Source organism: Zeus faber (assembly GCF_960531495.2).
Source record: "Zeus faber genome assembly, chromosome: 14".
Classification (NCBI taxonomy): domain Eukaryota; kingdom Metazoa; phylum Chordata; class Actinopteri; order Zeiformes; family Zeidae; genus Zeus; species Zeus faber.
The window spans coordinates 28,274,301-28,411,800 of NC_137200.1; the positions used below are offsets into that span (position 1 = coordinate 28,274,301).

General features: G+C 44.9%; 5 protein-coding genes across 5 annotated transcripts; 3 read left to right on the forward strand and 2 right to left on the reverse strand.

Annotated features, from left to right (window-relative positions):
* Window positions 1-554: 554 nt before the first annotated feature.
* On the reverse strand, window positions 555-11,901 carry grk6 (G protein-coupled receptor kinase 6). The gene is made up of 12 exons (XM_080013103.1): window positions 11,804-11,901; window positions 9,685-9,777; window positions 9,046-9,109; window positions 8,675-8,815; window positions 7,469-7,659; window positions 7,024-7,061; window positions 6,693-6,782; window positions 6,319-6,527; window positions 3,884-4,021; window positions 3,232-3,369; window positions 2,227-2,361; window positions 555-845 (listed from the first exon to the last, which is right to left on the reverse strand). Exons 1-12 carry the CDS (start codon window positions 11,893-11,895, stop codon window positions 795-797), a joined length of 1,380 nt encoding a protein of 459 aa, XP_079869229.1. The 5' UTR covers window positions 11,896-11,901; the 3' UTR covers window positions 555-794.
* A 13,683-nt stretch (window positions 11,902-25,584) lies between these two features.
* On the forward strand, window positions 25,585-28,980 carry nop16 (NOP16 nucleolar protein homolog (yeast)). Its single transcript, XM_080014227.1, has 5 exons — window positions 25,585-25,746; window positions 26,715-26,823; window positions 26,934-27,000; window positions 27,110-27,216; window positions 27,651-28,980. Exons 1-5 carry the CDS (start codon window positions 25,640-25,642, stop codon window positions 27,795-27,797), a joined length of 537 nt encoding a protein of 178 aa, XP_079870353.1. The 5' UTR covers window positions 25,585-25,639; the 3' UTR covers window positions 27,798-28,980.
* A 958-nt stretch (window positions 28,981-29,938) lies between these two features.
* arl10 (ADP-ribosylation factor-like 10) lies at window positions 29,939-36,819 on the reverse strand (the record flags this gene model as incomplete). Its single annotated transcript, XM_080013592.1, has 4 exons — window positions 29,939-30,094; window positions 31,161-31,336; window positions 34,544-34,724; window positions 36,679-36,819. 4 exons carry the CDS (start codon window positions 36,817-36,819, stop codon window positions 29,939-29,941), a joined length of 654 nt encoding a protein of 217 aa, XP_079869718.1.
* A 2,165-nt stretch (window positions 36,820-38,984) lies between these two features.
* Window positions 38,985-70,505, forward strand: wwc1 (WW and C2 domain containing 1). Its single transcript, XM_080013593.1, has 22 exons — window positions 38,985-39,341; window positions 49,131-49,240; window positions 51,188-51,391; window positions 51,706-51,782; window positions 53,862-53,941; window positions 58,793-58,916; window positions 59,719-59,865; window positions 60,593-60,663; window positions 61,201-61,446; window positions 61,666-61,755; window positions 61,838-62,475; window positions 62,671-62,785; window positions 62,973-63,146; window positions 63,343-63,535; window positions 63,742-63,870; window positions 64,582-64,652; window positions 64,754-64,934; window positions 65,709-65,885; window positions 65,990-66,082; window positions 66,676-66,906; window positions 68,849-68,967; window positions 69,075-70,505. The coding sequence occupies exons 1-22, from the start codon at window positions 39,223-39,225 to the stop codon at window positions 69,139-69,141; spliced, it is 3,456 nt and encodes a 1,151-aa protein (XP_079869719.1). The 5' UTR covers window positions 38,985-39,222; the 3' UTR covers window positions 69,142-70,505.
* A 6,437-nt stretch (window positions 70,506-76,942) lies between these two features.
* rars1 (arginyl-tRNA synthetase 1) lies at window positions 76,943-100,428 on the forward strand. Its single transcript, XM_080013631.1, has 15 exons — window positions 76,943-77,076; window positions 79,438-79,572; window positions 80,046-80,246; window positions 82,405-82,513; window positions 83,038-83,138; window positions 83,505-83,626; window positions 84,109-84,229; window positions 84,698-84,827; window positions 87,792-87,896; window positions 88,714-88,892; window positions 91,376-91,485; window positions 93,189-93,294; window positions 98,414-98,586; window positions 99,255-99,502; window positions 100,168-100,428. The coding sequence occupies exons 1-15, from the start codon at window positions 77,026-77,028 to the stop codon at window positions 100,275-100,277; spliced, it is 2,001 nt and encodes a 666-aa protein (XP_079869757.1). The 5' UTR covers window positions 76,943-77,025; the 3' UTR covers window positions 100,278-100,428.
* The last annotated feature ends 37,072 nt before the right edge of the window (window positions 100,429-137,500 follow it).

Sequence of the window (137,500 nt, forward strand, 5' to 3'; positions counted from 1 at the left end):
TTTTACAGATTATTACATGAGGCCACAGACACACAGTCTATATTTATTCATTTCATTGAATGGGTATTGAGGAGTTGCCGTGGCAACAGAGGAGCGATGGGATGTGACGGAGACAGAAGATTCAAGATTCAAGAGGTTATTTGTCATATAAGATAAGCATATTTGGTTTCAGATCTGATCCTGAGATATCTATATATATCTATATATATATATATAGATATATATATATATAGATATATATATATAGTGTTAAATTTCGTCAGGACCTTGGTGTTAGTTACGTGTTTCCCTCGGTGCATTCGTTTAGTTTTCAACCAACAAAAAAACAAACAAACAAACAGTCAGAACAACATTTTTAGCACCAAAGAATTTCATTAAATCATTTACAAAATCTAAAAACACAACTTTACAGTATTTTTACACAGGATTCAGGCATTTTCATCAATAGAGAGAATACTAGTTCTACATTCAGAAGATTCAGTTTTAATATTAACAAATATTATCTATGATATTTTTCTTGTAAAAACACATTTTACAACATTTTCTCAGTCAACGGAAAAACCTCTTGTTGTCTTGTTGTACGGATGCTTTTTCTGATTAGATGAGGAGGAACAGAAGGTCACAGGAAGTCTGAAGGGGGTGCACGCTGAGCCCCAGTGCATGCTGGGCAAACGGGTGCCCCGCCCCCCCACAGTGCCAACAGTTGAGGCATAAATTCTGTTTGTATAGAAATTGTATTTTTATGTGCAAAAGTTGTAAACAAAAGTAAGCCCTCTCTCTCTTTCCATCTCTCATCACAGTCTGGTGGGCTCCTCATCGCTCTCACTGCAATTACCACAGCACTCCTGTAGGGGGTGACAGAGAGCGGCGGTTGCTGACGATAAAACTTAAAAACAACTTTAATATTATTATCAATAAATAAAAAAATAAAACATCTAATACAATTACAAATATAAATATAGCTGCAGGCAACAATACACAGGGTCTACTTTAATTGTGTTGGATGCGTTTTACAATTTCCCGGGTTCTCTGAAACGCAACACGATTTTCCAAGTTAACTTGAACGCAGCATTGGGCTCCCCCCGCTCTGTCGCCTCCTGTTTGTTCGTCTCCGGAGCAACCGCCATGCGGTCTACACAGCACAACCCTCCTGTGTTTAAAACAACCGTCCATGTTTGCCTGTAAACCAGAACTTGTCATTGTTAGAACTCACCGTGTTGTCTGTGGAAATAGAGCTGCACGCTCAGTGACATGAAGCCATTTGGTTCTGTGTTGCGCGCGTCATTTATTTGTCAATTATTTTTCCTTGGATTTAGATTTTCAGTAAGTTACGTTTCCATGAACTAGGAAAAATTTTGTGGTATTTCTGTGGGTAATTACCACTGCACAACATTTTTCCAACACCTCGCTGGATTTTTAAGGTATCACTGAGTTGGACGTTTCAGAATCTGTACATTGATAGTAAATAATATGATGACATCATAAAGCGCCTTCCTGTAAATATTATTGATAGTAAATAATATGATGTCATAAAGTGTTTCACTGTAAATATCATCTATAGCAAATAATATGATGACATCATAAAGCGTCTTACTGTAAATATAATTTATAGTAAATAATATGATGACGTCATAAAGCTTGTTACCGTAAATATCATCTATGGTAAATAATATGATGACATATTAAAGCATCTTACTGTAAATATCATTCATAGTAAATAATATGATGACATCATAAACTGTCTTAGTGTCAGTTAACCAAGAGCAGGTGAATATTTCGGGTCAAATTTATTTGGTTTTTCACTCGTATCACGAGATCCTTGTGACATAGCGGTTTAAACGACACCTCAACGCTGTTTCTAGCTCATGCTGAAGTACGTCTCCCAGATAGTTTTATCCAGGCTGGACATATTTCGGCGTCAGATGCACTGGCCTCGTCGGTCTTAAAATTTATTTGCAGAATTTGCTCGGTTTTTCACTAATATCTGCTCCGTACGTGGATCGTTTTAGATGAAACTTCAACCACGAGGTCTTTGTGACAGCGTGGTTCAAACGAGGCACCAAGCCTGTTCCTGTGTGAGGCCGAAGTTGGTTTTCCAGATCGTTTTCGGCATCGAAATTCCGAGAATATTTCCTCTTACAGTAACGCTAACGTGGCGGTCGTCATGTGGTCCCTTCGCACCCGCGTGGCCCCCCGGCCGGTGCCCCCCACCGGTAGAGGGCTGACCTGTCTCCCGAACAGCCTCTGCAGCAGACCCTGTTTGGGCGGAGGCGACGGCTGTCCCCTCCAGTCCAGGTCTGGAGGGACAGCACCATCCGGGTAGAAGACGTTCAGCTCCGAGAAGCACTCAGACTCTATCATCTGGAGGACAGGCCGGTGGACAGACAGGGGGACGGACAGGAAGACAGACAAAGGGACAGACAGGGGGTGAACAGGAAGACAGACAAAGGGACAGACGGGCAGACAGTCGGCGGGACCGACCGGAGTATGGACAGATGGGTGGACAGACAGAAAGGAAGAGGGACAGGAGGACAGACAGGAGGACAGACGGGTTGACAGACAAGACCCAGGGTTAGTGTGTGAGTGTGTTGTGTGTGTGTAGTGTGTATTCTGAACACAGTGTGTGTGTGTGTGTGTGTGTGTGTGTGTGTGTGTGTGTGTGTGTGTGTATAGTGTGTATTCTGAACACAGTGTGTGTGTGTGTGTGTATAGTGTGTATTCTGAACACAGTGTGTGTGTGTGTGTGTGTGTATAGTGTGTATTCTGAACACAGTGTGTGTGTGTGTGTGTGTGTTTGTGTAGTGTGTATTCTGAACACGGTGTGTGTGTGTGTGTGTGTGTGTGTGTGTGTGTATTCTGAACACGGGGGGTGTGTGTGTGTGTGTGTGTGTGTGTGTGTGCGTGTGTGTGTGTGTGTGTGCATGTGTGTGTGTCTGTGTGTGTCTGTGTGTGTGTGTGTGTGTGTGTGTGTGTGTGTGTGTGTGTGTGTGTATTCTGAACACGGGGGGGGTGTGTGTGTGTGTATTCTGAACACGGGGGGTGTGTGTGTGTGTGTGTGTGTGTGTGTGCGTGTGTGTGTGTGTGTGCATGTGTGTGTGTCTGTGTGTGTGTGTGTGTGTGTGTGTGTGCGTGTGTGTGTGTGTGTGTGTGTGTCTGTGTGTGTGTGTGTGTGTGTGTGTGCGTGTGTGTGTGTGTGTGTGCATGTGTGTGTGTCTATGTGTGTGTGTGGACCTCGTTCTGCCAGGGGATGGACACACTTCCTGTCGACACTTTGCTGTAGAACGATTCGTCTTTGGGCTCCAGTTCGACTCCCTTCACAGTGGAGAACTGTTCGATGTCCAGCACGTCCTTACAGTAGATGGCCTGGGGCTGCACACACACACACACACACACACACACACACACACACTGTAGCATCCACCTGGAGGTTGGAACGTGGAACTGCATCTCTCTACATTCAAACTCTGTAATAACGATGTAACAGCCTTGACTTGTGATATAATGTGGTGTTACTACAACTTGTAACGATGACGTCATAATCATTCTACATATCATGTGACAACACAGAAAAATTGCTTCCTTAAAGCTCCTAGATTGTATCCAAGCTCCTAGACTGTCCCCTTACTCCTAGAGTATCTCCTAGACGGTCTCCTACCTCCTAGAATGTCTCCTAGACTGTCTCATAACTCCTAGAATGTCTCCTAGACTGTCTCCTAGCTCCCAGACTGTCTCCTACCTCCTAGACTGTCTGCTAGACAGTTGCCAAGCTCCCAGAATGTCTCCTAGCTCCTAACACACTAGTTTGGTGTACTACGTCCTTTGCTAGTGTGTGACTCGTAGCGCTGGCGTTTCGTGGTCCGCTTGGAACGAGCGTTGAACTCACGTCGGGGATGAACGGCGCCGGCAGCATCCCGGCCTCCAGGCGCTTGAAGTTGACAGACCTGAAGATGGGATGCGCCTGCACCTCGTAGGCCCCGGCCCCTCGGCAGCCCAGCCTATCAGAGGGCTCCTTGGCCAGCAGCTGGGCGGGGTTAAAGGGAACAGGAAGTTGAGTACAAGTACATGAATGGCAAGCTTGCTGCTCGGCACGCTGGACGAGGAAGCAGACTTCCCCCAGTGGTACTCTGCTCCCGGACTGTCTCCTAGCGCCCGGACTCCCTCCTCGACTCTGTCCTATGCCCTAGCCCGTCTCCTCGGTCGAAGACTCCCTCCTAGACTCTCTCCTAGCGTCCTATGTCCCAGCCTGTCTCATAGCCTCTCTTTGCTCATAAACTGTCCTCAGTGCTGTCTCCTAGCTCCTAAACTGTGTCCTAGTGCCTAGACTGTCTCCTAGGTTGAAGACTCCCTCCTAGACTGTCTATCAGCTCTTAGGACAAGGCAGTTCAATGTGCTTTACATCCAACATCAAAAGAAAGTCATTATAAAAGGACAGAGGAGGCATCAAGTTAGAGTGCGGCGCAAGAAATGAATCAAAGAAACCTCGTTTTCATCTTTGTTCACAGCGATTTTGCCTCTTCCTAGAATAGTGTTTTACTTTGTCGAGGTGATGTCCTTGCCCTGGAGAACCGCTCTGGAGATCTTTCAGTTTTCTCAAATCGCCGTTTCAGATCAGCTGAAGCCGTCATAACACACACACCAAGCACAAAGCCCCTGGTGTTCACAGTTCAACAAAAAGGCATTTCAACGTGCTTTACATGAAACCTCAGAAGCACCGAGGCAAACTGCAAAAGAAAGACATTATAAAAGCACATAGAATGAAGAAAGTTAAAGTATAGAAAACATAGAATGAATAAAATCAAGTCAAAAAGTGACAGTGCAAGAAATGAATACGATGTTTAGTAAAATGCAGCAAACAGAAAAGTCTTCAGTCGTGATTTAAAGGAGCTGAGAGTTGCAGCAGAGCTGCACTTTTCTGGGACTTTCGTTCCACATGTGGATCATAAAATCTAAACGCTGCTTCTCCACGTTTAGTTTTGACTCTGGAGACAGAAAGCAGAGCTGCCCCAGACGACCTGAGAGCTCTGGACGCTTCATAACGCGGCAGAAGATCCCAAATATATTTAGGCCCCAAACCCTTCAGTGCTTTACAAAGCAACAGTCGTATTTTGAAATCAATCCTTCCAGATGTGAGGGCTGCAGTGAGATGATCCACGCTGTTGGTCTCAGTGAGGACTGTTCTTTCGGTGATAGCAGACTGACCTTTTCATTGATTTAATGTGGCTGTGGAAATTAAGGTTCAAGGTTTAATTATTCTTCAATCAAGATTTCTGGCTCGGTTTGCGTTTTTTAACACCACCCTCTGAAGCCGAGCGCTGACTTTGAGTCCTTCTTCTTCGGCTCCAACAACAATTACTACAATTTTGTCTTTGTTGGATTGGAGGGAATTGTGGAACCAATCGTTGATTTGTTCAGTGTGTAACCCTTTCACAGTGATTGTATTGGACCATAGTCCCCTGGTGATATGGTTATATGTCAAATTGTGTGTCGTCTGCGTAATTATGAAACATATTTTGTTGTTTTCCATAATCAGAGCCAGTGGGAGCATGTCGATGATAAACAGTAGAGGACCCAGAATGGAGCCCTGGGGAACTCCACGTGTCCTTTTTGTTCGCTCAGATCTGTAAGTACCTAGAGACACAAAGTAGTCCCTGTCCTTTAAGTAGGATTTAAACCACTTTAGTCCAGTGCCAGAAAGTCCCACCCAGTTTTCCAGTCGGTCGAGTAACATGTTGCGGTCGACGGCGTCACATGCAGCTCTGAGATCAGGTCATAATCTAAGGCTAAGACGGAGATTCTGCCGCCGTCTGTGTTTAGATGGAGGTGACTGAAGACCCGAACGAGAGCAGAGTCTCAGTGCTGTGCTGTCGTCCAAACCCTGACAAAACAGCTGTTCAAGTTCAAGTTCAAGAGGTTATTTGTCATATACATATACATAGCTCTAAAAATACAAAAAACACTAAAATGTGCGTAACCGACACGAGGCAGTGCCAAGAAATTGTTCAGCTGTTGAAAAACAGCTTTTTTAATGATTTCACTTAAAAACCGGAGGTTTAATATGGGCCTACACTTGTTCATGAGTGAGGTGCCTGATTGTTCTTTTTGGCAGCTTGATGAGCAGTTTTCAGGACCCGAGGGAGGAAACCTGAGAGAAGAGACGTGTTGATCATCTGCACAAGATCTGAGGCTGCGCAGTGTGAAACATTTTTGGAAGAAGCCTGTTGACGGAATGTCAAGACAGCAGGAGGAGGATTTAACATGTACTGTATACGTCCCACACACACACACACACTGAAAGTGCACGTACGTGCGCACGCGTACCGTCTTGCACAGCGATCTGCTGTGCTCAGAGAACTTGTCGGAGTACTCCTCCTCCTCCTCGGTGACGAGCCGCTCCACCTCCTCCCTCTTCATCTTCTTCTTCCTCTGCTGGAAGGGAGACTGGCCCTGGATCATCTCGTACAGCAGGCAGCCCAGCGCCCACCAGTCTGGGCTGAAGGTGTAGCGCTCGTTTTTCACCACCTCCGGGGCTGGAGGGGGCGGGGTCAGAGGGGAGGGGGGAGGAGCCGGGGAAGAAGTTTCATTGTTCGGACGAACGTTAACAAAGAACCAAAGAAACATTGTTAAAAAAAAGAAAAAAAAGTCTCCTAGCTCCTACGTTCTCCTGACTCCTAGACTGTCTCCTAGCTCCTTACCCATGTATCCCACGGTGCCCACTCGGCCCCTGATTCTCTGACCTTCTGGAATATGAACGGCCAGACCCAGGTCCGAGATCCTGATGTGGCCTGCACACACACACACACACACACACACACACACACACACACACACACACACACACACACACACACACACACACACACACACACACACACACACACACACACACACAGTCTTTAAACAGTTTAAAATGCATGAACAGCTCCATTTTCTAATCATGTGTCTCCCTCTAGTGGTTCATGCAGGACCTGCAGCTGCTGCCTCCAATGGACATGACTGTGGATTCCAGTAACAGACCATACTCACCATGATCATCCAGAAGAATGTTCTCTGGTTTCAGGTCTCTAGGAGAGAGAGAGAGGGAGAGAGAGAGAGAGAGAGAGTGAATAAGAGAGAGAGAGAGAGAGAGAGAGAGAGAGAGTGAATGAGAGCGAGAGAGGGAGAGATTCATAATAATAATAATAATAATAATAATAATAATAACAATAATACATTAAATTTAATTGAATGTTAACCACATATTTTAACCACAGTAACAACTATAAGTTATCATTAAAGTTATCATTAAAATAAATACCTCAATTTGCGACAGATTAAAAAAAAAAAAAGATAAAAATCGAAACAAAATAAAAATAGAAACATTTACACCGCATTACAACACATTCAATTATACATTTAAATCTGTTCAGCCCAAAAGGATGCTCGATCTCCCATGATGCACTGTCCTCCAGGTCCTGCAGGGCCTCCTCACCTGTAGACGATCCTCTCGCGGTGCAGGTCCTGCAGGCCGCAGCAGATCTGGGCAGCGTAGAAGACGGCCCGCGGCTCGTCCAGGCCACACGCCCCCATGTGGTAGACGTGGAACTTGAGGTCGCCGCCGTTCATCAGCGTTAGCACCAGACACAGGGCGTCCTTGGTCTCGTAGGCGTACGCCAGGCTCACCTGGACAAAGGCCAGGAAACACAGGCCTCAGGCAGTCGTACGACTGAGTGACAACGTACAGCCAGACACAGTTCGCCATGTGACCGCCACGGTCATTATTAACAGACCGGCAGCCATTACTCAGAAATAACTGACCGCTACTATCGACCAATCAGAGTTGAGTATTCCACAGAGACGTAGAATAATTAGCATTAATAATAAAAGATAAATAAAGGGCATCAAGCGGCTGATATACTTGGAGCTACAGTATATTACAGACCAGTGTTTTTCAACCGCTGTGAACAACTGTCAAATTCCACTTCAAATTAAAAATTCTAACTTGTGCTGCAAGAACCAAATTGCGAGGCTGCAATTCATTCAATGATCAATTCCAGACAGAATGGTAACAAGTTTCACTCTGAAAGTGAGAACTATTATTCAACAAATTTTTATATATTTTTTTCCGGTTCTTGACGAGTCACTCGGTAAAACAAGTCGTTCAATTTGGTTAAGCCGGTCTAACGCACAGTGAGCGAGGGAGGACTTCCGGAACGACGAACGAGAGTCAGAAGAGTAAATCAGTCACGTTAATTATGAATTATCCAAACCACCCGGCGCGGATCCTGCAATCTGGCGCAGATGTCGCCCCCCAGAGCCACAACCTGCACAGGTCTAACAAACTGGATGATGACGTCACAAACTGCCCCGCCCCACCACGCCAGCAGGCTCCGCCACCGCAGCCCGCCCCGCTCTGCCCAACGTTCGGCTACTTCGGGTAGATTGGCAACGGCTTCTCACTAATTCCTGCTCCAAATATAGATCGCTGTGGATCAAACTTGGGCCACAATATAATTAGTGTATAATTAGGGATCCAGCCCTGCTAATTAGGCTGGACCCCTAATCATAAGCACATTGTAAACTCTAATTATAAGCACAGTTCTGTCTGTGGGGTTTTTGATGACAAACAGGACATCGCTGTGACGCGGGATCGTTTCACTAAAAAAAGTGAAGTGACGAAACGCTGCTTCGGACCCACCACGAATCTGCTGTTGACCTTCTCCAGGATGTTCTTCTCGTTCAGCGCCATGGCCTCGCCTTGCCTCTTCTTGATCCTCTTCTTCTCCAGCTTCTTGCAGGCGTACATCTTCCCCGTGGCGCGCACCTGGCAGGCGCACACCTGAGGGCGCGCCCGCGGGGGGAGAGCGTTTCAAAAATGTTTTACCAGCTTGTGGGACAACGCGTGTTCCCACAGTGGAGGGAAAATGACATTGAAATTGATGACAAGTTGAACCGGGACAAAAACGGGAGTTTGACAAAGGCCGTTATTACACAGCTGTTATACAGCTAACAAGATTTTAAACTACTGCGTGAGTTGAACATTTCCAAACCCACTCAGTGTGAACCCACCTCTCCGAATCCTCCTTTCCCCAGAACTCTGTAGTGACGGAAGGTGCTCTTAGTGACCGGCTGGCTGTGGAACAGGGTGGATTGTTATTATTATTATTTTTAAAATATATATATTTTTTTTAATTATTAAAATTTCGATTTCATTATTCATTTTATTATTCATTAATTCATTATTAATTTGTTGTTAACAAAAAAAGTTGTTTTATTTTATGTATTAATTCTTTTTTATTTTCTTCCACCTCCTGCTACCTCCAGTGTATGTGTTACAGTGTGTGTGTGTGTGTGTGTGTGTGTGTCATGTGACTTCCTGTCTTCAAGTCTTTTGCCTCGAGCCCAAAGTCTGTTTACATCTAATCACTTCATCATAACGCAATAAAGGACACAACACACACACACACACACACACACACACACACACACACACACAAACACACACACACACACACACACACACACACACACACACACACACACACACACAAATAGACAAAAGCGTCCTTGACAAAACGCTTGAGATGAAGGACAGAAACCCAAAGTTTAACCTTTAACCTGTCCATCTGTCTGTGTGTGTGTGTGTGGGCGTGCACCTTCATGTGTGTGTGTGTGTGCGTGTGTGCGTTGGCGTTGGCGTGCACGTACCCCTCCAGCCACTTCCACTGCAGGAACCTGTTGAAGAACAAACTGTCCAGATAGTCTGAGAAGGGAGCCACGCTGAGGAAGCCATGGACGAGCCTGCGGGCGCACACACGCACACACGCACACACGCACACACGCACGCACACACACACACACACACACACAAACACACACAAACACACACACACACACACACACACACAAACATCAGTATCATTGTCATTATTTCTCTGTCAGTCATTCTCTGGAAATCTCTGTAATTTCCCAACTCTGCTCAACAAGGTGTTGCATCACTGGGGTCATGTGAAGAAATGTTTTAATTCTTTAAAAATATATATGTTAAAATATAAAGATATATTTATTTCTGTAAACAGGACAAATCCAATACAATACACGATAATAAAACTATTTATCTTAGCCATGTGTCCCACACACGACACACAATGGACATCATTTAAAGGTTAAATGTGTGAATTAAACCCAAAGATAGACGGACAGACAGACAGAAAAAATGCAATAAACCTGAAATATAAAATTATGGAAAAAAATATACAAAATACATCAATAAAAAACAAAAAAAAGGGGATAATCACAAAAAGAGAATAGTGATTTCCCTGGTGGAACAGGAAGTGACTCAGTGTGTTTCCACTCAACGTCAAACTATGAACTGATCCCTCAAAATTGGGCAACAAACAATAAACCTAACAATTACTCAACAATAACAATAACTGATGTACTACTACGTAAATTGCAAAATCCCGCCCATATAACAGACAGCGCCAAGATAACAGACCTTGGGACTACAAACACGAATTACAGTTTTCCGAGTTCCCAAGGAACGCATCGTCACATCATCACTGCATCACTGTCTCTCATCTCGACCGGCGCAGAGCGACCAACACACACCAACCGAGTCCAGGTTCCAGCACCACGCCCACTGCCTCCCATGTGAAAGGCCCCCCAGAGCCACACCCTGCACGTACAGTATATATGCCAAAATGGATGATGATGTCACAAAGAGCCCGGCTCCACCACCCCCGCCCCTCCGCTCGGCTCCCTCCGGTGCACACCCAGGCGGTCTGTGTGGACCGCCCCCCAGAGCAAATATCATTCATTCCTTTCTGAGCGCCAGGCGCGGCGACCGCTGCTTACGGCGAGGAGAATGAGAAACCAAACAAAAACAACAGGGTTCCGTCCTCTCCCCTAATAACAATAAAAAAAAGATAATAGTGAATTCCCTGGTGGAACAGGAAGTGAGTCATTGTCGTCCTAAAAAAAAAAAAAAAAAAAAAAAAAAGGACCAAGAAGAGAAAACTTTTTTTTTTACTTAAACTCACTCACTGCAGAACCATCGGAATAAAGGTAGAAGAGGTTCATTCATGTGTCGTCAATGTCATTATTACAATCAATCAAAGGGTTGACAGACAGGACAACAGACAGACAGGGAGACAGACGGAGAGACAGAGGAAGGAGACAGACAGAACGAGGGACATAACGACGGATGAGAAGAAGGACAGACAGAGCGAAAGACGGAAACAGTGACAGACAGACAGAGCAACAGACAGAGCAAAAGACAGAGCGACAGACAGAAAAAAGTGACAGACAGACAGAGCAACATCGCGAAAGACGGACAGAACAACAGACAATAGAGCCAAAGACGGAGGACAGACAGACGGAATCACAGACAGAATGAAAGACAGAAAAAGCAACAAAGTGGAGGACCGCGCGACAGTCAGACAGAAGGACAGACAGGCAGACAGACAAAGCGAAAGGCATACAGACAAACAGAAGGACAGACAGAAACAGTGACAGACAGAAAGAGTGATACGACAAAAGACAGAGCGACAGGCAGAAAGGGCGACAGAGGAAAAGATAGAGCGGCAGATGGGCGAACGACAGACGGACAGAACGACAGACAGACAGACGGACAGAAAGACAGACAGACAGACGGACAGAACAACAGACAGACGGACAGAACGACAGACAGACAGACGGACAGAACGACAGCCATACAGACGGACAGAATGACAGAATGACAGACAGACAGACGGACAGAACGACCGACAGACAGACGGACAGCACGACAGACAGAAAGACGGACAGAGCAGCGACAGGTTCTCACTTGGTGCACTCCTGGAAAAGCTCCTTTGCAGCTTCCTGCTGCAGAGCCTCAGCGCACTCTTCCAACATGGCCGCCAACATGGCCGCCAACATGGCCCCCTCCAGTCCGCCCACGCCCTCCTCCGCCTGGAGACGGAGACAACATGGACGCTCAGAGACTCTCTGACCGACCAGCATCACAGCCCGGCTCCATTCGCTCATTCGGTTCCAAGAAAACGACTTGTTCCTGGAAAACGAGTACGGAGCGAGAGACTTTCTGGACGTAAACAGGAGACGATGACATCACAGGAAGGATGAAACTTGATACCTTTGGGTGAAAGTATTTGTCCAGCAGTTGCCGCCCGCACTCCTTCCTCTTTTCATCCGGAGCCACTTCGTACTCGGCCTGAAGGAAGTAAAACTACGTTAAAACAATGGAGTAAGGAGTCAAAAAGGACCAAAAGGGGACTTGAAGTAGAGTTGGACCAAGACTCGGGCTAAAGATGGACGCAGGACTAGGACTAAGGCGCCGACTAGAGTTGGACCCAGGACAAGGAATAGAGATGGATGCAGAACTAGAGATCCACCCAGGAGTAGTACTAAGGTGGCAACTAGAGTTGGACCCAGGACTAGAACTAGGGTTGGACCTAGGACTAGAGCTGGACGCAGGACTAGGACAAAGGTGGCGACCAGATTTGGACCCAGGACTAAGACTAGATGATTGACTGCAAACTGAATTCCCTCCCTCGCCCCCGCTTCCCTCACTCCCTCCTTCCTCATCCCTCACCACAGCGTCCAGAAAGTGGATGCAGTGTCTCAGCTCCGGTCTGGTGTCGCAGAACTGTCTGAAGAGCATCCGCCCGATCGGCTGCTTCTCACACAGGCTGATGTAGTCTGTCTCTGGAGAGAGAGAGAGAGAGATTTAAAGAGAGAGAGAGAGAGAGAGAGCGATCAATCCCAGGGTATTGGTTTCTGTCCAAATGGTTTAGAAACTCATCGGAGTGGAGGAGCTGAGACTTTGAGGAGTCTCAGAACACGTCAGAGGAGCTAGGCTAGCTGATCCCATCTGCAGCATTGTGTCGCGCTAACAGCGAGCGTGAGATCCTAGACAATCTAGGGGACGAGAAAGGAGACGGTGCAGGATCTGGAAATGTTTTTGTCCCACCTCAGGCCCCCCAAACACACATTTACACTCTTTACATTTGAGCGTCTTTCTTTCCCATCAACGAACGCAGCAAAGCGTCCCCAGGACACAGTGAAGTCGCCTCACGGTGCAAGAAATCTGGGAAACAAGGAAACACCGGACGAGGGACCGGTCTGCACGCCGCTCCGACCAGAGCTCCACCGAAATCACCAGAGCAGCCGCTGATCTGCAGCCATCGCAGGAGGAAGGCGTTACGGACGTTATCTGCAGCATCAGACCTTCACCCTCCGACTCGCGCTGCTTCCTGCGGGGAATCTTATTTACAGCACAGGAAACAAGGTTTTTGACTTAATGCGGCCACGACACCATAATCGCACCTGCTATTTGTTTTTCTGAAGCCCAAATAGCCTTGTGAAAATGAGACCCAAACGTTGTGTAAAATGCACGTTACTCAAAGCGATGCCAAAAGACATCGATGTCCCAGTGCAAAAAGCGGAACCGAGAGTACGTCACGTCGCTGAGCCGACAGCACCGCCTGTGACGGCGTTAGTGCCACTGTTCCGGGGAACAGGACCCCCACGCCCGGCAATGTTCACCAAAGCTTATTTGGTGGCATTTCTTCTCGCTCTCCTTTACCTTTCAACTCAGCCAACTGCGAAGACAAACAAGCCCGTTCACATGAAATGTGACATTAAAACATAAAAAAAACAATAAAATAGAAAAAGAAAACGTGTCAAACGAGTCATCCTTGGGGGCCCGATCGGGGGCCAAGCACCACAGGTTGGGAACCCCCTGGATATAACACAAAGTCTGTGTCACATGAAGTCTTCCGTATTTAAAACGTTTGTAACTGGATGGTTGGTTAAAGTAGCAGAGTCTCCATGTGGGGTCCCCACGGGGGAGACGCTGCTCTAGGGTTTTGTGAAACTTCTGCTTTCACAGAAGCAGTTATTTCAAAACCACTCTCTTCCCTTTGGCTCGATGGTTCAACTTCCTGTCGTGGGGCGGAGCTTTAGAGAAGCCCTCACAGGTTTCACGCTCTGCTGTATCCATATTAAAGACCCCTTTCCAGGACAACTCTTGAGCTCAAGGACATTTCGTGGCGATGTGGCCACATTCCATGACCTTTCCAGGACTTTTAGCAGATAGTTTTACTGCATATCTCCATTTTCTTGTTTCTACTTTTTATTCTTATGACTTCATTATTATTATTATTATTATTATTATTATTATTATTATTATTATTATTATTATTGTTATTTTTTATATTATCATTATCGTATTATCATTATCATTATCATTATTATTATTATTATATTTTTAATGTGCGATGCTGTTCCCTCGAGGGAGGAATAATATATCTATCTAAACATCGATCTATTCTTCCATCCCTCTATACATCCATCTATCTATCTATTTTGGATGAAAACAGATGGTCTGAGAGAAGATGAACCAGGAAGTTTCAACATAAATAAATAAAAAGAGCAGTTTATACCGTTGACAAGTTATTGTTTCAAAGTGAACAAAATGCATGATGAGTAAACTTATAATTGGTGGTGTTTGAATTCGGTGCAGCCTCCATATAATGCTGTGTGGCATTCTGACGCTGCAGGGTTAACGTCACAGCCTTCAATCATAACAAACTTTAAGAGAATAAAAACACAACAAAAACAAAAGGTTTTTAACCATAAAAAAACCCCAAATGTTTTGCTTCACATCCAGTACGCAGGAATATTACACTGTTCTCCAATAAACAGACCCAAGCCATCCTGAAAACCATGATTCTATTCAATTAGCATCAGCACAACACAACAACAACAACAACAACAACAACAACAACAACAACAACAACAACAACACAGGTGTGTAAATTCCAAGACTGTGGGGAGTGGAATTGCGGCAAAACCTGAATAGTAAAATGAATAGTAGGAGGACGATGAGGAGGGATGAAAGAAGGAGGGTGAGATGCAGTTCAACTTGACAGGCAGTGTTTTCTGATCCGGATGTGAACTGACAACACACCGTGCCTTTCCTCTGCAGCCGCAGCTTCCTGCTGCTGCCGGAGCTCAGGCCCCTTTCAACTGTCTCTCTTTCTGTCTCTCTGTCTTCCTTTACTAATTTATTTATTTATTTCTCTCTGTCTGTCTCTTTATTTATTTCTTTCTGTCTCTCTCTCGGTCTTTATTTTTTTCTTTCTGTCTCTCTGTCTTCCTTTATTTATTTATTTCTGTCCGTCTCTCTCTCTCTCTCTCTCTCTCTCTGTCTTTCTTTCTTTCTTTCTTTCTTTCTTTCTTTCTTTCCGTCTCTCTCTGTCCTTATTTATTTATTTATTTCTCTCTGTCTGTCTCTTTCTTTTTTTCTTTCTTTCTGTCTCTCTCTCGGTCTCCATTTATTTATTTCTGTCTCTCTGTCTTCCTTTATTTATTTATTTCTGTCCGTCTCTCTCTCTTTCTCTCTGTCTGTCTCTTTCTGTCTCTCTCTTTATTTATGTATGTATGTATGTATGTATGTATGTATGTATGTATGTATGTATGTATGTATGTATGTATGTATGTATTTATTTATTTCTCTCTGTCTTCATTTCTTTCTGTCTGTCTCTCTCTCGGTCTTCACTTCTTTCTTTATTTTATACAAACAATTCATTTTTTTACTGCCATTTACTCATGATAATTGAGGTCGTGGTGATTGTTTAGTCATGGTGTAGTTAGCGTTATATTTTTTAGCTGGTTACATGTATTTGGGTATTTCTGCCCAAATTAATATTTATTAATGTACAGAACTTGTCAAACACATTTCAACACTTTTTGAATTCATCTGAAAAAGGGGAAACATAAGTGACAATGACTGGAATGAAGTACAACAGTAGATTTGTATCTGAAATTATTAAAAAATATTTTAATATTAGACTCTGCCCGGATCAGGGTTCCACCTGTAGGATGGTGGTTTTACCTTTAAGGTAGAGGCTCTACCCTTAGGTGGAGGTCCTACCTGTAAGGTGTAAGGTTCTTCCTGTAAGATCTGGGGTTTTACCTTTAAGGTGGGGGTTCTACCTTTAGGTGGAGTGCCTGCCTGGAAGGGGTAAGGTTCTACCTGTAGGATGGGGGTTCTACCTGTAAGGTCTAGTGTTCTACCGGTAAGGTGGAGGTCCTACCTGTAAGTTGTGAGGTTCTACTTGTAGAATAAAAGTTCTACCTGTAAGGTGGAGCTCCAACCTGTAAGGTCTAGGGTTCTTCCTGTAGGGTGGAGGTCCTACCTGTAAGGTGTAAGGTTCTATTTGTAGGATGGAAGTTCTACCTGTATGGGGGAGGTCCAAGCTGTATGGTCTAGGGTTCTACCTGCAAGGTGGAGGTCCTACATCTAAGGTGTAAGGTTCTACCTATAGGATAGAGGTTCTACCTGTAGGGTCTAGTGTTCTACCGGTAAGGTGGAGATTTTACTGGTAAGGTGTAAGCTTCTACTTGTTGGATAGAGGTTCTACCTGTAAGGCCTAAGGTTCTACCTATAGGATGGAGGTTCTACCTGTAGGGTAGAGGTTCTACCTGTAAGGCGTAAGGTTCTACCTCTGGGTGGAGGTACTACCTGTGAGGGGTAAGGTTCTACCTGTAGGATGGAGGTCCTACCTGTGGTCTGGCGTAGCTCCTCACAGAGGCTGACGTGGGGAAACTGCAGCATCTGTTTCCATTTCTTGCTCTTTCCTTTTCGGCTTCCTCCTCCACCTGGAAAGTGAAGACGTGAAGGATCAGAAGCAGAGGACTCCCCCCTCAGCGTTCAAGCTGCTCCACGCTGCGTCGCTGACGGTGCCGGGCTACACACGGAGGTTCGTCAGGTCAAGTTCCGCTCCGGCCCTCCCGGAAGGTGGAGGCTTCTTTCCAGTGCCGAGAAGTTGGGCTCTCTACGACCGACTGGGTAAGAAGAGTCGTTCAATCAGTCCGACTCTTTGTTCGTTTGGCTCCGTCTGAAGAATGTTCCTACACGGCGACGTCTCTATCCCCTTAACCCATAAAAACCTCACAAACAGGTAAACGGTGCTTATTATTATTACTTACACTATTATTAGCGATGAGTAATACTGTTTTACTATTACGATTAATACTGATGCCAGACCCGCAAACGAATTGTTCGTAGCGAACAAATCTTTGAAACGACTCTGGAGCCTGGAGTCACTCAAAGACTCCAGGCTCACAAGAGAGTGAGTCTTTGACTCAGAAAGTGAAAATAATTACCGAACTAAATTAAAGCCCGATGTACATCAGGCCAAGGCATTTGTCATAATTCATATTGAATGCGACTGCTCCACTCTTTTGCATTCCACCAAAGTAATTATTTGGGAAAGAAAGAAATGATTCTCATCGTAGTTCCATTCCCACAACTCAGAGCCGAGGCCGCTCTCCCTCCTCTCTTTTCTTTCCTGCGGGAGGTCCTCCCTCGCTCGTCATGTGCTGTACCGACCGAACCAAACCAACCACCGGTCGGACAAATCAAACGACTCCTTTTAATGGGGGACTCGTCAAGAACCGAATCCCCGAGGGGAGCCAAACCTTTCATCACTGAAAAGGAAGGACGGACCGAGGGGGCATCGCCCGTCAGCGACCGCTCATTAAGTTGATCGGTTCGTTCTTCTGCTTGGACGCTTTTCTCGATCCCGAAGCCGCTCGTGTCTTTGCTGTGGTGTCCAGTCAGATCAGTTTGTGGAGCGAATCGCCCACGTGTCGCCAAACAACAAGCCACAGGTTTTCTATTCACATGCAAATTTTATTTTGAATTACAAATAGACGACGCTCGCTAACCCTAACCCCCTTTTGCATGAAAATACAATATTCCTAAATTAATCCAGCACGTACAAACACAATTACAAAGGGATATAAATATAAAGGAATCTATGACACCGTAGGTCAGATATCAAAAGAAAGAATTTCTTGGCGTTTCCAGGATTAATTTGCCAGGTTTTAAAAAGCTCCAGTGAGATCTAGACTGTGGTAATGAATTGTGCTTAGAATCACACTTTTCCCCGTATATTTTTATATATTTGGCTATTTCTGTTTGTATTTTTGGCTATTTTTATTAGGCCGCAGGGCTGGATCCCCCTATTGTAATTGCTTGGGAAAAAAGCTAAAACTATTTTAAACAGCACGACGGCAGAAGTTACGAACACGGCACGTCTCGTTTGAACCGGTATGTCACAAACATCTGGCGGTTCAACTTTCATCCACATATAGAGCAGAAATTAGTGAAAAACCGACCAAATCTGACCCAAATCACAGAAACGGTCAAAGTCATTGAACACCAAAGTATCAACAACAGGGGTAAAACTCAACAACAATGACAGAAGTAACAAACACGGTTGAGGTGTTGTTTGAACTGGTATGTCACAACCATCTCATAGTTACAGTTTCTTCCAAATCGATGCACATACGGAGGAGAAATTTGTGAAAAACCGACCAAATTTCACCCCCAAGTATCCAGGTGGTTGTGCTTCACCGACACGCCAACGTTGGAAAACAAAATGAATGAGATGAGCTCTGTAGTGGTTTGACATGACAAACTCTGCCTTTACATGTTTGTTTATGTACCTTTTTACCCGGTAGATGGTCTGTGGATCTGCTCCATTGGTATTTTTTCTCTTTGGTCCCCCTTACTTTGCTGGATTCATGAAAAAATACGAAAAACACGAGTCCAAATAAACTCGTGACCATGTCGAGTCGAGTCCACTTACGTACGAGTACGAGTGAGTGATGCGTTCAAGATCCAGCGAGGCATTGGAAAAATAGAAGCCCTGATATGGTAATTACTCACAGAAATACCACATCGCTTTTTTGTATATCATGGAAACGTAACTTATTGAGAATGTAATTCCAGGAAAGAAGTCACCACTCAAATTACGTAAGTTCCACTACTATCCTAAACATCGGTAAACACGTAATCCTGCGTAAATACATCATGATTGACGTGCACGAGACCAAACATCAGCGGCCGTCACTGAGACTCTACATGTACTTACACACAACAAGGTAAGTTATAACAATAACAAGATGTGGGTTAAAGTAAAAAATAAACAGTTGTTTTAAAGAATATATATCTGAATATATATTTATTATTATTGTTATGCAAAGTAATTATAAAGTTTGTTTTTGCTATTGTTCCAGATGCCGAAAAATAGCCGAAAGTGTAAGACAATAAAGAATCAATTGTCCAAAAATCCATCCCTCAAGGTGTGTTTAGTGTGAGGAGTCTCATTTCATGAGGATGATTTACAGTTTGGAGACTCTAGAAATAAACAGTGTGCAGCTATGAGTTTAACAGCAGTTCTTAAGAACAAGATCCAGAACGTTTGCATATGGACACAAAATGAACCAGACGAATAAACTGGAGCCTGTGTATTGCTGCCTGCAGCTATATTTTTATTTATCATTTCATTTTTCTTTTATTTGATCTCTTTTTATTATTGTTGTATGTGTCTATTCTTGCATATATGGCTATAATGATTTCAGACAGTTTCGCCTTTTTCTTATGCTAACTGTCTAAAAGAAAAAAATCCTCACCACAACAAATTCCTCAAACATGAAAATGTACTTAAACTGATTGTGATTCTGATTAAATGTCACAGCCTTTTGGATCCCACACCAAACAAGCTCAGGTGACATCAGCAACTAAATGGACTCAAACAAAGATCAGGACAAAACACTTCTTATTTTTTGGCGTTGTGGCAAACTCAAACAGAGACTCATTGTTCAAACCCTGAAACCATAACGATCCGGCCGTTAGAGACACCAAAAAAAAGACTCTCCTCGTTCGAATCAGTTCCGAGAGGAAGATCCGCCGGAACGGCTGAGAGCATTGAGCGGGAACTTACGAGTGCTGGCTATTGGGCTACGGCAACGCCGATGCTAACTCAGGTGCCAACGCAGAGTCACAGATGATGCATTTAAAGAATCAGAATCAGTTCATTACTAAAACCTCAAAATTTCATAATAAATTACACACACACACACACACACACACACACACACACACACACACACACACACACACACACACACATTTATATATATATATATATATATATAAATTACTGAGAAGAACCACAACAAACCCATCCTTCACTGTATTGCGGCTACACAAAGGAACATTAATATCATTGATAGAACCTTGGAATGGAATTCCTGGTCAACTCAGGTCCACGCCCCTCCTGCTATGTTTTGAAAACAGAAATGTATTTATTTCCATGTGGCCCCTGCAGTCATGTTGTTGAAATGGATTAATGACGACTTTGCTCCGGTAACAAAATAAATAATGGCTGGTTGCTCTCAGGCACGGTCAGAAATAATGCTACTGTACAAATATCATTGTGTTTTCCTTTAAGTTGCTTCAACAGAACAAGGTTGCCTGGGAATGGAAGGTTTCCGCCGCACACAAAGAGGTTAATGTTCACATTGAGAGCGGCTTTTTATTGATCACTACAGTATGGAAAGATGCAATCGGCAACATGGGAAAAAAACCTCACGATGACAGGATCTGCTCCTTTGCAGCAGGATACCAAAATATTAACTGACGAGGAAACGTTTTCCAGCCAAAATGAGAGAATATGAAAATGCGCCCGTAGGACCTGGCAACCACTTCTAGAAGTTTGAGTCAAGCAGACAGCCCTGCTGTGCCCACACTGCCGTGACGACCAGCTCCTGTACAGTGTTGCGGTACATCGTTCAGAATACAGAATACCTTCACTTCAGAGAAGCTGCAGCATCCTGATTCAGAGCATCCAGGGCAACCTGAACATCCTGAGCATCCAGAACATGTAGAGTATCCACAATATCCAGAGCATCCGGAACATCCCCCGCATCAAGAACATCCACAACATCCATTACACCCACAGAAACCAGAGCAACCTGAGCACCCAGGACATCCAGCACATCCCGAGCATCCAGAACATCTAGAGCATCCAGAGCAACCTGAGCACCCAGGACATCCAGCACATCCCAAGCATCCAGAACATCTAGAGCATCCTGAGCAACCTGAGCACCCAGGACATCCAGCACATCCCGAGCATCCAGAACATCTAGAGCATCCAGAGCAACCTCAGCACCCAGGACATCCAGAACATCTAGAGCATCCAGAGCAACCTCAGCACCCAGGACATCCAGAACATCTAGAGCATCCAGAGCAACCTCAGCACCCAGGACATCCAGAACATCTAGAGCATCCAGAGCAACCTCAGCACCCAGGACATCCAGAACATCTAGAGCATCCAGAGCAACCTGAGCACCCAGGACATCCAGAACATCTAGAGCATCCAGAGCAACCTGAGCATCCAGGACGCAGCAGTTTCTCCACCTGTGAAGGTCACTTAGCAACACTCTCACTGCGAGGACTCAGGGCTTGCTCATATTAGCCAGGGATGCTCCAGGAGACTGGAGCTCCACCTGGACTCCTCTGCCACCAAGCTCTCCACCTCAGAAGCATCTTCATCCTTCTCTGCTTCCCTTCTTCTCTCCTTCCTTCCTTACCTCCTTCTCTTCCCTTGAAATTGAATTGCTGATGACGTGGACGCTCCACAAAGAACTTCCCACTCTGTCCTGACTGAAGCCGGGAATCTTCTTCAAGCTCCACATGGTTTGGTTGGTACCAAGCTGCAACGAGCGCACATTTGTATTATTGTCTGCTCTGTTAAGATAAGACTTTATCAATCCCTGGATGGAGGTTCAGGAAAACAATGTGTGATGCTCAACAACGTCTCCATTTTCCTCCATGGAAGAATAAATCTGTCTCTCTACTGCTCTAGACCTTGATCTCAGAAAATCCACTGGAATATCAAATGATTTGTTCTTTGAAGTGCGTGTAGAGAAAAATGTATTATGTGTTGTGAGTTTGACACACCACAGATACATGTGCTATTAACACACCCGGCCGAATTTGAATGCTTCAAAAAAAATCGCCAAGTATATAAAATAAAAGTTTCAAAATCCTGAAAAAAGCAAGCAGTGTTCTCTGCTCTGAGATGCTGGGGCCGTGTCCGCTGAAGCCGCTGAAGCCACGTCGAGCTGCTCTGACGGCGGTGGTTGGGAGCCTCTGCTCCAGCCTAATGATGCTCATGCACTCCAGGCGTTGCACAGTGTGTGGCCATGACAGACCTGCCCAAAAAATCCTAAACAAAAAAAAAGTGGCGAAACAGTTTGACGGTCTCTCCACAATAACTCCACAATTCAGTACGACATTGTTTGGCCTCTTCACATGTTTCAGCAATGATTTTGTAACGTGTACAATGTGTTTGGAAACAAATCACTGAATTTACTTTACACAGGCGTCAACTGGTGGTAATTTACCATAATAGTAAACGGCAACTCAAGATACTGGTCTGGAGCTCCCACACTGGGAACGCTGGTTCGGGTGGTCACCAGGGACTGGTCTGATTGATTTATCCCCGACTACTTTACACTCTTAACATCTGGATGTTGTGTTTATAACCATGCAGCCTCCTGCAGCCTCCTCCAGCCTCCTCCAGCCTCCTGCAGCAACCTGCATCCTCCCACAACCTCATGCAGCCTCCAACCTCCTCCTACAACCTTCTACAGCTTCTCAGAACCTCCCATTGCCTCCCCCAGCCTCCTCCAGCCTCCAGCCTCCTCCAGCCTCCTGCAGCCTCCTGCAGCCTCCTCCAGCCTCCTCCAGCCTCCAACCGCCTCCTACAACCTTCTATGGCTTCCTACAACCTCCCATTGCCCCCTCCAGCCTCCCACAAGCTCCCACGTCGTCCCACAACCTCATACAACCTCCTGCATCCCTTCCAACCTCCTGCTCACAGAGTTTATTCACCTTTCCACAGCTTTATAGTTTATCAATTATGATTATATAAACACAATGAAGACTATATAATAAATATATAAATATGATCCAGGTTTTACCATCATTGGTTTGAGGGAATCCCAACCCTCGTTCTGTCTGTTTCTAAGATAAGATAAGACAAGACTTCAAGAATCCCAGGGGAATTCAGGTATTGCAACATCAGATCCGTTCTACTGTAAGCAAGAAAGAAAGAAAGAAAACAAGGAAGAAAGAAAGAGAGAAAACAAGAAAGAAAGAATGAAAACAAGGAAGAAAGAAAGAAAGAAAACAAGAAAGAAAGAATGAAAGAAAACAAGAAAGAAAGAATGAAAACAAGGAAGAAAGAATGAAAGAAAACAAGAAAGAAAGAATGAAAGAAAACAAGAAAGAAAGAATGAAAGAAAACAAGAAAGAAAGAATGAAAGCTGTGTGATACTCTTTGCAGTTTGTTGTCAATAGATTTAAACTTTATTAAAAAAATGTTTTTTAATTCACAGACGGGCAGGCAGACCGAAAGCCTAAATAGACAGTGAGACGGACAGGCAGACAGACATAAATACAGAGACAGACAGTTGGACGGACAGACATATCATTAAATAAATAAAAAAACAAAACAGACAAACAAATGCACAGACAGAGAGGCAGACAGTTCGACAGTGCGACAGACAGACAGTCTCACCCTCCCTGGCCTTCAGCAGCACCGTGTTGGCCACTATGTTCTCCAGCTCCATTCTGAGCTGAGCTCCACCGTGCCGGCCTCCGAGAGCTCCTCCACCCCGCTGAGCTGCAGCCCTGGCCGGCGGCGGCTTCCAGGAAGGGCCGGTGTGATGGATGGATCCGCTCGGAGGGAAGTGATGAGAACTTCTGCTTCTGATCCGAGGCAACTTGCTGCTCCGCCGAGGCCCCGCCCACTTCAGCCAATAAGGATCATCCTCTGTGCGCGTTATTTAATACATGATCAAGTTCATATAATATATATATATATATATATATATAATAATAATAATAATAATAATAATAATAATAATAATAATAATAAAAGATATCTACATCTAAAAATATAGTGTTTATAAAAAGACAACCATCCTACCTGTAGGGCGTGTTGTTTTGACGTGTTGAATTTTATTTGCTTGTTTTTTTTTTTATCCTACGATGTGTATTATTCTATTTTTTTGATTCTATTATTCTATTTTTAAGGTATTTGCGTTTTTTTTTTTTTTTTTTTAATAATTGCCGCTGTTGTTTCCACAAACAATATAATATTCAGTAACATTTATTTAAATATCTGAATAATAATCAGGGTGAAGATGAGCGATACGTTTTTTTTCCATTTACATTGTTTTAACTGATTTAATCCTGTTTTATTGTAACACTGTTGACTTAAAAAATCTCTTTCTATCCATCTATCTATCAATCTATCCATCTATCCATCAATCTATCTATCTATCTATCTAACTATCTAACTATCTATCTATCTATCTATCTATCTATCTATCTATCTAACTATCTAACTATCTATCTATCTATCTATCTATCTATCTATCTATCTAACTATCTAACTATCTATCTATCTATCTATCTATCTATCTATCTATCTATCAATCTATCTGTCTATCAGTCTAACTATCTATCTATCTATCTATCTATCTATCTATCTATCTATCTATCTATCTATCTATCTATCTATCCATTTATCTATCTATCTATCTATCTATCTATCTATCTATCTATCTATCTATCTATCTATCTATCTATCTATCTATCTATCTATCTATCTATCTATCTATCTAACTATCTATCTATCTATCTATCTATCTATCTATATTTTATTTTCTAACATTTACTCCCATTTGACGAAAATGTTTTAACTGTTAAATTAAAATTTCTTAAAATCCTAAAACAATTATTGCAGCTGCGCCATCTAGAGGCCATGTGTAGGAGGTGCACGCTTCTTTTATATAGTTTTCTACCGAAGGAGCGGAGCCCCCCCCCTCTCTATATATATATGTATATATATATATATATATATATATATATATATATATATATATATATATATATATATACAGTATATATGAGATATTTATTCTCTGCTAGAATTATTATCGTTCATATTTTATTATATTTGGTTGAAGCAGCACTATGTAACTTTTGGTATTTGGTATTTGGCGCTCCCACCGCTTCTGAGTGCAGTTGCACCCTTACGCCACCGTCGTAAAACTCGGACCGGTGTCCCGAAAATATCTTATTTCAAGGGGAAAAGAGGGTGCGGCGTGGGTACCAGATGTGCTCGGCCTGTGCAGATCGACTCGCATGGGCGGGGCAGGGGGCGGAACCAGCCCCGCGGTGAAAGTCAGGGCCGGCGGCTGTGTTTTCTATCAGCATTTGTGCCCGGCATTGTGACCGGCAAGTTTATCATTGATCGTTTCTTTTTTTTTCTTTTTTTTTTCTAAATATCAATTTTACCAGACAAAAAAAAAAAAGTAATCACCGCAGCCAAGCGTCAAGGAAGTGACGTAGCGCTGTGAAGCCCAGCAGGCTGGTGGCATCGAACCCAAACACGGAAGTTAAATGGCGCAAGAACAGGCCTTTGCGGGGCTAAAAGAGGTGCCATTCTCCGTTTTTCAACTCAGTGTACCATCAAAATGATTCCAAAGCTCTCATTTTAGGTCAAAAGGTGACACAGTGTTGCTTAAAATTTTTATATATATATATTTTTTTTTTTTTTTTTCCTGTCGCTCCAGTCCAGTGGGCGGCGGTAGCGGACCAAGCGGAAGGAGGAAGTAGGAGGCGTCCCACGCCACCGGAAGCAGCGTCCTTCACTTCCTGTTGTTGCACGTGCCGCGTGGTGGGGCCGTGAAGACTCTGAAGCTCGAAGCAGTTGGAGCCGCCGCCAAAATGGTGAAAACCAAACAGTCGAGCCGCAGGAAGAAGTTTGATTACAACAAGGACAGAAAGAAGATGAAGACTCAGCTGAGGAAGAAGCACAGGCCCCGGATAGACGAGTGAGGAACACTGCTACTGTTTATTAGCTGCCTGTTACTCTGTTATACCGTCTGTCTGTTATACTGCCTGTTATACTGTCTGTCTGTTATACTGCCTGTTATACTGTCTGTCTGTTATACTGCCTGTTTATCTGTCTGTTATACTGCCTGTTATACTGTCTGTCTGTTATACTGCCTGTTATACTGTCTGTCTGTTATACTGCCTGTTTATCTGTCTGTCTGTTATACTGCCTGTTTATCTGTCTGTCTGTTATACTGCCTGTTATACTGTCTGTCTGTTATACTGCTGTTATACTGTCTGTCTGTTATACTGCCTGTTATACTGTCTGTCTGTTATACTGCCTGTTTATCTGTCTGTTATACTGTCTGTCTGTTATACTGCCTGTTATACTGTCTGTCTGTTATACTGCCTGTTATACTGTCTGTCTGTTATACTGCCTGTTATACTGTCTGTCTGTTATACTGCCTGTTTATCTGTCTGTCTGTTATACTGTCTGTCTGTTATACTGCCTGTTATACTGTCTGTCTGTTATACTGCCTGTTATACTGTCTGTCGGTTATACTGTCCGTTTATCTGTCTGTCTGTTATACTGTCTTTTATCTGTCTGTCTGTTATACTCTCTGTCTGTTATACTGGCTGTCTGTTATACTCTCTGTCTGTTATACTGGCTGTCTGTTGTACTGTCTGTTAATCTGGCTGTCTGTTATGCAGTCTGCTTATGTCTGTCTGTTGTACTGTCTGTTAATCTGGCTGTCTGTTATGCAGTCTGCTTATGTCTGTCTGTTGTACTGTCTTTTATCTGTCTGTTATACTGTTTGTTTATCTGTCTGTCTGTCATACTGTCTGTTTATCTGTCTGTCTGTTGCACTGTCTATCTCAGCGTGGGTCTCTCCTTTTTGTGACCAGTCACTTACTGCGTTTGATGAATTGATCGTCCTCTCACCGCGTGATCGGTTGTTTCCTCCAGTTCCCACATTCGAAACGCCTGGAGCGACTACAAGTCCAGCTCCATGAACCTGCAGGACATGGGCCTGGCCTGCGACCCCAAACACATCCTGCCCATCACCACTAAGCAGGTGACCCCCTGGAGATGTTTACTTTCTTTTCCTGGTGTCACCGGCTACATTCTGCTCATCACATTTTAAGGTTTCCTGCTAAACTCGTTATTTTGTACCTCTCCTTTCAGAGCTTCTCGAAGGGCAAAGGGAAAAAAGCCACGGCTCCGGTCGTGATCAAGCCCTACGTCGTGAGGCGTAAGGCCCCTTTTTGAATGTTATTATTCTGTGACTCGCACTATTTATGTGAACACCAAAACGTCACCGCGGATCCTGAGCTGTTTGTCTGCGCTGTTGTTCGGATCAGAGATGGAAGCCGAGGCCAACCTCCCCTATGACGACGACAAGACGCTGTCCAACGATTTGATCAGCTACGTGCAGCACATGGTCCGAGAGCACGGAGAGGACTATAAGGTGAGAGTTTAGTTATATTATATGAACTTATTATATTGTATTAAATGATATTCTAGTATATTAAATTCTATTGTATTATTATATTGTATTGTATAATATTATATACTATATTTTTAAATATTTTATTATATAACATAAAATTGTATTGTTTTATTATATAATATTTTATTGTATTATCTTTGCGTCCAACATGACTTACAGTAAGTGCATTTTCCTTGTATCAAACCACTGTATGTCAGTCACCGCTAAACCTACTCCAGGAGCAAGTAGCGTTGGTTGAGTTTGTGAATGTATTAACACGTTTGAGTAAAGGAGGATAGAGAATTGTCCGGAATGACCCCAAAGTCCTTGACAGTTTAGGAGGTAAAGACGCCTGTGCTCTCAGTGGTGATGGGGAAAATGAACAAATAAAAACATCTCTTGTGTTGCCGTAGGCGATGGCTCGGGACGAGCAGAACTACTACCAGGACACGCCCAATCAGATCCGGAGGAAGGTCAACGAGTACAAGCGCTGCCACGCCGCGCACTTCGCCGCCTTCATGCGGTCCCTGCGGACCGCCAAGCAGGCTCCGCCCTCATGATGCCACGCCCCTGCTTGAGCCCCTCCCCTCCCAGGACCCCTTCCGGTTCTCCAGGGCTGCGGAGCGTCAAAGTTCCGAGGGAAGGGGGGATAATGAACTTGGGGAACTCGGGACAATCAAAATCCTCAAACCCGCGGGTCGTCTGCTCAGCCGACACAGACGTTTACACGCTGTGTTTGATTTTTTCCTTAAGACTATGAAACTTAATCCAGCCCCGTGTTGGAAATTCAGGTGTTTCCGCAGCTAAAACAGTGCAGTCAGGAAGGATGAGAATTGAATGAGAGCAGCGCTGATGAGTCATGATGAGGATGATGATATATCCTGGTAACAATATTGTATTGTTTTCATGTTCAGGTTGTTTCTGATGTGATCTGAACCCAAAAAATGTGTAAATTAATTTTGTAAAACCTGAGATCAACTTCAGAAACGTCATTTCAACATTGATTCTGACGGAGTGAAGCGGTTCTGAACATGTTTGGTCTGTTTCTTTAATTTGATGAAACAGTGGAATCTGCCCCTTTGGATTCTGGAAGGAGTTGAGATAACTCAGTTTCTGTTCCTGACTAGAAATTAATCAGAAAAAGAAATTTGGACTTACTTGCGTTTGGGACTTGAGATCATTCATTTCGATGATTTTAATAATCATTTTCGATAGGGAACTCCACTTCTCTGAATATAAATAACTTTATTTCTTTCATCTTTATCTTTCACTCTTTCCACTGAGAATACAATCGGTTTCTCGTTATCTTTCACTTTTTACTCCAATCAACTTTAAAAGCTTTATTGGTCAATAGAAGATTAACACGGTGCTCAATCTGCAGCTTCTCAAACTATGAAAATATTAAATATGAATTTATATAATGAAAACAAAAACCTCTATAAAGAACTTTTCATTCACAACTTGCAACCCAACTAGCTATTCATTTAAATTAATTGAAGGCAATGAAATACTATAAACACTATAAAAAGGAAAAATGCAGTTTGTAAATGTTTTTGAATAACAATAGGTAAATATTGAACACAATTTATGTTTTCAGAATTCTCTGAGAATTTTTCATTATTTCTCTCATTGATAGTCATAACTCCCACGTAATTATCAAGATGATTCCCGTAACAGTTTAGGTCATTTTCAGTTGATTCCTAAAATCATGTCAATGTTGTAAATTCACAGCACAAAACGTTATAAGGGAAAAAAAAAAAAAGTAAAATGCTTTAATAAATCTTTGTTTTGTATTTGACTTATTTTTGTTAACGGGGTGGCTTTACCAGCTCAACCAAGCATGGTTTGCCCCTGGGAAGTCCTTCCCTGGTGCAGTAGCATGTATTCGTCAGTACATTTCTAACAAAGCTTCCTTAATTTCCTTTTTTCTTTTGCACACACAGTGCTTTCCTTTCATTTTGAAGGATTTATAATCCTTTATGTTCCTTAAGACGTTAACCCACATTCCAGGAAAGTCTCCAGATAAGATAAGAAAGTCAAAGTCACTTCTCCGAGGAAACACTTTTAGCATCAGGCTGATTCACTGAAACTCAAACTGAAACTTGACTCATCGTGTTCAAACAAAGAACCTTTGTTTCTCCCAACTTTATTTTCAAACACATTTTAAACACTTTTTCAATTCATTTTAACTTATATTAACACATTTAAACATATATTAACACATTTAAGCACATTTTAACTCATGGGAATCAGGAAAAACACACATTACAGAACATCTCAACACATTAAAATATCACCAAAAACATTCAAACCACTGGCCCGTGGGCCACATGCAGCCCGCCAGACAATCCAATGCGGCCCACCACATGTTCATAGTAGATTGTTAAACTGGCAGTGAATTGATTTTAAAATCACAATGATTAATCCACGCAGTTTAACTGAATGTTAATAGAATAGAAAACAGAATAAAACAGAACCCAAAATAGACCTCTGAGGAGGTAAGGGGAGCTGGAGGAGGAGGTCCTGGAAGGTCTACAGGCTGTAGTGGGAGCGCCTCAGCTGGGCGCCCAGCAGGAGGCCAGAGGAGCTGGAGCAAGAGGTCAGAGGAGCAGCAAGAGGAGGTCCTAGAAGGTCTGCAGGCTGTGGGTGGAGGCTCTCAGCTGGATGGACAGCAGGAGGTCAGAGGAGCTGGAGCAGGAGGTCAGAGGAGCTGGAGGAGGAGGTCCTGGAATGTCTGCAGGCTGTGGTGGGAGCTCCTCAGTTGGGTGGCGAGCAGGAAGAGCCGCCTCTCCTCAGAGACGGAGCCCAGGGACAGAGCGTCGTGGAGCTCAGAGACGCTCAGAGCGTCAGGCTGGTCCTGGAAGAGGAGAGGAGCAGGAGCACACCACCATCCTGTTAACCACTAAAATGTCTGAAACTTGTAGAATTGTGCTTATTATTATTAGGGGTCCTGCACGAAGTGCGGGAGCCCTATTGTTTTTGTTCCAATTAATTATTATTATTATTATTATTATTATTATTATTATTATTATTATTATCCTCCATTGAAAGTGTCTGGTGCTCAGAAACCGTAAAACCCTCGGAGCCCAAACTAATAAATGTATTGTGGCTGTGGTCCACATCTGTAGGAGGAGTTAGGCCAACGTTTTTCTGAATGAGCGCAAGGTTCCGGAAGTAGTGGAGCAAAGTGCATTGTGACATCATCATCCAAATTGGTATATTGCAGGGTATGACTGAAGCCGCTTTCAGACAGGACGCAGTGTGCGCTGCATTCAGTGCAGGGACTTTTGCCCGGCGCTGCGTGGAGGTCCGTGCACAGCTTTGCTGGGTGCAGAGCAACTAATACACACCAATGGAGTTTAGGGCGCAATGCGCACCACGTCCTTTGTGGAAGCAGCCGGAGGCGCTGCGCTTTGTTTTATTCTCCTTTAACAACCAGCAGTGCATTTATAGCCACGTTTGATTGAACTGTCCTCAATTGATCACATTGTTGACATTGGTGCAATTGCTGCGACTAATAGGGGTGTCATGATTCCCCAAATCCACGATTCGATTTGACTTTCGATTTTAGGGTCACAATTTCGATTCAATTTGAACATTTCATTGTGATGTTTTTACTGGTTAATAGGATTGTGGCGTCGCTGTGGGAGTATTTCATTGTAAAAAGTGTGACGTGGAAGAAAAAGGCTCAGAAACACTGCACTAGGTGCAGCTTTTGGCAAGTGATGGTACTTGAACTTGACTAGTGACTGGTGTGACGTCTAACCCAGTTTGTGCTGAGGTGGAACCTCCACGCAGCCCAGTCTCACTCCTCGACGCCGGGTCTCACTGGGCGACACGCTCGGGAGGCACAGCTTTACATCGTCACGCCACAGTCCTGCAGGGGGCGTCAGTGAGACCGGTGCGCCCCGGGCGCCCTTTACCTGCTTGTTCCCCAGAACCACCACAGGAAGCTGCGGATCCACCTGCAGGAGGCGCTGCAGCTCCGACCTGGCCAGTGGGAGGCGCCGTCGGTCGGAGGAATCGACCACGTAGACCAGGACCTCGGTCTTCCTCACGTAGTCGGGCCAGTACCTCCGCAGCTCCTCGCCGCCGCCGACTGCAAAACACATTACAACAACAATTGTTGAGCTTATGACGTAATCGCGGTGTTGTCGTTGTCGTTGTCCAAGTCCTCGGTCACACCAGGGAGGTTTGAGATCCGTACGTCACAAAGCAGAGGTAACCTGGAGTTATCCACCTCTCCTCGGTGAGGAAGTTGGAACCAGTGCTAGAACCATATGACTGGCTAGCGTGCTTGCTAGATCACCAACAATAAACAATAAAACAGTCTTAAGTATATATTTAGATATACATATTCAGACCACCGTATTTACATGATTACATGATTACATGATTACAGAATTTGATCGATAGATTATTGTGAATTTAGTTTAGTTCCAGTAGAGAACGGCAGAACTTCACACATAATCTAAACTAATGTCGTCTCTAATCCTCTTCCCTTCCTGTCGTCCCAGCGATGCCTCCATCAGGCTAATGGAGACAGTTGCTAGGCAACTGGACGGTGATGCAATTTAGCCTGGTGCGAGTTGGGGGAAAGTAAACCCGCTATTTACACGCTGCTGTGCTGCAGGACCAATGTTATGACCATATCCGGGGTGAAACAGGAGTTCAGGATCATTTGGAGCAGGGGTTCTCAAAGTGGGGTTGGGGGCCCCCCGGGCGGTCCCTCCAAATGGTTCCAGGGGGTCCCCATCAGCAAAATGATGAATAGTTAAAACCTTGACCACTATTTTATTTCCAGATAACAGTGAAACTACGATCGAAAATGTTGTTCATTCTCTAATGCAGTGGCTCTCAACATTAGGTCCCGGGCCCCCCAGGGGGTTGTTCCAGAGGTTCAAGGGGGTACCTAGCAACAAAATTATGAAGTTATTTCATTTCATTATAATAGTTATTTAATTACCAAGATTTTAGCAACGTTGCAGAATGTCAAATAGCGACTGTTTGGATCCCGTTATCTCCCTAACTAGAGTAGACGCTCAATCAAATCTAACATATTGATCCCAGATTTGGATCTAGACTAAACCAAATCAAACGGATCAAACTCCTGGATGTGGGAAAAGGTGGAGAATTACTGCTCCAACAGAGTGAAATGTGGAGGGAAAAGTCGACTTCACGTTGTTTGACTGTGAAACTTTTCTGTTCTGACTGAGGAAATATATTCACAGTATTTTCCACAGTCATTTATTTTCTTCTAAATGTATTATTATTTTACATGGCAGAGCAGTATACTGCAACGTTAAGTTTCTCTACCACACAAAATTTCACAGTTATTAATTGTTTTTTTATTTCTATTCTAATTCTGTTTTTATTGCCAGGCCCTGATGTCCCTGATGAGATCAAATAATGGATTTATATTTATATAATTCATATATGATTGATCTGAAATGGGAGAAAACGGTAGAGCATCCATAATTACCGTCTAATTATTGTTTGTGCTCTGTTTTGTTTTTTAATTGTGGTGTCAGCAGGCTCCACACAACAGAGGGTTTTTGTGCCATTGCATTCATGACAGAAGTAATCTGCAGGTTGAGTACAAATTCCCAACCTGCATTGCCAAACTTAATTATCACAGTGTGTGCGTGCGTGCTTGTACTTGTGCTTGTGATGTTTCGCACGTGCACGACAGTGTTCCCACATTGATGCTGGAGAACGGGATCAGAAAAGTATCACAATGCCCCTGAGCAACAGAAAGGCTCGGCAGCCGCAGCCTCGGACTTCGATCCTGGCCAGCCCCCCTCCATTGACAGAGCATTAGTCAGGGGGGTCTGGGGGTCCTCGCCCAGGAGACCTTTATCCTGCTTTCTGGTGAATTTCTATGCAAGCACATAACTAAATAACAACCCACCAATTTTAATTTAAAAAAACAAATCTAGCTTTCCTCAAATAAAGTAATCCTCTCACCTGAGCCCTTGAGTAAAAACAAATGTATTATAGTGTACATGTTACATACAAGCCCAGTGGCTATACACACCGTGTAAGTACACACCACATTTGTGATTTTATTTTTAATACATTGATATATTTGAATGGATCATTGATGCTATGAATTCTGGTCCCACCCACACCATCCATCAGATGCGGTCTCCACTGGTGCTGGTGGAGCTGCTACTAGCAGCCCAAACCAATCATTTGTCAATGTGATACTTATTGCAGCATTTTGCTGCATCTGCTTGAAAATGTCTCTTTTCCTTCAGCTTCTCAGCACCACCTTCATGTTTTGTTTTTTTTACATTTTTATTTTTATTTTTACCTTGTTTGTTATCCATTTTTTAATTTAGGCGACACATCCAAATCGAATTTACATTGTTTTTTTGGGGTCTGTATTTTAATATTGTAACGCTGTGTGTGTGTATTGTTCACAATAATAATGTATTTTATAAACCTATAAATAAATAAACAAAGGTAAGTGTTTTAACTGACTTCAATTGTAGAGGATACATAATTAAATGGATTGTGTGTAGTGGGCCACACAAAAAACACAAAAAGAATGAAAATATTTCAAAACACATACACAATAAATACATGTTCCTTGTTATGTAATTTCTTATGGTTATTGTGAATAGTAATTTACCAAATAGTTTGCATACATTGATATCTCTGGGTGTCTAGAAACTTTGGCAGTGATGTTTTTGGGTTTTTATTTTGTAGAACTTACTGGTGCGTGTCAGTTGTGCTCAGAAGCGTATATATTTATGACGCGCATGTTGCAGCCATGACAAAAAATACAGTTGTTTTTACTAAATTAGTCCACAATAATGGACCGATCTGGATCGAATTTGGACAACAGCATGTTGGCACTGCCAATACACATTTTATTCATCTTGTCTGTGAGTGCGGTGGATCCATGAGATCCATAGAGTACTGATGTCATTTTTCATTAGCAATAGCAAAGGGCTCCGACTTACGATTTTACTTCCTCTAGATAGTCAAGTTTCATCGTCTTCTTGGCAGCCCGGGCCAGAGCCACGGAGGACTCCGTCGGGGCCGATCCCAGGACCTCACTAGGCCATAGTAATAGCCGGTAGTTACGATGGGCGGTGTTTACAAAGGGTAGGGACTTAATCAACATGAGCTTATGACCCGTGCTTACTGGGAATTCATTGTTCATGGGAAACAGTTGCAATCCCCAATCCCATTTGGGGCTGGACCCCTTATAATAATAATAATAATAATAATAATAATAATAATAATAATAATAATAATAATAATAATAATAAACTTCAGTTGTCAGGAGTCTTACTCTCCAGGAAGTCGAGCTGGCAGTTGGCCAAGTCCAAGCTCATGAAGTTAAAGCCCCTGGTTGGACGGCAGTGATCCGGTTTGGCTCCGCCTCCGGGGGTCAGGCCCCGCAGCATGCTGCTCTTCCCCGCCCCGCACAGACCCAGAACCAGCACCTGGCTCTTGGTCCGGACCTCCTGCTCCTGCTCCTGCAGGGGGCACAACCCAAAGAAATTACACCCTCCAATGGACTCACTGATCCAAATCGACTGATTGATTGTTTTGTTATGTTCTTTTGGCCTTTCCTAAATTGTGGCCTTGTTGCGGAAGGGCTTGCGAGCTGTGTTGTCAGGAGCTTCCTGCTCCCGGTAGGGTCTCCCAGGGCTAACAGATCGGGGGTGAGAATCCAGACAAACATGATCCCAACACTCGTATGATATGGTGAACATGAAGACCAAGTTTACTCTGCCTGGAACAAGGTTACCGGGACCCACTCCTGGAGCCAGGCCTGGGAGTGGTGTTCGCAGGCGAGTGCCTGGTGGCCACGGCAGCCCCTGTAACCCAGACGGGCCCAGCCTGAAAAGACTACAATGCTCACTACAAGACTACAAGGCTCACCACCAACAAGGTTTAGGGTAGGGGTGGGGTGCAATGCCCACCGGGCAAGGGGAACCGGCGGGGCGGTTCCAAATGTTCTGGACTTGGGCAACGAAAACTGGCTTTTGGTATATGGATTGTCACCTCTCTTGGGAGGAAAAAGAGCCTAAATTAGTGCATGAGGTCGAGCGATACCAATTAGATATGGTTGGGCTCTCCTCTACGTACATTGTTGGCTCTGGACCCTAACTCCTTGATAGGGTGTGGACTCAACTCTGGAGTTGTCAAGGCTGAGAGGCGCCGGGCGAGTGTGGGGATACTCACTAGTCTCCGGCTGGCGGCCGCACAGTTGGAGTTTGTCCCAGTGGATGAGATGGTTGCCTCAATGTACCTTAGAGTTGCAGAGAGGAAAACTCTGACTGTTTGTGTATATGTACCTAACAACAGTTCAGAGTATTCAGCCTTATTGGAGAATGTGGGAGGGGTTCTGCAGAAGGCCCCACTCACTGAATCCATAGTCCTACTGGGAGACTTCAACACTCATGTTGGCAACAAAGAGGGAACCTGGAGGGGCTTAATTGGGAGGAATGGCCTCCTTGATCTGAATCTGAGTGGTGGGTTGTCATTGGACCTCTGTGCTAGTCATTGATTGTCCATTACAAACACCATGTTTAAACATAAACATGCTCTTAAGTGCACTTGGCACCAGAGCACCTTGGGCCAAAGGTCAATAATCCTCTTTGTGGTCATTTCAGCAGATCTGCGGCAATTTTTTCTGGACACTTAGGTGAAGAGAGGGGCTGAGCTGTCAACTAATCACCATCTGGTGGTGTGTTGGGTCAGATGGAGGGGGAAGCTGCCAGACCGACATGGTAAGCCTGTGTAGTGAGGGTTTGCTGGGAAGGACTGGTGGAGGAACCTGTCCCAAATAACTTCAACTCTCTCCTAGGGAAGAGCTTCTCCAAAATTCTGGAGGAGGTTGGGGACATGGAGTCAGAATGGTTCCGGTTCAAAACCTCTATTGCGGAGGCAGTTGTAAGGAGCTGTGGTAAAAAGCTCTGCCTCTTATTAGGTGGTGCCTCTTATGGCGGCAACCCAAGAACTGGCTGGTGGACACCAGCAGTTAAGGGCCCGTCAAGCAGAAGAAGGAAGCCTTTCGGGCTTGGTCAGCTTGAGGGACTCCAGACACGAGAAAAAAAAGGCCACAGCGACAGCAGGATTTTGACTTCTTCTGCTGAGCAAAATCCAGGGTGTGGGAGGAGTTTGTTGTGTGAGAGGGAGTCAGGACACTGCACATAATATGTGCAGTGTCCTGACTAGATATACAAATATTATTTGTATATGCAAAAAGCTTATCCCATATACATAACTCTATTCCCTTCACTTCTATTTTGTATCCCCTCTTTGTATTTTGTTTTTGAGTCTTATTTTATTTTAATTTTATTTTATTTACATTATTCTATTCACTAACTGCACTAAATCAGTCCGTCAATCAATCGATCAGTCAATCAGTCCAGACCACCCTGGTTCAGCAGACCCCGGACACAAGCCCCAACTCACCTCCCGGACCAGGTGCTGGTACCGGGGCTGCGGGCTCCAGACCCTCCTCTGGTACCAGAAGCTCAGGGTGATGAAAAGCGCGGAGCCCAGCGCAGCCACAGCGGCGCGCACAGCCACCGAGATGTTGCGGAGGAGGTGCATCTGGGCCGGGGGAGGCAGGCAGGTGGAGCCGGTAGGTCCTGGAGAACCTCCAGTAGAGAATCGGATGGTCCTTGAGAACCTTCCGTAAAGACCCGATCCGTCCTGGAGAGCCTTCTATCCGGAGACTCGGTCCGTCTCGGGGATCCTTCTTTGAGGAGCCCGGTCTGTTCTGGGGAACCTTACGTAAAGATCCGGTTGCTCCTGGTTTATTTTCTGACCTGATCACTGTCCTGGAGAACCTTCCAACTCCAGACCCGGTCCGTCCCGGAGAAGCCTCAACTGTCCCGGAGAACCTCCTCACCCGCTGTAAGGACCCGCCTTGTCCCTGTAAAGAGCCATAGGTCCTGGAGAACCTTCTAACCTCCTGGGACCCGCTCCGCCCCGGAGAACCTGCTCTGGCTTCAGTCTGGACCAGGTGATCGATCCGTCCGGTCAGCTCTGGACCCTGCCGGCGTCGGGAGCTGACGGTGTTTTCTCAAGTCCACAGTTCAGTACCTCTCCCTCTCCCCCCCCCCTCCTCTCCCTCTCTCCCTCTCTCCCTCTCTCTCTCTCTCCCTCTCCCCCCCCTCTCCCTCTCTCTCTCCCTCTCTCTCTCTCCCTCTCTCCCTCCCCCCCCTCTCCCTCTCTCCCTCTCTCTCCCTCTCCCCCCCCCCTCTCCCTCTCTCTCTCCCTCTCTCTCTCTCCCCCCTCCCTCTCTCTCTCTCTCTTTTTCTCTCTCTCGCCCTCTCCCTCTCTCTCTCTCTCTTTTTCTCTCTCTCGCCCTCTCCCTCTCTCCCCCCCCCTCTCTCTCAAAAGACTTTCAGTCTCATTGACCTCGTGTTTTTTTTCATTCTATTTGAAACTACAGACATTTATTCTCATGTGTTTGCGTTTGAATCGCGCTGTTGTAACGCAAAATATGTTCTTTAAGAGCGTGTTTGACTGTAATGATTCACCATCTGATTGTTACTCACTTGGCCAGAGGAGAGCGCTGCGCCCTCGCAGAAAAAACTGTGGGTTTAAAATGAGTCGAGCTTAGTTCAATTAAAGATTATTTACACACACCAACACAAATCCACACTCATAATCACTCACACTCAAATAAAGCACAGATCTATAAAGTACACAAAACTGTACAAATATGTATATATATTTTTTCAAGTACAATGTTTACATATTCATCTCTGTGTTTTAGTTTATCTGCCCTTCTTGTTCTTGCTTTCTTGACTTTTTGTTTTCCATTTGCTTTGCAAAACGAATGTTTCTCATGGTAATAACACCAGAGAGAGAAATATTTATATTATAAAAAAAAACTAGAAAAGGAAGAGTAGAAGGTGGAATAGTGGATTTTGACAACCACACCTTAATAATACAATAGTAATCGAATTAAACAGAATATATTTTTTATAGGTAAATAAAATAAATAGAAAGAGTATAAAATAAATACATTAGAAGTATTTTCCAACGATAGTGGTATTTAGATAGTATTGAAAATGCAAAAACATTCTATGTTTTTATTTAGGATGAAATGGTATGTGCATTTTTTTAAGATGCCACTGACTTAAAAACAACTTTAAAAAAGTTAAAAAAAAAAAGTCTTTCTGGAGAAGGAGAGCGTCAACACAACACCTGTACGCGCCGACGTCACGGGATCGTAGCATCGCGAGATCTGCTCCGCGATGTGTGGACATCTCAGAGGCAGCGTCCGGACCGAAGTGAACGACAGAGCCGCCGCTTCCCCCCAGGACGGACCCGTCTGGCGGATCTCACCCCCAGGAAGTGACCGCGGGGCTCCGGCGCGTCTCTGAGCAGGGACACGGAGGGAGGAAGAGCGGGAACAAGCTGCCGAAAACACCGCCCCCCAGAAACTGCACCGCGGCTCCGGTAGGAATCCCGCAGTCCAACATGGAGGCTGCGGGTCCGAGCTCCGAGTGACTCCCACGGCACAACACACACACGCACACACACGTACATATATATATATATATATATATATATACGTACACACGCACGGACCCCCATGTACTAGCACCCCACGGAGGACGCGGGGTCTCGGGTGTGGATGTGGACACGGAGGGGTCTGGACCATCGCAGGAACCCGGGCTCGAGCTCCGGACAAAGCGCCGGGAAAGTTGCTTCCCGTGGCGGACAAGTTTGACATCCTCCCGGTGTGGAGGGAGAAGCAGTTTCCACCAAAACAATATAAACCGGCTCATTAAACTCGCCTGTATCACTTTATTATCTCTTAACGGGACTAAAAGTTTATTTCGGGACGTTATGGATCTCCGCCTCCTCCTCCTCCTCATTGGGGTCTTACTGAAGAGATGAAGATGAAGGTCTCCCGGCCCGGGCCCCTGTAGGCCCCCGGGGGCCGCGCCGACCGAGAGGGATTGTGGGTATTTTGATGGAGACTCGCCCCCCGCCATGCCTAGGAAGGAGCTGCCTCTACCCGACGGCTGGGAGGAGGCGAGAGACTTCGACGGCAAGGTCTACTACATAGACCACGTCAAGCAGACCACCAGCTGGATAGACCCCCGAGACAGGTAGGGGATGCGGGACTGGTAGGGGTGTCTGCAGGGTTCTGGGACGGGTGTTGGGGGGGCTCTGGGACAAAGGAGGGGTCTGAGACAGGTAGTTGGGGTCTACGACAGGTCTGAGGCAGGGCCACACTGGGAGGGGGGCTGAGACAGATGGTCTGGGACGTGTGTGTGTGTGTGTGTGTGTGTGTGTGTGTGTGTGTGTGTGTGTGTGTGTGTGTGTGGGATCTGAGAGAGGCAGGAGAGGTCTGGGGCCGGGCAGTGGGGCTGAGACAGGTGGGCGGGCTAGGACCTGTAGGTTCACAATGGGGGTGGGCAGGGGCTATGACAGGTAACAGGGTCTGAGACAGGTGGGGTTTCTTCGGGGGTGTGGAACAGGTAGACTGAGGCTGGGATGTGTAATGGGGTCTGAGACAGGTAGGAGGGGTCTCAGAGTCAGTGGGGGTCTGGGACAGGTAGTGGGGTCTTGGACAGGTAGGTAAGGGGTCTGAGACAGGGTTAGGGACACAGGCAGGTAAGGGTTTTGGGGGGGGTCTGAGACAGGTGGTGTCATTGGAGGGGGGCATCTGAGATATGTAGAGGTAGTGACTTATGGGAGTGTCTGGGACATGAAGGGGTTCTGGGACAGGTGGTGGTGGGTGGATTGGAACAGGTTGCATCTCACTGGAAGGGGGGCTGAGACTGGTAGGGGGGTCTAGAAGACAGCTAGTGGGTCTATGGGAAGGATCTGGGACAGGGAGCAAGGCCTGTGATGGGGTCCGGGAGGTGCTGTGACAGGTAGTGGGTGTCTGGAACAGATAGGAAAGGGGTTGGGACAGCTAGGGTCATACGTGTTCGGGGGTCCAGGACAGGTAAGGTTGCATTGGGAGGGGCAGTAATCAGTTGGTGTCAATTAAATTTAAATTAAATTAAATTCTTATATGGAAGTATGCATAGTATGCAATACCCGTAGCATCAGGAGTGTGTGTGTGTGTGTGTGTGTGCCTGTTACTGTGTGTGTTGGTGGGTTTCTTCTGCCGGGTGTTCTCATCTACAGATCAGGCTCTATGTTGGCGCTGGCCGATATACTGCATATAGATATACGTATGTACAGTGTACAGGTACTCCTCACTTAACGACCGAGTTCCGTTCCTACAACCAGGTCGTTGGGCAAGAACATGTGTTATTTCACGGTAAGGGGGCGTGGCGGTTCCAAACGCTAGTGTAGTGAATACTGACAGACTGAAGGAACGAGACTGAGAAGGGTGATGAGATGTAAACAGTGTATGTACAGTGTATATAGTGTATACAGCATATAAAGTGTATATATGGTGTATATAGTATTTAGTGTCTGTAGTGTATAAAGGATGAAGCGCGATCAGATGTTTGACGCTGAGACCCCGCACATGCGGAGGGCACGCCGCGGTATTGTACGCAGCGTACAATACAGACTGGTCAGAGAGCTGGTCCTAAGTCCCAACGGTTGTGAAACAGGTAGGTTGTTAAGTGAGGAGTACCTGTATATCTCAATATCGTGATATGAGACAAGATCTGGTTTGGAATCCTTTTCTGGTAAAATTGTGATATAGATGCAGTTTTCTGAACTTCATAGAGAGGGGGGACTGGGGACTGGTGCCGTTCTTACTGGTTTGTTCTGTTGTTGAGACTCTGGATGTGTGGATCGTACCTTTAGGACGTTCTTGCATCTTGTGCTGTACTGGCAGGGATACACCAGGGGATTTTCAAAAGACCTTCTGAAGACTTCCCAAAAGTCTTTCCAAAGTCTTCCAAAGGCACAAGACTTTCCGAAAACTTTTCAGAATACTTTCCAAAGTATTTTCAAAATAATTTCCAAACTTTCAAAGAGATCCAAAAGAGATCAGGATGTTTCCCAGGATGCTTTGCTGGTGTTGTTGTTTTGTATCAAAGCCCATTTTGGTTGGTTGTCGGCCAACAGCTTTTTTTAGGATTGGTTCTAGAAAGTGGAACAGAGGGAGCCTTCATTAGATGGATGGATGGGTAGATAGAATAGATAGATATAGATAGAGAGATAGATACTTTATTCATTGCAGGAGGGAAATGTAAGTGTCACAACAGCTCACATCAAAAAAGGCTAAACTAATGACAAGATAGAAAAAGGAAAATGGCAGTATACAATGAAATATAACTTAAAAATTAACAATAAGAAACAATCAAATAAACAATATATACAGCAATATACAGTAATCCTGACAACAAACCGTGAAAATAAATGACGAACCATTACATTTTTGCAATATACAATAAACCTAAAAGTTAGTTCTCACGCATATTGTTACGTGAACGTAACATCTGGGTTTACAGATATTAGTCACTCTCCAATAAGACCGTCCCATTGGATTTTTTTAAATAATCCTGCAATTCATCATATGCTTGAATTACAGACAATAACATACAGTTTACTGTGTTTTAGTTTTCCTTCAAATTGTCCTAATGCTTAAAGTGAACATAGCAACCAGCTCCGGGTTCTGCAGTGCAGTGTGTGTTGCCGTGCGTGTCCTGCTCTCCAGGAACTGCTCCAGCATCATTCCACATGCTGTGCGTCACGTTCCACTGCCACGCTCCACAAAACCCCAGAATAAAATGCTGTGGTGATGATTTGGGAACATGAAACAAGTCAAATAAACACTCAGATAACCGCTTGCTATGTAGTACTTTAACCCCACCCCACACTCAGTAATACAAAATACATAAATACAGGAGATAGATTTGCCATCAAACTGCTACACTGGAAATAAACCTAAGCAATGACAATGAATCAGAAACATTTTGAGCATTGGTGCCAAGTTTACCACTGATTACCATGGAAATGTGTGCCAGATTTGCCACCATATGCCACCCAAGTTGCGTTATCAGGGACCTCCGGCACAGACGACAGGGGGTTGATAACACCAGTTTATTGTAGAGATGAGGCCAGGTGGAATTAGCCAGGAGCAGATGGAGCATGTCATGACGCAGGGCTCCATCCTGACTGTGTGGACGAGGTTTTAAACCTGATGCTCGCCAGCCCAACCAACGAGCATCAGGTTTGGCTACGTAAGCCACCCCTTCCACCACACGATGCTAATTCGTGAGCTTTTTTAACGGCAGTCGTTTGCTGTTTGGAGGAAAGTAAGAAGTGAAATTTTGGCAAATTATTTCAGAATCTGTCTTGATTAATCTTGGATAAGTAGGGGGGGGTCTGGGACAGGTAGTGGGGGTCTGGGACATGTAGTTGGGTTCTGGGACATATTGTCAGGGTCTGGGACATATTGTCAGGGTCTGGGACAGGTAGTTGGGGTCTGGGACATGTAGTGGGGTCTGGGACTGGTAGTGGGGGTCTTGGACAGGTAGTGGGGTCTGGGACTGGTGGTGGTGTGTAGATTGGGCTGTTTTCTGGCCCGTTCTGCCACTGCAATAGGCTTGACGCTGGACGCACGCCGCGCCATGCTACGCTAGGCCACGCCAGGCCATGCTGAACAAGGCTAGACCAGAACACTCCTGAAAGATGGAAGGCCCTGCCTCGAGCCAGCTGGTCGCGGCTCTTTACCGAGTCCTACAAAGACCCCAAACCGCTGACTTTGATACCAAATCCCTTTAATGGATAAAGCCATGAATCCCTTGGGGGATTATGGATGATTTTATTATGCTTTGGTGGTGTGTGTATTCCTTATTATTATTTTTTCCTTTAACAACAAAGTGTTTTCTGGACTGTTTTTTTAGCAGGAGTGCATTATGGCTAGACCAAGCCTAAGATGTACCCGGCACCCAAAATAGTGTACTGCATACAATGTCCTATATACTACATGTGTGTACTATGGTCCAGTGTACTTTAATGAGTAAAAAGAACTACACTCCATGCTACATACTAGATACTACATCGTCAAACAGCTGCTCCACTTCTTTCAGCATATTGTCATGATGACACTGCATAGAAATTGTTGCCTGTGTCTTGCCCTCACAATGCATTGTGGGATAAGCTCTCCAGCATAGTGTGAAGCACTTGCATACCATGACATTTCACTGGATATAGTACGTCTCTGAGCATAATATGGTTTTGAACCTAGCAAAACGCTTCCTAACTAATTTGTCATCCAAAATAGTAACCAGTACCATTTTATTTCAGACGCAGCCAGTATTTGGTTCTCTGTTTTAGTTCCAGTTTTGGTTTCGGTCCGAACCCAACGCTACAGGAAATCCTTCCCGTGTCAACCAATTGAGGTCTATTTGGGTCGTTTCCAGAATGTTGACTTACAGCCACAACATTACACAACGAAATCAATTTAACACCCAGCAACAATCAATTGTTGATGTATAAGAGCACTAGGCGAGTCAATAATACACACAACCTTATAGTTGAGACGTTGGAGGTGTGGGATAGGGTTAAGGGACCTCCATGTACCCCCAGTGGGAACTCCATGTACACATAGTGGGACCTCCATGTATCCCCAGTGGGTATATGGAGGTCTCTGGATGTTGGTGAAACCACAACTTCATGGTGCGTAGACTAGCACTCGCATTTAGGTTCTCTTCCTCTTCCTCTCTCTGTCTCTCTCACACACACACATATATTCCGCACACACACTCACACGTGCACACATTCCTGAGGCACATGAGCGCGGCAGCACTGATGCCAGGGAACAGAGGACGGATTCATTGTAAATTCCTTTCGCTGGCTGCCACCGTCATGCACGGGGTCAAAGTGCGTCACAAGGTAGGCAGCAGCCTCCTCCGCCTCAGACATCCAGTGGAGTCTGGCCAGGGGCCCGACCCCCAACACGTGCCCGGTACTGGACCTGGTGCCGGTACCAGTATGGTCTCGACGCTTTCCACTGCAAATGGCAAATAGTCAAGAAATCCAGTCCCATTCCTGCTATAAGGACTTAGCAGTGCACAATTCCTTCCTGTGCCTTGTGAATCGGGCGGTACTGACACAAAAGCTATACAGCTGGTTAGAATGCTATGCTAGCTCACCAACTATACTTAAACAGTAAAACGAACCTAAGGAAACATGACACACTTTGCTGCTGCCTCATCACTCACTGCAAACCACTATGCCTATTTTTGCTAACAATTTATTTTCCGGCACATAGGACTGTATAAAATTGGATGAAACTAATATTTAGATGGCCAATTTGTTAGAGTAAGTATTCCAGGAAGTCAAGCGGGACTCCCACCCACTCCTGCCCCTTGTGGGACATGCCCGAGCCCCCAAATTCCCGAACCATCAGCAAGACCGGGGCCCGGGTGTGTTCATACACGGTATCTCCCCACTGGGCGCATGTCTCGCCCAAGCAGGACTCCCATAGTTACGTGAGGGCAGCACCCCTCGTGGGACACACTGCCTCTGAGCCTGCGGCGCACAACGAGCGCCTGAACCCCCAGACCACCGGCAAGGCTGGGGCCCGAGCGTGTTCACACACCGAAACTATCGCCACATCGCACTCCACCGAGGCGCACACATCTGTTGCGGTGCACGATCATCCCTTTTATGGCAGGTACCCCTTGATCTGTGTCCCCGCCTGTCAGGCTGGGGCCGTCAGAGACCTAGAGGAGTGTTTAGCGAACACCCACCAGCCAGTTGCTCAACCCCTGTGCTGGCGCTATGCCAGGTGGCATCTCCTCTGTGTGTTGGCTGGATGGACAGGACACTGCGAGGGCGTTATGTGTTACATTCCACCGGACCCCACCCCCCCTCCAGGGCGTTGTGTGGACAGTTTTGACGTCACCGGAAAAGGCTGCAGCTCTGAACGCAGAAATAGTATAAGGGGGTGTGTGTCCGATCCTGGATCTACGCACACTGAATCACCACAATGTTACTCGCCCATTTTGCATGCTCACCGTGAACGTGCTGCTGCGGGCGGTCCACAGGGGCGATTTCTGTCCAAGCATCGACCTGAAGGACGCCTACTTCCACGTCCTGACAGCACCGAAACACAAGAGGTTCCTCCGTTATTATCTATTTATTTATTTATTTATTTGTCCGGTTGAACCCTGTGCACCACTGATGACGCTTTCTGGTTTGGGCCACAATCGCGGAACCTAGCCTACTGTAGAGATCCCCAGACCCTCACATAGGGTGTGCGTCTGGGTCGAGTCTCCTTTTACGCACAGGTTTTCACAGATGCCTCCCTGATGGAATTTACATTTACATTTAGTCATTTATCAGACGCTTTTATCCAAAGCGACTTACAAGGGAGAATAACATTCAAGCTACATTGCCACAGAGATTAGTGTAACAACAACATTCGTGTAACAATAAATACTGCAAGGTGGAGGAATGGGACAGGACATACCGCAGGCAGGCGGTGAGCAGCGTGTGGCCCCCGTCCACATGCCACATCAGCCTCCTGGAATTGGATATTGTGTTACTGCTTCTGAAGCACTTCGAACCCCTGATACGGGGCCAGGATGTGCAGATCATGCCAGACAACGGGGCTGCGGTGGCCTGCATCGACCGTCAGGGGGGCTGTGAGATCACCAGCGCTCCATTACGCAGCCAACAGGCCGTGGAGATGGGTGCTACTATGGCTCAGCTCTCTGTTGGCGAGCCACATCCTGGGCCACTCAACGTGGGGGCGGACCGCATGTCATGAGGAGGCCCCCGTGAGTGGCGCCTCCACCCGGATATAGTACTCCAGCTTTGGGCCCGTAGCAGATCCCCATGCGCCGTGACGTGCTGTCGCAGGCCTGGGGATTGGTGACCTCATTACCGGTCCTGGGATGTCGTCCTCTGGCCTGGCTCCTGAACGGTGCAGGCTTGAACAGTGTGGACTGTCACAGGCTGTGATCTCCACCATCGGGGGCTCTCGCGCTCAGTCCACTGCTCGGCTTTACGTCTCCAAGTGGAACGTGTTTGAATGGTGTTGCGTTGACCGCTTGTGCTGCAGCTATCCACAGAATCTGCTTTCTGCATCAATACGACATGCAAATATAAGACAAAGGTACATTTTGGCTACGAACAAACGCTGTGAAGTTGTTTAAAATGAGGAGTAGGATCTCCATGTGGCTTCGTATTTTCGCTTATTTCAGCTCATGTTATGCTTGTGTTATACAGGCTAAACCAAATATTGACTCAAATGCAGCGAAGACGCTGTTTGTCTTTGTTTTGACTGCAGTGGGGTCGTTGGTAGAAACCCGACAAACACATAAAAGCCCTGAGCTAGTTTAGCATAGCAGCTTGTTTCGCTGCTTCATCAGGAGGACTGTGCTTAGATCTATCGTGTGTGTGTGTGTGTGTGTGTGTGTGTGTGTGTGTGTGTGTGTGTGTGTGTGTGTGTGTGTGTGTGTGTGTGTGTGTGTGTGTGTGTGTGTGTGTATGTGTATATATATATATATATATATATATATATATATAGTGTGTGTACACATATGTGAAATATTATCTGTGTTTATTAAGTTAAAATCAATTGATAGGCAGGCTATATAATTGAAGGCATGTAGATTAATGATATATATTTATTTAATATAAAAAAGTCCCGTCAATTAAGCTATTTATAAATAAATAAATATTTTGACTTGAAACCAAATAATTTCGTTTGATCAATAAGTAACAAGTGCAACTGCTTTAATTTACATTTCACTTAAATAAAATGTTGATAAAATCAAAAACAAGATAAATATGGCAAGTAGGTCCAAATAAATAAATGTTGTGGTGTAGTCCATCTTCGTGGATAATTTTACAATACAAAGGACATTTTCCGTCTGATTTGGGTTGAACTTAAATATCCAAAAAACACCAAACTATGGATGTAAGTGTTCCTGTTGTCAACGATACCTCATCTTATTTCTTCTTATTTGAATGAACCATATCTTTTTACTCATATTTTTACTTTATATTGTTAGTTAAAAACTGTATTTGAAAAGAAATGAGAGAGACAGCAGAGGGGAGTGAGACAGAAAGTGATACTCAGAGAAGGACAGAGTGTGACTTGGTATGTGAGGCATGGTGGTGGTGGAGGTAGGGGGTGGTGTTTACGTGCATAGTTGTGTGCGTGTGCACGGCAACAGTTCGCACGCACGTGCATGTTTTCAGCCGGTAACTCTAGATTAACTGGTTTTACCGCAGAGCAGGCGGAGGGAGTCGGTGCACGGGCAACATGCACGCCGACCTTTGGCTGGTTATCAGACTGAATGACTCATTAGCCGCTCTGGGACGCCGTGCCGGCCAATCCCGTGAGAGCTGGTTAGAGAACTGTGATGTGATTGGACAGAGACGGCAGGAAATCAGCTTCGTGTAGACTGATCTGAAATCAGGTGGAATTAGGTTGAAATCAGGTAAAATCTAATTGAATCTCCCCCAGCTCAACTGATCTGAAATCAGGTTAAATCACCCTCTGCTTGACCGATATGGTCTGAAATGAGGTGAAATCTGATTTAATCGCCCTCAGCTCAAGTGATCTGAAATGGGGTGAAATCACCCTCACCTCGACTGATCTAAGATCAGGTGGAATCCCCCTCAGCTCGTCTCCTCTGAAAGCAGGCAACTTCCCCTGAGCTCCACTGATCTGGTCGGAATCAGGTGAAATCACTCTCAGCTTGACTCAACTGATCTTGTCTGGGATCAGGTGAAATGAGAGGAAATCGGTTTGAAATCAGGTGCTTTCTGGTGATTTCCACTACTGTGTGGATGGAATCCACATCTTATCAGTACATACGCAGACACCCCCCCCCGTCCCTCCCTCTCTCAGCACGCCCCAGAAACCGCTGCTAAATAATTCAGAATTCTGCAGTGCTGCTCCTTGTAAAACTCAGTGCTCTGTAACAGTAAAAATAAATCCCATTAAAGATGATTTTTAATTTCCCTTTTCAATAAATAGTTTAGTTCTAAATGCCAGATGAATAAACTATCAAATTCTTTTTTAAACAAAATAATCTGATGCATTACCACTTTTATAGGGAGTAGCACTGGCAAGTTATTTTTTTATCTTAAGTATGTTACATAATTATTTAGTAAATTGTGCATAGTAGTAATATTTTATTGATTAGTACTAGTAGGTTATATTATGATATTATGCATAGAAACATAAAATAAGTTAATTATCATGGAGGCCAGTGAATCAACATGAACATAATCAGATAAACATGGAATTACCAAATAAAAAGATGAACTTTTAAACTTTAATATAATAATAATATTTTGAATACAGTAGAATAATAACAACAATAAGATATAATAAATATAATAATAAATTATATACATATGTAAACTATAAAAATAGTTAATTTATTTACAAATTATTTTCGTAATGCATTTTACAGACTTCCAGCGCACAAACAGCTGATTTAAATTATTTCATTAAAGTGCCTCTCCTCTCTCTTTCTCTCCATCTAAGAACTTTTCTCCTCCTCTGCTTCATTATTTATCAGCTGAAAAATGATCTGTGTGTGTGTGTGTGTGTGTGTGTGTGTGTGTGTGTGTGTGTGTGTGTGTGTGTGTGTGGGTGTGTGTGTGTGTGTTCTGCTGTCATTTAGATGAGGTTTTGGAGTTTTTTGAGATGAAGATGCAGCAGAAGATGGCTGCTGGTTTGTTTAATACAAGGGTTGGCCCTAACCCACAATCAAGGTCACCATCGTTAACTAGAGACTTGAGTCTATCTGGTGGAAGGTTGTCCTTTGCTGTGGGATAAACAGAGACAAAGTTATTGAAGTCGACCGTTCGAAAAGCGTCTTATGGGAAGGCGAGAATGGTTTTGAAGAAAAGCAAGTGTCAGAACTGGTGTGACTGGGTTCCTGAACTGGTCTGGTTATGGTTCTGAACTGGTCTGGTTGTGTTCCTGAACTGGTTTTCCTCCCCAGGCAGACCAAGCCCCTGACCTTCGCAGACTGCATCGGGGATGAGCTGCCGGTGGGATGGGAGGAGGCCTTCGACCCGGTGGTGGGAGCCTACTATGTGGACCACAACACCAGTAAGAACCACCACATGTTGTTCACATAAAACAATACTTCTCATATTTATCATATTAACAAAGACTTCCCTGATATTTGCCTGATGGTTGGATGGACCTTTAAGGATGTTTTCAAATCAATAACAATTAGAAATCAATTATTACAAACAAATAAATAATATAATATTAGTGTAATGATGATGATATTCATCAATCATTACACAATCATTCTGTAGAGAGAGAGGGAGAGAGGGAGAGGGAGAGGGAGGGAGAGAGAGCGAGCTCTTCTGAGACTATTATCTTTATCACACTGCAAGCCATAAAAATGTAAAATGGGTTTTACAGAAATATACAAAAAATATAAACTGAATAAATAGTAAATCTATTTTCTTACAGTGCCGCTAACGTAGGAGCTCATCGATACTTCAGTCTTTAATAATGTTCCATGCGACCCCCCCCCCCCCAAGTACCCCAGTATTTGGGGGGGGGGGGGGGAGCACATCTGGCAGTTAGAGCACATCTGGTACCTACACCAGTAGCAGGGGGCCACGCCCCTCACCGCTGTAAACTAGGTGTACATTATATTTGCATTTGTAACATCAACTGTTATTGTTACTATTACTGTAATTTAAAGAAACGAGTGTTGTTGATTATGTTCTACTTATGCTGCCTTTTCATGAATGAAATGTTCGTATTGTTGTGATAATTGCACTTCTAACATTGAATCCACTATGAAAGGCTAGTGCAAATTCTGTTTGTTTTACTGATGAGAGGAAATAAAAACAATGAGGTAGCCCGTTTACGCCAAAATGCATTTATTTGGAAAGTATTAAACATGTGTATATTTTTTGAATAACACATGCATAAAACAGTTGTGATTTATAAAACACATACTGTATGTCTTTGAAATGGCTGGTTCAGCTATTCAAGATATATACTGTAATATACTGTAAGGTGATGCGGAAAAGGCAGTAAAAATGCTCGGTGACATTGTTTTATGCACAAATTCGCTCATCTAACGATTTATAGATAAGGCCTATCATGAATTGGGTCGCAATCGTTCATGTCATTTTTAAAAAGTGGATCCCCAGAAATGTTTTTTTGGGAAACACTCTCAGAGGGGACTCACTTCTACTCCGGCATGGCTCATACTACTTTGAGCTTGCAGATGAATTGCTTCTGAACAGGAAACTGGCACAGCCTTCCACTTCCACTGCCTTGATCAAAGATGTTACGCAACACCTTAGAATGGAAAAGCTCATATTCACTTTACGAGACTCCATTGAGAAATTCTATAAGACTTGGCAACTCTCCATTGATAATGTAGCGGGAAGGAAATAAATATCCAGTCAACTCTTTGCTACGATAACAAGGTCATACCAAATGCAAAATGGCAATAATCACCATGTAAAGCAGCTTTGTACCTTGATTAATACTTATACTGTATACAGTATACACTCTATGAGTTCTATTGTTTTCATGTGTGTGTCAATTCTGTATTATTGTAATATTTTATATGATTTGTATTCAGTGCTTACTGTTTAACTAAAATACCAATAAACAGACGTAAAAAATGTTAAGGACATTCATGCAGTGAAACAACATAAATTAGATTAAAAAAAAAAAAACACAAAAAAAAACACACAAATAATAACACATCACATACACATCTACTACACAAGTTAAGGTATAGAAGCACTATGCTAACTAGTGCCAATACCCTTAACTAATGACTAGTGAGCCAAATATGTGCAAGTAGCAGTTAGTCTACAGAAAGTACAAAGTTACAGTATTGCGGAGTGATTTGAAATAAATAGTGATTTAAACTTTGCGTCAAATAGTGATTTTTAAATTATGAGTATTAACTCAGTTGAAATCACTTATTGACTGTTTCTGTATCTGTAATGTTCATTATTATTAAGTGTTATTAAGTAGTGAAACCAGACAATGTGCCCTGCCACTCCCCAGAGAGCACCCAGCTGGAGGACCCCCGGGCCCAGTGGCAGCGGGAGCAGGAGTCCATGCTGAGGGAGTACCTGGAGGTGGCGCAGCACGCCCTCAGCGCCCAGCGCCAGCTCCTCCAGGTGAAGGAACAGCGGCTACGCCTGGCCCAGCAGGAGTACCTCCACCTGCATGAGGCCTGGAGGGACAAGGCCACCTCCCACACGAGCCGTGAGTCTGCCAGGGTCACCCACCCAACTCCACACAGCACCAGCCAACCAGCACCACTCCACCCTGTCACGCAGCACCACCCACCCAGTACCGGCAACCCAGCACTACCCACCAAGTCACATAGCGCCACACAGTCTCCCAGCACCACCCACCCAGTTGCCCGTCCACCCAGCACCAGAAACCCATCACCAGCCACCCAGCAACACCCAACCAGCACCACCCACACAGCCACTCATCCACTCCATTATATTTTACATATCTGATAAAGTATTTATTGATATATATCTTCTAAAACCACCTCCTCTCTCTTGCAGTGAACTCCAGATCTTCGTCCTCCAGCAAGTACGACCCTGAGATCCTCAAAGCTGAGATCGTCACGGCCAAGAGCAGGGTGAGAAAATCCAGACAGTCTTGGAGCTAGGAGACAGTCTAGGAGCTAGGAGACAGTCTAAGAGCTAGGAGACAGTCTAGGAGCCAGCAGACATACTCTATGGTAGAGCCAAATAACACCGGCATCCTCTGTGCCAACTGAGGGATGTTTGAAAACTTTGTCTCGTTCAGTTGAAGCATAAAACGTCTCCGGTTTGACGCAGTTGGACGTCTCCTTTAGGACATTGAAGACTGGAGATCAATCAGCTCCATCTGTAATTCCTGCTGCGCATCCTTGTCGTCAGTGACAGGCCACATGACACCGGCTGAAGCGACTTCTCAAACTTTTCGAAATCAGAGAATGGACGGCAGAATTCTCCGTGCAGGTCGTCCAGCGATGTGCCGTATTTGCTGTCATGCTGGGGGCTTCTTTCAGCGGCGCTGGCGTGGGGGAGATGCGCCAATCATTAGTTTGTCATTTGTTTAGAGAACAAAGTCAATTTAACCTTGAAGGCTTTCACGTTTGAATACATGTCGTATACAAACTGATCTTTCCCTTGTAGCTTCACGTTCAGCTCATCATCAGAGAAGACCCTGCAATGCGCCATCTAGTGGTACCATTAAGTATTACAGGAAAATAACAGTGAAATGAATACTACAAATTTAAATGTATTATAGGATTGTTGTTGATGTAAATGCCTCGCGAGCCGGATAGGCAAACTACGGCCAGCGGGCCATTTCCAGCCGCCTGGCTGTAGTTTGCCCGCCCCTAGTCTAGGAGCTCGGAGACAGTCTCGGTGCTATAAGACAGTCAAGGAGGTAGGAGGCAGTCCAAGAGCTAGGAGGCAGTCTAGGAGCTAGGAGGTAGTCTTGGAGCTAGGAGACAATCAATGAGCTGAGAGAGAGTGTAGGAGCTAGGAGACGGTTAAGGAACTAGGAGAGAGTCTAGGGCACGGTCTAGGCACTAGGAAACGGTCTAGGAGCTGAAAGACAGTCTAGGAACTAGGTATACGTCTAGGTGCAAGGAGACGGTTTCAGTGGCTAGGAGACGGTCCAGGAGCTAGGAGAGGGTCGAGGATCTAGGAGGCAGTCTAGGACCTAGGACGCAGTCTAGGATCTAGGAGATAGTCTAGGAGCTAGGAGATGGTCTAGAATCTAGGAGGCGTTCTAGGACCAAGGAGGCAGTCTAGGAGCCAGGGGATGGTTTCAGGGGCTTTGGGTCCATCTACCAGGACTCTACACACGGCAGCTTTACAGACTCAATGGGACTTTATTGCGCTGGCTCCTTGATAAAGGCTGAAACCATCGCACTTTGGAATGTGAATGATGTAACATATAGAACCTTATCACTTGTGTTTCAGTGCAGAAGAATTTTTACAGTCGTTGAGTTTGGAAAACTATTTTTATGACTTTGTTATTGCCGTTTCTTCTGTGACGAGCAAATACTACTCTAAAAATAGAATCGATTTTGGGAGAAAAAAATTCAGAGATTTATTTTTTGTCCGTAATTGTTTAATAATTGTCATTGTTCATTGCTTCTAGCATTGGTCAGTATCAGCAACCACATAATAAGGAGGATAAGTTAACTTATCCGCCTGGTTTCACTCTGCTTATTATTATTATTATTATTATTATTATTATTGTATTATTATTATATTATTACCTACTAATAGGTAATAATATAATATAATAATGTATATTCTATTTTATTCTAATATAATAATGTATATAATATTTTATAATAATATAATATAATAATGTATATAATATTTTATAATTATATAATATACTAATGTATATTGTATTTTATAATAATATAATAATGGTTTGTGGCAAACAAATCGATGAAAGGAGTTGGAAGACTGAAGAGTGGAGTTGTGAGTGGAGAGCAAGTGAGACTGATCACCCTGACAGGGCTTAGTTTGCCATAATGACGTTAACTCTTATCCCATCTTCCCTTATCTTTTCTGCATCCAGATGGAACTAACTACCAGTACTCAAAATATCCTTCTCTCAATCTCTCTCTCTCTCTCTCTCTCTCTCTCTCTCTCTCTCTCTCTCTCTCTCTCTCTCTCTCTCTCTCTCTCTCTCTCTCTCTCAGGTCAGCAGACTGAAGAGGGATCTGTCATGTATGAAACAAGAGCTCCAGTTCAAAGAACAAGGTTTCCAAACGCTCAAAGAGTGAGTACGGCAAGAAAACGTGGCGCAACAGGGCGATCGCGACCTCGTTTTTTTTTTTTGGCAACTGCGCCTGCTGTTCTCTCGATGCTTGATCAGTTTAGAAGATCTTGAAGCCGATAGCTCAGTTGATTCCCGGCGATCAAAAAATCTGAATCTGTTCATCCCTCCAGGTACATTTTCATGTACAGGGAATTTGTCATGGTGAAGATTTGTGTGTTTCTATACAGAAAATTAGCATAAAAAGAATCTAACAGTATGAAAAAAAGAATACAAATTAAATGTAAAAAATTAAAATAAAATTAAAATATGAATTACAATGTAAAATTATAATAAAATAAAAGTAAATAGTACAATAAAAGAAAGAAAACACACATATCCAATACACACACACACACACACACACACACACACACACACACACACACACACACACACACACATATATATATATATATATATATATATATATATATATATATATATATATATATATATATATATATATATATATGTGTGTGTGTGTGTGTGTGTGTGTGTGTGTGTGTATATATATATAATAATTAGGTCTGTCAATTGATTAAAAAATGTTATTAAACTAATTACATGATCTGTAATTTATTAATCGCATGTCATCAATATTTGCAGATTTGAAGATATTTCAATACAAAGCATTACATTATTGTGTCAGATGATTATTGAATAGACGTACAGAATATGGCTTTAGAAGTCAATATATTAAGAAGTTTTCACAAATATGTTTTTTTTTTCATTTAAGATCAGCCTATCTAGCCTAGCCCACTTGGGCTACTTGGCCATAACAGCTCCATTGATCTCAATACCTCTTATTTCTCCTTCCGCTGGTTGCTGAGAGAAACGTGTAAGGCTGCCCTCTTTTTTTGGAGTATGTTGCCTGCAAGTGAGAAGAGTCTCTCACATGGCTCCGAGGTTGCAGGGCTGGCCAGATGCTTGCGAGCCAGGGAAGACAGCTTTACATAGGCTCCTGTGAGCCTATGTAACAGAAATAGCAGAAAATACAGAAAAGAAAAAAGCCCAAATATATACAAAATATAAAGAATATTTAAAGTGTCATTCTCTGCACAGGATAATTATTGGTACGTATAAAAGGTTTAAAATAAGGTTTATGTTAGAAAGCAGCTTTTTGATGTTGTCCTGGTTATGTGGCGCCGGAGCACCTCCACTGCATTCCTCCATCGCTGGCCCTTCTCTTTCCTGAACGAAGGGTTAATTAGTTTACTCGATTATTTGTTCATTAGTTTATATGGATTACCATTAGCTGCTGGCCAAACAGCAGCTACTCCTGAGGTTTTACGAAAAGATAAAATGACATGACAGTAATCAGATCACAGTGACCAAATAAACAAATGATTACATGGAGTAAAGGACACAAAGACGCAACCAAATGCTGATGTGTTCAGTGTCCTGGCCTCTAAATGTTTAATTTGAGCTTTGGTTTGATGCCTTGTCTGCTGCAGTTAATCGTTCCGATTTTACAGCCGAACATTTTAATTATTCAAATCATGAAAGTGACTTAAATAATTCAAATCATTCAGATCATTTAAGTCATTTAAATCATTCAAATCATTCCAAAAGTTCCAGTCGTTAAAACCACTCATATCATTTCAATCAGTTCTCTCCCTCTGCAATACGTGTAGAAATGTGTAATCTTATCTTCTACAGAAAATATAATAAGTAGAATTAAAAAATAAAATAGAATTAGTTGCACATGTCTTGATTATATTTATTAATTGTACTTATTTATTTTACTTTTCGTTCCTGACTTAACAACTTTAATAAGGCCTCTTAGCTCATTTTAAAGGGGGTTTGTTATGCTCCTTTTCGTCAAGTTAATGTAGGTCTCTGCGGTCCCCAAAACATGTTTTTGAAGTTTCCTCGCTGAAAAAACCCTCAGATGATGCATTCCAGCCATTCTAACATGCCTCTATAACCCCCCTGGTCCAGGACGCTCTGTTTCTGTGGGGTGGCCCCGCCCTCCTGAGGCCCCGAGTTCTGTGAGCCAATGGGGTTTTGCCTTGACTTTTGGGTTCTGTTGTATTAAGTACGTAAACTTGAAACACTGATTTCACCTCATCCGTCCACCAAAATCTGTTTCTGAACAAATCAGAGGCGAGAAATAATCAGTCCAGTGGCTGAGTCTTCACTCATATTCGATCTGCAAGACCTCCTTCAAAAGTTTGTTCCCGCTTTCGTTGTCGTGCTCCAAGTTAATGGACTACACGGACAATGTGCATGTGTACGAGCACTGAAAAAGTGAGTTTTTCAAAATAGGTCCCCTTTAATAAATCATTATTTAGTTTATTAATATACTGTAAATGGACATATTCTAAAATTATGCAGTGGAAAAAGAAGATCAATTGGAAATCTGGGCATGAGAAGGCCACGTAACACACACACACACAACCCGAGTGGTATCTATAGCTTTATTTAATTTTTTTGACTTATTGGACTGATGGAACTTATCAGACTTTTTGGACTTGTGGAATTGTTTTTTTTTTATTTATTTTTTATTGTTGTTGTTTTATTTTTTTACTGGAATTATTGGTGTTTTTTACTCATTTGACTTTTTGGACTGATGCGACTTATAAGACTTTTTTGGAAGGTTTTTTGACTAATTGTTTTTTTTTTTAATTACACTGATGACTGTTTTACTGGACATAGTTCTTATTCTAACCTCTTAGCCTCATTGATAAATAATAATACAATAATAATAATATAATTATTTATATTAGTTATTGCCTTGTCATGATTAAAATGATATTTCACTTTAGAATGCCAGACGCAGGATTTTTGCAACTTCACTGAGCAGCGGGTGTTTTTTTTTTTTTTTTTTTTTTTTTTAAAGGATTACTCCAAATTAGCCCTCCTTGTTCGCTCTCTCTTTGCTTCTCTCTCTTTCAGGAATGTGGAACAGCTTGTTGGTCTGCTGCACACATGACTTGCTGTCGTCATTTTTAGAGATTCCGATTTTTACATTTCATTGCTGTCACCGTTCCTTTTTCATTCCACCCCCCTCTCTCTCTCTCTCTCTCTCTCTCTCTCTCTCTTTGGCTCTGTCCCTTTCTCTGTGAAGAGCCTTATTGGCACTTCACTGCAGGCAAGTCACTTGAACAATTTTGCCAGTGTCTAGAAAACCTTAAAACAAAAACAAACAAATGAAAAGATGAATTGAAAGGAAATAAGTGAATTGATGTCAAATAAATGTAAGCGATGCAGGGAGGCATGCCTTTACTGAAAGATGATAAAACACGAAGAGAAATGCCACGTCTTACAGGTGTGAATGCACTTCACACACACAGACTGGTGAAATTCGGCCTCTGCATTTCTCCCATCCCAGTTGTCCTTCCTCCAGGGGCCAGCCTGCATTATCGCTCCATGTCGTGGATGGGAAAGTGTTCTGCATGTTTTTAATTTGGGACCTCTTTTATGTTGGAGGAAACCCCATGTGAGCACGGGGAGAACATGCAAACTCCACACGGAAAGGCCCCCAATCAGGAGATAACCCACTGCAGCGCAGTGCCAACAGCGCCCCAGGCGGGCATCGAACCCAGAACCTTCTTGCGATGAGGCAGCAGTGCAGTGCCACCATGACTATGCAGTGCTTCAAGTACTAAACTAAGTCAAGCTATTGGGATTCCACTGCCTCTCATACTGTCGTATAGCGTCATTTTTACATTCTTGATATTGTTGCTATTTTCTGTATTTTGAAGAATAGATGAGAAACCTTCCTTAAAATGATCTCCTATAGTAAGACATGTTTCTGTCAAAGTTAATTTGCTCCGTTTTATATTTGTTAGAGCAATAATGCTTTTACCCTTTCAAATGGAATTATCAGACACAAAATACAAATAAGATAAAGTAACTTTGACAAAAAAACATTTGTTACCATATGTGACTGATCGCTGATTTTAAGTACTTTTGGTGCCGTTATTTTTTTTTTTCCCCCACGTCATTTGAAAGTGGAGAATCAGCTTCAAAACGAGGTGTCACTTGTGCGAATCAAGCAGATGTTTTTAAAGCTATGGCTTGTTAATGAGGAGGGCGCGGCAAACTGTGATTCTGAGATGATCACCCTCAAAGTTTTTCCAGCACTTGGTGACGTCAGCTTGTCTTCTTCGTTGGTATACACCACCTACACAGTAATGTTGGTTGAACTCTATTGAAACGATTTCACATTGGGACCTCACATCACATGTAATATGGAGGAATGATCTTCATCTGGACGCCTGCTTTAAAGGAAACCATTGATCGGCGTTGTTCAGCGCTGTTCAGCGTCTCGGTAAATTAACGGTGTTTCCCCATGTCATCTAACGGGAATATTTAACTCCACGGTGAGATTAAAAAAAACAAAACACAAAGGAACACGAACCTGGAAAAAATCGAATTTTCCTTCTACAAAGGTTTTTTCAACCTATTTGGCCGCTTGTGGCGCTTTTAGAAATGGGCGACAAGTCAGGTTTTGCTGCGGTGGGACACATTTACTGTAACTCACCTTCATGCGACCTCTGACCTCAATGGGTGCTCTTGGCATTCATATGACACCACCCTTCATGTTACCTCTTGACCTTCACAGGATCTCTAAACTGACCTCTAAACACATGTCCTCTGACCTTCATGTGATCTCTTGACCTTCACCTGACCTCCGTGCAGCCTCATGAAACCTCTTGACTTTGCGGGGAAGGTCTCTAACCTTCACGCAATTTCTGATCTTCGCATGACATCGGGTAACCCCTGACCTTCGTGTGTCACCTCTGACCTTCTCTCGACATGATTTTCAACCTTCCCGTGAGCTCTTGCCTTCACCCCCCCCCCCAGGATCGACCACAAGGTGTCCAGCAGCCCGTTCCGCCTGCAGGAGGCGCAGGCTGTGCTGACCGAGGTGCGCTCCATCCGCGACGCCATCAGCAGCGGCGAGAAGGAGAAGCAGGAGCTGATGCAGGTAAACAAGTGGTTAAGGAGGGTTAACACGGGGTAACGAGGGTGTAGCCAGTAGTTAAGGAGGAAGGGTCGATGAGGCTGTGGTGAGTGGTCAACGTGGTGGTGGTTGGTGACGGGTTGGTAGTGTAGTAGTGTGAGGGATCAGCGCAATAAATAAAACCATGAACGTCCGCTGTTCCCTGTAATGTAAACAAACATGATATAAATAGAATAGAATATAAAGCACTGTAGTGGGAGGGGAGGGAGGGTAGAGAGAGGGAGGGAGGGAGGAGGGTAGAGAGAGAGAGTGCTGACATGATAGCAGGGTTAAATAATGCAGCAGCACTTGCACTACTCTTGTTTCCGTCTCTGTTTCACTACGTCTCTCTCTCTCTCTCGCTCTCCTTCAGTTTCAGTTTACTCTTTCATCATCTTGATGAAGGATCCGTTTGTTTTGCCAGAAAAGTGTGAAGCAGTTACCTTCTCGGGATAATTAAAGCGCCGGTCACCTCTAGAGATCCAGAAAACCACGGCTCAAAAAAAAAAACCCCGGATCTGGAAAACCATAAATTCGAAAAACGGTGGATCTGGAACCATGGAGCTGGAAACTCAAAACTGAAACTGTAATTTTTTAAATGATTTAAATATTTTTTTCTAATTTCTGTGTTCCTAATGTCAAGCTATATCTGCCCACCCCTCTCTCTCTCTCTCTCTCTCTCTCTCTCTCTCTCTCTCTCTCTCTCTCTCTCTCTCTCTCTCTCTCTCTCTCTCTCTCTCTCTCTCTCTCTCTCTCTCTCTCTCTCTCTCTCTCCTCCCCCCTATAGAAACTAGCGGTATTAAAAGATGGCTTCCTGCTGGACTCGGGCTCAGAGCAGGAGCTCTGGGGCAGCAGTCCGTCGCTCGCCAACTCAGAGCTGTCACTGCCTCCGGCCTACTCGGACGCCGGCTCCCAGACTGACATCCCTGCAGAGGTAAGACAGGTGGAGAGACAGACAGTTTTTTTTTTATTATTATCATAACCAGGATTTCTCACATCTGCTCTGTTATCTCCTCGCCCTGTTGTACTACTTCCTACTTCCTGTTTCCTTTCATACTACTCCCTACTTCCTGTCGCTATCGTGCTACTTCCTTTTCCTCTTCCTGGCATACTACTTCTGGTTCCTTCTTCATATTCCTATCATACTACTTTCTGTTTCCTCTTCCTGTGATACTACCTTGTGTTTCCTCTTCCTGTCATATCACGTCCTGTTTCCGCTTCTTGTCATACTACTTCCTGTTTCCCCTTCCTGTGATACTACTTCCTGTTTCCCCTTCCTGTCATACTACTTTCTGTTTCCTCTTCCTGTCATACCACTTCCTGTTTCTTCTTTCTGTAATACCACTTCCTGTTTCCTCTTCCTGTCATACTACTTCCTGTTTCTTCTTTCTGTCATACCACTTCCTGTTTCCTCTTCCTTTCATACTACTTCCTGTTTCTTCTTTCTGTCATACTCCTTCCTGTTTCTTCTTTCTGTCATACTACTTCCTGTTTCTTCTTCCTGTCATACTACTTCCTGTTTCTTCTTTCTGTCATACCACTTCCTGTTTCCTCTTCCTTTCATACTACTTCCTGTTTCTTCTTTCTGTCATACTCCTTCCTGTTTCTTCTTTCTGTCATACTACTTCCTGTTTCTTCTTTCTGTTCTTCTTTCTGTTCAGTTCGCAGCCAACAGCAACAAACTGGCGGAAAAGGTTCGCCTGAGCCTCAAGTACGAGGAGGTGAAGAGGAGGTAAGAAGCCATACTGTGTGTGTGTGTGTGTGTGTGTGTGTGTGTGTGTGTGTGTGTGTGTGTGTGAGCGTGTGTGTGAGCGTGTGTGTGAGCGTGTGTGTGCGCGCTGGCCCCTTGCAGAACAATGTTAAACAGTGTCTTTCTCCATGTACATTAACGGCAACCATCAGGCTTTGGTTGCTAAGACTGACAAAACATTTGCCGAATTGTAATCATTCTATAATTGAGGCACAATGATCCTTTATAATCTTATGTCCATCCCATATGTACTGTATTATATATCACTTTTTAAATCCACACTTTGTTGACGGAGTAAATCAATGCTCTCATTTCAGTATTAAAATTATTTAAACATATTAAATGACTTCATGTTTATGAACCATATATTCTATGAATGCTGGGTCAGTGCAGCCAACATTCAATTGGAATTGCACTATACTATTATTACTACAAAAACTAATAACTCTCACTATTAACGTTATTGTTATTGTTGCTCACGTCCTGGTTAAACCCCCCCCCCCCCCCCCCCCACCGCAGGATCTCCAGCATCGAGGTGCAGATCGCCCGGCTGGACAGCGAGGCGTGGCCGGGCCTCCTGGATCCCGAGCGGGACCGCCTGATCCTGATCAACGAGAAGGAGGAGCTTCTGAAGGAGCTGCAGTACGCCCGGCCCGCCCAGCGCCACGACACCGCCCAGTGCCAGCACCTGGAGAGCCAGAAGAAACGCCTGGAGATGGACCTGCAGGCGGCCCGCCACCACCAGAGCAAGGCCCTCACCGAGAGGTGGGCTCATCTGGCCTCATCCAGCAGGATTAATCTGATGTAATATCATATTATTTAATCCAATCTCATGTTTTACTTATTGTGTGTGTGTGTGTGTGTGTGTGTGTGTGTGTGTGTGTGTGTGTGTGTGTGTGTGTGTGTGTGTGTGTGTGTGTGTGTGTGTGTGTGTGTGTGTGTGTGTGTGTGTGTGTGCGTGCGTGCGTGCGCGTGCGTCTGCAGGTTGCGTCTGCACTGTAAGAGGAACAAACTGGTCAGAGAGCTGGAGGTGATGGTTCGACTGGCGACGTCACTACACACACAGCTCAAGAGGTGCACACGCACACTGAAGTACACACACACGCACACTAGCTAGTTATCTGGTTACCCCTCTAACTAGTCCTCCCTCCCTCAGCCTCTCGGCCAGCACCCTGTCCTGCTCCTCCGGAAGCAGCCTGGGCTCCCTGGCCACCACTTCCTCCTTGGGCTCCGCCTCCTCGCTGTACCTGGAGCCGCCCGAGCTGGCGGACCCCGACTTCCGGAACAAGCTGGACATCCTGCTGGGGGAGGGCGGGGCCGGGGAGAGTGGGGCCGGTGGGGGCGGATACTACCGGCCCTCCAGCTCCATCACCACCATCCACGAGCATGAGGTGGCCGGGACGAGGGGGAGCCTAAAGCCTAAAGCCGCAGCCGGGGCACCGGGGGAGCCGCCCAGGGGGTTGGTGGGCGGATCCTCGGTGGCCGGCTCGGTAGAGGCGGGGTCGGTCCGGATCCAGGCGCTGCGGCGGGCGCAGACGCCGGCCTCCATGAGCTCGCTGTCGCCGCGCTCCTCGCTCTCCTCGCTGTCTCCCCCCCGCTCGCCCCTCGACGGCCCCCCGGCGGGTGCGGAGCCTGAGGGGGCGGAGCCCGGCGGGTCCGGTCTACACCTGGACCTGGACCTGGACCTGGACCTGGAGCTGCACGGCCGGCTGGTGGAGCTGGAGCTGGGCCTGGAGGAGGAGGAGGAGGATGGAGAGCAGGCGTCCCACAATGCACTGGAGGAGGAGCTTAAAGGTAGGAGCAGCCTAGGGGGAACTCCACCCCGGTTGCCATGGCAGCCACAGGGTGAAAGGTCAAACTGGAGTCTGATAACCTCCAGTCCTCCATCACTCACTCTCTTGCTGTGTTTATTGTTTATTTATTTAAGTATTAAATTTATCAAATTTCATAAACTCAGCCTCTGTCTGTCTGTCTCTGTCTCTCTGTAAGACTCCGCCCCCCAGACCAGCAGAGGGGTGGAGCCTAAGATGATTGGCGTTTCCTCTGCCGTCTCTGACGAGTCGGTGGCTGGCGACAGCGGCGTGTACGAGCTGTCGCAGCGGCGGTAGGAAGTGGAATTTACAATCACAATATATCCATATGTATATATGTATATATATATATATATATATATATAGATATATATATATAGATATAGATATCATTGTTTGATTATTATTGTTGGATTATAATTGTTATGTATTGTCTTGACTATTCCTCCGTTTCTCCTCCGCCTTCCCGTCCTCCTCCAGGCCAGAGCAGCAGTCCTCGCTCCTCCCCTCCCCGTACGAGGAGCGCACCTCCCCCCCCGGCGTCTCTCAGGTCCAGCTGGGTCTGCGCTACGAGCCCCGGGAGCAGCGCTTCACCGTGGCCGTCATGCAGCTGTCGCACTGCAGCGCCCTCTGTCTGCCGGTGGACCACAACATGTAGGTCTTCCTGCTGCGTGTTTTTTCTATAAATATACTTAAGGCCGTATGAGGGGAACCTCGCCCGGGCGAGGAGGAGCCTTGGAGATAAGGGGGAGGGGTCTGAGACATGTGTCCCTGTCTCTCTCTCTCTCTGTCTTTCTACCTGTCTGTCTCTACCCGTCCAGTTGACCTTTGACCTCTCCTCCTGCTTTAGCTATGTGCGCGTGGTCGTGCTGCCGTGCTCGGAGAACACCCGCTGCCTGTTCCGCACGAGAGCCCACGCCCTCTGCGACGCCGTGCAGCTGGATGAGGTGTTCGGCCTCCAGCTGTCCCACAATGCACTGCGGCAGAAGACCCTGAGGGTGGACGTCTGCTGCACCAGCATGTCGGGGAGAGAGAAAGCTCTGGTGGGTTTCGGTGGGCTGTGACCACTTCCTGTTGGGAGCACTTCCTGTTTCGATTACTACCTGTTTCCCTCCCATATTTGGGTCTATATGTTCTGAATACTTTATTTGGTCAGTGTGAGCCAGTACTCCATTGCAAATAATTTCTAAATAACTTTATTTGTTCTTCCTCCTCCTCCTCTCCTTCCTCTTCCTCCTCCCACCCCCAGGCTGGGGCTCAGCTCAGTCTGGCGGATGGCTGTGGTCCAGACAGGACCTTTAGGTGGTTCAACCTGCTCCGTCACGCTGACATGCCCGAGCTCGGCGGCCGCGGCGATCCAGACGCCCAGACGGACGAGGTAACGTTATCCTGAGTTATCGCGCGGCTCAGTGGAATACTGGATTCTGATCGGTCGATAGCGGCAACCGGCCGCCGGTCAGTTATTTTTGAAGAACGACCGCAGGTCTGTTAATAATTACTTCTCCGCCTGGTTTTACCTTCCTTGTATTGCTCCTACGGTGACATGTGAACACTAGCGAGTGGTGCCATCTGGTAGCGATGCATAGAAACTACAGTGGAAGACGTGAGCACAGCGTCCCATTCAGTGTCACATTTCACCATTAATATAAATGTCCACTTTAACATTAATAACAATCAATTATTTATTGTAGTAAATCATAGTTATTACAATAAATAGGTATTTCATATGGAGGAATATTTTCCTAGGTTGCTCCAGCTTTAGCTATGTTGTTGTGACAGTTATTCTCTTAAACCAAACACACTTATTATAAAACCATTTAAAATCAATATTCTGTCTCAATGTATTGTTTTATTTGGTAAGTAGTTGTTGATGTGCAGCCAGGCAGCCATCATCACTAAGTAACGTCCTTCATGGCGATACCAGACCTGAACAGTTCAAAAAGGTTCTGATGCGGTTAAGTTCCGCCCTCAAGTTAAGGGTATTAATTCCCTCACGCGTCGAGTGTACCTGAAGATAAATATGTAAGCAAACGGCCATGTTGTTTTTATTCCAAGATGGCGGCTTAGAGTGCTGTGTTCTGTGTTGCAGGAGGCTCCGTCCGACCAGAGAGCAGATTTTACAGGAACCGAAGGAGAAGAAGAAGGAGGAGGAGGAGGATGGTGAGTCCACTCCCCTCTCCTCCTGCACTCCTCTCCTCAGCCTCCTCTCCACTCACCCTCCCTCCCATCCCCTCTCCTGCTTCTCTCCTCCTCCCCCCCAGGCGTGCGAAGCCGTCGGAGGCGGACATGTTTGATGACGAGGGGGTGAACACGGCGGAGGGGGCTGAGCCCCTGGAGGGGGAGGAGGGGTTTGACCCGGAGAGCAGCCAATGGGAGCTGGACGAGGAAGAGAAGGGCGGAGGACGGGGAGAGAGAAGGAACGAACCTCCACAAGCAGAGAGGGTACAAACACGCACACCCATACACATACATGCACCTCGACACACCAGGGCTGCAGATATTGCTCTGTAATCACATTCAAATTTGTGTGCTAAATTATTTTTAACATTTGAATATATTCAAATTTTTAATGCTCAAATTTAGTCTTTGTTCTCCAAACAAAGAAAACAAAAATTGTAGATGTATTTCATTTACTCTGTTTCCTGCTGCTGCTCCGCTGTCGAGCAGATCTCACCCGTGTTCTTGCGGCGCTGGTGGCAAATGCTGCCCCGCTGCCCGGCACAGTCCAGTCCCCGAGCCAGTGGTTGGGAACCCCTGCACTAGAGGACGTCCCGTCGATGATGGTCGGGTTTATTTCCCGCTTTCATCGCCGCCGTCTGTGGAATCGCTGGACATTCTGGTCAAAGGCGCGCTCCCTTGTACGCACGCTGAAACGCGGGGGGAGAGGGAAATGCTCCGGTGCGCTGGCGGCTTTGCACCGTTATTATTTCTCTCTCATGTGCGTTCACTGTGCGACAGACAAGATGAACTTAGACTGAACTTTATTGCTCATCACATGTGAACTGATTCGCCAACGTTAGCCAAAACATTTATAATCAATTATATATTTATAAAAAAATAATACACAATCGAATGGTATTTACAGTGTTCAAGTAGTTGTTTTTTTTTATATTCAAATTATATTTTTATTAAAAAAAAAAAAAATCTTCCTACAGCCCTAAAACAGACACAGGCGAGCGAGTTATTATTTATGTGTGTGTGTCTGTGTGTGCGCAGCTGAACAAGCAGACCAGCATGGCGGGCTCCGTGGTGCGTCCCAAACAGCGCCACCACCAGGACGTGGTCCTTCATCACCACCCTCCTCCTCACGGCGCTCAGGCCTTCGTCAGGGGGAACACCATCATCCGCTCCAAGACCTTCTCCCCGGGACCCCAGAGCCAGTACATCTGCAGGGTACTGAGTACTGCAGTACTACATGCTTAGTTCTCGCTGAGTACACGCCGAGTACACGCCGAGTACACGCCCAGTACACGCTGAGAATTTTCTTTGTGTTTCAGATCAACCGCAGTGACAGCGACAGCTCCACACTCTCCAAGAAGTCCCCGTTTGTCCGAAACGCCTCCGAGAGACGGAGCATGCGCATGAAGAAGGTTAAAGAATTTTTTATTTATTTTTTTTAAAAGCTCTTTGAAAATAGCGCCGTTTTTTATTTCAGATGAAATATTAAAGTCAGGGATAATGTGCGGCCAGCCGTCATCGTCAAAAGAACCCCCCGACATCTTGAATGGGTTTGTTATCACTCTGAAGGAGGTTATTTAGTCATAATGACCATCTGCTGCACATTATCCTGCTTGTTACACAGCTACTTACTCAGTAGAAGAATACATGGAGATGATTTATAAATAGTGCTACTTTAAGAGCTTCCACTGAGGAAATACTCATAGCAACGTAGGGAAGTATTCTCCCTTCAATTGAACTATTTATTATAATAACTTTGATAACTATAATTTAAGATAATAATTTTTACTTTTATTAATGATAAATCGGATATTTATGGGACATGCTCAATGGGATGTCGGGGATTTCTATATCGACGTCCACATTCATCTCTTTAAGTCTTCCATTGTAGTCAACGGCCATTGGCTTTCAGGTATTCAACAGAGCCGTACAATAATCAAGACTTAATTGTCAACTCAAATGTAACCCCTAACCCTCACCCTCTGACCCCATCCCTGGCCCCCAGCCCCTGGCCCCCGTGAAGCCCCTGGACGGCCTCTTGCGGACCTCCATGGACCTGGAGCTTGAGCTACAGGTGTCCCGGACCCGGCGGGCCCGCCTGGCCCAGGAGCTGGAGGTGCTGCGGGAGCTCAAGGAGCAGCTGGAGGCGGCCAGGCTGCAGGGACGCAGGGAGCTGCCGCCCTGGGTGCAGCAGGACGACAGGCTGCGGCTACTGCTGCGCCAGGCTGAGAAGCAGGTAGGGGGCGGAGCCTCCTGCCACGGTGGCCAATCGGAGTAGACCTTAAATGCGATGAAGTTGGTTTGATTTTTAATTATTTTCCGCTGACCGTTTATGGGGGAAAATGGACTGGAGTTAGTGGTTCCGCTAAAAAATAAATATATTTGTAAGACCTAAAATTTTGAGGTTTCCTCAAGTTCAAATTGTTAAGTGCTTTGTTACCCACTACGCATGTGAAGGGTGCAAGTTGCTGTGTTAATGTTATTGAACCAACATTGATAGCAGAGGATACAGACATCGCAATAATGAAGTCCCACCCCAGTCTGAGGAGAAGAAGTCTGAGGAAAGCTGGAAAAATGAGGTTGAAATTTGGAAGCTGGTTACGACGTGGAGAAGAAGAAGCCTCTGCAGGTTCCAGGTCACCAAGAGGAAGGGCACCAGTGCAAGGGGTCTATATCTCAGTAGTTTAGTTCTATATCTCTGAGACATGGAACTAAACTACTGAGACATAGAACTAAACTACTGAGATATAGAACTAAACTACTGAGATATAGAACTAAACTACTGAGACATAGAACTAAACTACTGAGACATAGAACTAAACTACTGAGATATAGAACTAAACTACTGAGACATAGAACTAAACTACTGAGACATAGAACTAAACTACTGAGATATAGAACTAAACTACTGAGATATAGAACTAAACTACTGAGACATAGAACTAAACTACTGAGACATAGAACTAAACTACTGAGATATAGAACTAAACTACTGAGATATAGAACTAAACTACTGAGACATAGAACTAAACTACTGAGATATAGAACTAAACTACTGAGATATAGAACTAAACTACTGAGACATAGAACTAAACTACTGAGACATAGAACTAAACTACTGAGATATAGAACTAAACTACTGAGACATAGAACTAAACTACTGAGATATAGAACTAAACTACTGAGACATAGAACTAAACTACTGAGATATAGAACTAAACTACTGAGACATAGTAGTTTAGTTCTATATCTCTGAGACATAGAACTAAACTACTGAGATATAGAACTAAACTATGTCACAGTAGTTTAGTTCTATATCTCAGTAGTTTAGTTCTATATCTCAGTAGTTTGTTTCTATATCAGTATTTTTGTTCTATATCTCAGTAGTTTTGTTCCATCTCAGTAGTTTAGTTCTATATCTCAGTAGTTTTGTTCCATCTCAGTAGTTTAGTTCTATATCTCAGTAGTTTAGTACTTTATCTCAGTAGTTTAGGTCTATATCTCAGTAGTTTAGTCCTATATCTCAGTAGTTTAGTTCTATACCTCAGTAGTTTAGTTCTATATCTCAGTAGTTTAGTTCTATATCTCAGTAGTTTGGTTCTATATCTCAGTAGTTTGGTTCTATAGCTCAGTAGTTTAGTTCTAAATCAGTAATTTTGTGCTATATCTCAGTAGTTTAGTTCTATACCTCAGTAGTTTGGTTCTATATCTCAGTAGTTTAGTTCTATATGTCAGTAGTTTAGTTCTATATCTCAGTAGTTTGATTCTATATCTCAGTAGTTTGGTTCTATATCTCAGTAGTTTAGTTCTATACCTCAGTAGTTTAGTTCTATACCCCAGTAGTTTAGTTCTATATCTCAGTAGTTTGGTTCTATATCTCAGTAGTTTGGTGCTATATCGCAGTAGTTTGGTGCTATATCTCAGTAGTTTGGTTCTATATCGCAGTAGTTTGGTTCTATATCGCAGTAGTTTAGTTCTATATCTCAGTAGTTTAGTTCTATATCTCAGTAGTTTGGTGCTATATCGCAGTAGTTTGGTTCTATATCTCAGTAGTTTGGTTCTATATCTGCTGAGAGCTCATTTTATTCTGAAAGGAAACATTTTGACTAACTGGAGAAACCCAGAGGGAGGTTTCACTGTAGGTACTACATCCTAGATCTTTCTCCTCCTCCTCCCAGACCCCTGAAGAGCAGCTGCAGGAGCAGCGGGTGGAGAAGATGATGAGAGCTGCTGCCAAGGACGTCCAGAAGATCAGAGACCAGAGCAGCAAGGAACTTCCAGAGCTGCAGAGCTTCAGGTGAGACAGCCTACATCACAGTTGGTCTGAAGACCTTTATCTCAGTGACAGTCTGCTGTGTTGTGAAGTCCCTGGCATCCATCTTGAATATCTCGCTCCTTCCTCAGAGAGAAGATGGCGTTCTTCACCAGAGCGAAGAGCAGCATCCCGGACCTGCCGACCCACGACGTGTGATGTAGAATCTCTCGGGCTCCTCAGTCCTACATCCTCCACTTTCCCCGTCCGCTTCCGGAAGTCCCGCAGGAAGATTCCGGGGGAAAACCGCAGCAGTGAAATGAAGAATTCTGAAAAATTGAGCGCATGTCAACGAGGGAGGAAAAAAAAGAATCTTCGAAAGAAACATTTCACGTCTCGTGGCCTCGTTAGCGTAGCTTCGTTAGCGTTAGCGGTAGCATCCTTAGAACTTTCCTCTACGCCGTTGTTGTCGCGTTCCGCACCGTTAGCTGTAGCTGAACGCTAAGAGACGCGTCCTAGACGTTTATTTTTTGTCTTTATTTTTTATTTTCTTTTGTTTGTTTCAAGTCGTCATTCCAAGCAAAGCAGGCACGTGCGCACATTATCAGCCCTGACAGGTCACTCAAAGAGATCAATTAGCATGGCACAAAGTCGCACGGTGAAAGGTCATGAGGACGCAATGGAAGTATAGTTTTGTCGCTTACTGAGTTTTCTTGCTCACTGAAAACGGAAGGAATTCTAGTCGCTTATCGAAGCGTTTTGTAACTACGTGCACACTCGGTACGCACAAGCACTGCTTCTCAAACCTGTACATGAAGAATGGAACAGCGAACGAACGAACGAACGAACGAACGAATGAATGAACGAATGAATGAATACACGCTGTCGGCAGCAGCACTGTGAGCGCGCACGCTCGGCTCCTGAAGGTACTTGTACAAACAGTCGCACGTGCACTCGGTTCCCCGCGGGGGGCGCTGTGAGCCGCAGCCCGCCGTCTGAATGACACCAGATTCTTCCATTTTATCCTTTAGCTTTCCCCAAAAAGCAGAATATTAATGTTTTAAACTGGAGTTAAAACATGAGGGTACCTCAAGACACCGCAATACTACAGTATCTTACAGTAGAAGTAACACAAGTACTCTAAATACTGTAGTACTCGTGGTCGGTGCTTACGACAGTTTTTCTGAAGCCTGGTGCATTATGGGTAATGCCGGGAAGTGACACCGCGTCCGAACAGTACCAGTGGTACTTCTTGGTACTGTCACATCCTGTGTTACCCGGGCTGGTGTTGTACTGTGAAGTCAGATTCCGTTGCCGTGGCGAGACTTGGATGCGACACAGTGACGGAGCGAAGCGATGGTGCGCACTGTAGAGTCACGTGCACGCCCACACACACGCCTCAGTGCCAGGGTGTAGAGCAGCTGGCGTCCAATCAGCAGGAAGCATCTTAACTGTAGACACACTTCAAGTCACCGGGATCATCTCACCAGCCGCCACCCGGCGAACCCCCCCCCCCCCCCCCCCCCCCCCCTCCCCCTCCATCCGGCTGTTGGGTGGAGAACCCAGCGGCCGGCTCCATCGTTCCGTCGGGTGGAGAACGGCGGGCTCCATCGTTCCGTCGGGTGGAGAACGGCGGGCTCCATCGTTCCGTCGGGTGGAGAACGGCGGGCTCCATCGTTCCGTCGGGTGGAGAACGGCGGGCTCCATCGTTCCGTCGGGTGGAGAACGGCGGGCTCCATCGTTCCGTCGGGTGGAGAACGGCGGGCTCCATCGTTCCGTCGGGTGGAGAACGGCGGGCTTTGCACTTTAAGAGAGAAATCTATTAAAATATCGTCAGCTGGGTGTTTTTTGTTTGTTTGTTTTGTTCTGTTTTTTTACTAAAAATATATATATTAAACACTGAAAAAATTATGAACTTTAAAAATGGCTTTAACTTGTTAAAATGATAAACAGAAAAAAAAAATCGAAACTTTCTCAATTTCAAGTTGATAACGCCTCAATTCAACATCACGATTGTAGATTTGTTTTGCAAATTTGGGCCCTTTTTCTTTGACTTTTTTCAGTGAATGTACTGACAAGGTGGAGCTCGGACCTCCACCTGCTGCTCCTACCCTCTCAAAACAACATTATATCATAATCCATACATTTTCTAATCCAAATCTACAATTCGATGATCACCGTCGAGTCCAGTGGTTCTCAACATGGGGCCCGGGGACCTCCAGGAGGCCCTTCCAGAGCTTCCATCGGGTCCGCAGCAAAGATTGTCATTTAAACTAAACGTTGTTATTTCATGAATGAATGTCCAATAATGACTGTTTTGATCCTTGTTCCATTGATATCCCTCAAACTAGAGGATAGACACTTAATCAGAGCTAATCAATAAAAATATTGATCTCTGATTGGTTACCAGAGACTGAATCTGATCAGATGGATCGATGGGTCTTTGATGTGGAGAAGGTTGAGAACCATTGCCGTGGTCCAACGTGACGTCCTTCTAACTTTCATCAGGTTTTTAATTGATGAATCTGATGTTGTGGTATTGATATGTATTGATCGCTCCTGTCCTGGTGGGTGGAGCCTGTCAGGGTGGAGGAGTGATGGAGCTCACATCAGCGTCACCAGAACCTTCTCATTTGCTCCTCGACTGGACCTCCATCTCTTTCTTCGGTCAAGATCATCTCACATCTCTTATTTAGATGAATCAGGCTTTATTGTGCATCCCATAATAGCTGCCAGGATTGTGGGTTCTACTCCGCGTGGAGCCCCTTAACTCTTAAGTTGTGTTTTCATCGTCGCCATTATGGAACTTCATCTCGGTGAAGAGCGACCGCTGCACACCTTCAGCCTCCATTGTAGCCGCTGATTGGCGGCCATCTAGTTTTTCCTTGTCCCTGCGCACGTTGTGCTTTTCCCACCGGAAGCAGAGACGACGCTCTCATGGACGACGTGAGGACGTGGATTTCAGCCCAGTTTTAAAAAAAAACGTTTCTGACTTTCTGGGCGTCCATCTTGTTCCCAATCTCAGCTTCATGTTTCCTTTGTTGATCCTGTAAGGACACATCAACCTAATAACACCACGTTTTGTAACGTGACAAAATGTAATGAATTTGACCTTTATTATGTAATAATCATATTGAATACTATATGTAATACATTCAGCCTCATTTCATAATAACCAATTAATAATGTAATGACCTTAAATGTAATGACTTATTAGTAATGTAATACATTATTACATCATGTAATGATCTACTACTTAATGTAATAATCTATAAGGTATTTTGACAATTGATGACATAATGTAAAAACCTATGAATAATGTAATAACCTATTACATTTTGTAATAACCTAACAATGTAATAACCTATTACAATTTGTATTAACCTAATACCTAATATAATAACTTATTAGTAATGTAATAACCTATTAAATAATTTATTACCTAATAGAATAAGCTATTACTTAATGTAATAACCTATTACATATTTAACAACTATTACATAATGTTTCAAGATTCATGATTCAAGATTTTTATTTGTCACAAACATATACATGTTATAACCTATTACAGGGTGTTATGTAATAGGTTATTATTACAGTATGTATTATTACGTTACATTATGTCATTCAGCAGATGCTTTTGTCCAAAGCAACTTATTGGTTATTAAAAAAGAGGCAAAATTGGTCACGTAAAGATATTTATTTCAAACTGTGGGTGTTATTACATAATAATGAAGGTCATTACGTTTTGGCAAGTTATTAGCAAATGCAGTGTGTTATTACTTAATGCGTTATTAGAACCATATCTTCATTCTTTTTTCGTAAAAGACAAAAGCACATTTAGTATTATATATTCAATATATTTTACAAACAACAGTAGAGATAATAGAGATATTCTAGAAACGAAGCCAAATTAGTTCATGTCAATATTTTTCACACCCTTTGCTGAAAACATCTCATTTTAAAGCACAAACGAAGCAACTTCCTGTTTAAGCACATGTTCGGTTTTTAAACCTTTTATTAAAGACGTTTCAATCAAAGCATTTGAATCATAACCTGCTGAGCAGATCTCACCTTAAATATTCCAGATCTTATTGTTTGTCTGTTTTCTAATATAAGCTGTAAAATTTACTTTTCGACATAGTTACTTAAATCTGTTTCTTTTTCTTTTTCCATCGTATAGCGACTAGTTGTTTTAATATTTAGGACTTCCCTTGGATCACAGTCTTGAGTCTGTGAAGCAGCACTGTATTTTGTTATTATTGTTTTTTATCCTGTATTACGAACAATTTAAAATGTCTTGATTGACGGAATGTTGTGTAACTCGGGAATTGTTCCAAATGAACCGTAAGAAAAAATGATCAGACGTGAATGTAGTTCTCTGAGAAACACTGTGAACGCCCGTTTGCGTTCTTTTCTCTCTTCTCTTCTCTTCATTTATATTTTATTTCAACTTTCCTGAAGCTTGTGTGTGTGTGTGTGTGGAGATGGGAAACATCCAGCTTGTATTTATTGCACTTTTGTGATTTGGGAGTTTTGCTTTTCCTGTTCTCTTTTTTTTCTTTTCTGTTTAGTTAAAAAAATGTTTTTTTCCCGAAAGCTGTGAATTTCCTCTCAGACAATGTGTATCGTCAACCAGAGCTGTAAATATTTCACCAGCACAGAAAAAAAAAGTCCAGATATGTTTTGTAGTTTCACAACAAATAAAGAAAAAAATATCTTTCAGAACTTTGTGTGTTTTTTACTAAAACCATGTATGAAAATGGTGAAAACATAGTAAATAGTAGGGATAGAGCCACTGGTACTAGGTTTCCGATTTCTATACTGAGAATTCTCTGTTTGAACCTGGTCCTGATCCTAGTCCTTGTTCTAGAACTAGTCCTAGGAGTAGGACTAGGACCATGACTGAGACTAGATTTAGGATCATGACTAGGAGTGGATCTAGGATCAGAACTAGGACTAGGTCCGGACTAGAACTAGCACTAGGATCGGGACGAGGACTAGGATCAGTCAAGTCAAGTTTATTAATACAGCCCTTAATCACAACACAGTCTCAAAGCGCTTCTCAAAAGCACATTTGACATCAGAATGAACAGCACCTCCTGCTCTGAACCCTCATCCGGGCAAGGAGGAACTCCCAGAAAACCCTTCGGTGGGAAAAAAAACAAAGGAAGAAACCTTGAGAAGGGGCCACAGGAGGAGGAATCCCCTTTTCAGGACGACCAGGCTGGTGTGGATGCAGAGTGGGCAACGTGAATGAGATAATATGACAAATCATAGGATGTTGGACTTCTATTCTATCAAATGTAAAAGCTGGGCGCTATGAGAATCTATTGGCTGCTGCAGAGCCGCCGGGAGAAAGGGGATCCTCGTCGGGTCCGATCCAGGACGGTGGGAGCAGTATCCTCCACATCTGGAAAGGGTCACAACTGGTCTCCCCCTGGCTCCATCACCACAGCAACAGCCTCCCTATGCTGGCAGCAGACGGAGCCCCCCCGCTCCTCTCATGACAAGAACAGTCGAACAGCGGGTTAATATCCACACGCCAGGTGTGACATTAACATAGATCTAAATATCCCTTAATTGCAGACGTGAGACATCAGGCGATCGACTTATTCATCCACCATCTACAACCAGAGATGCAACCAGAGATGCAACCAGAGATGCAACCAGAGATGCAACCAGAGATGCCCTCCGCTGAAAATTGTGGAGAGTTTGCTACATTTTTCAACAACAAAATTATAACTATCAGACAGAACATTAGTGCCTCAACATCCAGAGGTGAACCTATCCTCCAGTTCTCCAGTAATATGGCTGCTGCCACGTCTCACTTTGTCCCGTTAGCGAAAAAAAACTGGACCTGGACCCGCTCCCTACCACATCTTTTAAAACAGTTTTTAACTGCCGAGCACAGAACACAGACATTTTAATCGGCTCTCTTCAATCGAGTATATTTCCTGCAGCATTTAAAACAGCTGTCATTAAACCACTCCTGCAATCTCGATGCAACAGTAATTGCCAACTTCAGGCTCATTTCCAACCTGCCGCTCCTCAGCAAAATACTTGACAATACAGTTTACCTTCAGCTTAACAACCATCTAACCTCAAACAGCCTTTTAGACACCTGTCAATCTGGCTTTCAACCTCCCCATAGCACAGAAACAGCACTTATTAAAGTTGTGAACGATCAGCACAAAAACACTGATGCAAAACAACGATCTGTTCTTCTGCTCCTGGATCTCAGCGCTGCCTTCCACACTGTTGACCATCACATTTTATTAGTTGATTACAAAAATAGGTGGGCCTATCTGGCCCGGTTCTAAACTGGTTCAGAACCTACCTACAGGACAGGCAGTTCTTTGTGTCCATTGGAGATTTTGTCTTGAAAAAAGTGAATATTATCTATGTGGAGTCCCCAAGGTTCGATTCTGGGCCCATTATTGTTCAAACCTCTACATGCTCCCACTTGCACATATTGTGAAGAAACAAAGAATAAATTACCATAATTATGCAGATGACTCACAACTGTACATATCCCTATCTCCTGATGACCTACTCCCTACACACTCCCTCACGCAGTGTATTACTGATATTAATGTATGGCTGTCACAGAAGTTTTTACAACTGAGCAAAGACAAAACTGAAAAACTCATATTTGGTGCAAAGAAAAGAAAATTGCAGCTCATCTCAGTTCTGTCTCAGTCTTCTACCATCTAAAAAACATTTAAAAATGAACAGGCTTCCTGTCAAAAGCGGACCCTGAAAAATGTATCCATGCATTCATAACAAGTAGATTAGACTACTGTAATGGCCTATTCACCGGTCTCCCCAAATCAGCTGTGCAGCGGCGACAGTTCATCCAAAAAGCGGCTGCAGGCGTTCTCACTGGGACTAAAAAGTTTGAACACATCACACCTGTTCCTTGATCTCTGCATTGGCTCCCCGTCGAAAGAAGAATTGATTTTAAGATTCTGCTACTTGTATATAAAGCTAAATGGCCTAATTATACACAAACCAGCAAGAACTCTCAGGTCCACAGGCAGCAGACGTTTCACCATCCCTGGCACCAACTCCAAAGCAGGAGAAGCTGCTTCTGTGTCTATGCCCCAAGTAAATGGATCAACCTGCCGAGGGACCTGAGAGAGGCCCCCACACTGAACACTTTAAAAGCAGCTTCAAAACCTTGATGTTCACTACAGTCTATGACTGACTTCTGTGTGTGTGTGTGTGTGTGTGTGTGTGTGTGTGTGTGTGTGTGTGTGTGTGTGTGTAGGAGTGTGTGTGTGTGAGTGTGTGAGTGTGTGTGAGTGTGTGTGCGTGAGTGTGTGTGAGTGTGAGTGTGTGTGGGTGTGTGTGTTGTGAGATTTTGCACTGACTGTTCTTATGTTTGCACAGATGTTTTATATATTTTCTTTGATTGTATTTCTCTGAAAAGCACATTGTGTTGCCCTGACATGAAATGTGCTTTATAAAGTTTGACTTGACTTGAATATCTACCTGCCTGCCTGCCAGTCTGTCTGTCTGCCTGCCTGCCTGTCTGTCTGTCTGCCTGCCTGCCTGTCTGTCTGCCTGCCTGCCTGTCTGTCTGCCTGCCTGCCTGCCTGTCTGTCTATCTGTCTGTCTATCTGTCTGTCTATCTGTCTGCCTGCCTGCCTGTCTGTCTGTCTGCCTGTCTGTCTGTCTGTCTGTCTGTCTATCTGTCTGTCTGTCTGTCTGTCTGTGTGTCTGTCTGCCTGCCTGCCTGCCTGCCTGTCTGTCAAGATTTTTTTTTTTTTTTTTTTTATTTGTCACATACATATACATACTTCCATACATATATGCAGTGAAATGTAATAAATGTCTGTCTGTCTATCTGTCTGTCTATCTGTCTGTCTGTCTGCCTGCCTGCCTGCCTGCCTGTCTGTCTGTCTGTCTGTCTGTCTGTCTGTCTGTCTGCCTGCCCCGTCCCCTCCTGTCGCGCTCCCTCCCTCCACCAGGGGGCGGAGCGTCCTGCGGCGCTCCCCTCCCGCTGCCTCTCAGGGCCGCTCTTGTCGCCGCTCTTCGGCTCCGTCACTCACTTCGGCCCAGTTTGTTTCCCGGAGCAGCGGTTTGCTCGACGGCACCATGGCAGACGGGGACGCGGCGTGTGACTACAGCAGCCGGCTGCTGCAGCAGGTGAGCTAGCAGGCTAAGCTAACAGCCGCTGCGTTCAGTGCTTATAAACATGGAGTCTCGAAGCTTCGACCACGACGCAAACATGTGGGCTAATGCTGCGTTCAAGGCCTGTGGGAGAGCCGGGAGCTCCGGACGCCGTACTTGGAAACACTGCTCACGTCAGTGGTTGCAGGCTGCGATTCCCATTTGACTTGAACGCAGCATCACTGCTGACGCAACTGGTAGTAGAACTGAAAAGAATACAATTCTGACCTGACTCACTACATGTAGTACTTCTGACATGAGCAGTAGTACTTCTGACATTGAGCAGTAGTACTTCTGACATTGAGCAGTAGTACTTCTGACATTGAGCAGTAGTACTTCTGACATTGAGCAGTAGTACTTCTTACTGTCGGTGGTGGGATAAGTGTTCAAGTAAAAGTACAAATGACACCTTGGCATTTGTACTCAAAAGTATAGAAGCAATTACTCTAAAATGTACATTTTTATTTCATTATGATTTCACCAGAAACGTCTCATTGAGATGAAAATGTCATTTGCAGAAGAGACCTGGCGTCAAACAGGATACGTCAGGAGTTGAAGATGTTTATTTGTCACATACATATACACACGGTCACACATTATGCAGTGACATGTCATGAAATGTCCTGAAATGTCAAGGTTACAAACATAAGAGCACAGAACTATCAGCAGTGATGAAAGGTTACGACTCTGCTTTGCGAGACGGTTCAGACCGAGTCACTGGGTAAAAAGAGTCGTTCTATTTGTCCGGCTCTTGGTTGCCTGGGTTCAGTGTCAGAATTGTTTATTTCGATGGAATCCAAAGAGTAAAGCGGTCGCATTCATTATGACTCTTTTGCCTTCGACTCTCACTGACTTCAGTGATTTATATCAGTTTGTGAGTCAAAGAACCTTCCCTGCCTGACTCAGGACTCCTGAGTCATTTCAGTGGTTTTTTTTGCTCAGAACGAATCCTTTGCAAGTCTTGCTTCACTATTAGTGCTCAATAGTAATAATAATAATAAAAATTGCTTCAGGCAGCGATGCACAGGGTCCAGTTTAGTCGTTTTAGGTATGTATTACAGTTTTCCGTGTTGTGTTAAACCTAGTAGGAGTAACAATTTTACGAGTTTACATTGAATCCTGCATAGTTTGTTTATTTTCCTCTTGTTTCATAACTTTTTTCGGGCTTTTCTCAGATTTGTTTGGTCTATTCTTTAACGCGAGTGTGACTCACCTCTCAGGATGGATGTTCCGTCCGCTCCTTTCCTGACTGGCGACCCCACTTGGTCCGGTCGCACCGAGGGAAACCTGTCGCGATCGAGGATCCCTCCCAGTCCGCCGTGTCCGCCGCAAGGTCGGGTGGAAGGACACTGTTTTTTTTTATTTTTGTTTTTTTTAAGTAAATGTTTTGGAAATAAATTGTGTATAAATACAGACATACTTACTTTAATGAAGTATCTTATTTTTCATGTGTTTTTTTTTTTTCCCCAAATCACCATGGACTAAGATCTGGACCAATCAGACAATGAGAGTAAAGCACAGTTGCATGAATGCACCTTCAGGTCGGAAGGTCCTACATGGGCGACAGAAAATACTCTCTGGCAAGCCTTGTCTTGTACCCATTCTCACTGACAGGACTGACCCAATCGTGGTCCCGTGGTTCGGATGTGTATTTGGTCGGCCTCTTTCTCTGTATGGGCGGACTTGAGCTGAAGGTATCAACCGACATTTTTTAAACCCTGTGCGTCCGAGCCTCAGTCACCAGGGCAACGATGACGTGGAGCGACTGACAACTTGCCTGTCGTTCTGATTTAATACTTCTCCGCTGTGTCTGGTGAAAGTCTTTTGGTCTTATTATTTCTCATGTCATTCCAAGCATGTGAAAACGTGGTGTGTGCATTAGAGTAGGGTGTGCACGAAAATACGGGACAAGTCGCGTCCCCTTATTGATTGAGTAAGGGACGGTGCGTTTTCTTTTCCAATACAGGATGATCCCGTATTATAAGGGATGGGTGGCAACCCCAGCTGCACGCCGCTGCACTTTGTTAAATCAAATGGTCTTCTGGCAATACTTAAAGGAATTATTTTCAAACGTTATTAAGATGAATAGTAATAAAGTAATACACGTCACTGTGTAACTTCATCTGGTTCTTGTTACAACTAACTACAATTCAGGGAGACTGTAGACTGTAAAGTCCCCCCCTGATAAGCACTGTTCCGCATGTTTATGAGGTTTTCACTGAACAGGATAGCGGCGTCGCCGTGGAATTGTTTAATTGTAAAAAGTGTGATGTAGCTTAAAAAAAAAAGAACACCGTTCTAACACAATAAAGGTGTTTTCCATTCCACTGTTTCCAGGAGCAGCAGATCCAGCGCCTTTCCGAGGAGATCGAGGGCCTGAGGAACCCGCAGAGCATGGAAGCTTCTCCTCAGCTCAGCGACCTGCGGGAGGAGAACGCCAGGTTGAGGTACCGGCTCAACATCCTCAAGAGGGTCAGTTTCAAAACAACCTGCTTAGTACAACCAACAAGTGTACTGTATTTATCCCAGTTTTGGAAGCCAATTCAAAGTAATTTCATGTTGATCAAGGCGATATATCAATATAATATCGTTATTGTGATACAACAGTAGATAATGTTATAATGTCGATATTATCATATGAGACAAGATGTCATTATGGTATTGCGGTGACACGAGACATCGATATAATATAGATATTGTGATATCATTGATATCGATATTGCTAGACTAGATATTGTTCTAATATAGATATTGTGATAAAACCCTAGACATTGTTATATCGATCGAGATGTGTGTAATAGTTGCCCCCCTCCTCGGAGCCTGCAAGGCGGGGGACAGCGCCCCCCGGTGGCCAGTCCATGGCGAACGTCAGTGTGACTACACTTTCGGATAATGGTTAATAAGTGATGTTTCTTGTAGTCATAGTCCTGGTTCCTCCTCTCCAGAGCCTGCAGGGCGGGGACAGCGCCCCCAGTGGTCAGTCGGCTCAGTTCATGGTGAACATCAACCAGCGGCTGCAGCAGATCTTCGGGGAGGCGATCCGAGCGTCCTGCCCCGAGCTGGAGGACGCCCCGCTGGCCGTCACCCCCAACCAGCAGGCCAAGTTTGGAGACTACCAGTGCAACAGCGCCATGGCAATGTCACAGGTACAAGCAGTGTGTGTACTCTCAGATTTTTGTTCCTTATTTATTTGACACTACTCCCTCATCAGCGCCGCAGCGTGGGAACTTGCAATCTCTCTGCATCTCCCCATCCTCGTAAGTGACGTGTCGAGGGGCAGTGGCTGCCATTTGGAGGCGCCCGTGGAGCAGTTAGGGGGTTAAGTGTCTTGCTCAAGGACACATCAGCGCGCTACCAGGAGGAGCCGGGGATCGAACTGGCAACCTTTCGTTACTGGACGACCCGCTCCACCTCCTGAGCTACTGCCCCGAAAGGATTAGTGAAAATGAATGTGGGGAAAAATAAAAATTAATGTGCGTTTACTGTAAATGTAAATGTACTGTGCAACGAACTAAGAGAACTTATATTCAACTTTATTGCTCATCATATGTGAATTGATTTGCTAACGTAAGCGTGTTTATAATTTATAGCCAATTATTTATTTATATTAAAAAATACACGATCGAACGGCAAATTTCAGCATTCGAATCGTTTATTTTTTTGTTCTTTTCAAATATGGTCACTGCAGCCCTAAAATATATATTATAAACAGCGTTGTCGTCTGCTCTGCGCTCTGTGATGATAATGCGGCGACGTCGGGAGCAGGGGGACTCTCTGAGCGGGTCCGGCCGCACCCCCCTCAAAACGTCAGCTTCCCTCTGTGATGGCTCCCCGGCTGCAGTGCCGGGCTGGGGCCGGGAGGAGGGCGCGGTCCAGTTCTAGTCCTTCTCTGACGGGAGACCCGCCGCAGCGGAGAGCGCCCGCGGGGCGGGGAGAGGGCCGAGCGAGCACCGGCGCTCCTGCCGCACCACGTGCTGTTGGCGTTGTTGCTTTTATGGTGAAAGGCCCAGTGGTGGTTTTATGGCCCAGCCCTGGAGTTTCCTTTTGCGTCAAGGTTTTAGTCCAAATGAGGAGTTTACCTCCAGGGCCCACGGAGCCAGACGGACCCCGTCACTAATTATCTTTCCTGGGACGTCGGATCCATGAATATCGTTTGTATGTTGTGTTTTCGTGGAAGTGGTTGTTTTCTAGTGTTTTTAATCGGGTGTATGTATTTGGAAGCTGGCCTCCGTCCGTGGGCGGGGATGCTCATTGAGTATTGTTTCCCGGAATCCATTTTTTTCTTCTGATAGCCGTCCCTCGTTAACCAATGGTTAAACGCTATCAGAGGAGATGGAAATGTACTATTTAGGATGGACGAAATGTAAAAAAATAAATAAAATAAAATAAAATCCCGATAACGGCAAAACTCCCGACTTGTTGCCGAGGTCGGTGATGCGTGGAGGCGTGTTCCGGCGCAGCGCCAGGGAGCGAGGAGGCAGCAGCGGTTGGTTTCGTGTCTATCACTCAGTCTTTAAACAAAGGGAGGCTCGTGGCCACAACGTGAACCGAGGGGCCCGCAGGCCAATATGTAAACAGTCCATGCGCCTCAGCGCTCCAGTGATCCCCTGCCGTCGTGTCCAGCGGCTGGCGTGTCGGGCCCGACTCGCCCGGTCCCCCCCGTGTCCCACCGGCACGCCGATCCTCACCGCGGAGACAGCCAAACATTTAGCATCTCTTGCGTTTTGGGATCGGGCCAAACCTGTGGCTGCTTAATAATGGGGAACGTCCTTCTTAAGTCGTTTTCCTTGCGTTGGGCTCACCTGGCAAACTAATGATCACAGGTGTCTGAGGTTGATTCCAGTGATCCAAAGAGCCCTGAGACACAACACCATCCATGAGTTGAGTTCATGGAAAGTTGAAAATTAAATGTTTAGGACACTTCAGTCCAATTTGCATAATCATTTCGAACGCGGTGTAAACGGCTGTTTCCTGTCGGCCACGCCCACCGGTTGTGATGGAATGAGATGAACTGATATGAATATTTCCCAAGTCGTTCAGCTTTAGTGCTTGATGATTAAAGGATGAATGAAGAGTTTCATTGAGGGTTGAGAAGTTGAACTCCACTTGCAGACTAACTCTAACTCCTACGTACTGATACTCTGTGTTGGACGTCCAGCATGATGACAGCAAAGATTTAAAAAAAAACCCAAAATAAATCTAGACGGACGCGGGAGGAACCAGATCTGCTGATGGTGTTGAACTTGCAGTTGCTCACCAGTAGTTGATGGTATTTGAGCTTCAGCTGGTTGTTGGTGCCTCCAGATGCTGAAGGCCACGGGCGTGAAGGTGAATCCAAGGGAGATCGCAGAGAAGATCGTCCAGAACATTCCAAACAACGAGCTGATCCAGAAAACTGAGATCGCTGGACCAGGTGAGAAGATCCATGCTAACTAGTAGCACTGTGCTAACTAGTAGCACCGTGCTAACCAGTAGCACTGTGCTAACCAGTAGCACTGTGCTAACCAGTGGCACTGTGCTAACTAGTGGCACTGTGCTAACTAGTGGCACTATGTTAACTAGTGGCACTATGTTAACTAGTGGCACTATGTTAACTAGTGGCACTATGTTAACTAGTGGCACTATGTTAACTAGTGGCGCTATGTTAACTAGTGGCGCTATGTTAACTTGTAGCACAATGCTAACTAGTGGCGCTATGCTAACTAGTGGCACTATGCTAACTAGTGGCACTATGCTAACTAGTCGCACTATTCTAACTAGTGACTACTGAGCCCAATATGTGGTAGTTATTATTAACCACTACCGTAACTAGTAGTAACCTCCTTGTTAACCACTACCGTAACTAGTAGTAACATCCTCCCAGTGCAGTGTTTCCTGGGATCATCCGCTGCCAAATGGAAGTAGAAGGTCATTTTGTTTTGTCTCCATGTTGTTCAGGTTTCATCAACATCCACCTGAAGAGGCCGTTCGTGTCCCAGCTCCTGAGCAACCTGCTGCTCAGCGGGGTGCAGCCCCCCCCGCTGCCCTCCAGGAAGAAGGTACTGCCCGCCGCCCTTCAAAATAAAAGCACTGCCTGACTGGGATCAGAGGGTCAAGTGGAAGTAAGGGCTGACCTTCAGTACGACTGTTGCGAGGCTGACGTTCCTCAGACTGCAGTACGTACGCGCCACGGGTCGGTCTGGAAAAGTAAATGAAGGCCCTGCGTCAGACTGAATGAATATAAACATGAATAAAAACACAGAAAAAATATACAAACTCCATGAGAACTTGTCTGAAGTGCAGAACCAGCACAAAGCAGCGTTAGAAAGATGGTTTAGCGGTCTGTTTTTAAACATGCGAATCATATCATCTAAGGAGCGGGTCGCTAGAGCTGTTTCCTGCGCCCTGTGCTTTCGCTCCGTCAGGTGGTGGTGGACTTCTCTTCCCCCAACATTGCCAAGGAGATGCACGTGGGCCACCTGCGCTCCACCATCATCGGGGACAGCATGTGCCGCCTGTTTGAGTACCTGGGCTACGACGTGCTGAGGTGAGCACCGGGCAGGTGACAGAGGAGGAGCTAGGGGAGGTGTTAGGACATGTAGGACGGTGGAGGAGCAAGGAGACACTGTAGGGAACAGTGTAGGACGGTGGAGGAGCAAGGAGACACTGTAGGGAACAGGGTAGGACGGTGGAGGAGCAAGGAGGTACTGTAGGGAAAAGGGTAGGACGGTGGAGGAGCAAGGAGACACTGTAGGGAACAGTGTAGGACGGTGGAGGAGCAAGGAGACACTGTAGGGAACAGGGTAGGACGGTGGAGGAGCAAGGAGGTACTGTAGGGAAAAGGGTAGGACGGTAGAGGAGCAAGGAGATACTGTAGGGAACAGTGTAGAACGGTGGAGGAGAAAGGAGACACTGTAGGGAACAGGGTAGGACGGTGGAGGAGCAAGGAGACACTGTAGGGAACAGTGTAGGAGGTGACGCTCTGGAGCAGAACAAACGGTGAACTTGTCGTCGCTCTGCCGTTCTCAGGTTGAACCACGTTGGAGATTGGGGAACCCAGTTCGGGATGCTCATCGCCCACCTGCAGGACAAGTTCCCAAACTACTTGTCTGTCTCTCCGCCCATAGGAGACCTGCAGGCCTTCTACAAGGTGGGTTCTGTCTGTCTGTCTGCCTGTCTGCCTGCCTGCCTGCCTGCGCTGTGCTCTGGCGAACCCTCCCAACGACGTCTTTCCCCTGGCTCCGCTCCGAAATAGAGTTGGCGCCGGGCCAGTAACTCTTACATACCCGAGTGGGTCCGACCCACGCTGACCCAGATCTCCCAGCATGCCTTTCCCACCGCCCCCGAAATGCGCTGTGTGCCTCAGCCGGCGACAGGGAGGAGAGCGGAGCGCAGGCTCCGGTCGAGTGGAATCCCTTCACCATGAAATGAAGATGTCCCCTCAGTGTTCCAACCGGAGCTCCTCCCTCTTAGAGTAAAGGCAGTCGTGGGCTGGGGGGGGATGGTCCACGCTGGACGTTGCCCTACGCTGATCGTCACTCAAAATTTTGGACGGTCGAATGATGAACCGTTTGAGTGTGATATGGTACTTTATAATCAAGTTTTGCTGTGCTAACAGGAGTCCAAGAAGCGTTTTGACGAGGAGGAGGACTTCAAGAAGAGGGCTTACCAGTGCGTGGTCCGGCTGCAGAGCAAGGAACCCGACTTCCTCCAGGCCTGGAACCTCATCTGTGACGTCTCCAGGAAAGGTAACGGCTCCCGTCGTCTGAGGATGTGCATGGCGGGGGGGGGGGGGGGGGGGGGGCGAGGGGCGAGGGCGAGTCATCATTTTCCCTCCTAAAACCTCTGCTCACACCGTGACCCCGGTACGAGGAGGGAGAGGGTTCTCTCCGCGCGCAGGGTAAGAGGAGGGGTTAGGGATACAATTTCTATTGCTGCGTCTCCAACCGGCGGCAGAGGTCTCGCGGCAGTATTCTCCCGCCGCGGTGCTCGACGTGGTCGAGCGCGGGGGAGCGACGTTAACGGACACGAGGGAGGGCGGCGCTCGGCCACCTGACTCGCCGGCTGGATCACACGCCCGTCTGCTACCGCGGCGACACGGGGGCGCGCGAGTCGGGAGCGCCCACGGAATATTCAGAGGGTGGAGAACCGATGAGCGCAGTCAAAACACGCGTATCTCAGCCAATCCGCGGTTCTTGGAGATTTGGAAAAGAACCCTTGAATCTGAGTCAACGATGTCGGACAGACTTGTAGATTAGTCGTGGGAGGTGAGAACCATGCGAGTTGTACTTTTGTATGACGCAGCAAAACCCGTTGTCGCTCGACATGTTTGCGGTCGCTTGTCTCGGCCCTCGCATTGATATGCACCAGTCAGTGCTGAAGCAAGACAGGGACTTGAGTGTTTGGCGGCGTCCAGGAAATCACTTCCCATTGTTAGATATGGATTATTTACTTTGATAATCCTGATTATCTACTGCAGCGGTGATATCATCATGGGAGTGGGAGACGTACACTGTCCTATCTGCTGTCCTTATCTTGCATCTGCACGGTAACGTTGTGGACCGTGAACGTCGGGGCTCGAGATGAGCTTTTTCTTTATTTGGTGGCACTGGTGCTCCCAACTTCAGGAAGTGAGATGCACCCAGCAAAATGAGAGAAACACCAACAATGTCCGTCATTTTTTATTGGTAAACAACAATATAACGGCACGCTTGATAAATAACATCAAACGGTGAAAGTAGCCTTAACAAGGACCGGTAGGGCCACCACTGGGGCTTTACCCAGTATCCCGGGGCCAGGATTTAAAATGTGATCCCCTGGCTCTCCGTGCCTCTTCCCTCTTCTCTTTTGCTGGGGCCGAGGCAATCGCACGTCTCCAGAGGGGGACCCTCTGGTTCCTACGTAGTTTTAGGTGTAGAACGTTTTAATCAGGAATCCAACCGTCAGCTGTGTCGGGGTTTAACGCGGCTCTGCAGGAGAGCCTGCGGTGGCAGCGACACTTGCAACACACGCACAAGTCTTTATGCAGAACCAGCGTTTGGTTTGTCCGTTCTGGGCTACTGTAGAAACATGGCGGTGCAACACGGTGGTCATGTCCGTTCATATCTACGGATATCCGTTCATATCTTCCGCATATCTACATCGGAAGCGTACGCGCTTCCGATGTAGATATGAAGGGCTCAGTCTACTCATTCCAAGGTAACAAAAACATAACAATTCTTATTTTCATGGGTTTGTACACTTATTAAAACATACTTGGGGACATCATATTCCATTTCTGCCAAGTTGGTTCCACTAGATGCCACTAAATATTACACACTGGTCCTTTACGTCAAACTGTCGTTCTATTGGTTAGAATGGTCCCCTGTCAACTCACGAGGCCCATACCGAGGGTACTAACCAAGAGTAAGGGACGTTCGACTGGGGAAAAACAAAATGTTGAACCAGAACAATTATTTGCACTCGCACAAATGCTTCCAATTATTTGTTGTGGTCGCACAGATTACATTTCTGGAGCGTATGCGACCAAAACAGTTGCAATTTCGAGCCCTGGGTGTAGTCACAAGGCAACGCTTAAGCTCTTTCAATGAATAAGCACGCCTCCTTTATGCTCAGCATATTTACACCACTCGTCCTTCCTTGGACACTTTTGGTCGGTAGTAACCACTGCACATCGGGAACAGCCACCGGACCTGTGCTTGTGGAGATGCTCTGACCCAGTCGTCCAGCATCACAATGTGCTCCTTGTCAAAGTGGCTCAGATCCTTACGCTGCTTCAACACATCAACTTCAACAACTGACTCTTCACTTGCTGTTCACTACACTGTATATATAATAATAATAATAATAATAATAATATATAACACTGTATATATAATAACAATAATAATATATAACACTGTATATATAATAACAATAATAATATATAACACTGTATATATAATAATAATAATAATTATATATAACACTGTATATATAATAATAATAATAATAACAACAATAAATAATAATAATAATAATAATAATAATAATAATATATAACAGTGTATATATATAATAATAATATAACAGTGTATATATATATATTATATATCACAGTATATATATATATATATATATATATATATATATATATATATATATATATATATATATATATATATATATATAACAGTATATATATAGTAATAATAATATATAACACTGTATGTATAATAATTATATATAACACTATATGTATAATAATATATAACACTATATGTATAATTATAATATGGATGGATGACAATATATATAATAATAATATATAACAGTGTATATATATATATATTACAATATATAACAGTGTATATACATAATATATAACACTATATATATAATAATATATAACCGTATATATAATAATAATATATCCCACCCCTTGACAGGTGCCATTGGAACAATCGATCGGTGTACATCTGTTAATACCACATTATTTTTTTACTTCTCCGGTGAACCCTGCGATGTGCACTTGGACAAAGTTCCCAGCTGTTGTAAAATTTTCTCAAAGCTTTAAGAAACCATATGTTGAATTCTTCCCGCACTCATCCATGACCTCAGCCGGCAAATCGGTATAGGCTCCCCGGAGGAGGCCTGGCGCAGAGGAGATCTCCCACAAAAGATGGATGGATATATAGACGGATAGAAAACTAAATGGCTGTCTGTTGTCCCAGAGTTCCAGAAGGTCTATGACTGCCTGGGCATCCGGATCATAGAGCGAGGAGAATCCTTCTACCAGGAGGCCATGACCGCTGTGATCAGAGAGCTGGAGGCCAAAGGTACTCGCTGTAGTAACACACCCTGTGGTAACACACTGTAGAAACACTGTAGTAACAACACTGAAATATAATACATTTGCATTACTACACATAGTAGTAAGACTGTACATCACAGTGTGTTACTACTATAATACCACTTCAGTAACACACATTGTACTGCCCTTGTACTGCCCTTACTGTAACACCATAACACTGCAGCATCAGTTGCACTGTATGACCACATGGGGACGGTGTTGTCTAAACGGTGCTGTGGGGACGCACCTCTCGCTCGACGTCCCTATCTCATCATATCATCTCCCTCTCCTTTCCTCATCTGTCTCTCTCTCTATTTCCAACTTCTCATCCCGTCCTTTCCGTCGCGTTTTTATTTCTCTTCTCTTCGCCTTTCCCTCCTCTGTTTTAACCTCCTCGTTCTCTCATCCTGCCCTTTTTCTCTGTGTACCGTCCCTCTTTTATCTGTCTCTTCCTCTCTTTCATTTCCGCTTTCATAAATATGGACATCGTGTAGGCCTCTCTCTCTGTCCCTCTTTCTGCATATTGTTAAATCTCACTATAATAATAGTATTATTTATATTATAATTTATCATTATATTGTTATCTTCTCTAGTGTTATATCTATTCTATCATTGATGCTAATCTGATGTAATATCTAATGTTATATCTAATCTCATTGTTTTATCGGTTTAGCAGTCCAACTGCTCTGGTGCTGTTTTGGGTAGTATTTTACACGCTCTATGCTATGTACATGTACACTTGACCGTCCAGAGCCTGGTGGATAATGTGGCTAATCTAATCTCTGATGTGTGTGATGATGGAGGTGTGGTGGAGATGGATGAAGGCCGTAAAATCGTCTTCGCCCCCGGTCAATCCATCCCTCTCACCGTGGTGAAGTCGGACGGAGGCTTCACCTACGACACGTCGGACCTCGCCGCTCTGCGACACCGAATCTACGAAGAGGAAGCCGACGCCATCATCTACGTCACCGACAGTGGTCAGGTGGGGGTTGGTGGATGCATGTTGGATGGATATGATTTGGGTGAATGAAGGATGGATTTACTGTTGGTTGGATATAGGATACGTAGAGTGGATGGATGGAGGATGAATGGAATGTTGGTGGGATGAGGGAAATAGGATGGATGCCTGTTGGTTCACTGGAGCATGGACACCAGGCTTGGGTGATTGGCTGAGTCAGTCGGTGATTGTTTTTTTTTTTTTTTTTTTTTTTTTTGTTGTTTTTTTGGCCCGATTTTTGTCCTTTTTATTTTGCTAATTTAATGGTCCGTCTCCTCGGGAATTCAACTCGGCAAATAATTAACCTGTCTTGAAAAAAACGAGTGTGTCGCCGCCGACAGTGATGGACCTCGGTTCTCTGTGTCATTCACTTTCTGGCGAAATCACACGGGCTGTTTATTTTACTGGATAGCCCTCGCTTTTGGCAAACCGCGTGGCTTTGATATCACAGTGAGTGACGTCACACTCAGCCAATCAGAAGCTCGATTAACATCCACCACGGTCCACCAAATCAGAGGAGAGATTATGGGACGGGTCCAGTCAGCTTCAAGCCGTGTGCAGCTTCTGGAGTGTGTTGACGCTTTAGACCAGCGTAGGTTTTGCCACTTCTTCTCTGCACGACAGTTGCAGAGGATTGTCCAGGGCCAAGGGGAGGTGGAGGTTGGGGACCTTCTACACCAGCGTCAGAAATTAGTTTTGCAGACAGAGGCGATGAGGAGCAGGAGAGAGATCAATGAGAATGGTTTGCAAAACACGCAGATATATTGACAGTCGCCTGTTGTTGGGCTGATGGTTGGAACATTTTGACATATCACCCAAACCTAATGAACATAGAGTAAAACCTGGATGGATGGATGGATGTAGAATGATGTAGCATGGATTGATGGATGGATACAGGCTGGAATTAGAATGGATAGATGTGGGATGGATGTAGCTTGGGAGGATGTAGAGTGCCTAGGTGGATTGATATAGGATGGATGTGGGGCTGAAACGAACACGTATTTTATAACCAGAAAATCAGATTTGTTCATTATTCAATTAGTTCAGAGTGAAACTAACTTGAACATGTCTAAAACACCACTTTGTTTTATATTATGGAACAAAGTCAGACATTTACATCTGGTCAGGTTGTGAATAGAATATATATACATATATTTTACTACACTCTTACTGAATTAATCAATTACAGTGACTGAAATTTTAGTTCCATTCATTTTCTGTTGACCAGGTAATTGATTATTCACTTTTGCTCCCAGGTGGCTGGGTTCTCTTCACGCAATTTAGAAGATAGATGCAGATGTGTTAATACATATAGATGATGCTGCATACAGCGGCGTTTCCCACAGAATTAGATTCTGCTTGTGGTGGTAGCTGAGCGGGGGGGGGGGGGGGGGGGGGGGGGTTAAGAGTGACTGAGAGAGCGTCCCCCTTACGCACGCTAAGGAAACGTCTAAAATGAAAAACACAATGCTTTATTTAGAGAAACGGGACACGTGACCGCTCCCTCTCCGATGTCTCCATTACGCCAGAGGGAGACGGGTGCAAACTGCACCCCGATGCCTCCGTCAGGGGACACACAGAGGACGCAAAACGTACTCGCATTTTTGATCAACGACATCATATTATTTTCGATGGCTTTAATGCGTGATCTGAATGATAGATGAACAGACCCCAGGCTCTGGTTTTTCATTATTCTTATTTTTGTAAAAAAAAAAAAAAAAAGTAGATAATAATAATTTGTCCTTAATTACCTTTCATATACTTTCCACATGTTACATGTTTACAAATAACTGACAGTTTGTATGAACTGGATGTTATCTGCAGTGAAAACATTTACAACCGCCTGATTGGCTACGCGACCGTAATGACTTTGACCAGCGGCGCTGCCGTTTCTCTCCACCAAAAGTTGGAAGGCGAATTGCACGGGAGAGGGAAGCAGCGGCGTGTCATACAAATGAATTCGGAGGTGATATTTAGTGAAGGCGCCTGGGACGTTTTGGGAGCACCGGAGGGCGGATATTTCCATCGGCAGCCCGGCATGGCACCGGAATGCCACGCCCGGGGTCTGGTAGATACCGATCATTAAGGAGCTGCTGCCGTGGCGAAGCGGGTACCGGGTTTGAATCAAAACAGGATCACGTGCGTTTGGGTCCGATTCAGAGTGTGCACGGAGAGGAGGTGCTGTTCACAGACGGCTCTGTTGTCAATGTGTTTGTGAGAGAGAAAGCGAGAGTGCAGAGCCCTCAGCCCCTCCTGCCCTGCGCGCAGCTCGACAACGAAATGAGATGTCATTACCCATTTAAAATAGCAAAAAAACTAGAAAGTCAATATGGGGCGGTCAAAGCTGGCCACAAATAAATCAATTTATGGGAAACACTGATACGGTATAACTTTGTATTTGTTTGAGCGTGTGTGTCTATGTGGTGTGTATCTTGTATCGTGTTGTAATGTGTGTATGTGTGTTGCAGGGCACCCACTTCCAGGTGGTGTTCGCCGTGGCCCAGATGATCGGGTGGTACGACCCCCAGGTGACCCGTGTGGAGCACGCTGGCTTTGGGGTGGTGCTGGGGGAGGACAAGTGAGACACGCACGCACGCACGCACGCACGCACGCACGCACGCACGCACGCACGCACGCATACATTGCAGGTTTAGAGCGAGAGAGGGACAGAGATAGATAATTGAACCCTGGGGGGTTGCAATGTCACAGCTATCATCAAAAACAACAGGCTAAAACAATAAAGTAATAGGAATAAAAATGGAAAAATAAAATGGCAATAAACCTGAAAATTAGTAGATTATTTGGAAATAAACCTGGAAATATATATTTATAAACCCCAAAATAAACAACGAACAATAAAACATATGCAATTAACAATAACCTTAAGATAAATAATGCTGACCTAAAAATAACATTAAAATATACAAGAAAAAATTACAATTAAAAATTGCCAATGAATTGATATTCATCCATACACAATCATAACTGTATTGACCGAAATATAAGACAGGGTTTTAATTTCCTGGAAATAAGTCTGAAAAAGTGGGGTTATGTTATATTTGGGATCTACACTTTTAAATATCAATAGATGGTAATAAAAAATAAAGCTTGCGCATTAGGAGGAGTGTTTCAGTTTGTTCCCACACACACACACACACGCACACACGCACACACACACACACACACACACAGTGCCCTCCGCCTGTGGAACAACGCCGACACAGCGTCCTCGTCCCGTCCACCGCTCGCTCTCCGTCGCCGTCGTCGTTCACTGGGAACCCCAAATGTAGCTCCTGTGTGTCGGACTCGTTGGCACACGCCACAGTGGGACTGACTCAGTCGGACGCCAACCAGCTTGAGCTAAGCTTAGCATGTTGCTGGCGACTTCCGGGTGGAACTCCCACTTGTGAAATTAGTTCAGCATTACGTTCATCTACACACTCCATATGGCTGTATGCTGCGTTATGATTATTTTGAAATAAAATGATTTTCTTTATCAACAAAATTTAGTCTTAAAAGTATTTTTCCAAGAATGGGTCTTGAAAGTGGGTCTTCTTATAATCAGCGCCATTCGGGTCAGTTGAGTCTTTTGAATTACTGAACGTTCCGTCCAGATGATTTTCCTGACAGATTTGGTCCAGTCTGGACGGAGTGCACATCTTCGGTCGGGTCCGTCCTGATAGCCTGGATGACCGGCCTCCCAAAAAAACGGCATTTGGATCAAAGGTCACGGCCGTCTCACGTCACTTACAACAACAGGATAAAACCACGCACCAGTCAGGCACAATGTCAGCGCTGGCTCGGCCGACCTCCTGGGGTGCAGAGCTGGCGCACGTCCTCGGGAGATGGAAGGAGGTGGTGTAGGACCCGGTGGTGCGGGACCCGGTGGTGCGGGACCCGGTGGTGCGGGACCCGGTGGTGCGGGACCCGGTGGTGCGGGACATGTTGGTGCGGGACATGTTGGTGCGGGACATGTTGGTGCGGGACATGTTGGTGCGGGACATGTTGGTGCAGGACCTAGGAGACGGTTTTGGAGCTAAGAGTCAGTGTAGGAGATAAGAAACAGTCTTGCCACAGTCTAGGACTAAGGACACAGTCTAGAATCCAGCGCACCATGGAGGAGCTCTTGAGGTTGACATATGTAGGAGATTTCAAGTCCTTGTGATTTATCACTGGCACCCAGCTGTTGTAGAGATATTGAGCAGACAATCAGTTCTTCAATCGGTTTCCTGTGTCTTTGTGGTGGAACTGACCTACAAGCTGCGTTTGTCTCCTGAACAGGAAGAAGTTCAAGACTCGCTCTGGAGACACGGTGCGGCTGGTGGACCTTCTTGAGGAAGGACTGAGGAGGTCCATGGACAAGCTGAAGGAGAAGGACCGAGACAAGGTAGGACCACTCAGTACTTTGTTTTTCTCTATTTCATTTTAATTGATTGGTAAACAAATATAGTGAAGTTGGTGTTTTTTTGGCAGGGTTCATTCAAGCCCTTGAAAGTTGAAAACCCGATTGAGCTCGGTTTGTAATGTTTTGTTTTTTGAGGTTGGAGTTTTTTTTCTTTCAAATTAGAATAAATAACTGGAAAAGGGTGGGTTGTTTTTTGTTGTTTTTTGCTCTGTAAGCCTCAGCCCAAGGAATCGACGAGAGAAGGACAAATTAATAGTTTTCTTTACGTCAATTTATTCTCATCTTCTAAGAAATCGGGTCTGGAGTTTTACTCAGCGAAGCTCTTTTTCTGGGAAACTGCCTTTGCCTTACTTTCTCTTAATTTAGCCTCCCCCGACCCTCCACGCCCGAATCTGGCTACAGAAGCTTCAACCCTAGAACCAGAATAAATCAGAATCAGTTTATTTCAGTTGAGTACACAGTCTGAAAAATAAAAATAAATGATACAATTATTATAGAATAATAATAAAAGGAAAAACAAAATGGCAAAATATACACAGTCAAAGAATGCAGAACAGAAATAGCCAACACATAAACTGACTATACAAAATGCGATTAAATTCACAGGATAAATTATTGGTATGGGTAGATAGGTTGTTAGGTTAAATTATTAATTATAACTATATAACATAACTAAGTTATTACCATGTTATAACAACTATTATTTCAATCTTACAGCTTATGAGAAACGCTAAAACTAAAGTACCACAGTACCTCGATTCTCACAAACCATTATTACGTATACTTATATAAATATCGGCTAATAGTCTATCCTAATGTATTGAATCGTCCACATTATCGTGATTCGGGATGCCAATTTAGGATTTTTTTCTGACCAATACCCGACCTCGTTAACCAATCATTAACCTTATGCGACAATATTAAAATATTGGGACACTGTCCCCCGGAAAAAAATGATTTACCTTGTTTTTTTCTATTGGACACAAAAATTTGAATTATAAATAAGGGAAATAAATAATAAATATATTTTTATTCATGAACACAGCTCTCCAGTACAAATAAAACAACTAAAAACGGTGTCTTTACTGTTTTTAGTTGTTTTATTTGGAGGAACGGGACACGGCGGAACTCATGCCCCTCCTCCATGCTGAGTTGGGTACAGCCCTTGAAACAATAAATTACAATGGGACACACACAAAATAAATCCCCCATATGTTTAACGGACCATCCCTCCCAGTGACGACCTGAGCAACTATAAAGATTAGTTTCTCTAGAAGCCCTGGAACATAGGATGGAAGACAGTCAAGGATAACTAAACAATGATTATTGTGTTTATATTTCATCACTCCTGTAACTTTCACCAGCAAAATAGTGAAATACAAAGGGAAAAAAATATATATATATCTATATATATATGTATAACTAAATTGTTTTTATTATTTGCGGTGATAACGGTAATGAGCTCAACCACACAATGACATCATGTATCTGCGGTATTGTGCTAATTGTCCGAACGCTAGTTGCATGTTTTGCCCCATTTGTTGTATTTTAGAAAACTGTTGTATAGCCTTTTTTCTTTTACCATGCAATAAACATTTTTTTCCCTTTTTTTTAATATATATAATTTTTTAACTGTCTAACTGATAGTAATAATCGGTCAAAGTTATTTTTGTCGGTTAATTATTAACATCCCTAATCATGATGCATATCATATTAACAGCATATTCCAGTGTTTTTCAACCACTGCTGTGCCATGAGAGCCCACCAGGTGGCACCGTGAAAATGTTTCAAATTTTAAATCAAATATACCATGGAAACTAGCACTAGTGTTGCAAGATCAAAATTGCAAGGCTGCACTTCATCTAATTGATTAGTTGCAGCCAGAATAGCAACAAGTTTCACACTGAAAGTGACAAGTATTAGGAGTGATGAAAGGTTTGATTTATCCGACTCGTGGTTCGTATGGTTCAGTTGGTATAATACGCGGTGAGCGAGGTAGGACTTCATGAACGATTGATTATGACAAGACCCAGATCTTCCTTGCCTTTCACATTATTATTTACTTCAGTGATTACTTTTGGTTTGAGTCGAACATTCACTCTTTTGCATGAGTGACTCCAGATTCCCGACTCATTTAAGGATTTGTTCGCTAGCAATGAAGTACAATGAATCTACTAGTAGACCATAATAATGATCACAGTTCAATGTTTCTGATATTTTGTAATGACTAATTTCAAAAGCACCGCTGTACTAGTTAATATCTACAGTATATATGACCCACCGCAGCCAAACCTGACTTGCCGCGCATTTCTTAATCGCTACGAGCCGCCAAATAAGTTGAAAAAACCTTTCTAGAAGGAAAATTCGATTTTTGCAGAGTTCCTTTGTGTGTTTTTTTTTTTTTTTTTTTTTTTTAAATCTCTCAACATATTTTCAAAACCGAGTTTGATTTTCAAATAGTAGATAAATGTTAAACCGTGGAGTCAAATATTCCCGTTAGATGAAATGGCGAACACAATTCACTTACCGAGACGCTGATCAGCGCTGAACAACACTGATCGATGGTTTCCTTTAAAGCGAGCGTCCAGGTGAAGATCATTCCTCCATATTCCACGTGATGTGAGGTCCCAATGTAAAACTGTTCTGATAGAGTTCAACCTTTAAATATTACTACTTTACACACAAACGAAGACATCACTGCGACATCACTTCCGTAAACAAGACGAGGATCCTTCAGTTTCACTTGTCTGTAAAAAAAACGTTCATCTCCGTGTTGTTCTGGACTAAGACAAGCGGGTGGAGTAAGATCTTAATCATATCGTGGACCTTAATCTGACCAGTACGATAGATCCAAGTCAGTGTTAGCAGCGTGTACTGGCGTTATCCCGGACTTGGAGAACAGTAGCAATGGACAAGATTCTCAAGTTTACCTGCAAATACAGCCAGGGGCCAAAATAAAATGAAAAGAGGCCCCAAACAGGCTCTCAGAGTGTAGCTGGGGTAGAGTTGGGGTTAGCCCACATAATAACTCCAAGAACTTTGAAGATATTTGGCATATGCACATTTATATATTAAGTGACACACAGAGGTTGATATATAAAAAACTAATATTATTGATAGGCTATGCATTTTGCTGTGTTGTCTGTACTTTTAAACTCCTAAATAATTTCACATTTATAAAACATGTATATTCTTATTGTTAAATAAAAGCTGAAATAGACGCTGTTCAACATTCCCTCAAACACAAGAACGATGCAGAGATCGCCCCATTCAGCAGGGTATCAAGTAGCCATGTGGCTTTGTTGGTCCTCCAATCCATTTGCATTATGGGAGCTGGCTGAATGAAGCCAGTGTTGGGAAAACTTTGAGGGTGATTATCTCAAACACAGTTTGCCACAGTTTGTTGTGAAGCTCTGATTCTCCACTTTCAAATGACGTGAAAAAGAAAAAGTCAAACGGCACCAAAAATACCTAAAATCTGCGGCGGCTCACATATACAGAGTAACCCACTCCGCCACCAAGGGGCAGCCTTGAGTCTTTAATGCAACAACCCCATCCCCCCAGGCAGCTGTATGTTGCACAAACATTTTAATTGGCGTTGCAGATATTGGCAGCCCCAAACGCCGTATTAAATTATGGAGGAAAAAGTCCACAGTGGGAGGGCATGCAATCAAACGGCGCCTCGGAGAGTAATCAGGTTAAACTGGGAGGAAGGGGGATGGTTGTGGGGGTAGACTTCCTGGGGCGGGTGTCTGTTAGAAATACAGTCTCCTTAATAAACGTTAAATATTGACAGCTATGACAACAAATTGATAAATTAACAAATTAACACCTAGGGAAAAAATTTGGCGAACAATTCTTTGAAATGATTGAGGAGTCCCTCCGGCACTTTGCATTCCACCAAATTAAATTGTTGTGACAGAATCAAAAGACTCTTAAATTATATTGAACCGAATACATTTCCGAACGGAGTCTCCTGTTCTCGCTCATCGTTCAGGAAGTCCTCCCTCGCTCACCGTGAGCTACACCGACTGAACCAAATCAAACGACTTGTTTTTTTACTGAGTGACTCAAATCACAGCCACACAGTTTGTCACTCGGGGATCTCCCTCATCGTCTCTTAAAACAGAGACGTTGCTTCGCTGCAGCCAGGGACAGTGTTGGTCATTAGATTTTTGCCAGGGGGTATTATTATTATTATTATTATTATTATTATTATTATTATTATTATTTTCATTACTTTTTACAACAAATCCCGACATCCCGAACGCTGTTTTTCCTGAAAGCGTATTTTATGGGACGCCGTTAGTCTCGAGCTCTGCTGCTGTAATTAAGATGCCGGCTATCAGAGGGATCTTTTCCCATAATCCCGCTGTCCTCCCGCTGGTACGAATCGCTCTTGGTAAGCAGGTTCAGGCGGAGGCCGACGCTTCGCTTTCGAGTCGATTAAATCCACTCCGCCGGTCTCTGAATTTAATTAATTATTTTCGCTTTTATTGTTGCGGCTCCTCGGCTCTGTCGGGTCATGTGCCGCCTGCGGTTCTTACATTTATTTTAAGAGGTGGAGGAGTTTATTTTTAAACAGCTGAATGAAGGATAATGAGGAGAAGCGCTGCTTGACACTCAAAGGTGTTTATTTTATTTCCAGTTACCGGACACTGCAGGAGCCCTGTGGCAATGCTGCCTTACCTAGCAAGTGGCGGGCTCGCGAATTCTGTTGTTTACTAAAGTTATTTGTTTAATTCCAGAGAATATCAGAGCCGAGTTTTCTTCTTTTTCAGAGCAGAGTGATTTTGTGGAATATATTTGAATACCTTTTACAATTATCTGTACTGATTTAGGTATATATTTTGTTTCAGAAACTTCTAAATCTGTAGTTTATTCTCCACTGCATTTGAAATATCTCAGTTACGTTACTTGAGGATTGGTATTTATACTTTATATGTTTCAAATAAAGCCAAAACAAAATAAATCAGGGCTGTATCCATCAAACTGCTGATCAACAGAGGTGGTTCATATCCCACGGGACTCTTCATCCTAAGTGCTTCACACATAACCTACAAGAGTGATCTACCTGACTCCCCCTCCCTCGCTCCCCCAGGTCCTCACCCCTGAGGAGCTGACCAAGGCCCAGCGCTCGGTGGCATTCGGCTGCATCAAGTACGCCGACCTGTCGCACAACCGCATCAACGACTACGTCTTCTCCTTCGACAAGATGCTGGACGACCGCGGCAACACGGCTGCCTACCTGCTCTACGCCTTCACTCGCATCAGGTAGGGATGGGGGGCGACTGTGGAGAGAGAAGCGTGGAGGAAGGGAGAGAGGGTTAGAGAGAGACACAGGGTTAGAGAGAGACAGGGAGGCAGAGAGAGACCAGGGGAAGGGAGACAGGGAGGTAGAGGTAGAGAGCGATGGGAAGGCAAAGAGAGACACAGAGGTAGAGTAAAAGAGACACGGAGGCAGAGAGAGAGACAGGAAAGCAGAGAGAGACAGGAAGGGAGGTAAAGCAAGAGACACGGGGAGGTAGAGACAGGAAGGCAGAGAGAGAGACAAGGCCGAGAGAGAGACAGGAAAGCAGAGAGAGAGACGGGAAAGCAGAGAGAGAGACGGGAAGGCCGAGAGAGAGACGGCAAGGCTGAGAGGGAGACAGCAAGGCCGAGGGGGAGACGGGAAGGCCCGAGAGGGAGATGGGAAGGCCCGAGAGGGAGACGGGAAGGCCCGAGAGGGAGACGGGAAGGCCCGAGAGGGAGACGGGAAGGCCCGAGAGGGAGACGGGAAGGCCCGAGAGGGAGACGGGAAGGCCCGAGAGGGAGACGGGAAGGCCCGAGAGGGAGACAGGAAGGGGGGTAGAGCGGGAGACACGGGGAGGTAGAGAGACAGGAAGGTGGAGACCGGCTCTCCTCACCTCCTCCCCCTCTCCGCCCACCCCTCCCGCCTCCAGGTCCATCGCCCGGCTGGCCAACCTGGACGCCGGTGCCCTGCGGCGGGCGGCGGAGAGCACCCAGGTGCTGCTGGACCACGACAAGGAGTGGAAGCTGGGGAAGAGCATCGTGCGCTTCCCGGAGGTCCTGCAGAAGGTCCACGACGAGCTGCAGCTGCACACGCTCTGCGACTTCCTCTACGAGCTCGCCACCACCTTCACGGAGTTCTACGACAGCTGCTACTGCGTGGAGAAGGACCGCCACACCGGTACGCCTCCGCCCGCCGGGGTGGAGAACCAGTACATTTTGTTTATTTTACACAATCTGCACTTCCTGAAGTACAGACACTACAGCGGGGAGGGGTAGGAGTTAAGGTACTTAAGTACAGATACTGCAAGTATATGCTCAGTATACTGTGTACCTGTGTATCTTCCAAGGCTGAACACGGTGATGGCGGAGCATCCCAGGACCTTGCCCTGCCAGCGCTCAGGGGAACGGTTCCTCAGGGCACATTGAAAGTGCTTGGATTTCACTTCGACTCCCGAATGAACCCCTGTATGCGACTTCCTGTCCAAACAGGAAGGAGTCGCCTGTGATTAGCTCACCTCGCTGCGCTCTGCACAGCTCAGTTGGTGTTAATTACACTCATTGTACTGTCCGTCAGTCGGCGGCGACGCTCACGACTCGTTAATTTACAGTGTGTCATACACACGCACACACATGTATACTGTGTGTGCGTGTGTGTGTGTGTGTGTGTGTGTGTGTGTGTGTGTGTGTGTGTGTGTGTGTGTGTGTGTGTGTGTGTGTGTGTGTGTGTGTGTGTGTGTGTGTTTGTGTATATACACATACATCTGGGGGATTGATGTAATGGAGATTCCTATTTGCTGCTGCTGTGTGATGGCTCTGTCACTAAAAAGCACCTCCTCCCTCCAGGTGAAGTGGTGAAGGTGAACATGTGGAGGATGCTGCTCTGTGAGGCCACGGCGGCCATCATGGCCAAGGGCTTCGACATCCTGGGCATCAACCCCGTTCACAGGATGTGATGTCACAGGAAGTGAGGACACATACACTGACCCGGTTCATCAAGGAATCAGACAAAAGAACAGTTTGATTATAATTTTCACTCCTGGTAAACATCACTTCCTTTGATCCCACCACATGAATAAATATGATTTCACATCATGATTTTCATACAAATCAGCCCTGACTCCGTTTGATGTTCCAACAGAAAGGATCAGAAATCTGAAGAGCGGTCGATAAACAATAAACCTCGTGGTGATCAATGAAAACCTGAAAACAAGAAACAAATTGTCAATATACAATGAATCTAAATTTTACGATAAAATAAACCTGAAAAATTCAACAATAGTGTGGCAATACAGTATAAACAAAACCTAATGCTAAACAAACATAACAAAAGGCAGTACACTGTCCATTAAACCTAAAAAATGAACAATAAGAAATACACTATCAACAATTGTTATTGTAACTGGTACAGTTTGCTTAGATGTTCAGTGGATAAAATAAATAAAGATACATGTATGTGTTTGTTTTCAGTCACTTGGCATAAAAAACAAACAGTTTGAAGAATATAAAATAAAAAATGAAATAAAATATAAAAACAAAAATAAATATGGCCAAATAAACACAATAAGCCAGAAAAACAAAGCAGAAATAGTCGTATAAAAATAATAAATGATTGCCATGGAGCTACTAAGTCCTTACACATTCCGGTGTCGTGACAGTGACGCCTCTTTTAAAAACTTCCCGTCGTGTGGAAAGTTGCAACGACGCGACAATTACAGCTTTTATCTCTGAGGAGAAACTGTTTTGTTTATAGAAATGAACTGAATGAGGGACGAACAAAACCCCGTGAAGTTAATTATACATCAGCTCCGGGAGCGGCGCCCTGGAGCTCCTGGTGGAAGACTATTGGATGCCCCCACGTTGCCAAGGAAACCGTCTGGAGGCGGAGCCTCACGGTCCCTGCTTCACCCTCAGAATTCTTCAATTCCTCATTTCATCTCTAATAGATGAAATGGCTTTTGTCAACATTGCGTCCATGTGAAGCGAGCACCACGCTCACCGCCACACTTTACTGTCGGAAAAGGTCGCTGGGGGCGGAGCCTCGTGGTTCCTGCCCCAAAGTCATAATTATTCTTTAATACTTCAATTTGTCAATGCTGTGTCGGAAATATCAGCACAGCACCGTAGAAAGTGATGTAGAAGAAAAAAGGTGGAAACGCCGGCGTAAGGTATGTACGACCTCCTGTCATTTCCCGTTCCTCTGCTTCCCTGTGGAGTTTTTGAGAGACTTGGATTCTGTGGTTTTATTATTTTCATTTGGATTCTGTTTAATCCAGAGTTCATGTCCCTGAACGCTGCTGTTACCGCAGCTGTTTTAAAAGTGACCAAGGCGCCGCGGCATAATACCAACATTATACACCAGAAGCAACTGGGATAAGTCCTGTACACACACACACACACACACCACCACACCTGCTTGGAGTGCAGCCCAGCTCCCTCCTGGTCGCCTTCCTTTCCTTTTCTCCCTCATTTTCTGCCATAACTATGACAGGAAGAGGCCACGTGACCAGTTGTAGTAACAACAGTAACTGGAACAACTGGACCTGATTTACTGTTTTTCAATACATGTTGTTGTCCAATGTGTATGTTTCCATGTGAATGTTTGTTTCTATGTTTATTTGTCTCAACAGTGCAGTGGTGATTCGCTCCCTCTTGGAGTAGTGATCAGTTGTTTATAGACCCACACATGATAGATAGTTCTCCAAAGAGGGGGTTGGTGGTGGTTCTGTGCTCTGCTCGTCCCACAGCTCGTCCACAGGACAGAGTTATTGCAGCAGTTGTTGACGATTAAAGGATGAATAAAGAGTTTCATTGCAGGTTGAGAAGTTGAATATACTTGCAGACAAAGTAACAATTCTTAACCGTCAGACATTAAAAGTTAGTTAATTCTTTAATTTCACCACCAGAAAAAAAGCTTAAAAAATGTTGACAGGGTATCTACCTGCGCTTACACGCCTGTCTGCTTCTCTTAGAGTCAACACTATCACCTGTTATATTGCTGCTCTCCCACCAGAAGCGCTTCAGAAAGAGGCCTAATTCTTTATTTTTTCATCCCTCTGGATTTGGATTCTTTTACTCCCAGAATCAATAAGAAATGTAAATGTGCGTTATGCAAATGGTGCACACGTGGGTGTTGGGAGCGCACATAATATTCTACGTTTATTGAGAGAATGAAATGAGACTGTTGGGGAGTGTCTTGGCACGGAGCATATCTTTATTTAATCTGGTGTCGGCGTCGGAGGAGATGACGGTAAACAAATAAAAACAAGATCCCAGAGAAATCATTACTTTAATTAACAATTGGTTCCAGAGAAAACGGAAATGTGACACAGGAGCAGGAGGCCTGTGATCAAATCAACAGCTCTGGATGTAATGCGTTTACAGTGGATATTCGTGCGGTTAAATACCGCGGAGTTCGTCTGTCTTTGATGGATGAGATGGATTTTGACGACGTCGAGCAACGTTTGCATAATTCACCGTCCGCCCCCGCGGAGCGAGCACAGCGGGGGGTCACCACGACGCCGGGAACAGCCGGACAAAATTGTTTGGAAACAAATGTGGGATCCCTCATTCGGCAGCCGAAATATATACAAGATGAGATAAAACTTGACCTTGAACGTTATGGACCGTGCGCACTGACTAAACGCGGTGACGTTCTACGGCTCGTTCAACAGTATCCAAGCAGAACAGAATAAAAACAGAATCGACAGGAAGTGTCCACCGGTCGTTCAGAGCAGGTATTCCTCACTTCTGCGCTGAATGGATTCTATTTGCACTATTCGGCAAAACATGGAAGTCTGCAATAAATCAATTTATTTTTTTATTTTTTTACCCATTTCGATTTCTAGTTTGCATGTGCGGAACAATGCCCGCAGACACCCCGTGCACGGCGCTGGGTGACCAGCAGGGGGCAGGCGACCGGACCTCGACCCAAAATGTTTGGAAATGTCATCGACAAAGGCCGTCGTGTTTCGGAATTGATTTCCAGTCGATATTAGATCAATACAAGAAATAAATATGAAGCAGAGGAGCAGTTTGTGTGTGTTGCAGGGAGGCTGCGTTGACCTCTGAAGGGTCCGCCACGGAGGAAGCGACGGAAGCTTATTAGCGGCGTCAGATCACCCTGTTTCATACGATTCTGCGCCGCCAGAAAATCAATAGTTGCTCCAAAAAAACCACGGTGCTGTTTGTGTACCCTGCTCTTCGCTGACGCAATCTGACAAATCTCGGAACCCTCCGCCCCTGAGCCAGGTCGTCCGAATTCACCGAATAAAAACAGGAAGTTAATAAGGGAGGGTCACCCCCGTTACAGGAAGCTTCACGGCGTCCCTGTCACGCGCTGTCGCTCGCCCACTGAGGGAATCGAGCCTTTAATTTCCGCTTTGCGGTGATGAGACGATAACACCGAGTTGAAGTCTGTTTACCAGACCTCACGAGCGACGAGCTCGGAAAATCAATGTCACCGAAAAATCAGCTCCGTGTCGCCTGAAACGCAAAGAGTGAGGACAGGGAGGGGAGAAAGTTCCTTATAACGGCCTTTTATCATGGTCCACTATTATGGTTGCTGTATGTGTGAGGCACCACCCGAGGCCGTGAGGTGGGGATGGTGTGGAGGGCGGTGTTCTTTTCTGTTAGCGGTTAGCCGCTAGCTTGGTGATTGTCAAAACTAATAGTCCAATTACTCTGCGGCTCCGAAAGTCAATTAACAGCGAGCGCAGGAAGCCAAATGGAAAACGTCAAAGACTTTATTAACGGTTCCTCCGAGAGCCGGCTGCTCTTCAGCAGACACCAAGGAAAGCACAGTTGATCTGGTGGAGTCGACCATGTTTCAAAGCCAAAAACAAAGGAAGGAAAAATAAACAAGTAAAGAAAACAATGAAGTCAGAGAATAAGCACTAAATACATGACACTAACATTTACTCCCCAGGGGGAAAATTCAGCAGAAAAGGTCCAAGTGTGTGTATGGATGTGTAGCGTATACACACACACACACACACACACACACACACACACACAAGCCCGGATTGTGGGCCCGTGCCCAGGGGCCACTGAGCGCCACGGAGCCCTCCGCCATGCGAGAGAAAACATTTACAGGTCAATTAAAAAAAAATAATAATTATGTTGGGCTCTACAGAAATGACAACTCTTAATTTCATCCAACTACAATTGTAATATTGTGGTTATCACACCCTATCCTTATTTAACCTCCTTATACAATTAAGTTTGCTGCTGATTTTTTATGCCGTGATATTGTTAATTGTTATTATTGTTATTGTATAATTTTGAAAAATAAAATACGGACGCTTTGACTGTTTTGTGTTTTGTTATGTACTTTGAGGTGCAAGTTGCATTAGAGACCAAACCTATATTTAAAAAAACCTTGAGGTTATTTCATGTCCTGTGTTGAACTTTCTGCTGAAATCAATCTTGCCGCTCAATCTTTTCCAGCCCTGTTGTTTTTGTTTATGAAAAACTGACCTCAGATGTGCGTGGATGTCATCGTTCCACACACCACTGACAAGATGAATAAAGTGTGTAGTCGGGATGTGTAGTCAGGGCAGTCCTGACATGCCGTCGTCCAAGTTTGATCCAGATCAGCCCATTATTGAGGAATAATTGAGTAAAAAAATAGATTTTTTTTTTACCATCGCCCCCTCGCACAGGTCACATGATAGCACCGCATTCTAGTGATTGGTCAACAATGCGGACCTCACCAAGATGGGGGCACGTGCATATGTAGGTGACGTCAGAACTTTATGGACATCATGGATCCGACGAACCCACAGACAACATGAATAAGATTTGAATTCGGGGCAGCTCCAACATGGAGTCGAGTCAAGTTTCATCCAGATCGGTGGTTCAGTTTCGTGGAAGACGTTTGTGATCAACAATCGCAACCGCACCAAGATGGCTGCTCGCACAGACGTACGTATGCTGCAACGGAGAAATCCTGGAGCACATGCGCAAGTTGACAGAGTACACAGATCAGAGTGGCGATTGGAATTGACTTAAAGGAATTTAAAATACTAACTCTTAACCATACAGAGTTACAAAGTGACTTTGTATTATTTTATTACTATTCACCTTTATTATTTTTGAAAAAATGTAATCAAAATATTACTAGAAGGCAATTAAGACAATTGGATTAAACAAAATGCAGCATATTAAAAATCATAAATATATTTGCTTCTAATGGACAACTGACACACACCAGAGTAAGTTCTACAAAACAAAAACCCAATAACATCACTGTCTGAATTTATAGACATTCCACAGATATCAATGCATGCAAACTTCCTGAATTATAATTACTGGTAACAATAATCAAAAGAAATTACATAATACAAGGAACATGTCTTTATTGTGTATGTGTTCTGAAATATTTTCATTCTTTTTGTGTTTTTGTTTCCCATCCAGATGTGTCACGGAAGCCCAAATTCCAAGGCAGCAAAGAAACGATGGGCAGAGCGTGTTGTTTTTGGAGGTCAGCCACTCTCCTCGTAGAAAAAAGACTCGTACTTTCTGAAACCTTTGAACAAAACTCTGAAAACTCTGGACAAAAAACAAAAAACAAAACAACCCTCACGCAAGAACTGCAAAAAAAATCAGAAAGAACAACTATAAAAACAACGACAGGAGTTGCTGCAAAATCTCTGACAACATTTAATACGGATGAAGTTCCTTTAAATACCTGTTGATTCACCCCACATCTGGGTGTTAAGAGGCTCATTTCATCAGGGTGAAGCACAGTTTGAAGACGCCGGGAACAAGCAGTGTGCAGCTGTCAGTTTGACAGTTGTACTTAAGAGCAAGACCCAACACGTTTTGACATGGACAGCAAGTGACCTGGATGATGTTTTGATAGAAGGAACCAGCCTTCACATGAAAACGTTTGGTATAATAAAAGACGGTGTTTTAGGATGGGATTATATTGCAATATCAGAACTACCGAGGCAACATACCTTCCCCAACATTTCCATCAACGTATGCTGAAGCGGTGACTGTGGCTGTATTTCTGTTCTGAAATATTAGGAAAAAATAATGACTTTGCATTACGGAATAAAGCCACGCCAATGGGTAAAGCCATTCAGAGATCACTGGTAAATGATGATGCATGCTTATTCACAATTACTGGCAATACATGTGCAATTATTAAGCAGGGATCGTGTTATGCAGTTGTAGATTCACACGCACGCAGCATAGTTGGACATTTGCAGTTTGACTCACCCAGCAAGGGCCGACCACCCTGCTGCCTGCAGCCATATTTATTATAAGGGGTCCAACCCACAGGGCTGGAACCCTATTGTTTTTGCTCAGATTTTGATTAGATTTGATTTTATTATTAATCTTGGCATTTTTCGGGCTAAAAGTATCTGAAATATGGCAACCGCAGGATGCGCAGATATTGTTGACGTCTCATTGGAACCGGGACTTTTCAGACATATTATGGTTTAGGTTTGATCAACATCAATCTACATTTGGAGCAGTTTAGTGGAATTAGTGGAAAAACAGTTGCAAATTTACCGGAAGCTGAGGAACGCTACCGTACCTTGATTAGTTTGAGGAGCCGGGTGCTTTGTGACATCATGGTCAAGGTGAAGGAACGCTCTGCAGAATGGCAGAAAATACATAAAAATCGGACGTTAGACCTTTCGTCGGGGTGCTCACACCCCACAGGGTAAAGATGCCTGTTCTTTGTTCCTGACGTTCATATTCAGGCCTGAGGCTGAATTTTTGTAGTGTAATTTGTGTTTTTTTATACGCATGCAAAAAACAATAGAATCATGAAGCAATTATTAATAGATAAATAACAATCAATTATATCAACATAAAGATTGATAAACAGTTGGCCACTGCAAACGTTTTTGAAAAAAAAGAGAGATGGATGCGTGGATGCCATTCTCTTGATCTTGATAATTATCCAATCAGAATGTGTGTCATGATGTCATGATTGATTGTTTTATTGCTGAGATGGCTCAGAAAGTGACCTGGTGACCTGTTAGCAAGTGGCAATGCACTGTGTAGATTGGCTAATGTCAAAGGTGGGTTGGCATGGAGAGCAGGTGGCTTACCTTGCAAGCCAAGTCAATGATAACAACGGTGGAATACATTTTTTTCAAAGAAGCTAAACAAATTGAAGAAGAGGGCGGTGGAAATATCCCAATGGAAGATGTCCAGTTAGTTAGTAGAAACGATAGCCTGGAAGCCTCTACCGTCGGTTGCAGCAATGCACAGCCTCAGCTAGTTAGTAACGAAAATGTTTGCCTGGAAGCCTCCACAGTAACTCCAGCTGTGACGCACCGCCTCAGCTAGGGGTACAACAAAATCGGGAAAACAATGAAAAAACGGGAGAAGAACAGACAATGATTTCCCATCATTTGTGAAGACCCTGCATTATGAGGATCGATTACACAGAAGGTCCAGGAGGAGATTCTGATGAAAGGGGTTTTGGCCTTTCAGAATCGGGCCGCCAAGTATCCAGGCATCCGGGAGGGGGAACGAGGCTGAGGGATAGACACGTTCTCTCACTCACGATGAACTGACCAGACACCTTCACAATGGTGAAATGGTACCACGGGAATGGATTAAAGTCCACCAGAGTGATTTATCGCTTTTCTTGTAAAGTTTAATCGACACATTCCAGGACATTTGTTGCTGGGCTTTACTGACTGGAAACACCCTGGGAGAATAAAAGAACACAAGATGAGTGGCGCACACAGAAAATGCATGCTTTCACTTATACGTTGCGCTCAACATCAACGGGCACAGTGGATGCTTCCCTTGGGAGACAGACTGAAGCAGAGGGTCAGTACTGGAAAGAGGTATTAATTTCTTCAGTGTAAGAGGGCTTCCGTTCCGGGGAGATGATGAACTTTTGGAGTCCCAACACAAACGCTAATTACCTGTGAATTCTAGAGCTGGTCGCACAATTTGACCTTGTTTTAATGGAACATTTTCAGAGGAATGGTCAGAAGGGCCATGGTAAGGCTTCATACTTCTCGTCAACTATTTGTGAAGAATTTATTGGCCTAATGGGTGATAAAACAGTAGTACACTCCACACTGACTTTTGCGTTTGTGAGTGAGCAGGGGAAAGTTCTTGAGCAATTTATTGGATTTTAACCCATTAACAGTCACACCGGGTCAAGTCTGGCTATCTCTGTAATGAAGATGCTCAGCGAATTGGGGTGGATCTCTCTGATTGCCGTAGCCAGGCATACGACAATGCATCAAATATGCTGGGGAATTATAACTGGTTGTAAGCTCATCTCAAGAAACACGACCCACTCATTCATTACATTCCACGAGCGGCACATCCCTTTAATTTGGTTGGTGTGAACCGTGTCAAAAAATAGTTGTCAGGAAGCAGCAGTTTTTTGACTTACTACAAGCACTATATGCTATTTGCTCAGCTTCCACCAGCGGATGGAATAAAGTGTTCACTACCAACATCACACTGACGCTGAAATTCGTCAGCAGCACATTGATGCTGCCAATCTCCCGTTCTATCACATCCCAACGGTGTTCTATTGGATTCAGATCAGTGACTGGGAAGAAAGCTGAAGAAAATTTAACTCATTGTCACGTTCCTGAAACCAGTTTGAGACGACTTTTGCTTTGGGACACGGAGCATTATCATGCTGCAAGTAGGTATTAGAAGATGGTAAATTGTGGCCATGAAGGGATGCACATGGTCAGCAACAACACTCACATAGGCTGTGGCATTCAAGTGATGATGGATTGGTATTAACGGCCCCAAGTGTGCCAAGGACTGTGCAGCACCCCACACTGCGACACCACCACCACCTGTTGACACAGGGCAGGTGGGGTTCATGGATTCATGCTGTTGGCACCAAGTTCTGAGCCTACGTCAGTGTGCCTCAGCAGGAACGGAGATTGATCAGACCAGGCTACGTGTTTCCAGTCTCTGACCGTCCAGTTTTGGGAGCCTGTGTCCACTGCAGCCTCAGCTTTATGTTCTTGGCTGACAGAAGTGGAACCTGACGTGGTTCTGCTGTTGTAGCCCATCCGCCTCAAGGTTCCATGTGTTGTGCGTTGAGATGTTTTTCTGCTCACCACAGTTGTACAGAGTGGTTTTCTGAGTGACCGTGGCCTTTCTGTCAGCTCCAGCCAGTCTGGCCGTTCTCCGTTGACCTCTCTCGTCAACGAGGCGTTTCCGTCCTCAGAACTGCCGCTCGATGGATGTTTTGTTTTTTCGTACCATTCTGAGTCAACTCTAGAGACTGTTGTGTGTGAAAATCCCAGGAGACCAGCAGTTACAGTAATACTCAAACCAGCCCGTCTGGCACCAACCATCACGCCCCGGTGGAAAACACTGACATCACATTTATTCCCCTTTTTGATGGTTGATGTGAACATGAAGCGAAGCTTCTGACCCCGATCTGCATGACTGTATGCATTGCACTGCATGGATCCTGAGCCCAGACCACCTGAACCACTGTTATTTATAGATAGATAGATGTAGATAATGACCTTTATTTGAATCGCACGGAGAAAGGTGGGATTCACATGGAACCCTCTTATAATTCACACAAAATTATCTTTCTATTCCAAACTCACACAGAGAACAGAACCCTCAAAAATCACTTATTAGTTCTGTATTATGATTTAGTTTAATAAGAAGATGTCTACCCTTCATCCTGATGAAGCAGAAGGTGTAAGAGGCGGCAGGAAGACGTGGTTTCCTCTCCTCTTGTTCTGCCTGGTTTTTGTTGAGGAAGATGAAATATTAATGCACTCCTGAAGCAGCTCCTCATGCTTGACTCCAGGGGGCCACAAACAACATTTCTGAGCATCTCTTTGTGTTGTTTTCACATTTTGCTGCAACAAGTCGATCTGTTTTCACACTGATGTTGCTTCGAGTGTGTTTGGTGGTGAGGGTCCGTCACGACAGTAAGTTTTGTGAAGAGAGCCTGAAATATTTTTTCTCTCTCTCTATCCATTTACAGCTGGTTCTGCCAGAAAAGAGTCCAACATCTCTCTGTGCCCAGGTGGGCAGAAGCATTGCAGGTTATCTGGAGTTTGTTCTCTGTTCTGGTTTGTTGTTGTCTATTCTTGTCGTCCTTCATGCTCCTTTATCCCTCCTTCCTTCGATTGTTCCGGTGAACTCTCTTGACGTTGTTTACTTCCGTCCAAGTTCTGTTGCAAACTGAAGTTCACATGAAGCCAAGAGCTCCTACAATACCAGGATGTGTACAACCTACATTGACTCAGATTTCCCAGCATGCATCCCTGGAGGTCGTACTCCCCAAGAAAGCCCATGGCGGCACTGAGTCAACGAATATCATCCAATAATATAATAATAATAATAATAATAATAATAATAATAATAATAATATCATGTTTGTCCATCTGAGGCTTGACTGATTTCTGGTTTTCTTGCCTCCAGCACTCCACCCAGGGCCGGCCTTAAATAAGAAATTTGTAGCCCCTTAACACAATTAACTAATTTCCTTACACGAGTCAACAATGCTCATGCTGCCTACATGCTTGGAATTCAACTAAAGCTCCTTTCATACCAAAGCAGTGACTTAGTGGACCCTGGTAGATGAGGTGGAGTGAAAGAACCTGCTGCACAAAATAACCAATATTCTGGTCATTGATGAAAAAAATAATCTTTGCCAAAGTCCCCACCCCACATTGTTGGCACTACACCAAAGCGAATGAAAGATCTCCAGAAATCTTTATTCTTCTCGAGGAACTGCATCCGACCGCATTTGATCTTTTCCAGAACATTCCTGCTTTGGAGTGAAGCTACACGCATCAAAGAAGCAGCATTACCAGATGGGAAATGTTGTGCCATCGTACAGTCCCTAAAATTAAAGTAATTTAATGCAAACTGTGTGATACACAAAGAAGGTAATCAACTGGTATGTTCCATCCTCTGTAAGGTAGCAGCTGCCCACGTGTTTTGCCTCAGTTGATTGATGGGATTTCTTTTCCACTCTAATTTCTCCATTGTGAAGGAATAGTCAGAATATCTTAGACTCTGTTTTTCATAAAGGGTTTCCACTGTTTTGCTGTGCTTTGTAACCACATATGCACCAAAATTGATAACCTGTTCTGTGGCTATGTAACTAGCGAGTCTAGCTCCAATTAGGGCATCCAACCTCTGGGTAAGATTTCTGGGTAAAGCTAGGGCCACATTACATGATTTTCAAGGCTGATTTGGCAGCGATTTGAGATCGGCCTGAGTCGGGGTGGACCGGGATAGCCGCGCTGTAGAATTGTAGCTGTCATATGTCATACACTGTATGTGTGTGAGTGTGAGTGAAAGACTCAAATCTCTCTCTAAATCTCTTGGCCGGAAAGGGTGACCAGGTCGACCCCCTGCCAGCTCAGACTCCTATCCTAGTCTATGTGCTGTTTGTGCGTATGTATAAATGTATCTATTATGGATGGGTCATAACAGGTGACTGAAGGTGGTTGAGATAATGCCAAGAGTGTGCAAAGCTGCCATGAAGGCAAAGCAACCGTCTTTTCGCAACTAACTTTTTCGCAACCACCGTCATCTTCAGAAGGCTGTTGCTGTTATCCCCACCTCCTCCATTGGACTGTGGAAACTGCAAGGTGGACTTCATCCCTGTCTTGCCGACCTCTCAGCCCACACCGAAACTTGGAATCGCACAGAGAACACAACAACCCCTGCTGCCTTCTCAACCCACTTCTCATTCTCCCACACCCCTTGTTCGACTGGGCGAGGAGGAGCGGCATGTTTTCTAATCTCTCAGGTTTTCCAAACTGGAAACTCAGTCAACTCCTCTGCCTCTGCAATAACACCTCATTCGAATATCATGCAATAACTATTACTGATCCTGTTAAAATGTACATTGTTGTTATCTACCGTCCACCAGGGCAACTGGGGAGATTTGTGGAGGAACTGGACATGCTTCTCTGGTCCATCCAACAGGAGGGCTCTTTGCTTGTGATCCTGGGTGACATCAACATACACCTAGACAAGCCGCAAGCTGCTGACTTCCTCACACGGCTTTCCTCGTTCAGACTGACCCTCCGCCACACCCCAGCGACGCACAAAGCAGGCAACCAACTGGATCTCATCTTGACATGTAACTACTGTATCACTGTCAAACCTCTTGTTAACCTATTACACACATCAGATCACTGTTTTTATTCAGTTCCCAGTATCTCTGCCTCCATGTCCAACGGTTTCCCCTCCTTGTGTTTCCGTCAAAACGTTTACTCTCTCTCTCCCACTCAGTTCTCCTCTCTGGTCTCTTCTTTCCTCCCCCACCCGAACATCTTTTCTCACTTGATGTTAATAATGCCACAGACCCGCTCTGCTCCACACTAACCTCATGTCTTGATAACCTCTGTCCCCTCTCCTCCAGACAAGACAGGGAAACACCCTCCAACCCCTGGCGTTCCGGGACTCTTGGAGATCATGCTCATCATGATCATGAATGAGCTCAGGTTGGCCAAGAGGAAGTGACGTAAGTCTGGAGACCACGTTGACCTGAATAAGTGTCAAACCTCTTTATCCTCCTTTTCATCTAGTATTGCTAACACCACTTACTATCAGGACAAAATTAGCAACAATCCTGATTCATGCAAACTCTTCTCTGCTTTCAAAACTCTCCTCAACCCTCCACCTCCCTCTACCCTGACTGCTGATGACTTTGCCACCTTCATTGAGGAGAATTGGCAGTAGCCAATTCTCCTAACCCCGCTCACACACACCTCCACCACACCCTCCAGCACCACACACACTATACTCTCTCTTTTAACTAACTAACTAAACTGACGAAACAAACTGATTTCAAGAACATAATTCAGTTAGTAAATAGAATAAAATAATAGTAAAAAAGGTAATATACTAAGTGGGAATACAAAATAGAAATAAAAGAAATAGGGTTTTGTTATATATACAGATATGTGCAGTAGAGTGGCATGTGAATTAAGTGAGGTAGTGTGTGAATATATACAGTACAGTACACAGTAACAGTATGGCACAGCAATACAGTAACACCGAACAGTGATACAGCATGGCATGCTATAACCAAGAACAGTGATACAGTATGCAGTACAGTATGCTACAGACAGTAAAGTAAGGCAGTGGGGCCTATGTGAGTGTCTCAGTGTCGACCCCTGGGGAGTTCAGCAGTGACAGTTCTAATGGCTTTCAGGAAGAAACTCCGTCTCAGTCTCTCTGTTCTCGCTGTGTGACTGTGGAGGCGCTTGCCTGATCGCAGCAGCTGGAACAGTCTGTTGTTGGGGTGTTGAGGATCCTTCATGATCCTGCGGGCCCTGCTACTACACCTCCTGGTGTATGAGTCCTGCAGGGAGGGGACGGTAGTTTCAGTGGTATGTTGAGCTGAACGCACCACCCTCTGCAGGGCCCGCCTGTCCTGAGCAGTACAGTTCCCAAAGCAGGCAGTGATGCTGCCTGTCAGGATGCTCTCCACCGCTCCACAGTAGAAGGACTTTTTTTTTTTACATTACATTACATTTAGCAGACGCTTTTATCCAAAGCGACTTACAATTATTCAAACACTGACGGACGCAGCCATCAGGAGCAATTAGGGGTTAAGTTTCTTGCTCAAGGACACTACAGCATGCTAGCAGGAGGAGCCTGGGATCGAACCAGCAACCTTTAGATTACTAGACGTCCTAGACTAGAGATCCTCACTGAGACTGAATTTCTTCAGCTGCCTGAGGTGGTAAAGACGCTGCCTCGCCTTTCTCGCCAACAGGTCTGTATGTATAGTCCATGTTAAGTCCTCTGTGATTTGGGCACCCAGGTACTTGAAGCTGCTCACCCTGTCAACAGTCCGAAGTCCCATTAATCACAGATGGCGCGTGCGTCCTCAGTTGTAATCCTCTTCTAAAGTACACAATCCGCTCCTTAGTTTTGCTGTCTTTCAGGAGGAGGCTGTTGTCTTGGCACCAGAGTGACAGGTCAGCCACCTCCTCATTGTAGGCCTTCTCGTCGTCATCGTTGATCAGGCCCACCACGACGGTGTTGTCAGCAAACTTGATGATGGTGTTGGAGCTGGACCTGGCCACACAGTCATGTGTGTACAGGGAGTACAGTAGGGGGCTGACGACGCAGCCCTGGGGGGATCCTGTATTCAGGGTGAGGGGGCTGGACGTATGCCTCCCCACCCTGACCACCTGGGGCCTGGTTGTGAGGAAGTCCAGGATCCAGGCACACAGCAGAGTGTTCAGTCCTAGCTCCTGCAGCTTGACAGCCGGTCTGGTGGGTACTATGGTATTGAAAGCTGAACTATAGTCAATGAACAGCATTCTCACATAGCCCCCCTTCCAACCATCCAGGTGCGTGAGCGTGGGGTGCAGTACCTGGGAGACAGTGTCGTCCGTGGATCTGTTCGGCCGGTATGTAAACTGCAGCTGGTCAATGATGCGGGGGAGAGAGGCGGAGATGTAATCCTTAATCAGCCTCTCGAAGCACTTCATGACTACCGAGGCGAGGGCCTCCGGACGGTAGTCATTCAAGCAGGCAGGAGAGGCTTTCTTCGGCACAGGGATAATGGTGGACTGCTTGAAGCAGGATGGGACCAGCAACTTTACCAGGGAGGCATTGAATATTCTAGTGACCACCGGAACTAGCTGGTTAGCACAGGTCTTCAGTACTCTCCCAGATATGCCATCTGGGCCCGCAGCTTTCCTGGTGTTCACACGCATCAGAGCCCTCCTGACACCATGCACAGACACTGTTGTGGAAAGGAGAGGTGTCCAACTCACACAAGGTAAGGACCAGCATCCGCCAGGGATCTGTACTTCTTCCCCTCTTCTCTTCTTGCTGTACACCTCCTCACTGGGATCGGTCATCCAGGCCATGGTTTCTCCTCAGTGGCCAGCCATGGTTTCTCCTCACTGCTACGCCGATGACACCCAGCTCTACCTCCCCTTCCTCCAGGGGATACCACTATCTCGGCGAGAATCTCGGCATGCCCCGCAGACATCTTCGTCTGGATGAAGGAACACCACCTCCAACTGAATCTCTCCAAGACAGAACTACTCATCATCCCGGTAAGTAGGTGACATCTTGGGTGATTGACCACCAGCTAACTTTTGTCCAGGTGCTTGTCATCTTACGACTAGACTACTGCAACACACTACTGACTGGTCTACCAGCGTGCACTGTTCAACCTCTGAAAATGGTTCAGAATGCAGCAGCGTGCATGCTTTTCAACCAGCCAAAGTGTGCACATGTCACGCCTCTCTCAATTTCTCTCCACTAGCACCCAGTAGCTGCCAGGATCAAGTTCAAATCCTTGATGCTGGCCTGTAGAGCAGGCACTGGATCAGCACCCACACACATTGCATCACTTGTCAGGCCATACGCGTCAACCCGCTCTCTGAGGTCTCCAAATGAGCGGTGGCTGGTGGTGCCTCCACTGCGTGGAATGAGTTCTCAATCCAGATTCTTCTCATGCATGGTACCCCAATGGTGGAATGAACTACCCAGCTCATTACACTCTGCAGAGACACTCACAACCTTCAAATTTGAATTTAGACATTTTTAGAAATGTAGGTATGGTAATCAGTATGCATTTATGTAACTAGGCATCTATCACTGTAATAATATTATTTTTATAATATTTATGAATTTGTATTGCATTATTTTTCTGACATTAAAGGCTAATTGGGATCTCCACCTGCTTGGTAATTGACTCAGCAGTAGCAGTAAACGGCGTATTTTAAATAAATTTAAACGTGTTTTTTAATTTTATGTAAAAGGGTTCAATAAGTGGACCAGTGAGCCGTGATCCATCTCATCACATTCCAATCAGTCCATCTTAAATGCTCGTTAAGTGCCACCCATTAAGACAATAATGTCATTAATGGACTTCATTAAGTGCAGCCAACAATATCGTCTTCAGAGTTTGATAGCTCAATATGTTTACTTTTAAACTGAGTCTCGTTCCATCCCAAACTTAACAGTTATCACTTAAGTTTAGGAAGCAACATAATATGTTTAAGTTTTTTTTAAATTACACATTTTCGACGAAAAGGCAATTTCATCACTGCCCTCCAGCCGTGCCCGCGGGATGGTTAAGGTGCATTTATGTTTAGTTTTTGTTTTATTTTCTACCCTAAAATAAAACAATAAATTCATGAAGTATATTCACACTGTGATATCAAGTCATACACAAACGTTATAAATCGACTCTGGTATCAGAACAGGGCGTCATACTTACATACTGTAATAACTTGCCAACTTGTATGTATTAGGTAGGTGTGCGGGTGTCTACGAAACTGAATATACACCCTCTCTGGCCCGGCCCGGTGCATTGTGGGTGAATTGTTCATTCTGTGCCAGAGTCGACCTCGCGAAATGTACAAAAATCCAAAATTCCAATCCACTAAATGATCCCAGTCGCGTTGTTTTGGTCGGATGGTGGCTGTTGAAATGAAACTCAACACTGATCTCAGTTTGTATCGAGAACCCTGAGAGACCCATTTTCGCTGTTTCCTAAACTCCCGACTCTGACATCAAACAACGCTTTTGAGGCGCAACCGCTGTGGGAGCGGCGCCGCCTTGATACAATAATTACTTAGTTGAAAGAGCAACTCGGATGAAAAAGGAAAACATGCAGATCGCGATGAAGCAACCGGCGGCGTCTCCCAGGGCTTTCAGAGCAGACTCAAGGTAGAGCCGCCATTAGCACTAATGGCCTCTCTCCTCGCTGCGGAGGAGTGTTGATCGTGGCTTTTAGAGGCGAAAGGAAATTCAATTGAAAAGTTTGTGGGAAGGAGAAAGAAAGGAGAGAGAGGTTTGTGAAAGTTTGGTTTTGTGGTTTCGACGGAGGAGAGAAAGCGGAGAAAGCCCGACTAATGATTTAGGTTTGATCCCACAGCGAAAGGCAGCTGGATCAACGTGGCGTTGCATGCATTCACCCAGCCGTCCGTCCGTCTGTCCGTCCATTCATCCGTCCGTCCATCCGTCCATGCAGTCAGTGCAAAATCGGAGGCTTTGATGCTCAGCAGCTTCATGCACCGCTCCGTCTCAGAAGCGACACATCAAAACCAAATGAAATGACTGGTAACTGCATAGGAGGGGCTGCGCTCGTATCCAGGGGAGTTTAGCAGCATCACTGCCCTGCAGCCGTGCACGCGGGAAGGTTAAGGTGCATTTATGTTTCGGTCGAGTCAAACCCCTTCAAGCCCCAAACAAAAGGATGTTTCAGTTGTTTCGAGTCATTCGTTGATCCCATCTTTCATCATGTTTCGTCTAAGTTTCACCAAAAGGTGAAGGGAGTGAGATTAGGAAGAAAGGAGGAAATATACACGTAAAATTAAAAACAAAACAAAACAAGCAAAAAACATTTGACTCATTTTGGGATTGTCAGATGGAGGTGTGGCATGTGAGCATGTGAACTGGTTGACGTGCGTGGGACTTGGGGTCCCTGGTGGGCAGCGTCACGCACAGTGCCCAGCAGACGCACCTTCTCCCCAGCTCTAAACCCTCCCCAGCCCTACACCCTCACCCTAACCCTAACCCTAACCCTCCAGAGACAAGCTTAATTAAATGTTTCAGTTTTCCCAAAACCAACAGAAAACGGACACATAAATCAATTAAATCAACCAGTCCCATCAATTACTGTTCTATGGAGATTTGCATCACTGGTTGGGCACATTTCTATGCAGCCTGGCTTTGTGCCGATGGACAAGGAGGCCGAAGGACGGTGCGGGGACATTGATGCCTGCCGCACCTTTAGCGGCACCAGAGAGTCAGACCGGGGTCGGATCTCAGACTCCAGACCCCCCCCGCCTTGGAGGTCCCTCACGGTCTCACCTCGCTCTGCATGAAGGTCCGTTCGGATGGAGGGCGAACACGCGCTCCAAGCCCGGCTGGACTTAAACCCGCCGCGCATCTCTGCGTCCGTGGCGTCCCCCAGAGCCGTGAGTCAAGGAGCCGAGTCGTGACATTCCGCCTCCGGGACAGAGGGGACGGAGGGATGTAAGGCACTCCCACTTTTACCACTTTAACACGAATCCTTCAATGCGTCAGATCCGAAATAGGTGGGGGCTGGAGGGGACCCCCCACGGTTTGCTTTTCAATTTTTCTTTTCAATCTTTTGAAGTTTAAGGCTTTATTGCCTCGTGGCGGCCGCAGGGGCTGCAGCCTGGCCGCCCTCCTCTCAAATTATAATCCGGCCCTGAACCCTCACCCCGCCATAAAAAAAGCAATCTTCATCCTCCCGAAACCTGTTTGCCCCCCCCCCCCCCCCCCAGGGCCGCCGGCGCTGAGGCGTGGCGACGTCCTGTCTGTGTTCTCTGCCGCCTCGCTCCATTTATCTCCATCCCTCGGCAGAACGGGGGGCGCGGCACCGCCCGGGTCGAATCCTCCGGATGCAAAGTGAAAATAATCACTGAATCACTGAATTGTATTTAAGTCGGAGGCCATTTATATTCACTGTGACTGATTCACTCTTTCCCTCCCACCAAAATAAATGTTTTTGACGGAATTGAAGGATTCTTGCGAGAATTCCATCCAGTCTGTCCGGGATCTGTCCGTTCGCCGGGCGTCCGTGGCGGCTCGGCCTGCGGTGGTTTGTTGTCTCACCCTCTCCCTCGACCCCAATATTTCTTGTCTCCCTCCATTTCACTCCATAATAAAAGCCCCCCCCCCTCAAAAAAAGTTGAAATTCTGTCCAATCACAACTCAACAGAGCAAAAGCAGCCGACGTTCCTCGTGGCTCTCCCCTCGTTCATCATTCATCCGAAGTCACTGAAATGCACCGAGAGCAGGGAAACCAACCACAAAAGAGAAGCAAACCGTCCGTCGACGACGCCCCGTGCCGCCACCGCCTGTGGCAACGGGGGGCGCCACACAGCTCCACCCACGAAGGCCACGCGTGAGCCTCGTTCCCGCTGGGTCGGCGGACGGAGGTGCCCAACCATATCGCCCGGTCGAGGGGCTTCACGGGGGGGGGGGGGGCGGCGGGGCGGCGGTCACCGGGGACCAGCGCCACGTTTAATTATCGCTCAGCGCTCCGGGGCCACGTCCTGACGGAGCGCACACATGGCGTTCGCCTTACAAGGCTCCACCTCTTCCCGCGCCGGCGGCCACAGCGTCCTCGCAAAGCAGCTGTCGCTGCTCTTTCCCGTTTAGGTCGTTGGTTTGTCGCCGTTAACAAACGAATGCTCCCTCTGCCCGAGCCGCCTGCAACGCGGCGCCGTGTGATGTCATATCTCCTCAAGCCACGGTTCACAGCCACTTGGCGGCTGCGCACAAACGACGCCACGTGAGAGAGCGTCAAGTTCCACTGAAAAAAGAAAGAAGGGAAACTTTTATTCCACACTGAACCGGACCCTTGTTACCGATGAAAGGGAAGACTCCTTTTAGTTTCATTTGTTTTCTGACATTTGGTTCCTGACGAGTCTCTCGGTAAAATGAGTCGTTTAATGATGTCAAACGTATTTATTCAGGCAGAAGATGATAAATGCAATGTGTGAGTCACAAAAATAATTTACTTCTGTCAAGATGATGATTTATTAATCACTCTGTGTTTTCCACTGATATCACCCTAAACTCAGTTTTCTTCCCTCAGCCTGTGCTTCCTGTGCCATTTTGGTTTTTGTCCTTCATGTCTTCCTTGTTTTCCTGAGTCTTCTCTTCTTCTGCCTTCATGGCTTCTCAGTGTCCTGGGGTATTTCAGCCTCCGGTTTGACTTCCTCTGGATCAGTTCGTCTTGTCCTGCAGGTTAGTGGTCACCTGGTCACCTGGTCACCTGGTCACATGGTCACATGGTCAACTGGTCACCTGGTCACCTGGTCACCTGGTCACATGGTCACATTGCCGGGGTCCATGTGTTACCAGCTTCAGATGACACCTATTTGGTTTGGTTTTCCAGGGGCTTTGGTCACATTGGAGACCTGCTTGTGTTTCCGTTCCGCTTCCCTTTTTGAACTGAGCGCTGCCTTTATTTTTTGGAATCCCGCCTTCAGCGCCTGCGTCTGGGTCCTGGGTCCGAAACCACGGCACCGCCTCCCTGTAATTACAACATGTGGGACGTGCGTGGACAGGCTGGAAGCTGCCCAACGGAACCTCTGCACCGGGGCGTGTCTCTCCGTCCGAGCTTTCTCGTGGGTGCAGCGAGCATCGCTCAGTCCCTGGCTGCCCCTCCCTCCCTCCCTCCCTCCCTCCCTAACTCCCTCCCTGACTCCATCCTCTCTCTCTCTCTTTTCTCTTCCCTCTCTCTTCAGCGTGGAGAAGGAGCAGAGTTTCCCGGTTTTTCCGGACGCTCGGGTCGCTCGCAGCACTCCTCCTTTACCCCCCCACCCCCCTTTCATTCCATCTCCACCCTCACCTCCTCCTCTGGGGGAGGACGCCCCAGCGCTGCACACGTTTGTCAGGCTTTGAAGCGATACAAGCTGCGTGTCTCCATCACTTTCAAACCCCGTCTCCTCACAAGCTCTTCACGCCATCATTAAAAAAAATACAAAAGAAAAAAAAAAAAAAAAAAAAAAAAAAATATATATATATATATATATATATATATATATATATAAATAAATAAATATATACATATGTAGTTTGAAAGTGTTTATAGTGTTTAGTGCTGTGTGTAAGTAATTTATTACTCCCTGCTCCCATGATAACAATTTAATTTCCCTTGAGATGGTGATATGCAATTGACTCCCACAGAAAGAACTCGCTTCCATTTTGATTATTTTTACATCTTTTTTTTTTTGAGTGTGAATGTGTTTGCGCACACACTTCTACACATGTTTATATATGGATGTGTATGTCTTTATGCAGATATTCATAGTCCAATTACACCATGCCAATAATTAATCCAGTGCATACAATTGCACCTTCTATATTCTGTTCTCTTTCTGTTTTGTATTTTTTGGCGATTTGTATATATTTTTTACTTACTTTTTATTCAATTTTTTCATTGTTTCATTATTTTTTAGACCGTTAAGAATTTTTAAAGCTCATTGTCTCGAGAGAAACGCACCAATCCACACCATGAAATTCCCCGTATTTAAAAGTATACCTGGAGGGATGGACTGATTCTGATAATTTGACAGTTTCTGCTTTTGCTCTCTCTCTATATATATATATATATATACAGTATATATCCACAACTCCATCAGAGCGATATATTTTCGAAGAAGAAGAAGAAGAAAAAGAAGAAGAAGAAGAAGAAGAAGAAGAAGAAGAAGAAGAATCTTTAATCGTCATAGAAAACCAACGAAACAAAGCAAATAAAAACAGTGTGTTTTTATTGCCATTGTATTTAATTTACTCAGTTTCCTCTGTTTCCTACTGAAGTATTGCGTTCAAGATGAACTTGGAAAACTATAATGACCCCGTCATCTACCAGCACTAGTGCGACTTTTAGGGTAAATACTAGTGCTCTCTTTTTTTTCTTAGCATTCATGTGTTTGCAAGACATGGCACCCAGACTGAAGTTTGATTTAAAATTCATACAAAAATATTATCAAATATACTTAAAGAGAGGAATTTGATATACAGGCCTGGTACCCTCTGCAGCCTAGGTAAATAAAGGCCCCGGTCACTATTTGAGGAAATCGGGTATCTACAGTATATATGTAACATAGTGGAAAAGTTTCTGGTTAAATCCCACAAAATGGGACAACTATTCCATCTGCTGTTGTAAAGTTGCACCTGCATTGCGCAGCAAATGCAAAGGATTGTGGGTAATCCTCAGGTTTGCGAAAGATTTTCCACGAAGTAATGTGTCTGTGAATGATTGTGGAGAAAACAATGATAGCCAACCTGAAATGCACATCAAAGGTTATCTGTTTTAATTGGTTGGATGTCATTAGTTGTAGATTAAATTTGCTATGTTTTTATTAGGTTAACTGTTTGTTTTATGTGTTTTTATGTGTTTTTATCGTCAGTAAAAATCTCTCCGGTACAGCTAGTTAACATTAATGTGATGCCGTCAAAGCATGTGCTGCTTGTCCACAAGAGATGACCATTCTACCTTGTCCTTTGTCAAAAAATGCAGGTATGTTAAGTGTCTGGAATGTTTGGGGTCCCAAGAAAGGCCCCATTGTATAATATAATTACTAACAGATGTTGCCGGGGGTCCCAAGAGAGAGAGCCATTGCCAGGGGCCCAGTGATAAGGGAGGTGGAATGTGCTTAGATGTATGTCAGTCAGCTGAACGGTGACCCATAGATTAGAATCAGATGGGCTACGTTATCTCTGTACAAGTATAAAGGACACTCCCTAGTTCCATTCGGGAGGGAACACATTTGAATTCTGTTCTCTCCCAGACATCCATGGCAAGTCTGGTTTGATGCTGTTCCTACTTGTAATAAACGTAATATTATAATTAAGTCAGCGTCAGCAGAGAGTCCTTCTTCATCAACACATCATTGACAACAAGAAACTACAATGATAATATGATTGTTACCCACAATCCTTTGCAATCGCTACGCAATGCAGGTGAATTTTACAACAGCAGATGGCATAGTTGTCCCATGTAGCGGGATTTAACCAGAAACTTTTCCACTATGTTACGTATATACTGCATAAAGAGAAATAAGTCGCTGAAACTTAACTAAACTAAACGCTGAGAATGAGGCCACCGCCGTGTGAAAACACTGGCTGGAACTAAGTGATTAGCACCGCAGACGTCTACCCCCAGCGCGAAATGCTAACGGCATTTTACACTCTGTGTTTGTACATGCGTGTGTGTGTGTGCGTGCGTGCTTGTGTATAAATGTCTCCCGGTCGCACTGCAGCAGTGTGTTTATGAAGCAGAGATTTCTCAAGGCCGTCTTAATGTACATAGCTTAGAAAATAAAGAGTTTTGAGCTGGTGTGTGTGTGTGTGTGTGTGTGTGTGTGTGTGTGTGTGTGTGTGTGTGTGTGTGTGTGTGTGTGTGTGTGTGTGTGTGTGTGTGTGTGTATGTGTGTGTGTAAACAAGGCAAAATACACAGAAGATAAACAAGTACTCGTTTCTGTGGTAACTCCTCACTGAGAACCAGCGTATTCACATGTTTTCTATGCAAACTCTAACTGGAGAGTTATGCTCATCTCACACCTTGGAAAACGTATATTATGGAATACACGTGAATTTGAAAAACATAAAGGTCTTTTAGCGTACGGGGAGGAGGCTGTCCTCTCCTGCAGTTTTAACCTTGAAACTAAACCATTCTCCGTTGGAAATTAGTCTCAGATTCCTACAAATGATGACAGATTATAGATCATTTTATTCTACGTCTTTATATCGACAATTTAAACAATCAAATTGCACCATGTGTTTTCATCAAGGTATCGACTGAAATGATGGATTCCTTCATCAGTTCCCTGTAAAAGGACATCGTGTTGAGGCAAAGGCAGAGTTTAGTGCAGCGCCTGCACATATTTTAATAAATACTGAATTAATACAATAATTATTGTAAATCTGGTCGACGACTAGTGTGGACTGCTGCCACCAGAGCTGGCTAGTGGGGATAGTAGTCGAGTGGTTGGTGAAAAAGACCTTGTAGAGACGGTGGAGGGGGTGGTGTACAATACAGTACAGTGTGGTACAGTACAGTACAGTGCAGTACAGTACAGTACAGTGCAGTACAGTGCAGTACAGTACAGTGCAGTGCAGTGTGGTACAATACAATACAGTGCAGTACAGTATAGTGCAGTGAAGTACAGTACAGTACAGTGCAGTACAACGCCATGCAGTGCAGTGCAGTGCAGTACAGTACAGTGCAGTACAGTGCAGTACAGTGCAGTACAGTACAGTGCAGTGCAGTACAGTACAGTAACAGTACAGTTCAGGACAGTACAATGCAGTACAGTGCAGTAGAGTACAGTACAGTGCAGCAGAGCTACTGTGCACGTAGAGTAAATTAATGTTGTGATTTTTCTTTTCACTTCCCAAAACCTGATTCTTATTTGTGAATCTGAGACAACATGTGTCTGTGAGGCTCGAAATAATGAACTCGTGCTCAAACTCACGTTTTAGTCCAACCCGCGTGGAGGGTGGAGTCGATAAACTACAGCAGGGAAAGATGGAGAAAAACAACAATGCGCGAGGTGAACTTTGCTCTTCCAACAAAACTTCCTCTGATCGCATCAAGACACCACCAGTACAGTCCCAGCATTAAAAAAGCACTAGCTACAGTGGAGCGTGTGAAAACGCCTCCACCCAACGCCTCCAACCGCCCACCCGCTCCACTCATGATTACACAGCCGCCGCCTCGGGAGCATAAAAGGGGCTAATTGTGCCGGTCTTGAAGAAGCGGGCGGCAGCACTGTAATTACTGTAAACATCCCTGAGTTTCTGCGGCGGCGGCCAGGGGGCGTGGCCTCGGTTGAGATTCAGAATGCCACTTCCTGACCTCCCCACGCACCCACCACGTGCTGAACCCTGTTCGCGCACGTCGCCCCCATGCAAAACGGGGTGGCGGGACCGGGGGGCGGAGTGCACGTGTCCACGTGAGCGAAGCCCGGGAACTCTGTGGTTGGATTGAGATATCTGATCTTAATTCAGGAAGGGGGGAGATTCTGGAAAGGGAGGGCGGGGGTTCATTCAAAGACCAATGTGACCAGTTCTGCTCGCTACCTTGCTCAAGGACACTTTGTCAGACTACCAGGGGGAGCATGGGAGGAGCATGCAGGATCCAGCAGACGAGTACATTAATAATAAATACAGATGCAGACAGCAATGCAGGTCCAGGTAAGTCGGCCCCCGGTTAAAGTTCAACGGAGGGATGTGCTTTGGCTCTCTGCTCCGGTGTGTGTCGTGACTGCAGAAGTTCATTCCTTCCTGCCTGGTTACAGTGTGATTTCTAGGATCGGGCGGCGTTTGCGGCTGTGGGCGGGTTTCCTACGCTGCAGCCAACAGCGGTTATCATTGTGGAGTCGGGCTGCATGATTATGGATGAAATGATGATCATGATTATTTTAGTCAATATTGTGAGCACGATTGTTTATCACGATTATTCATCCATTTTGGTGAGCACATCTGTTTTATGGCACTTTGTAAATCAACGGAAAACTGCCTTCACATGAATAATGTATTTCATAAACTTATAAATCAATTCACAAATGTAAGTGTTTTTTACTGCCTTCAGTTGTGGAGGAGATATAATGGAATCAGTCGGGGGTAATGGGCGACACCTTTATGTTGTAATTGTAACAAATCCTCGAGGCCCACAGGCTTGGAACACGACTGTGTTTGATTTTATTCTTTTTCATCTCCTTGGTGTTTTTTCAGGCTAAAAGTGTCTGGGACACAGCAACCGCAGTACACGCAGACATGGTTGAGGTGTGGTTGGAACCAGGACATTTAAGACGTCTTGTCGTTCGTTCGGGGCAGAAATTTGTGAATAACAGTTGTAATTTTGCCGGAAGTGATCGTAATCTAAAGTCATAGAAGTCCGGGCTTCGTCTCTCGGAGGTCACTTGCATCCAGCGACCTGCGGCCCGTCGACGGCATATAGCTTGCTACACGTAGACAACTTGAGCCGATGCTGCGTATAAAGCATACTTGTAAAACTGCAACTCGTGCTGCATTTTTTAAAACCCCGAAAACTCTAATCCGTCACAGGAGGCGTTGTGGCACCGCAGGAGGTTCTGAGAAACCTTTGGAGGAACCGTCCCCTTCGTCGGTGTCCACGCTGCATCATCCAGGAACGACCGACATTTTTAAAACACTGTTCTCGAAGGACCTTTCAACCCCACGACACAAGAGGGACGTAGAAAACGTAAAAAAAACGGCGTGCCCCACCCATCCTCGACGTGGACGGGCCCTGAAGCCACCTTCAACCACGACAGGTTGACCAAGTCGCATGAGCAGTCAATAAAGGGGTGGACGGAACATCCATCCTGAGAGGTTAGTCACACTCGTGTTATAGGAATGAACAAACAGACAGACAGACAGACAGACAGACAGACAGACAGACGGACAGACAGACAGAGCTGCAGTTCTGCTGGAGCTGGTTTATTCGAAAAGCCTTGCAATTTTGATCTCTCAACAAAAAGGCTAATTCCCATTATTTATCGAGTGGAATTTGAAACATTTTCACGGCTCTCGTGGTTCAGTGGGAGAAAAATACTGATTTCATTTTTTTTCATTATTATTATTTTTTTTAATCACTTATTGCACTTTCTTTTGATTGTTTTGTGTTTTTTTTAAACATGCAGGAGAGCATTGCTGGTTATTTCATTATTCATGACGTGAAACAAATTACGCCTCAAATCTATAATTTATGTCTGGGTCGTATCTAAGCGACCGAGGAGGACCAATCTGGATGAGCTGAGAGCCCAGTGTGGCCCTGTGTGCTTGGTTTCTGCCTTTCTGTGTGCTTGGTTTCTGCCTTTCTGTGTGCTTGGTTTCTGCCTTTCTGTGTGCTTTAACTGTGTGTACGTTGCTTTGCGTTGCACTTTGCGTTGCTTTTTAACACCTGACTGGGGATGGCTGATGAAAGTTTTCCTTCTGGCCTGAATCATTAACTACTGATTAATGTGAGCAGATGTTTAATGTCCCATAGCAACACGCAGCATGTTCACAGCTTCATATGTAACCACGGCAACATTCAGCCCACATGTAATATTATGTAATGATATAACAGAATATAACAATATCATGTGTTCAAGTGTCACCATATTGGTTAAAGTTCAGAACCAATGTGATGCACTCATAAGTCCCGCATTTCTGCAACAATTCACATCAGCATGAATATTTTGTGCATTAATATTGTTATTATAAGAGAAACTGAACGACTTGGGTGAACCACAGGATTATGTTCAACCAGACTCGTGGTTATTTTGGTCAATCAGACCAAAAGTTGGCGAACACCACGTGCAATTTTCGATTTCTTATGAAAAATGTTTTTACTTTTCACAAAACCTTTCTTTAACTTAACTCAAACCGCCTCAGTGGTGTAAGGACCTCCGAGCTGCACATTGTGTAGGGAAGTTGCTCCAAAAATGATTAGGGGTCTGCTGTTGAAACTTCTCGGGGAAAATTCTCTGAATTTTTCAGGCCGAAACTATCTGAAACGGAAACAATGGCAGAAGTTACGAACACCGTTTGTGTCTCGTTTTAATCGGAACGTCACGAATATCTGGTGGTTCAACTTTCATCTAAATCGATCGACATACGGAGCAGACATCGGAGAAAAAAGACAACCAAATTTGACCCAAATCACAAACGTGGTCGAAGTCATCAAACGCCAAAGTATCGACAACAAAACTAAAACTGAGCTAAACTGGGCCAAAACCGTGGAGCACATCTGGAACACAACATTGACAGAAGTGTGGAGTACAAACGGGGTGGAGGTGTCGTTTGAGCCGGTATGCTGTGGTTTCAGTTTTGTTCAAATTGATCCACATGTGGAGCAGAGATTTGTGATAAACCGAACAAATTTGACACACGGCAGGCGGACGGTCGCGCTTCACCGACACACCAGCATTTAAAAACAAAATGAACAAGATGAGATTTACTATAAGACTTTATGACGTCATCGTACCATAAATGTGCAGGTTCTGCTTCAGAATGTACATTGGCACCCTGTCCGGTGTGAGGTGTAGACTCCGTCGCTCTGTAGTGGTTTCACATGACAAACTTTGCCTTTACATGTTTGTTTATGTACCTTTTTACCTGGTACATGGTCTGTGGATCTGTTCCATTGGTATTTTATCTTTTTGGTCCCCCTTACTTTGCCGGATTAATGAAAAAATACGAAAAAACACAAATCCACAAAAACCTGTGAACACATCGAGTCGAGTCCGCTCGACTGGGCAAGTAAGTGATGCGTTCAACATCCAGGAAGGCGTCGGAAAAATAGAAGATACGGTAATTACTCACAGAAATGCCACAACCTTTTCTGTATTTCTCGGAAACATAACTTACATCGTACAGCAGGAGCGCCGGTGTACACAACACATTCCGCGCAAAAGCAAAAAAAAACATTTACCTCAAAAAGTATACACTCAGTGTGCACTTTATTAGGTGCACCTGTACAATCCAATGTAATCAAAATACACCAGCTTTGCCATGAATTCTACTGCTCTCTGAGCGGTAGCGCGCAGCGGGGATGAGGCCCCCTGGAGCTGACGCGGCGGGTCTTCCTCAAACGCCATTTGAACTAGAACTCGCACTCCTCCCGTGCCGAGCGCGGCGCGGCCCCCATCCCCTCACGAGGAGAGCCATTAAAGAAAGGATCCACGGGAGGAGAGCGTCCCTCGGTCTGCTTTAAATTTCACTGCATATAATCACAGAGCGCAGATTCGGGAACCTCGGAACCTGTAATACCTACTTACCATGACTGAACTGAACCCCGTGTATTGCAGCCTGCAGCTGTATCATTATTATTACTATTATTTTTATTATTTTTTATTATTTTTATTATAAACAACCAAACCCTGTAAACTTAACATAAAATACTAACCAGATAATTCTGATCATTAGCACATTGTCAATACTCTGCTTTGGGTCACTGTAAAACTTGGTAACCATCGTTACCGTGACAAGGAAGATGGAATGACATCGATGGCGTCTGTTTGGCGCTAGCTTGCCAATAGCTCGTCATTAGTGGCCAGAACGGGGACATGTTTTTATGTTTCACATTCCTCTGGGAACCGGGACACGGAGCTTAAAATAAAAATATCAATGCATTAATATAATGTATAGTAATGTAGCTGTGAATGGTGTACTGTGTGGCCTTGTAAATCCTCTGGTATTTCCAGCGACTGCAGTGTCTCTGGTCTCCTGTCGTACACCACTCCATGCCAACCTTCCTTCCGTCTGTCGTACTCTTTTCTCTCTCGTGATCGTTTGCCTTCTGATTTGACGTGACCCCTTGCCTCGCGAAGGTCACTGCAACTACAAGCTGATCGATATTGCCATTTTGTGATAATGACCAGCCGGCGCTTAATTATCATTTATTTATTTCCAGGCAAAAAAACTAAAACCAAATGGAGCTTTAAATGAGCTTCCCTTTTGGTGATCAATACAATTATACATCTATCCATCCATCCATCCATAATAAATACCTGATTATTTCCCAAATGTTTGCTGCGTCCGAGCAAACCGCCCCAGCCTGTAGCGACCTCATTAACATGCGTTTCAGGAGGTGGACAACGCGGGAGGGTGATCAATCACAGTTTGTCACTTTGGTCGATTTATTCATCTGGGCAGCGTCCGTTTGACCTGCGACGAACCGGAGGCCGAAATGGCAGTGGCTGTAAGAACAACACACGTTTTACAATGAAATAATCCCATGGCGACACCACTATCCTGCTACCCAGTAAAGTGAAATATTGTTATATTATTTATAATATTGCTTAAAATATTGTTATTGTTGGGATTTCAGACGTCTTGTCATTCGAGTTTGATCACTATAGATGTACATTTGGAGCAGAAACTAGTGAAAACTGCTGTTATTTTACCGGAAGCAGATGAGCGTTGACGCAATTTGATTCGTTTCTGGAGCGGGCCGCTTTGTGATGTCATGAGCTGAAGTTGTATACTGTAAGTACAAGCTTCGTCCCTCTGAACTAATTTGCATCCAGCCACTCGCTACGCCAAGACTTGAGCCGATGCTGCGTTTAAAGGAAACTCGGAAAACTGTGACTCGTGCTGCGTTTTACAAAACCCTGAAAACTATAAAACGTCACATGAAGCATCATCACACCGCAGGATGTTATGTTCTTTGCAGGAACCATCCCTTTCTTTTGGTGTCCGCGCTGCATCATCCAGGAACAATCGTGATCATTCTTGAGGGATATTTAAACTGAACGAAAAGGAACATTCAGTGACGCTTTGGTGTGGGGATGGTGTGGTTGGAGCAGCCACACCTGACCTGGATCTAGGGTCAGGGTGGCTGCACACCTGTTGCTCGCTGGTTGGTCTAACGGGCAACAGGTAAAACCCCCATCCCCACACACACTCAGGATAGGAGCCCTTGTCATGACACGTGTGCATATGCTCCAGACGGCAGGCGTTTCCGCGTCACGTGCCTCAGCCCCCACTGAAACACAAAACAACATATAAGAAGACTCTCTCAGCCGGGTCCGAACAATCAGTGCTAAAGAGGCTGTTTGGGTAGACCTGATAAAGCTGCGGCGCTACGGGGCGAATCCAGCGCCGTCACCTGCAGATAGTGCCTTAACCACGCCCCCTCATCTGCCACAGACATAAGTGCACGATAATTGGTCCAGACCTAAGTCCAAGGTGATTGGTCAAACACATGAGCATGAGAAATAGTCATGTGAAAAAACACATGAAAAATGTGACACTTTATTTAAAGTAAACATGTCTATATTTATATACAATTTATTTCCAAAACATTAAATGTAAAGGCACTTAAAGGCTGATCACAGCATTATGGAAACTCTAAAAATTATACCTAACACAACTAAACTGGACCCCATGTACAGTATTATTGCCTGCATCCATATTTATTATTATTGTTATTATAGTTACAGTTTACAGTCCTGCGCTCTGGACCTCTAATAATAAGGGGTTCTGTTAATGCTGAGATTCTTCTTCTTATTGTTTTATTTTTATTTTTTTACAATTGTATTATATTATTATTATTTTATTATCTTATTATTATTATTATTATTAGCATTTTTCGGGCTAAGCGTCTAGAAGCCGGCTGGGTAGTGTGGACTCCATCACTCTGCAGTAGTTACAACGTGCGGGAAGGCATTTTGAGGTGCTGTCTCGAATCTAGGCTACAGAATTTGCCAGGGAAGAAAGAAGCTCAATTTCTCTGTCCCTCCCGCTCTCGCTTGCTCACACACACAAACACTGACACACAAACACTGACACTCAAAGTGGCGTACAGACGGGTCCCAGTGCACACTATAACGGGCACACTAGTCACCAGATATGAAGCACGCACACACATACACACACGACAAAGACATAACATCAAATATTTTACCAACAGTGTGTTGGATTTGTACAGTCGAATGACTTACTTATTGTATTGGGAAATTAGAGCGGTAAAGGGGAACGCTAAACATCAGAACTAGCACTCTGACAAGTGGTAATGTAAACAGCAGATAGACGGTCAATCAAACGACACACAAGCACGCCCCTACATCCTTCGACACACCAAAAAGTTCTAACAAGCCTATATATCGGTTATGCACACAAACACTTATTTTTCTAACACCGATAGAATTAAACAAACATTAACACGGGATATCAAGTTGCTCTACGTTAAGAACAGTCTGCGCTGCGCACATCAACTAGTGCAATATCAATAATGTGAAATTGCCCTTCCTGTTAGTTATCATGAATGTCATTTTTAAAGTATGTCATGTCACTCAGCTAACAGCATTGCTTATTCCTGGCTACATACCACAAACATGATATCGACCATTACACAGATTCTGAACGGCGGCAGCACCAATAACCAATAATGAATAATAATGCATGTCTTACCTATTTGAAGACTGCAAATGTGGACTTCTGGTGCGATAAATCTCTTCATCAGTGGCTGAAATGTCCGTCCCATCAAGAATGTCACTGTGGACGTGCAGTGAAGTCAGGCACCTCAGTCGTCTCCGGGTCATATTGTTCCTTAGCCACCTTTAAGGCGGCGAAGGGAGGAGAACAACCGCGAGTAGCGGCGGAGACAGGTAGGCATAGACAAAGTTCCTTAAACTTTTCCACCTCTGTGAGTAGCTCCCTGGTTTGAGGATGCAGTGCTCCGACGAATCCAGCAACAATTCAGCTGACTTGAGTCATTTTGTCTCGGAGAGGTCACCCAGCAATGTGAGCTGCATATAGAGACGGGTTTTGTCAATCTGATCGGGAGCTGTGCGGCAGTGATCTCATTCAACCCTGCGTTGTCTCCATTTGCAGCATCGATAACAGTTTGCACTCTCAGGACAGCGACTTGCCGTCTGTCTTCTTCCGGTCGAATCGGTGATCCAGCTCGGTCGTCACCAGATCCAAGGTCTCATAGAACTCACGCCGCCACTGCTTCCTCCATCAGTCACGATGGCCTCTGTTTTCCTCTGTATTCCTGAAACGCGCAGGGGTTCTGTTGGTTCGTGGAGGAAGGGGCATTTGAAGATTGTTTTCTTTCTGCACAGACAGTCACTTTGGAAGACATCTCCTGGACAAATGCATCTTCCCTCAGTGCATGCATGCGCTGTCGTAGCGCACTCACACACTCCAGTGTACCCCCTCGCACTTTCACTTTGGAGAGTCGTGGCGACGGCCTCGCGTGGTCCAAAAAGAGCCTCGCAGCTCAAAAGGCTCAAGAGTATGTTCTGGCTTTTGCGGCTTGTCGGTATAAACCAGATATTCTTGCCCGAGTATCTCCCCTGACTGTTTTGTCTTGCTCTAGCATCTTCAGTGCCTCCAAAAGGGCTGTGTATAGGCAGCAAATGCGTGAAATAGCCCTTGTGCGTACGACCCATGGAATAACACGTTGCAGACCACCTCATCGCTACCAAACATAGACTGAAACAGCGTCTTACTCTTTGACGACTCCACTATCATCACTGGGACACCCTGCGCAAAGTTTTGCGTGTCTGCAACAACACAACCTCCAATCACCGCTCCTTGTAACACCAATTCCAAAGAGTTATTTCTGCCGTGCACGTAGAGTGCATTTGGACACTGCTCTTTCATTTTAGCTTGCATGCCTGTGATGCGGCCCGACATATTAGCAGCGCCATCGGAGCACAATCCCATTAGACGCTCCAACGGCAAATTGAAGCGCACAAAAAAATCTTCAATGTAGGAAGAAAGTGTTTCTCCAGTTGAATCGTTGAACCAGGCGCATTGTAAAACAAGACGAAAACATTTAGTGCCTGAAATTTTGAATCCACATGCTGCAGACAACAGGAAAATTGTTCTGATGTACTTACATCAGTGGTTCTGTATGCAGTTAGACCACATAAATAATGCTCTCTCACTTTGGACACAAATAATCTTTGAACAGCATGAGTGAAAACTGATAGTATTTCATACTCAATGCTGTCAGAGATCCAGTTATCCCTTTGTTGTAGCCAGTCGCAGGATTCTAGCAATGCATATGTCCGCTCCGTCATAAGTTTCCAAAGCACTCCATCTCGATTGTTACAGCCTCTGAATGGAAGCCCTTGACTAGGAGGAATCTTATCGATCGGAATTCTAAGACTGTTTGGGGAGTTCTACAGCAGAGCACTAGTGGGAGGGTTTCGGAGCGAAGCGAGTATTTTCACCGATTCTGAATGTATGTCAGACAACTCGCGCTGACTAAACGTTGGTGGTTGCTTTACGCCTATTATAAAAGTCTCCTATCGCTGAACTCGTCTTACTGTCGGGGTGTCTTAACCCCTTCTTCTCTATAGCTTTGCATCAGGAGAAGTAAAGGACGGCGTCTCTCTCCGTGACGTAATGCAAGCATTTCAACTTGGTAAAGCAGCTTTTCTGAAATGACCGTTCCAAGGTCTCTGCTCCAATTTTCCTCTCAGGAGAACGTACGTCTGGCCGACAAGGCTCGTCAAACCCCGTAACGTGAGCTCCCGCTTTGTGTTGGCTCACAATAGGTTGTGTTTGTTAGCTGCTGACCCGCTAGCAGAAAAAGTAGAATTAGGTGCAGCATCAGCATCTCCTACTCGGCCCTGGATGTTTTTAGCATTTTTGGCGTTGAAAAAAATCTGAGATGCGTGTCGTAACTGGACTGAATTGAATCTCCTAAAAACTAAAAACACTTATTTTCTTCCCCAAAGCAAAATTATTTATTATGTTGTTTTAATATATATATATATATATATATATATATATATATATATATATATATATATATATATATATATACTTAAAAAAAATACCTTTTTTTAACACAACACTCCTCCTGCCTGCAACTAGGGGGTGCTGCGGCGCCCTCAGCACCCCCTTTCCATGCCCCTGCAAACACCCGTGTTTAAAGAAGTGTTTAGAGTCCTGCTGAGAGGATCCATCTGAAAAAAGATGAAAATCACATGCAGAGAACGAGTGTGTGCTGCAAGATCAAAATTGCAAGGCTGCACTAATTAATCCCTGGACGGATCATTTGGAATAATATTTCCCAACCGTTTGTGCTTATTATAATAGCCTACTAACAGTTAATGATGGAAGACTCGCGAACCATTCATTCGTAGCGAACAACTCCTTTAGATTACAAAAGAATGAATCTACGACTCACAAACGAGAAATAATTAACTCTTGTTCATTGTTCACTGGAAGTCGTCCCTCGTTCACGGTGCATTAAACAAACCTGTCAACAAAACAAAGAGTCAGACTCCTTTCATCACAACGAATAGTCGTCACTTTCAGAGGGAATCTTGCTCGGTTTGACATATGCTGCTTTCACACATGCACTGCAACCCTGAAATTATCCGGACATTACCCGGAGGAGCTGTATGTGTGAACGCAAATGTCCGAATCAGTTGAACCCCACCCAGCGCTATGTGTGAACAGATAAGGTGGTTGTCTGGAAAATTCGAGTGGCCATGTTGCGTGTTGAAGACCTCTCTATCATGCGTTTGGCACATAATAGTGAGGGGTGCACAGCGCTGCAGCTTTCCTTCTCCGGTTGGCTCTTCGTGCACGGAGCGTGGCTGCTTTGTACTCCTTTCTGCTTTGCTTCATATTCCTTTCCTCTCCTTCCCTTACATTACGGATATGTCCAAATACATGGAGTATCAATGCAGAAAAGGTCACAATTACTGATAAGTCGGTCCTTGTCCTCCATCTTCTTGCCTCCTGCACGATCTACCCAGGCTCCTTCCTTTGCTAAACCAAACTGAGCATTTCCAGGTGGTGTAAACGCATCTTACACGGACAATCTCCGGTTGTGAGCTACACGTGTGAAAGGGAAACTCCAACTCAATGTCACGGACATAATTATCCAGATATTGTCTGGGGTGCATGTGTGAAAGCAGCTTTAGAGTTTGTATTCTTTCTGGAAGTGATCAATTAGATGAATAAGTGCAGGCTTGCAATTTTGATCTTGAAACACAAAAGATAATTTCCATTCTTTATTAATTTCATATTATCAGAGCCTTTGCTTTATTAAATACAATAAAATTAAACAAAACCGACTTGAAAGTTGGCAGATTCGAAGGACCGCTCACAGCTGTTAAAAAGCTGGAACACACTCCTATGTAGTCTGATGAGGGAGAGATGAGAGGGAGACAAATGGAGAGACAGATTCTGAGCTGGACAAAAGAGAGAGCGAGAGAGACAAGCAGTGGCAGCATGTCAGTGACCTCTCAATGTCCAACAGCGGCTGAAACATCACCTACGTTTTGTTTTCTAGTTTTCCTCTCATGCCAATAAACCAATAAACCACTTTGGAAAATAATTGGGTTGGTTGGAGAAAGACAGGGAGAGCGAGAGAGAGAGAGAGAGAGAGAGAGAGCGAGCATCATACGTACTTGATGTGTCATGTCAATCAAGCTCACTGACTTGAATTGGATTCTAAGGTAGAGTAGAGGGAGGTGGAGTAGAGTAAGACTGGGGGTGGAGTAGATTAGAGGGAGAACAGAGGTGGAGTTGTCCATATTGGCCCCTGACGTCTCTCCCAGGGAGATAAGCTGTACAAACATTTATTTTCACGCGGACAATTTCTCCACTTATTTCGGACGAAACGTGCCGCCGTCGCACCGTCCTTAAAAAGACGGAGCTGGGCCTCGCTGTGTTCAGACGCTCGGGCACTGGAACGGAGGCCGGAGTCGTACGGGAACCTATTGGGAGCGTTTTCCAAGCGTCAGAAGACGATGCCCCGTGGAGCTGAGCGCTTGTTGTTTTGGGGGTCAAGCGTCCGCCCCCTCCTGGGCCGGGCTCTGCTGCTTAATGAGCCTGGCACCGCGGCGGCGTCAGGCTTCCACGGAGCCCGGCGCCGCCGCCGACCAGCGGCATATGGTGGAGTAACAACTTAAGAGACGTCGGAGGACCGGTTGGCCCCTGCTCGTCCAGCCTCCCGGCTCGCTGCTCCGCCTGAAGCTCCGCCAGCAAAACTCGAAAGAAAAAAAAAAAAAAAAAAAAGAAGAAGAAGAAAAAAACAAAACAAACCCCACAAGGTGAAGTATTGATCAGTCGTCCCAGCAAAACCTTTAAAATGTCGTTGAACATCGTTCAAACCGTACAAAAAACACCAAGTTTGAGATAAAAAAGAAATGTTAAATATGACAAACAAATACATTTCTGTTGATCAATATCACTCGATCCCTCTGATGCAGCCGCTCCACGGTTGCTGACTTGGCAACTGCTTCCAAAAGTTAGTGCCAGCGCCACCAAGTTTGGGAGAACATTTACTACTCAGCAAACAATCAGACAGACAGACATGGGTGCTGGCCGCCAGGGAGATAACCCTCTGTCTCTGCCGTCAGTGGTCGGCTTCTTAACTCCCGCTCCGTCCATCCGTTCCTCCACCTTTGCAAGCTCGCCTGGCGACACCGTCACCACCAGGGCTTGGAGGTCGCTGGTCACGGCCGGGGACCCTTCTCATCACCGCGGCATTGTGTCGTGGCATCAGGACAACAGAACCTCTAACCCCACCTCCACCAGGAGGCTGGAGCTCCACCTGGACTTCTCCTCCGCCGAGGACCTCCCAGAACCTCCTCTCCTTCCCTCATTCTTCTACTGGGGTGTGGACAACCAGGCAGGTTAGATCACTGGGGCACCATGGGAAGCTCTGATAACGGACCGAGAAATGCAGAAGACACGCGTGGATCAGAATTTGACGAGACCGACCAAACCAACGATATCACGGTGACGCTCAAGCTTTTCTACGTGAAGGACCCTCTAGGTGGAGGACCCTCAAGGTGATCTGAATCAGGCCACGGACCCTATTTGATCAGAATTAGTCTCTGGGATCAAATCTGAGATCAAGACTTTGTTGTTGATTGAGTGTCCTTGCTTTAGTCAGGGAGGTAACAGTGGAACTAAGATCCCAACGGTGCTTATTCCACGTTCTCTAACGGTGCTTGAACGTCCTTGAAATGAAACGTCGAAGTTGAACTTGTAATTGTTTTGCCGGGGCCCCCCCCACACCTCTGGAAGGACCTCCTGGGGGGTCCCCGACCCCACATTCAAAACTACCGTTCCACAGCACACGCATGGACTGTGGGACGGACCACCAAGCGCTTAAAAGCCTGAAAGTCGACCTTTTGAAAGTGGTTTTATTTTTCTGTGGTTCTGACTCTAAGATAAGAGTCTTGTATTGCAGAGCTGCTGCCACTG

What these genes read in the sequence shown, in the direction of transcription:
- nop16 (XM_080014227.1), top strand. Translation starts at nt 25,640, where the DNA reads ATGGTGAAAACCAAACAGTCGAGCCGCAGGAAGAAGTTTGATTACAAC. An exon ending in CACAGGCCCCGGATAGACGA is followed by an intron (nt 25,747 to 26,714) that starts GTGAGGAACACT and finishes TGTTTCCTCCAG; the next exon opens with TTCCCACATTCGAAACGCCT. An exon ending in CAAGCCCTACGTCGTGAGGC is followed by an intron (nt 27,001 to 27,109) that starts GTAAGGCCCCTT and finishes TGTTCGGATCAG; the next exon opens with AGATGGAAGCCGAGGCCAAC.
- grk6 (XM_080013103.1), bottom strand. Translation starts at nt 11,895, where the DNA reads ATGTTGGCGGCCATGTTGGCGGCCATGTTGGAAGAGTGCGCTGAGGCT. An exon ending in GGAAAGGAGGATTCGGAGAG is followed by an intron (nt 8,816 to 9,045) that starts GTGGGTTCACAC and finishes GCGCGCCCTCAG; the next exon opens with GTGTGCGCCTGCCAGGTGCG. An exon ending in CGGCGCCGTTCATCCCCGAC is followed by an intron (nt 3,370 to 3,883) that starts GTGAGTTCAACG and finishes GTGTGTGTGCAG; the next exon opens with CCCCAGGCCATCTACTGTAA.
- rars1 (XM_080013631.1), top strand. Translation starts at nt 77,026, where the DNA reads ATGGCAGACGGGGACGCGGCGTGTGACTACAGCAGCCGGCTGCTGCAG. An exon ending in GGCTCAACATCCTCAAGAGG is followed by an intron (nt 79,573 to 80,045) that starts GTCAGTTTCAAA and finishes CCTCCTCTCCAG; the next exon opens with AGCCTGCAGGGCGGGGACAG. An exon ending in CAGAGAGCTGGAGGCCAAAG is followed by an intron (nt 87,897 to 88,713) that starts GTACTCGCTGTA and finishes GTGATGATGGAG; the next exon opens with GTGTGGTGGAGATGGATGAA.
- wwc1 (XM_080013593.1), top strand. Translation starts at nt 39,223, where the DNA reads ATGCCTAGGAAGGAGCTGCCTCTACCCGACGGCTGGGAGGAGGCGAGA. An exon ending in GGCCACCTCCCACACGAGCC is followed by an intron (nt 51,392 to 51,705) that starts GTGAGTCTGCCA and finishes TCTCTCTTGCAG; the next exon opens with TGAACTCCAGATCTTCGTCC. An exon ending in AGCAAGGCCCTCACCGAGAG is followed by an intron (nt 61,447 to 61,665) that starts GTGGGCTCATCT and finishes GTGCGTCTGCAG; the next exon opens with GTTGCGTCTGCACTGTAAGA.